Source organism: Quercus lobata, chromosome 3 (assembly GCF_001633185.2).
Source record: "Quercus lobata isolate SW786 chromosome 3, ValleyOak3.0 Primary Assembly, whole genome shotgun sequence".
NCBI lineage: Eukaryota > Viridiplantae > Streptophyta > Magnoliopsida > Fagales > Fagaceae > Quercus > Quercus lobata.
This window is the reverse complement of record NC_044906.1, coordinates 31,723,996-31,841,311: the sequence shown is the minus strand read 5'-3', so window position 1 is coordinate 31,841,311 and position 117,316 is coordinate 31,723,996. Positions and strand designations below refer to the sequence as shown.

Genomic DNA, 117,316 nt, shown 5'->3' with positions numbered 1-117,316 from the left:
CAGATCATCTATCTCTCGTTACATGGCCTGGTGACTATTTCGCTTCTGGGACACGTGACTACCTGTCTGAGTGTGACTCTGGCTTGTCCGGACAATATGCACACTTCCCTCACGATTTCCCCTGTGGCCTGGGTTGACGGGGTTATTTTGCCTCTGGGACTCGGCGGGTTGTGTCTGTTGGGAGTCAGCCTCGTGAGGATTCTCCTGATGCGGACCTAGTTCTGCCATGCTTGACCGTTGTGCTAACTGATGCTCTAGTTCTTCCCACAGACGGCGCCAATTGTAGTTGCACGATTTTCCTGACCCAAATTCGATTGATCAGGCCCTGGCCCAAAGCGCAACCCACAATAAATATTTGTAGAGGATGGGTCAAAGAACTTGGCCTCAGCCAGTCTATTCAGTCTGACGCATGGGCAATATGGTTGCAGAAAATAAAGACACGAAAATGGATCTCTCACGTATAAGTTTATTTCTTCAGTTCTCATACAGAATTTTTCGTCCCCTTCTCTAAGGGACTCTACTACATTATATAGTTCCCTTCTCTCATCTCAACCCTACACTTGTTGACTATCTAAGCACCTACTTGAGTGGCTGTCCCATCAGACGCCTTCATCTCTCCCCATGTGAGTTGCAGAGGCCAAGGCGGTACTGTTCAGGGGTCATTTCCTCATTAATGCGGCCAAAAGGGTGGTTGGGGCGCAATTAATGTGGTGGTAGCTCTCCATGGGATATTTTGGATTTTATTCATTTTATATGTTGAGAGGGTGAACTGAAGTGGCTGGGGAGAGTTCTTCGTCTGAGCTTCGTGATGTCCGAGGAGGAGTTTCTCCTCGGACAGGTTTCCTTGGCGTTTATTGGGATTGAGTAATGCTTCATACGTGGTTTCTCTTCGGACAGGACGCTCCTCGGACGGGCCTGAATTTGGAATAGCCCATTATTTCTGGGCCGGGCCCCACACCTATTTATATCTAAAATTTTATCTTCTGTGGATCAATATATATATATATATATATAAAAGTAAAGATATGGGAAAGCATGAGATTATACCAAGTGGCACATTGTATGACATTCTTCTCATTTAGGCTTCCACCTCATCTAAATTTAGCATTTATGTCAAACTATTATGTAATGGCAAATGCATTTATTTCAATGTATTAATAAAATTCAAATAATTTGTATACATTTATGACTTTACATGCTTTGAATTAATACAGATGGATTTAAACAGTCATGGAAAATGTAGGAATAAAATTCAAAGAATTTGTATACATTTATAACTTTACATGCTTTGAATTGAAATGAATGAATCTAAAAAGTCATGGGAAAATGCATAATTGAAAGAGCCGAATTCAATGAATTGGACAAATATTATTTGTCTCCACATCAATATATATAAATATATATATATATATATATATATAAGCAGAGACCTCATGTGGGAAAGTATGAGGTTCTGTAAAGTGGCATATTGTATGACATCCTTCACATTTAGGCTTCCACCTCATCTAAATTTAGCATTTATGTCAAACTATTAAGTAATGACAAATGCATTTATTTCAATGTATTAATAAAATTCAAAGAATTTGTATACATTTATAACTTTACCTTCTTTGAATTAATACAGATGGATTTAAAAAGTCATGGGAAATATAGGAATAAAATTCAAAGAATTTGTATACATTTTCAACTTTACATGCTTTGAATTGAGAATCCAAATCTTCCGTCCCACTTTTCCTGCTCCACTCTATACTCCACCAATAAAAGCTTGCCACGTGTTAACATAATTAATTAAATACTATAATTATTGACTTATTAATATTACCATTATTAATTAATGATGGTATTTTAATTAATTATGTTAACACGTGGTAAGTTTTTATTGGTGGAGTATCGAGTGGAGCAGGAAAAGTGAGAGAGAAGATTTGGACTCTTGAATTGATACGGGTGGATCTAAAAAGTCATAGGAAATGTAGGAATAAAAAAAAAAACTTTTCAATTTTCTGCATAAGACTAACTTCAATGCAAAATTGCTAGAGTCAAATTTAATGAATTGGGCAAATATTATTTGTCTCCACATTTCTCCAATAAAAATCCCCATTTCCATTGTACTTAAAAATTAAACTTCCATAATTTTCTTACAATATCTTTATTTTTCTTGCTGAGAGGTATGTTAATTTTCAAAATATTATGTTCGTCTTAAATATTTTGTTTAGATTTTATGTATACGGTTTTACTTAGTAGCATTGTAATTTCTTTAGGCTTATTTTTTCATATTATGTGCCAATTTATATTTTTGGTTTTCTGTATGATGCGTATACTTGGTAAGGATCTATTTTTGGCTACTTTTATTTCAATTAAAATTTGGAGGTTAAATTATGATATTATTGCATCACTATGACATTAATATTTTCTATTGTTGTATCATGAAATTCTAGAAGTTTTTATAGCCAATTGATATATAAAACATAAATAATACAAGAAAGACACTTAGGAACCAATAGGTTTGTAGGTGACAATTTCACTATGATCTAATGACATTTCTTGGTTGCATGAATTAGAAGAATTTTCCCCCCAATGTGTTTAGTTTGAATTTAGTTTTAGTAAAAAACCTCATATATTAAGTTTAACTAACAATAATAGCATTCATGAAATTAATGGGTCAAAAATAATTTCTTACAAAATTTATCAAATTGCACCGCGCATCGCGCGGGATATTAGCTAGTTGTTTCTAATTGATGTGATGTGTGTTCTCTTTTCTTAGAACTTTATTTGTTTTTATCTTGCTGGTGAGGACCAATTCAAATTCAGCTAGGTTTTAATCAAATATTTTCTTTCTGTAACATTGATGACTGAGTTATGAATTTGTAATTTGATGAAGTGCTCAAAGTCTACTGCAATCATCATCAATGTTTTAATAGATTATTCACTTTCAGATTAAAGTTAGCCATTTGTAAACTTGTTCATATGATTCTTTCAATGGAACTAAATCATTTTTTGAATGTTTGAGGCAAAGGTGGACTACATAATTGGCCTAATATATTAGTTGACTGAGGAATTATTGTCAGGGTATTGAATCTCTTGCATATTAGTTCAATCTTTTCAGTATTCAAATGCTTAGTGAGAATATTGATTACATGTTGATGATGCAAAATAGAATGATTTTAGAAAATAGTAATCCTTGTGAAGCTTTTGTGATGGTGATGACTAACAATGAACATGATGAAAACAAGAATTGAACTATCTCAACAATATTACAGCATGAAATAAGGAGAATTACTTAAAGTCTTATTGCAATTTTTTTTTTTTTTTTGTTATAATTTAGTTGAATATAGTGGCCTCACTAAGAATTACTAATTGCAGGCTTATTCATAAATTATTGCTGGTAAAAACATGTTAGCAAACAGTAATTTTATTTTCCATGGTCTATGATATGCCAATACAGGACTGTAAAGTGTTTATTATTGTGTTCAATTTAATTCTGAATTGTTTGCTTATGAAAATATATGCCTCAAATATTCAAACAAGATCAAGAAAAATTTGACCTCACCCTACCAAACATCACATTGTCCACACCCGGTTTAACTCCGGTAAAGGACATTTGCTGCCACAAATTAGTGTATATTAGTGGACTAAGGAATTCGCCTAATATATTAGTGGTAATTATTGTCTGCCATTACTTAATAACCTTTACCTTCACTCTTCTCCTCACCTACTGCTCAAGAAAAACTTGACCATGAAAATAAACTCCATCACTCAATTTATAATCTCCGATTGGTGACATTGTTGGCATCTGAGATCATTCTGGGTGTTGATTCTCTTGTCAATGTGTTCAATCTATTTGGATTACACTTTGATGATGCAGTATATAATGATTTGAGCACATATTAATCCTTGTGAAAGATTTTTTGATGGTGATGATTGATCATGAGCGCAATGAAAACAACAATTGAACTATCTCAGCAATTTGTTGGCTCTCACAGCATGAACAAGGAGAATTACTTCAATAAATCTTGATGATGCTGGAAAAGTCACCAGTGAGCCACACGATACTTGCACACTCGAAATAGCACATGCACAACACAAAAGAGAAGACCTTGCAGAGAGTATCGGTGTGGTGCTGGCCAAATATCCTCCGAATGTCAAGTTAGGACTTCTCACAACTCTAGAGTACTAGAGAGGGGTAAATTATGCTTACCTTGGCTAGTGAGGGTATTGGGACTTTTACAGTAGAAGAGGGTTAACATCTCTTCCTTAGCGTAGAAGTCTTTTCCTTATAAGAGTCTTCTTGAGCATATTTGGCGGGATCCTTTTCTTATAGGAATCCTTTGAGTAGCGTCAAATGTGGAGGGCAAGACATTTCCTTATATATGCAATCATGGGCAGCAAGTAAACCTGCATTAGGGTCGTCAGCTTTATCCTACATCCTTCAGCCTTACTGTTGTCAGCTTATTGATGGCGTCAGCCTTTAGGTGTGTCTTGCGTACTCTCCACATTGCCCCTATTAGAGCTTCGTTTGTTGGCACCTATCAAAGGAAGCTGACGGTTTTACCCGTAACCGTCAGCTTGTGCCTGATGGCTTTATCTAAAACTGTCAGCTTATGCCTTATATGAGTAAGCACTATTTTTATCCTTATTAAATCTTATTACAGTTTATTTATTTTTGTATGTTAGTTAAAATTAAATGTAGTGACCCCACTAAGATTACTAATAATAGACTTACAGTTTGTTTGGAATCCGCTTATTTTGTTGAAACTGAAAATTTTCTGTTGAAGGTATTATAGATAAAAGTAAAAATTACCTGAAATAGTACTGTGATACTGATGAATAGTATCAAAAAGTGCACTGAACCCCATAAATAATAGCAAAAATAAGCTAAATAGTAAAATAAATTGGTTTTTTAATCTAAAGCCAAAGCACATTCAAAAACTATTGCTGCCAATACAGGACTATAATATAATATATTATTAATTAGTTATTTTTGTATTCAATTTAATTATGACATGTTTGCTTATTAAAATATATGCCTCAGATAAAAAAGAGATATAGAGAAAAATATCTAGGAATGGTAACGGGTCGGATTCGGGCCGGGTTTTTCCATACCCGGACCCGATCCGCGGGCCAAGACCCGCGGCCCGAACCCGGCCCGTTTACTAAACGGATTTTTTTCCCGGAACCCGAACCCGGCTCCACGGGCCCCGTCCCTCATGACCAGTCCAGCCCAAAATCAAAAACAAAATTTTTTTTTAGAGAGAAAATCAGAAACAAAAATTTTGATTTATGATTTTTCAGCCCCAAATCACATACACAAACATAAATCCAAACACAATCACAAACATAAACACAAAAATCACAAACACAGATTTCAGATCTACGATTTTCCCTTTCAAAATCACAAACCAAACACAAATTTCAGAATCTCAGATCTATGATTTTCATTTTTCCCTTTCAGAAATCACAAACACAAACACAAACTCACATGATTGAGGTGAAGAACCCAGAAAAAAAAAAAGAAAAAAGAAAAAAGAAAAAAAATGGAGAATGAGGTGGAGTGAGGCCGTGTCACGCTTGTGGCCATGGGCGAGGAAGATGAGAAAGGTAGAGGACTGTGCCGTCTGTGCGACAGTGCGAGATTGGCAACAGCGAGGACAAAACGGAGTTGAGAGAGTAGAGAGCCTGTGCGGCGACGGCGTAGGTAAAGCCTGTGCGAGTCGTGCGACGGCGACGTGAGGAAGATGAGAGGGGCAGAGCACTCAGTCTGCTAGTGGCCGTGACGCCGTGTGTGTTGTGGGCTTCTTGTGGCTGTGTATGTGAGAGAGCTGAGAGATGAAGAGGGAGAGGCGGAGGTGTGACTGTGAGTTGAAAGTCTGAAATGAGGAGAGTGTAAAAAAGTTTAGGGTTTTTAACTATATATATGTGAGGGTAATTTAGTAATACTGTATATATATATAACCGGGTCTTAACCGGGTTGGGTTTCGGGTCAGGTTTCGGATTTTTTTATAAAATCCGAACCCGACCCGGACCCGCTTCGGATTTTTAAAAAAAAACCCATACTCGACCCTATTCTTTATCGGACCGGTTAAAATCCAGCCCATTAGGGTCGGTCCAGACCGGGTATCCACGGATCGGATCTAAATTGCCATCCCTAAAAATATCACCTCACCTCACCCACCCAGCAAACATGGCATTGTCCTTTTTCTCCAAAAAAAAAAAAAAAAAAAAAACACACACACACACATATGGCATTGTCCTCAGAAGTCAGACCTCACCTTATGTTGTCTGACTCACAGAGTCACAGTACCCCCACGTGTTCCACCCTAAAGTCAATTAAATGATTAAATCTCTCATGTGCCAGCGCATGAGACCGGCCTCTCACGGGCTGGTGGCCCCTACAGCAGGTTTCATGTACTAGGTGTATGAGATACACCTTGAATTAAACTTAGTGTGTGTTTGAAAAGCGTGTTTTTCGCATCTTGCGTTTGTGTCTGCGTCTACATTTGTGTTTGTTTGTTTTTTTTGTTTTTTTTTTTCAAGCTGTGATTGTTGACTTTTCTCGTGAACAATACATATCAATACATATCAGTGGGTCTCGTACACTATTCATGAAACTCACAAATTTCACTTTTCAATAATTTTTTTATTAAAAATAACCTTATAGTATTATTTACATATTTAAAAATTATTTTACTATAATATTTTTAACTCTATCCAAATGACCCTCGCTCTAGAAATAAAGTGGTCAACAAAAGCTGCTTTACGTTGGTTGTAGGTTTAGGACTTTGGAGTCCATTTAAACTTATTTTAAACTCCAAAATTGTTTCTTTTACTCCAACTCCAAAATTTTGATCCTAAAGAATACTACCAGAAAAATGGTGGACACCCATCTGAACCAAAATTCAGTCCAAGATGTTTTGGACTATGATAGACAGAAAGAGCTGAAAGCCTTTGATGATACTAAGGCAGGTGTTAAAGGAATTGTTGACTCTGGGATAGTGAAAATCCCTCCCATATTTGTGATACCAACAGATGAACTCTCATGTGAGAAATCATATTCAGGATCAACCCACCTCCAGGTTCCAGTGATTGACCTCAAAGACATCCATGAAGGCGGTGTTCAACGAAAACAAGTTGTTGAGAAAATTCAGCATGCTTCAGAGACATGGGGGCTCTTCCAGATTGTGAATCATGGGATCCCTGAAGATGTCCTGGATGATATGATCAAAGGAATTCGCAGATTTCATGAACAACCAACTGAAGTAAAAAGGGAGTATTACTCGCGTGATGTACCAAAGAACGTGAATTTTTTGAGTAATTATCACCTTTATAAGGCAAAATTTGCTAACTGGAGAGATACTTTGTCTTTTTCCATGGCTCCTGTTGCTCCAAGTCCTGAAGAATATCCAGCAGTCTGCAGGTACTACTAGTCCTTGTGGAGTAATATGCATAAACATGTTCTCTTTCTTTGAGCTTCAAGTTTGCTTTGAATACTTGCAACAGCAATATGATAAAAAATAGCTCCCAAATATGATGATGGATATTTGATTCATAGAATGGTTAAAACTTTCATTTTGAGAGATTAAAAAAATTCTCTATATGGTCCTAAAATAAAATTTTATTGAGGAACAATAAGGAGTCATTAGAAGAAAATATATCCAGAACCCAACAAAAGAGACGAAGAGATCCTTTTCCAAGATTTACTCCAACTTTTTTTTGATAAAAGTGAGTGATGAATTTTGAAGAAAACAAAAATCTCTGTGAGAATTCTGAGAAATAAATTGCCAAGACAGTTTTTTCTTCCCAAGGAATTATAACGGAATTGAACAAAAGACTTGAATTGAATAAATTTGAAATTTAGAGGACTTAATTGAATGAAATTAAAGTTAGAGGTCTGAAATAAGTTTCAATCAAACTTATAGGGTTCAATTTGCATTTTAACCAATAAAAAATTGTCATATTATAACCTCTGTTCTGATAAAAAGTGTAAAAATTGACACTTAGTCTAATCCATAAAATTTTCCCATCACTAAACAATATTTCCTTGCACAAAATTGGGCTCTCCAATTTTAGATGGATGATTTTTTGAAATAAACTGCAGGGACATTGTAATCAGTTATTCACAGCAAGTAAAGAGGCTGGGACTTAACCTCTTGGAGTTACTATCCGAGGGCCTTGGGCTCAGATCTAATCATCTGGCTGAGATGGAGTGTGCTGGAGGACACAGCCTTGTCTGTCACTACTATCCAGCATGCCCTGAGCCTAACAGAACAATGGGAACCAGTGAGCACACAGATCCTGATTTCTTCACTATTCTTTTACAAGACCAAATTGGAGGCCTACAAGCTCTTTACCAAAATCAGTGGGTTGATATCCCTCCAGTGACAGGAGCTTTAATGGTTAATCTTGGGGACCTTTTTCAGGCAAGTACAGCTACACATCATACAAGAAACAATCTATTAAGAAGTGATATTGCAAATGATTCCCAATTACTCCCATAAACTGTCTTTGCTATGACGTTTGAATTTGATTAATATGCGTTACCTATCAAATAAAGATGATTAATATGAGTTTTGTATGTGACACCTATATTTAATGAACTTCTCACATAATTTCCACATATTGTTTGATTTCCAAGATGTTCTGAGACATTGAAGGACAGGGAAACTAACAATATCCACTAGAAACCTGTTACATCATTCTACAATTTCGTCGCTTTCTATCTGTCTTTTTTGACAAAAAAAAACAAGTTCCAATGCTTAGGAAACATGCAAAAGTAAAGAATGAAAAATTTTGAAGCTTCTATGACCCTTACATTGCCTTATTTGGGATCTACTTTACCATCTCGATAATGCAGCTACGACAAAATCTGATACAAATATAAAACATGTGAATGTAATAGCATTGTTTTGGTGCAGCTTATCTCAAATGACAAGTTCATAAGTGCGACACATAGAGTCCTGGCCAACCAAGTAGGCCCTAGAATCTCAGTGGCATGTTTCTTCAGCAATCATATGCAGAAGCAGATGCAGCCAGTCAATCGGCTTTATGGTCCAATAAAAGAGTTGTTATCAGATGACAATCCTCCTTTATACAGGGAAACATCGGAGAAGGAATATGCTCTCTGCTATGTCTCAAAAGGACTCGGCAACTCTGCACTTGATCATTTCAGACTCTGAGTTTTGGAAGAAATTTATGCCCGAAGTATCTGCAATTTGACATTAAATTTTCAGAAGTCCCCCAAACCAATCAATCACATGAGTTGGTTCGTGTTGTTCCAAGTATTGTGCATGTGTGTCTGTATGATTGTGTCTCTGAACCTTGAGAATGTACCTACAGTTGGGTTGTATATTTATTTAAAGTTTGCATTCCGCAACAAATAAACACACTAATATAGGAAATTATAAACTTTTTCTTTTTGCTAGGTAAATATGCGGGTGCTCAAACCCACGAGCTCAAGGTATATAGGGACGCCGGGTGCCACTAGGCTGCAAGGCCCAGTAGCATAGGCCCAGTAGCATAAGAAATTATAAACTTAATATAACATGCACGCTGCAATAATATAGGAAGGCGAAAATGCATTTTTGGTCCTTACATTTTGGGCCTATTTACAATTTGGTCCCTAAATTGATTTAGCTCTTAGGTCAGTCCCTGATTTTCAAAAATCGTTTTTAAAATAGTCATTACCGTCAACCCAGTGACAGAAAATGTTGAAGTGGCAAACGGAGGTCCTAGCTGTCAAACCCATTTATTAAAATAATAATTAAAAAGCCAACGTGTCTCACTTACACCCACGTGACACTACCACCTCATCCATGTCAACATTTTAATTAATAAAATAAGCCACGTCAGAAAATTAATCAATTAAAAACACATTCCAACACTAAAATAAATCAAAAATCATATATATTTTTTGAAAAAGATAGCTTTACATTAAAATTAAAATAGATATAAAAACTGGAATTTGTTTTTCATAAATCGATCAATAAAATTAAAATTATAATGCATAGATAAATAAAAAAAAATAAAAAAATATGAAAACAAACGGATCAAGAGGCTTACTTTAGTTTTCATGGTATTGCTGAAGAAACTCTAGCTAGAGAGAGAGAGAGAGGACCTTGAGGACGCGAATCTTGGTGTTGAGGAGACGAGATGCACGGACGATGTTGTCGGTGATGCCATCCTCGAATCTTTGAAGCTCGGATCTTCAACTATCGCTATTGATCATCCTCGAAGCTCGAATCTTCAACCATCGTTGTTGTAATCAGCAGGATACTCTCTCTTCCTCTCTCTTGTTTGATCGACGATGGTGGTAGTGGGTTTGATTGGGTTTTTATGGGTTTTCGTTGGGGTGGGTTGTGGCCGTGGAGATCGGTGTGGCTATGGAAATCGGTGTGGCCATGGGTCTTGGATTGTGGGTTTTGGATTCGTGTTTATAGGTTTCGTTCGAGGTGACTGGGTTTTTCTGGGTTACCGTGGGGGTGGGTGGTTCGTAATGGAGGTGGAGATCGGTGTGGCTATGGGGAAGATGGGTTTCTGCCACGAAGAATAGGGAAGAACAAGAAAATGTATGTTTATTGGGTTTTTTGTGTTTGTTTCCCAAGAAAATTTATAGGTTTATGGGTTTGTTGGAGATTGGTTTGTTTACTGGGTTTATGGGTTTGATTTGCTGGAGAATTTGGTGTTGATTGTGTTAGAATTTGGGGAAGAACATGAAGAATTCAATGGTCTTGATTTGAAGTAGATCTAACGGTGTTGGGTTTGATGATCTCTGAGGTGTTGAATTTGGGTTTTTTCTTGTTGTTGTCATTTATATCCTAGTGATCTGGGTTTGAGTTGTTGGTTTCTGGGTTTGTGTTCTTGTGACAGGTTTGAGTTCTTGTTGCTGGGTTTGATTTGGGAAGAGCATGAAGAACAATTGAAGAACATAAAGAACATGAAGAAATTTTTTTTTAAATTAAATATATATGATTTTTGATTTATTTTAGTGCTGGAATGTGTTTTTAATTGATTAATTTTCTGATGTGGCTTATTTTATTGATTAAAATGCTGACATGGATGAGGTGGTAGTGTCACGTGGGTGTAAGAGGGACACGCTGGCTTTTTAATTATTATTTTAATAAATGGGTTTGACAGCTAGGACCTCCGTTTGCCACCTCAGCATTTTCTGTCACTGGGTTGATGGTAGGGACTATTTTAAAAACGATTTTTGAAAATCAGGGACTGACCTAGGAGCTAAATCAATTTAGGGACCAAATTGTAAATAGGCCCAAAATGTAGGGACCAAAAGTGCATTTTCACCATATAGGAATTATACTTATATTTGAGAAAACAAATACTACAATTCTAAACTTAATGTAGCATGCTACATGTGTTCCATGAAATAGAAATATACATTAAAAAAAATAAAAAATAAAAAATCTTGGATATGTTCAAATTAATCAATCAATTATAGAATATTACAAAAAAAACAAGTAAATTTTCTCCATTTTAATAAAACAATACTATAATTATGCAATTTAAATCTTTTATTAAATTACTTTATATATATATATATAGGAATTATACTTATATTTGAGAAAATGATGTGCATGAAATATATATGATAAAATACTCTCATATTTGCATTTTTTACCATATTTTTATGCTATCTTGTGATTGATTATATATTATCTTTGTTTAATAGGTGATAAGGGTTTTACATGCAACGTGGAGCTAAGTCAATCGCTAACCCAACTTGAAGGACGTGGAGGGCATGAAGTAAAGAAAAGAAAAGCAACACGAGCTAAGCAAGTAGAAAGAAAATTAAAGAAAGGAGGTCCAGGCCTATTGGTTCAAAGCCAACATGAAAAGAATAAGGACCTGGAGACATGTGGAGCACAAGAAAAAGAAATTAAAAAAATAACAATAGAAGTGCTTTCATGGGTCAAAGAGATATACAGTAGGCTTGGGGTTTTAATTGCTCTTTGTTAACTTGGGCTTCTCTTTTGGGCTAGTCTTTGGTTTCGGCTAGGCACAACTTGAAGTGTAGCGTGTGGCTTACAATCCTAGTTTCACTTGTATTAGGAATTTTCATAGAGTCAGGCAGCTTCTCTTTTGAAGTGCGTGTCTTTGTGTGATATAAATAGAGAACAAAACAGAAAAAATAGGGGGACTGAACATATAGAGGCTGCGGCTAGGACTGGTGCGTAGGAGCAAAACGTGTTCTTTTTGTCTATGGCTTTTCTCTAGCACTGTGACTATTTCTTTCTCTATTCTATTTGTTTAGTTTAATGATTAGTATTTTATTTTTATGTTTTCTTTCAACTACTATGAGTAGCTAAATTTATAATTAGGGTTGAGGATGAAACCTTGTTAAGGATTATTAGTAATATTTATGTGATTTGATTTTTCTCACAATAATTGTTCTTTAATGATTTAAATTGTTCTTGCTTCATATCAATTGACTAAGATGGGATTCTAGATATGAGTTCAATCATGTTTTTCTCATGATTTAGGATTTGTCTTAATTAATTGAATGCTTGGTTTATTAATTCTTGATTATAAAATCGGATATATCTTGTGATTTGTTTGACTACGGATACAATTTATGATTTGATTTTATACTTAAGAAGCAAAGAAGAACATGCTTTTGATTTTTAAAATAAGGGTTTAAATGATGATATTTTCCATGATAACAAGATTGATTTCTAGATTATCATGTAGTGAGTTGGGAAAAATTAATGATCATAAATATATGCTAATATGACTTACAAGGCGGATTCCAAAACCTTAATTCCTTTCTCTTGATTGTTTACATCTTTTTATTACTTTATATATTTTTCTTAGTTTAACTATTTGCTTAATTTTATTATTTGCTTAGTTTATTTTATTGCAACCAACCAATTTTTATTTAAACTAGATTAGGATTAATTTGGTTAAGGTTTAATTAATTTTCCTACATTCATACAAGTCCCTGTGAGTTCGACCTCGTTCTTGTCCAACTATACTTCGGTACGGTTCGTACACTTGCGAGTATTTTAAAATTTCACAACAGAAAACAAATACTACAATTCTAAACTTAATGTAGCATGTTACATGTGTTCCATGAAATAGAAATATACATTAAAAAAATAAAAAATAAAAAATCTTGGATATGTTCAAATTAATCAATCAATTATAGTATATTACAAAAAAAACAAGTAAATTTTCTCCATTTTAATAAAACAATACTATAATTATGCAATTTAAATCTTTTATTAAATTACTTTATATATATATATATATATATATGCACTATCTATTATTGTTGAATACAAAGTACATTATATGTTCCATTATCTAAAACTTAAAAAAAAATTATATTATATTTTTCTACACATTGCATGAGTCTGCTACTAATGTTCATAAATTATAAAATATAAGAGAATCAATATGATTTACGACCAAAGAATGCGACACAACGCGGGTAAACAACCCATGAAAGGGATGGTTCATAAACTATAAGAGAGAGCCATCAAAGTAATACAAATTACAAATTACAAGTCATGTAAACATTTGAAATTCATCTTAGTTGTTTTCAATATCAATGGTCAAATTATATAAATATATATATATATATATATATAGAGAGAGAGAGAGAGAGAGAGAGAGAGAGAGAGAGAGAGAGGTCTATGTTTGCAATTGACCAAATCTCAAGAGTCATTTTGTATTTTGGACAAAAATAAAAGTACATGATGAAACCCAATTTTAGCGTAAAAAGGTACAAACTAAAATCTTTTTTAGAAAAGGAAAAAAATGAAAACAGCATAACATGAAAATCTTTTTGAAAAAGAAAATTACACAAATAATTGACATTAAAGCACATAAAATAATAATAATTGTAAGGACCCGACTTGAGTTTCTAACCCAGCATGTGGATGGACTTAGGCCCAAGAAGCCCAAAACAATGAATTTGTAGAGGAATGGGTTGGAAAACTAGGTTTTAGTTGATCAAACAACGATATAGATAGGCTTGATGACTAAAAGATAAAAATGGACTATTATGAAATGAAGAAAAAACGTCATCGGCGAAGTTCGAGGACAATAGTTCTAATATAATGTACTTAGATAGCGTTACAAATTTGATTGTGGATTGCTACAGTATTTCTTCTCTCAAATTTCCAATCCCCCACTCTTGTTCTCTCCTTCTTCTTTTATACTCTCCTCCTTTTTCACCTCCACCGTCCATCTGTAAGTTAGATGGTTAGGGTTGATACTTGTCCCATCAGCCCTTCTCATAAGTCCTCAAGTAGTAGCTGTAAGGCTGAAATACACTGTTCAGGTATCAATTCTATATTAATGCGGCCAGGGGATTAGCTGCAGTGCATTTAATGCGGAGGTAGCAGCTTTCTTCCTAGATATTTTGGGGCTCATCCTTATCTTATATCTCTACAGTGCTCGTCCGCCCCAAATGATTTTCAGGGGTTGTCATCCTTGCTATCGATCCATTTTCTAGGACCTCAGCTAAGTCCGGCCGAGGAAGTTTTTATCCTTGGCACACTCTCCGAAGCCCTTAGGACCAAACCCCACCTTCTATTCATAAGTGCAATCTCCTCTGACAAAGACATCTCCTCTTAGGGCAGATCTTTGATCTTGGCTTGGACCATAGGCCTAATATATGAGCAAATAGTGAATTTCCGGACTCAAGGACCCTACAATAATAATAAAATGAAAGTGCACTTTTGGGCCTTAAAGTATGCATGTTATTATTTTTATTTTGGCCCTTTACATTTATAAATTTTCATTTTGGCATTTCATGTTTGATTGATTTTTTATTTTGTTGTTTTATACATTTTTTTGTTTGGTCCTTCAAGAAAATGAAAATTTTAAAACACAACGGTCAATAGGAAAAGTGATAAAACATGCATGAAGGAGCCAAAAAAAAAAAAAATTGTAAATAATCAAAATGAAAACAATTTTAAATTTTAAAGACCAAAAATATACTTTATCACTTTATCCTAGTATGCTAAAAAGTATAATTGACCACTGGGCCTTCTAGCTCAGGTGGTACCCGATCTCTCAATGATTTACCAACTTAGGGGTTCTATCCCCTGTATAAACACTTACCCAAAAAAGGAAAAAAAAGTATAATCAATGTGAGAAGAAGACAAAGAAACCCCCAATTTATTGTCACCTTATTATTGTTATTTTTTGGATGGGTTCTTGTGGTCTTGTCACCTTTATGGCCAAATAACGTTGACAAAGGTATTAGATGATATGACTAAGCTACGTAATTATTAATATATATATATATATATATAAATAGATTAATTCAAATAAAACACGTAGGAATTTTTATTTTGGTGGGTGGGGCTTCCAAAAGATTTACGTGATTTATCAAGTGTAACTAATAATTTATGGAGGTTTTTGCTATTTTTCCAAATTAGTGTTAGTTTACTTTAAAAATTATTGCAGAATGCTTATAGTATTGGCTTGCAAACATTGGAGACGAAGTGAGTACAACACATATCCTAAAATAATTATGTGAAGTGGTGGCTTTAAGAATTTTTATAGGGTGTTTTTTAAAAGGTATAAATTACATAATTTAATAAAAAAGATTGATCTTGGACTTTTTTCCTAGGATCTATTGGGCATTTAGGCTTGCTATGTTATAATCTTTTTTTTTTTTCAGATTTTAGTTCAAAAAAATTTTTGGGCTTCTTTTTGCTTGAAAGTCCCAATATATTGTTAAGTAAAACAAATTATGAAGCAAAATTTAATTTTATTGACATAAAAAAAATGAGGATGTTCCTAACTTTTTTTGAAAGGTAGACAAATATAAAATTTTAAATTATTATATATAAAAAATAAAATTCAGGTCAAGGTGGTGACCACCCTGCCTTCAAGTTCCGCCGCCTCTAATCATGTGTCACCTCCATATCCTATTCAATGCAAAGAGTAAGGGAAGCTTTTTTTTTTTTTTTCCTTATAAAACTTCATTTAGTATATCAAGCTATTCAAAGTACTAGAGCATATATATCTTGTTTTTATAAAATAAATAAATACTAGGGCAGATCTTTGAGTTGAGATTTTTACTCTTTTTTTTTTTTTTTTTTTTTTTTTGGTTACCACAAAAAGAACGTGCTTTTCATTAGGAAAAAAAAGATATTTAAGTCCATATACTTTTGTGTAATAATTTTGATGTGACATGTTGTAAGCACGTTCAGACAATTCCAAAATTTTCACTTCCAAAAATTAAATATTGAACGAAGCGTCACTTCGGCAGTTCTTTTGTTGAACACTACACATACCATTGTTGACATAATGAATCCATTGTTGACATAACATCCTTTACAAATATGATTTTACCTTTATGAATAATGAATCCATTACGCGTGAACTAATCATTGTAGAATTGGAAATTTCGTCCTCTCTGTATAGTATACTATGTACCATTCCAAATAAATCATCATAATTTTTTGATGAAAATAAATCATCATAATTACGTACGTACTTTACAGTTTACAAGGATACAAGTCATGTCAACTTTTGAAATTAAACAAAATATATATATATATATATATATAATTCAATAGTTATATCAATAGGGAAGGTGAGTTGAATCTGATTCATCTCACCCTCCTTAATCCTGATTAAGAGATGGGGTGTTTGGTAAAGTAGTTTGAGAATTATTGTTTGGAGTTTTTTTAAATATATATGGATGAAAAGTATGTAAAAATATGTGTAATGTTGTTTAAAATGTGAAAATTATTGTTTGAACTTGGTGACCAAAGTCACCAAACAAACATCATTGAGCTAAAAACTTTAACTATAACAATTCATTTTACCATTATTATATCAAATAAAGTATATCTAAAGAAGCTTTATATTAAAAAATGAAAAAAAAAAAAAAAAAAAAAAGTCCGGTTCATGGCATTGACACCACACCACGACAAAGATGAGTATTTTTCCCCCTCGCCATTGGTATCTTCAATAAAACAAAGTTTTCAAACTTTTGTTTTTGTTTTTTGATTTTTCACTTTCTAGTTTTTATAATTATATGTTGACTAAATTAAGTAAAAAAACAAGAAAAAGGAAGAAAAAGAAATCATAAGTTTCTACTCACCCACCCATATGTTCTCCAACCAATCAGGTTTCATGCATAGTCACTCTTCATTTTTTTTTTTTTTTATTCTCTCCTTTTTTGTCTCTTCCCAATTCCCTTAAGATCATCTCTCTTCTCTTACTTTCTTCGTTTTATCTATTTTATTTTGGCAAATTAGAATTTTGGTTCCTAATGTTTGTCTTATATGTCCAAATAATTTTTAACGTTTCAAATATGTCAATTTAATCCCTAATATTTTGATATTGTGTTAAATAGTCTATGTCATTAAATGGTGAATGAAAAAAGCTAACGTGGCTAATGGTATTATTAAAATATTTATTTTATGCCACCTAAGTAGCCACATATGCTAGCACATGTCTTTAGTTTTAAAAAATAAAATAAAAGATTAGGAATTTGTTTATTTTGAACAAATGTGAAATTTTCTTTTCTTCATTTTCTTTCCTTTGCTTTCTTGAGAACCAAACAGGATTAAAAACTAGTATTCAAAACTCAGTTTCCTTCCTTTTTTTCCCACGTTTTTCCAGCAACACAACAAGGGAAAAAAAAAATTCTTTGGAGCTTAGAGAAGTCATTATAAAATCCTCATTCTCACATAAAAATATTATTCCTTTTATCAACTGAATACAAAAATGAAACTCCAAATAAGGTACACAGTCAACCCCAAATTGCTTGCTATTCCAAACCACCACAAATTTTCTTCAATTAATTCACCAAACAAGGACTAGCACAAGCACAAGCATGAACTTCAATTCAAAGAGTTGCAGCTTCAAAGCACAATATCTCTGCATTGAGAGAGAGAGAGAGAGAGAGAGAGAGAGAGAGAGAGAGAGAGAGAGAGAGAGAGAGAGAGAGAGAGAGAGAGAGAGAGTGTGTGTGTGTGTGTGTGTGTGACGCCCCAAACCTAAAAGGGTCCAAACATTGAGAAATACAACCTAAAGATACTTGTAAATTTTTCCTTTTTGACTATTCAATCCAAATAATTCATACCAAGTACCAACATCAAGAATTTTCATAATAATTTCATTAAAGATACTCCCAAAGTAAGTCAGAATTCTATGCAATAATTATAAGAACCATTGGCCACAAAAGAATGGAGGTCTAAATAAATATAATTACATACCATCAGCTTGTCCCAAAAGTGGGAATAAAAGTCACGACCACTATTAGATACAAAAGAATGAGTTAAGTCTACTCTAGCATGTTCGGCAGTGTCAGGAAACATCACTGCCGAGCATTCCTACTTGGGTTGGAATCAAGTTCCAAGGCCACATTCGTCACATTCCACTCCCACCTAACCATCCACTTATAACTGATGATATTGGACCCCCAATTATACTAACTATGATAGTAATCATGATCTCTCCACTAATCTAGAACTATGAATATGAGAAGATGGAAAGGGAAATGGTTGTTGAAAGGTTCTCAAGAAAATAGAGAGTAGAAAAAAAAGAGTGATTCAGGAAGAGAGAGAGAAAAAGGAACAACTATTCTGAGTCTCTGTGCTGAGAACGACTCAAAGTAGGAAATCCTAAGCCCACATGATTATATTAACTAATGAAGTACAAACAATTTTATCTTTATAGAGAAGAGGACTGTTACATTTACAACTTTGCTATAAATACAACTTCAACTATAATTGTTTCACAACTTGTTGAGATTGCAAGTTACAAGAGATGAATAATCACTTTAATTATTTTTCACATGAGCTCACTACTAGCATTATTTGTATTTTTCACCACTTACAACATGTCACTTTAATAAGTGAAAAGGATAAAAGTTTTGATACAAGTTCTATCCTATGCCTTGTTTTTACTATAATCATGTGTTTAAATTTAGAGTAAACTATAAATTACATCCCTAAAGTTTGGGGGTAATTGGATTTTACATCCTGAAGTTTCAGAATTTGGATTTTACCCTCTGAAGTTTGGTGATATTTGGATTTTACGCTCTAATGTCTCATAATTTGGATTTTACCCCCTATATTTTAGAAGTGTTTAGATTTTACTTCCTAAAGTTTTAGAGTGTTTGAATTTTACATCCTAAAGTATTAGAATTTGGGGGTGTAAAATCCAAACAACCCTAAACTTTAGGGGGTAAAATCAAAGTTCTGAAACGTCATGGTGTAAAATCCAAACACCCCAAAATTGAAATTCTGAAACTTTAGGAGGTAAAATCCAATCACCCCAAACTTTAAGGATGTAATTTGCAATTTACCCTTAAATTTAATAAGAGAATTTAACGTAACTTGTATACTTTGTGAAAATGGTGAACTTAGAAAATTAATTTACTTAATGAAGAACATTATACGGTCTCGTTAAAAAACAAAATAGGAACATTATATGGTTATGGAAGAAAAATATCAAAAGAACTATACTTCAATCATGTCAATAAATATGGCATCATACTTTTAAGACAGGTGAAAAATAATTTTTGTTTACTAACCGGTACTGGAAGTAAGGAACTACTATGATTACTCTCAAATAGAGTAGTCGCTCTCTCTCACCTTTATTATCCTCATTAATTGGGAAATTCTTCTAAAGAGATTTATAATCAAATATACTTTGACCAAGAATGAGAAGGTTATTCCCCTGCAGTTTTTAGTAGCTTTTTTCTATAATATTTATTAAAAAAATATAGTTTCAATAATTTTTTTATGTTATATGTATGTGTGACAAAAAGCATCTAACTTATTTCCAAAACAAATTAAAAGTTGAATTATTTACACAAAAATTTTTTTTTTTTTTTTTTTTTTTTTTTTTTTTTTACCTTTCCCAAACACACTTATGTAACTCACCCATTGAACTCATAAGAGTAGAAGATTCTTTGTACTAAAATACTTTTTTTGGAAACATCTGTACTAAAAATACTTATACACCATTAAAACATATATATAAGGTAACAAAAGATCTTGTCCTTTTGTGTTTAGGAATGAATTCATGTAGTGAGTTCTAATTAGCTCAACTAGTAAAGTCTTTGATAATTGAATAAGAGATCTGGTGTTCAATCCCGTCTACACCAAAAACCAATTGTGGTTTTTGTTTATCATCAGGAGCTGATGTCATAAGTTGAAACTTTCTCAAAAAAAAGAAAAAAAAAAGAAAAAAAAAAGAAAAGAAAGAATAGATTCATGCAGGAAAGAGAAACAGGGTTGCAAACCCTTTGTGTGAGGTAAAGAAATTTCATTACTACCTATATTGTGAAGAAAATCCTTGGGTTCTTGGGTTCGGTCCATGAAGTGAATTAATTGGTACCATGGGGAAGATCGAACGTATACAAGGAATTGGGGCTAGGAAATATGCCCAAGAAGTTACTTGGGCTCTTTCGTTTTTGCATAAATTTGACCTAATATCCATATTTTATATCACAATATTTTAGTTTGCATAGGCTCTATCGATGTGCCACTAGAAAAAATAAAAAATCAGGGCCGGCTCAATAGGTGTTGCAATTGATGCAATCGCCTAAGAGCATCTCCAACAGCTTCTCCAAATTTTTATACTGTTTGGAGAATGAACAGTGACATTTAGCTTTTACTTATCCACTTTTTCAAATACACTTCCAACAGATTCTTTATCTCATTTAAATATTATTTTTTCATTCATTATTTATTCTTTTTTTAACAACTACACATCTTCTAACATTTTTTTATACAACAGATCATTATTACAATAGAAAAAATGTATTTGAAGAATGAACAGTAACCTATCAGACTTGATGGACTACTGTTTATTAGCCATGTTTGCCGAAGCTGTTGGAGCATTTACAGTGCACCTCATTCTCCAAATTTTAGCTACTAGAGTCGGATGCCCAAACCGTTGGAGATGCTCTAAGGCCCCCAAATAAAAGAAAGCCCCACTGGTAAAAGAAATTATATATATAATCTATTTATCTATATATTTTAATTAAAAAAAATTTAAGTACTTTTATTGGTCAATAAAATGCATTAAAAAGGCTCCATTGTATCCTAAAATGTAAAAAATTAAAAAACAAAAAAACAAAAATAGTCAAATTTTAGCTAACAAATTTAAATGTTAGGAGACAAATTTATTAACTCATTCTTGAAATATGCTAAAATCAAAATTAATACTAGACAAATTCATTAATAATACAACGTAATTGTCTTGAAATATGCTAAAATAGAGATTATAAATTTCAAAAACAAAAAAAAAAAAATCTCTCATCTCTCTATCTCTTTGCCTCTCTATCTATCTTCTTACCTTTCTTTTCTTCATCTTCATCTTGATTCTTGATTTTTTTTCATAAACTCACTCAGTCAGTCTAGCTTAAAATTTTTCTTTGTTGATTCCCTTCAATTCAGAGCTATCAGAGGTAATCTTCTTCTCCTCTATGCCTTTCCGAAAATGAAGATGATGACTCTTCTATTTATTTAACTTAAGTTATATATATTTTTAGTTTATTTCACTGCACAATTTGATGGGAGTCTCATCATGAGACACGTTTTTTGCTATGATAGGACCCTTTTCTGCCCCTCTCTCTTTTTCTGCTATGATGGGGCATGATTTTTACTTTAAAACTTAGCCATAGGATGATACGCTGGACATCTGCTGATCTGCACAGTGCGCAATTGTGCAATGCAGCCCATAGTTATACAACACGGTTTCTCACCTTTTTTTTTTTTTTTTTTTTTTTTTTTAACACAGTTTCCCACTTAATAATTTAATATATATCATATCAGCTCTTTTGTATTATAGTAACACTAATTTATTGAACCATATGTTAAGTTAATTTTTATTTGTGCAGAGTTAAACTTTAAAGTGGTCACGGCTTTAAAAAAATTCAATAACCAAGTTCTATTATTTTATACTTTAAATTTTTTTTTAGTTAAATTATCATTTTTAATTATAAATTTTGTTTTATTTATCTATCAATATTTTCTCATTAAATAAAAAAATTCAATATATATATATATATATATATTATTTGATTAATATTTAAATATAAAAAACCTGCTTAAAATTTTTGCCTAAGATCCTCAAAGTTATTGAGCCAGCCTAGTAAAAAATCAAAAAAATCTGGAAAAGCCACTTGTCGCGAGTCTCCACCCTCCAACAAAAAAGTTAGGAATCTTGCTTATTCTAAAAATTAATTGCTATATTGGCCGATATATAACAATCGTTTATGGAACAAAGCTATTGGTTAAAAATCTATAGTATTAAAAAAAAAAAAAAAAAGCATAAGTTAGACAGTTAGAGGAGGGATTTTATTAAAGGAGGAAAAGTTGTGAGATGTTGAGAAAACCAACAACATCAACAAGACAGAGCTTACTAATTCTAACTATAAAAATCATCTTCTTCGATATATCCCAAAACTTCCACAGCCGAGTCTGCGGTGAGAGTTGGATATGTTTGCAAATCTTGGTACGTACTACTAACATTCAACCTTTCTTTCATCCACCATTCCACCACTAATTAACAATCCATACCAACGCTTGTCTCTTCATCTCCTGCATTGGGAGCTTATCACCTCAGGTAACCATTTGATCATTTCATTAATTGTTCATAAAGATAGTTTGTTTGAAGTTCTCTTAACTTTTGTAATGAGATCGCCTTGTCATTGTTTTCTTTGATAGTTAAATAGAAAAAAACCTGTTTGAGATTGAGAGAAAATAGAAATGAATATTGATATGCTATGTTCCACAATGTTTATTTTGGGTTGTAATGGGGTTTATTTATACTAAGAGTCCTGGTAATTTTACATAAATGAACCCCTTTTTGGAAATTCTAGGGGCCACCCATATTTTGATCCTTAGGAAAGATTTAGAATTTCAGAATTTGCTATTTTTTCACATATCCAATCTATATTTTTCCATAAAGTTTGGTTTAGTTCAACCCTAGTTCTTTCACTTGATGTCATTATACTTGTGTTCATAAAACATGCCTTGACTATACTATCTTCTATTTTTCTTTTTTTGAGAGAGAGTTTTAACTTATGATGTCCGCTTCTAATGATAGTGGGGATTGAACCCCAGATCTCTTATTCAATTATTAGAGATTTTACCAGTTGAGCTAATTGAAACCCACTTGAGTATACTTTTTGTTTTTTTTTTTTTTGAGAGTGATTGAGTATACTACCTTAATTAGTATTATATGAATGTTTCAATTTATCATATGATACAATTTATGTTTCTAATAGTTTTTTCCCCTCTTGTTAAATTTCAGCACAATCAGGAATGAAGATTGAATTTTGCTATTGTTGTGTCCTATACAATGTTTACGACCCACTTTTCTTGAGGTTTACCATTTTTTGTTTTCTTTTTATATTAAGTAAATGCTTCCCCATTTATATTTAAAAATTTATCTATTGTAGATTGTTTTTAATTGATGATAATTTGTGTGTTCTCTTTTCTTAGAAATTTTTTTATAAATTTTTTATTATCTAGAAGGTGAGGACCAATACAAATTCAGCTAGGTTTTAATTAAATATTTTATTTCTGTAACATTGATGACTAAGTTATGATTTATGAATGTGCAATTTGATGAAGTCCTCAGAGTTTGCTGTAATCATCATCAATGTCTTAATAGATTATTGACTTTCAGATTAAAGTGGGCCATTTGTAAACTTGTTCATATTGTTAGGACATATGTGAGATTATTAAAGACATATGTTATGTAAATTGGCTAATCTCTAGCCACCCTATTGACATCAGAGATCCTTCTGGGGATAGTCAGTTTTTCTCTCTCACGTAAGGTGAGTTTTCTCTCTCACGAAAGGTGAGCTTTTCCTTACTCCGCTGCCTGAGTCAGTACGCGAGGTAGTTTTACTATTCGAGATTATTGTTCTGTGTGGGCAGAAGGGTCAATATGGATTCTGAATTCATTGAAAAACTGCAACGGATCAAACTAACAACAGAGGAAGGTGAAATCATCAAGGTCAGGCCCAGCCAAAGGGAAAAAATCATTGAGGAATGCTCACTTAGTCTCTTTGGGAGATTCCTAACTACAAAACCGATCAACTGGAGAGCGGCAAAAAATCTACTACGGAATACTTGGAAGTTTGGTTCGGACCTAAGGATTGTTGATGTTGGAAACGACCTTGTCCAATTCAAGTTTACTATGGAAAGTCAGGTGCAGTGGGTGTTAAACAATGGGCCATGGAGCTTCGATAACTCGCTTCTATTACTGAGGCGATGGGAGCGTGGAATGACGGTGAACAAGGTTACTTTCACTCACTGCCCTCTGTGGGTGCAGGTATGGGGATTGCCTTTTGATCTCTTCAGTGAGGACGTAGGGCAAGAGATTGGTAGGGGGCTGGGAAGGGTAGTGGAAGTAGATTGGAAAGGTTCAAACTCCGATCAAGCTCGGTTCCTTCGAATTCGCATCGAAATCCCACTGGATAAGCCGCTCCGACGTGGTAGTCAGATTATGAACCCCGAGGGAGACGTAGTGTGGGTGGCTTTCAAGTATGAACGAATGGTCAGTTTTTGCTTCAAGTGTGGAAGGATCGGACATGAAGCAAAACTTTATGAGATGCCATGGGAGGAAGAGGGGCAGGAGTATCAATATGGGGAGTGGTTGAAGGCCGGTTTTCGGAAGCCGGAAGAGACTCAGAGAACCAGAAACAACCAGCAACCAAGGAGGGAGGAGGCGCACAAAGAAGGCCGTGAGAGGAGGGAGACACCGCAATCAATGCCGCAACAAAGGAACTCGGGTAGCAAGTCGGGAGAGCCCGACAATCAAGGGACGGATATGGAATTAATTGAGCCACTTGAATGGGGGAGAGACGTTACAGAGGGGCACGTTACACAGCTGCAAACGCATGAGGAAGTAATTAAGGAGACAAATAAGGAAGCGACGGCAATTCAGGAGACAAATAAGGAAGAGGCGGCAATTCAAAGAGGACATAATGATAAAAAAACCGAGATTTTGGGGGAGCAATTATTCTGTGTACCGATTATTGAAGTGGGGAATAGTCAATGCCCAAAACCACGTGACATGCAGCCCTTTAGCCAGGCACGTGATGCAGTAACGGGAACAAAGGAAAAGAAAAGGGCTGAAACTAACCTAACACAGCAACGTGGAAAAGAGTGGAGAGGAAGGAGGCAGATACGGGAAAAAGGGAGGAAAGGAGTGTAGCAAAAGTGGGAGGGAAAAGGGAATATTCAGATTTGAACCAAGACATAGAAGCCACGGGGAAGAAGGAAAATAAGAAGACAAAAATTCAGGATGCATTTCAAAACACATTTACAACGGCGGAGGCTGCTTCCCAGCCCCGCCGAGGACAATGATTATCATAAGCTGGAACTGCCGGGGGCTTGGGAACCAACGTGCAGTGAATGCCCTCACTTATCTAGTAGAGGAAAAAGCTCCCAAAGTTTTGTTCCTTATGGAGACAAAACAAACCGTTGATGAAATGAGACGTTTTCAGAATGACTTACACTTTGATTCTATGTTGGCTGTTTCATGTCTGGGTAGAAGGGGTGGATTGGCAATGTTATGGAAGGCGGAGGTGGACTTGCATATACAAACATATACCCAGAATCACATTGATGCACTAATCCTTAATAATGCAACATCTCCATGGCGTATCACGGGGTTTTATGGGAAACCAGAAGAACACCTAAGGCATGAATCGTGGAATTTATTAAAACACCTAAGTACACGAAGTTCATCACCATGGGTGTGCATTGGAGATTATAATGAGATTTTGTCATCGGAGGAAAAAGAAGGCCGCCTACCTAGATCGGAGCATCTTATGTAGAATCTTAGAAGTACATTGTTGCATTGTGGTTTAATTGATATGGGTTTTACAGGAAATATGTTCACATGGGAAAATGGACGCCAAGGAGAAGCATTTGTCCAAGAAAGGCTAGACCGAGCATGTGCAACATTGGAGTGGCGTGAATTGTTTCCTCATAGCAAGGTAACACACCTCACCTCCTCATACTCAGACCATGTACCAATCTTGCTCAATACCCAAGTAGAGAGACACACAGGGAGGAAGAGGAGGATCCCGAAGCGCTTTGAAGAAAAGTGGGTGACACATCCACAGTGTGAGGAGATAGTACAACAAGCTTGGACAAATATGCAAGCCATGGGTAGCCCCATGTATATCTTGTTTGAGAAAATAAAGCATTGCCGAAGGGTATTGGTGGAGTGGAGCAAAAGTACATTTGGCTACTCCACAAGCTTAATAAGGGAGAAACATCAATTATTACAAGAGCTTACAAGGAGCAATGGGAATGAAAATTGGCATGAGATTCAAAGAGTGAAGGAGGAGATAAATTCCATGCTATACAATGAAGAATTGTATTGGCGCCAAAGATCAAGATCCATATGGTTGAAGGCGGGGGACAAAAACACTAAGTTCTTTCATCAAAGAGCTAACCAAAGAAGGCGAAAAAATAATATTGTTGGAGTTTTTGATGGAGGGGGGCAGTGGCATGAAACTGATGAGGGTATAGCAAGAGTGGCTGAGGACTATTTCCAGGAACTTTTCACAACATCAAACCCAACCACAATTGAACCCATGGTGGAGAATGTGGATAGGGTGGTCACACCATTGATGAACCAGCAATTGCTTCAACCTTATACAGCTGAAGAGGTAAAGAAAGCACTATTTCAGATGCACCCGTCAAAGTCCCCTGGACCCGATGGTATGTCCCCTTTCTTCTTCCAAAAATTTTGGCATGTGGTGGGGGGTGATGTTTCAAATGCAGTGTTGTCTGTTTTACATTCGGGTCACTTGTTGAGGAAAATGAATTATACCCACATTGTGCTTATCCCAAAAAAGAATGAACCCTTGTATATGGCTGATTTTTGTCCTATAAGTTTGGAAAATGTAATATCTAGGATTGTCTCAAAGGTCATGGCAAATAGACTAAAATTCATTTTGCCTAATGTAATATCTGACAATCAAAGTGCCTTTGTGCCTGGAAGACAAATTATTGATAATACATCTGTAGCTTTTGAGATCTTACACAGGATGCGAAATAAAAGAACTGGAAAAAAGGGACAGATGGCGGTCAAGCTAGACATCAGTAAAGCATATGATAGGGTGGAGTGGAGCTTTCTTCGTCAAATGATGGTTAGGTTGGGATTTGATGAAAGGTGGGTGGAACTGGCCATGGAAACAGTGAGGACAGCCACGTACTCAATTTTGATTAATGGGGAGCCGAAGGGTTTTGTTCAACCATCAAGGGGTATAAAGCAAGGAGATCCGCTCTCACCATACTTATTCCTATTGTGTGCAGAAGGGTTATCAGGAATGATGAGGAAGGCATCAGAAACCAGACATATACATGGAGTGTTAACTTGTACAGGTGGGGTATGTGTATCTCATCTTCTCTTTGCAGATGACTGCTTGCTATTCTGTGAAGCATCAATGGAGGAGTGTCAGCGCCTCCTAGACATATTGGGGAGATATGAGGCAGCCTCAGGGCAAGCAATTAATAGGCAGAAGACATCCTTATTTTTTAGCAAAAATACTAAACCGGAGGTGAAGGATGCTATAAAGAATATGTTGGGTGCAAGGATTATGAATGATTGTGAGAAGTATCTTGGGCTACCAATGGTGGGGGGACAATCAAAGGTAGCTACGTTCAAAGAGCTGCAGGAACGAATAACCAAGAGGGTTATGGGGTGGAAGGAAAAATTCATCTCAAAAGCCGGAAGGGAGGTTTTGATCAAGACAATTGCTCAAGCCATTCCAACCTACACAATGAGCATGTTCAAGATTCCAAAGACAGTGGGGGACTCAATAAATTCAACTTTGGCAAAATATTATTGGGGACAAACAAAGGATGAAAGGAAAATACACTGGGTAAATTGGAAGAAGCTATGTACACAAAAAGAAAAGGGAGGTATGGGGTTCTGTGATATACATGCGTTTAATTTAGCTATGCTAGCTAAGCAAGCATGGCGTTTGCTGCACCACACGCACTCCCTATTTTACCGTGTCTATAAGGCAAGGTATTTTCCGAACTGCTCATTCATGGACGCTAAATTGGGCCATAAACCATCCTTTGTTTGGAAGAGCCTAATTGCTGCTAGAGAAGTTATCGTAAGGGGTTCAAGGTGGAGAGTGGGGGATGGAAGCCAGATTCGGGTTGCATCATCAAACTGGCTGCCACACAGACCTGTCTTCGATGGGGAGGTGGACTACACGCTAAGAGTGGCTGACCTTATTAACAGAGATACCTGGCAGTGGGATGAAAGGAAGATTGAGGAAAAGTTTGCACCAATGACTAGACTGAATATCCTGGCAATCCCTCTTTGTCGTAACCGGTCCAGGGACAGCCTCATTTGGAAGGAAAATAGCAAGCATGAATTCACGGTGAAATCAGCTTACAAGGTGGCGATGCGACTTCGCCAACAAACAGAAATTGAGCACTCACGGCACAAGAAGATAGAAAGTGGTGGAAGATGATTTGGGCAATGAACGTTCCACCAAAGGTGAAATCCTTCATGTGGAGGGCGTGCTCAAACATATTACCTACACGGGAAAATCTTAGGCGAAGGAAGGTACAGGTGGATCCGAGGTGTGAGCTGTGTTGTCAACATGCAGAAACATGTGCTCACTTGTTGTGGGAGTGCCCCTTTGCTAGAAATGTATGGGCAATGGTGAGAGGAAGGGTGCAAAAGTGCAGCAATGAGGTTCAGGATTTTTTCCACTTGTTTCGGATGCTGGGGACGAAACTGCCAAAGGAAGAGATGGAGATATGGGCGACCCTGTCGTGGGCAATTTGGAATGCAAGAAACAAGGTATATTTTGAGAAAACTCAGGCACACCCTAAGGCAATCATGGACGGAGCATTAGCGACATTGGAGACTTACAAAAATCTGTCTGCTACTCAAGATGTGGCGGGACACATAGTTTCGGCATGAATGTATGTATGTCACCCCCTGTTTGTAGTAGTGGGAAACAGGGGAGCCACTAAGGAGATTTTCCTTTTTTGTAGTCTTTTTGCTGTTGATATGTTTGTGGGGGAAGTTATGTAATGGCCCAGGATCCTTATTGTATACGTGTCTTACAATATCAAATAAAATTCTATCAGTTTATCTCAAAAAAAAAGAGATCCTTCTGGGTATTGAATCTCTTGCCAATGTGTTCAATATTTTCAGTATCCAAATGCTCAATGAGAATATTGATTACATGTTGATAATGCAGAATACAATGATTTTAGCAAATTGTAATCCTTGTGAAGCTTTTGTGATGGTGATGACTGAAAATGAACATGATGAAAGCAAGAATCGAAACAATATTGCAGAATGAAATAAGGAGAATTACTTTAATATATCTTATTGCAGTATTCTTTTTTTTTTTTTTTTGATAAGTTAATTAAATGTAGTGGCCTCACCGAGAGTTACTGATTGTATACTTATTCATAAATTATTCCTGGTAAAGACATGTAAGCAAATAGTAATTTTATTTTCCATGGTCTATGACATGCCAATACAAGACTGTAATGTGTAGGGGTGTAAGAATAATTGACCAACTGAAATTTCGGGTGATTTCTCTGATTCCAGTTCGGTTTCGGTTTTAAAATACAATAATCAATCCTCTTGTGAATGTTTCATGATTAAAGAAAATATCATTATTTTCTTTGCTCTCAAAGGCGGCAGTGCTTTACTCTCTCGGCTATTCTTTGTCACATTTTCAGCCGCCTCACTTCTTTTCTCAGACTCCAAACATGACTTGACATAGGACTCTTCCTTAAAATTGGCCAACATGCTTATTAATTTAGCTTTCACATGGTCTGGACCCACAACAGAATGAAGATTCAATTTTGCGGTTGTTGTTTCCTCCATATGTCCAATGTTTATGGCCCACTTTTCTTGAGGTTTTCCATTTTTTCTTTTCTTTTATATTAAGAAAATGCTTCCCTATTTATATCTAAAATTTTATCTTTTGTGGATCAATATATATATAAAAAAGTAGAGACCTCATGTGGGAAAATATGAGATTATACCAAGTGGCACATTGTATGACATTCTTCTCATTTAGGCTTCCACCTTATCTAAATTTAGCATTTATGTCAAACTATTATGTAATGGCAAATGCATTTATTTCAGTGTATTAATAAAATTCAAAGAATTTGTATACATTTATGACTTTACATGCTTTGAATTGATACGGATAGATTTAAAAAGTCATGGAAAATGTAGGAATAAAATTCAAAGAATTTGTATACATTTATAACTTTGCATGCTTTGAATTGAAACGAATGAATCTAAAAAGTCATGGGAAAGATAAGAATCAAAAAAACTTTTTAACTTTCTACATAAGACTAACTTCAATGCATAATTGCAAGAGCTGAATTCAACGAATTGGACAAATATTATTTGTCTCCACATCAATATATATATAAGTAGAGACTTCATGTGGGAAAGTATGAGATTCTATCAAGTGGCACATTATATGACATCCTTCTCATTTAGGCTTCCACCTCATCTAAATTTAGCATTTATGTCAAACTATTAAATAATGGCAAATGCATTTATTTCAATGTATTAATAAAATTCAAAGAATTTGTATACATTTATAACTTTACTTTCTTTGAATTGATACAGATTGATTTAAAAAGTCATGGGAAATATAGGAATAAAATTCAAAGAATTTGTATACATTTTCAACTTTACATGCTTTGAATTGATACGGATGGATCTAAAAAGTCATAGGAAATGTAGAAATCAAAAAAACTTTTCAATTTTCTGCATAAGACTAACTTCAATGTAGAATTGCAAGAGTCAAATTCAATGAATTTGGCAAATATTATTTGTCTCCACATTTCTCCAATAAAAATACCCATTTCCATTGTACTTAAAAATTAAACTTTCATAATTTTCTCACAATATCTTTGTTTTTCTTGCTAAGAGGTCTGTTAATTTTCAAAATATTACGTTTGTCTTAAATATTTTGTTTAGATTTTATGTATACGGTTTTACTTATGTAGCATTGTAATATATTTAGGCTTATTTTTTCATATTATGTGCCAATTTATATTTTTGGTTTTCTGTATGATGCGTATACTTGGTAAAGATCTATTTTTGGCTACTTTTATTTCAATTAAAATTTGGAGGTTAAATTATGATATTATTGCATCATCATGACATTAATATTTTCTATTGTTGTATCATGAAATTCTAGAAGTTTTTATAGCCAATTGATATATAAAACATAAATAATACAAGAAAGACACCTAGGAACCAATAGGTTTGTAGATGACAATTTCACTATGATCTAGTGACATTTCTTGGTTGCATGAATTAGAAGAATTTTCCCCCCAATGTGTTTAGTTTGAATTTAGTTTTAGTAAAAAACCTCATATATTAAGTATGTCTAACAATAATAGTATTCATGAAATTAATGGGTCAAAAATAATTTCTTACAAAATTTATCAAATTGCACCGCGCATCGCGCGGGATATTAGCTAGTTGTTTCTAATTGATGTGTGTTCTCTTGTCTTAGAACTTTATTTGTTTTTATCTTGCTGGTGAGGACCAATACAAATTCAGCTAGGTTTTAATCAAAAATTTTCTTTCTGTAACATTGATGACTGAGTTATGAATTTGTAATTCGATGAAGTGCTCAGAGTCTACTGCAATCATCATCAATGTTTTTACAGATTATTCACTTTCAGATTAAAGTTAGCCATTTGTAAACTTGTTCATATGATTCTTTAAATGGACCTAAATCATTTTTTGAATGTTTGAGGCAAAGGTGGACTACATAATTGGCCTAATATGTTAGTTGACTGAGGAATTATTGTCAGGGTATTGAATCTCTTGCATATTAGTTCAATCTTTTCAGTATTCAAATGCTTAGTGAGAATATTGATTACATGTTGATGATGCAGAATATAATGATTTTAGAAAATAGTAATCCTTGTGAAGCTTTTGTGATGGTGATGACTAACAATGAACATGATGAAAACAAGAATTGAGCTATCTCAACAATATTACAACATGAAATAAGGAGAATTACTTTAATAAGTCTTATTGCAGAGGTTTTTTTTTTTTTTTTTTTTTTTTTTTTTTTTTTTAAATTTAGTTGAATATAGTGGCCTCACTGAGAATTACTAATTGCAGACTTATTCATAAATTATTGCTGGTAAAAACATGTTAGCAAACAGTAATTTTATTTTCCATGGTCTATGATATGCCAATACAGGACTGTAATGTGTTTATTATTGTGTTCAATTTAATTTTGAATTGTTTGCTTATTAAAATATATGCCTCAAATATTCAAACAAGATCAAGAAAAATTTCACCTCACCCTACCAAACATCACATTGTCCACACCCGGTTTAACTCCGATAAAGGACATTTGCTGCCACAAATTAGTGTATATTAGTGGACTAAGGAATTCACCTAATATATTAGTGGTAATTATTGTCTGCCATTACTTAATAACCTTTACCTTCACTCTTCTCCTGATCTACTGCTCAAGAAAAACTTGACCATGAAAATAAACTCCATCACTCAATTTATAATCTCCGATTGGTGACACTATTGGCATCTGAGATCATTCTGGGTATTGGTTCTCTTGTCAATGTGTTCAATCTGTTTGGATTACACTTTGATGATGCAGTATATAATGATTTGAGCACATATTAATCCTTGTGAAAGATTTTTTTGATGGTGATGATTGATCATGAGCGTAATGAAGACAACAATTGAACTATCTCAGCAATTTGTTGGCTCTCACAGCATGAACAAGGAGAATTACTTCAATAAATCTTATTGCAGTTTATTTATTTTTGTATGTTAGTTAAAATTAAATGTAGTGACCCCACTAAGATTACTAATTATAGACTTAAGGTCTGTTTAGAATTCGTTTATTTTGTTGAAACTGAAAATTTTCTACTAAGAGTATTGTAGATAAAAGTAAAAATTACCTGAAATAGTACAGTAAAATTGATGAATAGTACTAAAAAGTACATTGAGCTCTATGAATAATAGCAAAAATAAGCTGAATAGTAAAATAAATTGGTTTTTTAATCTAAAACCAAAGCACATTCAAAAACTATTGCTGCCAATACAGGACTATAATATAATGTGTTATTAATTAGTTATTTTTGTATTCAATTTAATTATGACATGTTTGCTTATTAAAATATATGCCTCAGATAAAAAAAAGATATAGAAAAATATCACCTCGCCTCACCCACCCAACAAACATGGCATTGTCCTTTTTCTCAAAAAAAACAAAAAAAAACACATGGCATTGTCCTCAGACCTCACCTTATGTTGTCTGACTCACAGTACCCCACGTTTTCCCCTCTAAAGTCATTTAGATGATTAAATCTCTCATGCGCCTGCCCATGAGACCTGCCTCTCACAGGCAGTGGGCCCCACAGCAGGTCTCATGTGCCAGGGCATGAGACACCACCTCCAATTAAATTTAGTGCGCAAAACGTGCTTCTCACGTCTGCGTCTGCGTATGTGTTTGTTTGTTTTTTTTTCTCTTTTCAAGCCATGATTGTTGACTTTTGTTATGAACAATGTATATTAGTGGATCCGTATACTGTTTATGTGATCCACAAACTTCAATTTTCAATAATTTTTTTATTAAATATAATTATTACAGTACTATTTATATATTTAAAAATTATTTTACTAAAATACTGTATCCAAACGACCCTTGCTCTAAAAATCAAGTGGTCAACAAAAGTTGCGTTACGTTGGTTGTAGATTTAGGACGAACTCCAAAATTGTTTATTTTACTCCCAACTCCAAACATTTTATCCTAAAGAGTACTACCAGAAAAATGGTGGACACCCATCTGAACCAAAATTCAGTCCAAGATGTTTTGGACTATGATAGACAGAAAGAGCTGAAAGCCTTTGATGATACTAAGGCAGGTGTTAAAGGACTTATTGACTCTGGGATGGTGAAAATCCCTCCCATATTTGTGATACCAACAGATGAACTCTCATGTGAGAAATCATATTCAGGATCAACCCACCTCCAGGTTCCAGTGATAGACCTCAAAGACATCCGTGAAGGCGGTGTTCAACGAAAACAAGTTGTTGAGGAAATTCAGCATGCTTCAGAGACATGGGGGCTCTTCCAGATTGTGAATCATGGGATCTCTGAAGAAGTCCTGGATGATATGATCAAAGGAACTCGCAGATTTCATGAACAACCAACTGAAGTAAAAAGGGAGTATTACTCGCGTGATGTACCAAAGAACGTGAGTTTTTTTAGTAATTATCACCTTTATAAGGTAGAATTTGCTAACTGGAGAGATACTTTGTCTTTTTCCATGGCTCCTGTTGCTCCAAGTCCTGAAGAATATCCAGCAGTCTGCAGGTACTACCAGTCCTTGTGAAGTAATATGCATAAATATGTTCTCTTTCTTTGAGCTTCAAGTTTGCTTTGAATACTTGCAACAGCAATATGATAAAAAATAGCTCCCGAATATGATGATGGATATTTGATTCATAGAATGGTTAACACTTTCATTTTGAGAGATTAAAAAAAATTCTCTATATGGTCCTAAAATAAAATTTTATTGAGGAACAATAAGGAGTCATTAGAAGAAAATATATCCAGAACCCAACAAAAGAGACGAAGAGATCCTTTTCCAAGATTTACTCCAACTTTTTTTTGATAAAAGTGAGTGATGAATTTTGAAGAAAACAAAAATCTCTGTGAGAATTCTGAGAAATAAATTGCCAAGACCGTTTTTTCTTCCCAAGGAATTATAACGGAATTGAACAAAAGACTTGAATTGAATAAATTTGAAATTTAGAGGACTAAATTGAATGAAAGTAAAGATAAAGGTTTGAAATAAGTTTCAATCAAACTTAGAGGGTTCAATTTGCATTTTAGCCAATAAAAAATTATCATATTATAACCTCTGTTCTGATAAGAAGTGTAAAAATTGACACTGAGTCTAATCCATAAAATTTTCCCATCACTAAACAATATTTCCTTGTACAAAATTGGGCTCTCCAATTTTAGATGGATGATTTTTTGAAATAAAAAGAAATAGGATGTGCAGCAGTGGCCACATAATTATAACATTGCAGTTGATGTGTGTTTCCTGAGAAGGCATCCTTCAGATACAACATATATGGTGAAAATTTGATATGGAATAATTGTCTGGATATCTATCCATTGCATAGCTTTCTAATTAAACAAACTGCAGGGACATTGTAATCAGTTATTCACAGCAAGTAAAGAGGCTGGGACTTACCCTCTTGGAGTTACTATCCGAGGGCCTGGGGCTCAGATCTAATCATCTGGCTGAGATGGAGTGTGCTGCAGGACACAGCCTTGTCTGTCACTACTATCCAGCATGCCCTGAGCCTAACAGAACAATGGGAACCAGTGAGCACACAGATCCTGATTTCTTCACTATTCTTCTACAAGACCAAATTGGAGGCCTACAAGCCCTTTACCAAAATCAGTGGGTTGATATCCCTCCAGTGACAGGAGCTTTAGTGGTTAATCTTGGGGACCTTTTTCAGGCAAGTACAGCTACACATCGTACAAGAAACAATCTATTAAGAAGTGATATTGCAAATGATTCCCAATTACTCCCATAAACTGTCTTTGTTATGACATTTGAATTTGACTAATATGAGTTACCTATCAAATAAAGATGATTAATATGAGTTTTGTATGTGACACCTATATTTAATGAACTTCTCACATAATTTCCACATATTGTTTGATTTCCAATATGTTCTGAGACATTGAAGGACAAGGAAACTAACAATATCCATTTGAAACCTGTTATATCATTCTACAATTTCATCTCTTTCTATGTCTTTTTTGACAACAAAAACAAATTCGAATGTTTAGGAAACATGCAAAAGTAAAGAATGAAAAAATTTTGAAGCTTCTATGACCCTTATATTGCCTAATTTGGGATCTACTTTACCATCTCGACAATGCAGCTAAGACAAAATCTGGCACAAATATAAAACATGTGAATGTAACAGCATTGTTTTGGCGCAGCTTATCTCAAATGACAAGTTCATAAGTGCGACACATAGAGTCCTTGCCAACCAAGTAGGCCCTAGAATATCAGTGGCATGCTTGTTCAGCAATCATATGCAGAAGCAGATGCAGCCAGTCAATCGGCTTTATGGTCCAATAAAAGAGTTGTTATCAGATGACAATCCTCCTTTATACAGGGAAACATTGGAGAAGGAGTATGCTTTCTGCTATGTCTCAAAAGGACTCGGCAACTCTGCACTTGATAATTTCAGACTCTGAGTTTTGGAAGGAAGAAATTTATGCCTGAAGCATCTGCAATTTGACATTAAATTTTCTTAGGTCTCCCAAACCAATCAATCACATGAGTTGGTTCGTGTTGTTCCAAGTATTGTGCATGTGTGTGTCTGTATGATTGTGTCTCTGAACCTTGAGAATGTACCTACAGTTGGGTTGTATATTTATTTAAAGTTTGCATTCCGCAACAAATAAACACACTAATATAGGAAATTATAAACCTTTTTTTTTTGCTAGGTAAATATGCAGGGGCTAAAAACCCCCGAGCTCAAGGTATACAGGAACACCGGGTGCCACTGGGCTACAAGACCCAATAGCATAAGAAATTATAAACTTAATATAACACGCATGCTGCAATAATATAGGAATTATACTTATATTTGAGAAAACAAATATTGCAATTCTAAACTCAATGTAGCATGTTACATGTGTTCCATAAAATATCAATATACATTTTTTTTTTTTTTAAATCTTGGATATTTTCAAATTAATCAATCAATTATAGTATATTACAAAAAAACAAGTAAATTTTCTCCATTTTAATAAAACAATACTATAATTATGCAATTTAAATCTTTTATTAAATTACTTTATATATATATACACACACACATATATATATGCACTATCTATTATTGTTGAATACAAAGTACATTATATGTTCCATTATATAAAACTTTAAAAAAAATTATTAAATTTTTCTACACATTGCATGAGTTTGCTACTAATGTTCATAAATTATAAAATATAAGAGAATCAATATGATTTATGACCAATGAATGCGACACAACGTGGGTAAACAACCCATGAAAGGGATGGTTCATAAACTATAAGAGAGAAAGCTAGTAATACAAATCACAAATTACAAGTCATGTAAACATTTGAAATTCATCTTAGTTGCTTTCAATATCAATGGTCAAATTATATAAATAAATAAATAAATAAATATATATATATATATAGAGAGAGAGAGAGAGAGAGAGAGAGAGAGAGAGAGAGAGGGCTATGTTTGCAATTGACCAAATCTCAAGAGTCTTTTTGTATTTTGGACAAAAATAAAAGTACATGATGAAACCCAATTTTAGCTGTGGGACCCGGCCCAAAAATAATGGGCTAGTCCAAATTCAGGCCCGTCCGAGGAGCGTCCTGTCCGAAGAGAAATCACAGATAAAGCATTACTCAGTCCCAATAGCGCCAAAGAAACCTGTCCGAGGAGTAACTCCTCCTCGGACATTACGAAGCCCAGACGAAGAACTTGCCCCAACCATTTCAATTCATCCTCCCAGCATATAAAATGAATAAAATCCAAAATATCTCATGGAAAACTGCCACCACCACATTAATTGCGCCCCAACCACCCTCTTGGCTGCATTAATGAGGAAAAAACCCCTGAACAGTACTACCTTGGCCTCTGCAACTCACAAAGGGAGTGATAACGGCATCTGATGGGACATATGCTCAAGTAGATGCTTAGATGATCAACAAGTGTAAGGTTGAGATGAGAAGAGGAGAACTATATAATGTAGTGGAGTCCCTCAAAGAAGAGGGACGGGAAAACTGTATTCGGAACTGAAGAAATAGAATCATACGTTAGAGATCCATTCTTGTGTTTTTATCTTCTGCAACAATATTGTCCATGTATCAGACCGAATAGACTCACTGAGGCTAAGTTCTTTGACCCATCCTCTACAAATATTTATTGTGGGTTGCGCCTTGGGCCAAGGCCTGATCAATAGAATTTGGGCCAGGAAAATCGTGCAACTACAATTGGCGCCATCTGTGGGAAGAACTAGGGCATCGGCTAGCACAACGGTCGAGCATGGCAGAACTAGGTCCGCACCAGGAGAATCCTCACCAGGCTAACTCCCAACAGACACAACCCACCGAGTCCCAGAGGCAAAATAACCCCGTCAACCCAGGCGGCAGGGGAAATCGTGAGGGAAGTGTGCATACTATCCGGACAAGCCAGAGTCACACTCAGATAGGTAGTCATGTGTCCCAGAGGCGAAATAGTCACCAGGCCATGCAGCGAGAGATAGATGATCTGAAAAGGAAGCTACGACGAGAGCAGCGAAAATGATCTCCTTCTGACTCAGACGAGTCCTCTAATACGGAAGATGCGAGTTACCGGCGGAGGTCAAGGACCCCCCCAAGTGAAACCTTTTCCTACGAAAAGGAACCACGCCCTATGCGGAAGTATGAGAGCACATCCAGCAAGGGTTCGGGAAACGATGCCAGGAAGAAGGCGCTGGACTAGGTTTCAAGGTCCCCCTTCACGTATAGAATTGAAGGGGCTAAGCTGCCTCGACGTTTCAACCAACCGGCATTCGCCATCTATAACGGCCGAACAGACCCGGTAGAGCATGTGAGTCAGTTTAACTAGAAAATGGCAATCTACTCGCAAAATGAAGCCCTTATGTGCAAAATCTTCCCGTCCAGCTTGGGATCAATGGCGATGAGGTGGTTCAACGGCCTGAAGACAAATTCCATAAGCTCATACAAGCAGCTCACTCGGGATTTCTGCTCCCGCTTTATCACCAACACCAGAGTCCCCAGACCCTCGGTTCGCTATTGTCCTTATCCATGCACGAAGGAGAGACTCTGAAAGCATACTTGGATAGATATTAGGAGGTGTATAACGACCTGGATGACAACCATGATGCTGTCGCTATCAGCACGTTCAAAAGCGGGCTCCCCATCGAGCATGGCTTAAGGAAATCCCTCACTGGTAAACCGGTTGCCAACGTTGATCAGTTGAGGGATAGGATCGACAAATACAAAAGGGTGGAGGAAGATCAGCAGCAAGGAAGGGGAAAGGAGAAGGTCATCCCCCCCAAAGCAAATGATTTTAGATTTGAACGGTATAACCCTAGCCAGCCGAGGAGAGATTTTTCGCGACAGGCTGGGCAAAGCAACCCGCAGACAGTAAATGCCGTCTTCAAGGAGCCAGTATAGCAGGTACTGGAGAAAGTAAGGAACGAGCCCTATTTCAGATGGCCGGGAAAGATGGCTGGAGACCCTTCCAAACGTAACCAGAACCTGTACTGCCACTATCATCAGGACCATGAGCATACCACTGAGGATTGCAGGAATCTGTGGAATCACCTAGACCAGTTGGTCCGAGAAGGGAAGCTACATCACCTTCTGCACCCCTCGAGCGGCCACCCCGGTCAGGTAGTACAAGAGTCTCGAAAGGATGTGTTCCTAAGACCCCCCACCAGAACGATACATGTCATCCTCGCTGCACCAGGAAGAACTGGGCCACCCCTTCCTAGGGTACTAGCTGTTGATCGGCTCCCCTTCGAGGGCAGGCAGAGGGAACTCAAGAGGTCAAAAAAGGGAAGATTGAAATACATTGTTCAGGTATCACTTCTATATTAATGCGGCCAGGAGATTAGCTGCAGTGCATTTAATGCAAAGGTAGCAGCTTTCTCCTTAGATATTTTAGGGCTCATTCTTATCGTATATCTCTGCAGTGCTCGTCCGCCCCAAATGAATTTCAGGGGTTGTCATCCTTGCTGTCGATCCATTTTCTAGGACCTCGGCTAAGTCCGGCCGAGGAAGTTTTTATCCTTGGCACACTCTCGAAACCCTTAGGACCAAACCCCACCTTCTATTCATCAGTGCAATCTCCTCTGACAAAGACATCTCCTCCTAGGGCAGATTTTTGTTCTCGGCTTGGGCCACAGGCCCAATATGTGAGCAAATAGTGAACTTCTGGGCCCAATGACCCTACAATAATAATAAAATGAAAGTGTACTTTAGGTCCTTAAAGTATGCATGTTATTATTTTTATTTTGGCCCTTTACATTTATAAATTTTTATTTAGGCATTTCATGTTTGATTGATTTTTTATTTTTTTGTTTGATACATTTTTTTTGTTTGGTCCTTCAAGAAAATGAAAATTTTAAAACACAACGGTCAATAGGAAAACAAATAAAACATGCATGAAGGAGCAAAATAAAAAATTTTAATGATAAATAATCAAAATGAAAACAATTTTAAATTTTAAAGACCAAAAATATACTTTATCACTTTATCCTAGTCTGCTAAAAAGTATAATTGATGCGAGAAGTAGACAAAGAAACCCACAATTTATTGTCACCTTATTATTATTATTTTTTGGATGGGTTCTTGTGGTCTTGTACCTTTATGGCCAAATAATGTTGACAAAGGTTATAGATGATATGACCAAGCTACGTAATTATTAATATATATAAATATAAATATATATATATATAATATAGATTAATTCAAATAAAACACGTAGGAATTTTTATTTTGGTGGGTGGGACTTCCGAAAGATTGACGTGATTTATCAAGTGCAACCAATTATTTATAGAGGTTTTTGCTATTTTTCCAAATCAGTGTTAGTTTACTTTAAAAATTATTGCAGAATGCTTATAGTATTGGCTTGCAAACATTGGAGACGAAGTGAGTACAACACATTTCCTAAAATAATTATGTGAAGTGGTGGCTTTAAGAATTTTTATAGGGCGTTTTTTAAAAAGTATAAATTACATGATCTAACAAAAAAGAGATTGATCTTGGACTTTTTTCCTAGGATCTATTGGGCATTTGGGCTTGCTATGTTATAATCCTTTTTTTTTTCTTTTTTTTTTTTTCAGATTTTAGTTCAAAAAAAATTTTTGGGCTTTTTTTTGCTTGAAAGCCCCAATATATTGTTAAGTAAAATAAATTATGGAGTAAAATTTAATTTTATTGACTTTAGGTCTTTTTGGAATTCGCTTATTTTGTTTATTTTGTTGAAATTGAAAATTTTCTGCTGAAAGTATTGTAGATAAAAGTAAAAATTACCTGAAATAATACAGTAAGACTGGTGAATAGTATTAAAAAGTGCAATGAGCCCTATGAATAATAGTAAAAATAAGCTGAATAGTAAAATAAATTGATTTTTTAATATAAAGCCAAAGCACATTCAAAAACTATTTCTCCGTATATTTTTATTCTTTGTGTGGATTACCTCAGCCAGCTCATTGAAGAGAAGTGTAATGGGAAGATGTGGAATCCGTTGAAGGCATCTAGAAGTGGGCCGGCTTTTTCGCACCTTATGTTTGCGGATGATCTAGTTCTTTTTGCTAAAGCGGATCTATTAAATTGTTGCAGTATCAGAGACGTTTTGGATGAGTTTTGTGCGGTTTCGGGGCAAACTATCAGTGATTCTAAATCTAGAGTTTATTTTTCGCCTAATGTGGATCGTGACTCTAGAGAATCGTTGAGTGATATCCTTGGCTGTATGTCTACTCCAAATCTGGGGAAGTATCTTGGAATCCCCATCAAGCATCCAAATTCTTCTTCTCAGGATTTCAATTTTATTTTGGATAGGATTAAAGGAAAATTAGCGGGGCGGAAGGCTAATCTTTTGTCGTTGGCTGGTAGGGCTGTGTTGGTCCAAGCTTCAACTTCAACCATTCCTTCTTATGCTATGCAATGCTCCTATCTTCCGGACCGAATTTTGCAAGGAGTGGATCGTGTAAACAGAAATTTTCTCTGGGGTTCAACTGACACAGTAAAGAAAATGCACTGGGTCGGCTGGCACAAAGTTACGAAACCGAAATCTGAGGGAGGTTTGGGACTGCAAACTGCCAAGGGAAGGAACATTGCTTTACTTTCCAAGTTGAACTGGCGGCTGCATACAGAGAGAGACTCCCCATGGGCTCAGGTGCTGAGCGCTAAATACTGTACTGCCCAAAGAATACACTCTAGGAATGGGAGGAATCTTCCTAGGTCGCGGGTTTGGTCAGCTGTGAAGAAAGGGGAGGATACTTTCAATAGGGGCATCAAATGGGTAGTTGGCAGCAATAGTAATCTCAGGTTTTGGTCTGATCACTGGCTATCTGAAGGTTCGGTTCGCCAAATGATCCAAGGCCCCCTGTCTGTGGTGGATCAGCAACTAAGAATCAAGGATATCTTCAAGGACGGAGTTTGGGATTGGGACTGTCTGTCTTGTGAGATCCCACAGCACATCAAATACATCATTCAAGCCACTCCATGTGCTCTTTCTTCTACGGGTGGGGATAGACTTGCTTGGGCTGCCTCAAAGCAGGGAAATTTTGATCTTGGAAGTGCATACAAAATTGCTATGGGGGATTATCATGCTGGGGTCTTTTCAGGGAAGTGGATTTGGAAAGCGGATATACTCCCTAGAATCAAAACTTTTGTCTGGCAGTGCTACCATAACAGCATCGGGGTCAAGGAATGTTTAGTGAGAAGGGGAATGCTTGATAATGGTGTCTGCACCCTTTGTGGTAGAAATCCGGAAACGATTATTCATGCATTGAGGGACTGTAAGGAGGTCAAACCTGTGTGGATCCAGCTGGGAGTGCGATGGGATGATAGAAGATTTTGGTCAAATGATTTACATCAGTGGCTTGAGATCAACGGCAAAGAGGGGAGCTGCCGAGAGCCTTGCCTTTCCCATTGGAGAACAATATTCTTATTTGCTATCTGGCTCATATGGAAGAGTAGAAATCAAGCCGTGTTCAAGGATAAAACCCAAAATCCCAGGTTAGTGACGGAGATTATTAACAGAGCTACGGAGTATACCTACTGTGCATCATCTTGTTTTAAACCCAGTAGAATGGTAATGAGACAGGTTAGATGGGAGAAGCCCCAGACTGGTTGGGTTAAATTAAATACTGATGGTGCGTCGGGGCCAGGTACGGACAGAACTGGATGTGGAGGTATCATTAGAGATGAGCAAGGGCGCTGGATCACTGGATTTTCGAGGAGAATTGGAGTAGCGAATAGTTTTATTGCTGAGTTGTGGGGGGTTCGTGATGGGTTACACCTGTGTTGCTGCAGAAATTTTGATTCTTTAGAAGTAGAGATTGATGCCAAAGCTGTCTTGGATGCTCTTCTTAATCCTGAATATGTTAATATGATCGTGTCTCCCTTATTAGATGATTGTAGAGCGTTGGCGACACGATTCCGTCGCATCTGTTTCAAACACTGTTACCGGGAGGCGAATTGGTGTGCTGACAAGCTGGCTGGGATAGGAGCTAACCAATCCTCAGATTTTATTATTTTCCAAAGTCCGCCTGTGGACATTTTAACTTCCCTTGAGGAAGATGCTTCTGGTTTGTACCGCTCCAGGTTGTGTCCTGAGAGCTCTGTTTCTTAGTTTATGTTATTCCTCTGTTTTACCAAAAAAAAAAAATATATATATATATATATATATAATGTGTTATTAATTAGTATTTTTGTATTCAATTTAATTATGACATGTTTGCTTAAAATATATGCCTCAGATAAAAAAAAGATATGGAAAAATATCACCTCGCCTCACCCACCCAACAAACATGGCATGTCCTTTTTCTCTCAAAAAAAAAAAAAAAAAAAAACACATGGCATTGTCCTCATACCTCACCTTATTTTGTCTGACTCACAGTGCCCCACGTTTTCCACTATAAAGTCATTTAGATGATTAAGGGTGTGTTTGGATAGAACTTATTTTGTTGAAACTGAAAATTGAAAACGCTGTAACAAAATAATTTTTAAATGTGTGAATAGTGATGTGGGACCTGTTTTTAATGAAAAATTGATAAAAAATGAAATTTGTGGGTCCGTGAACAGTGCATATGTGCAATGTTCACTGCAGAAAGTCAACATTTGCGGTTACTGTTCATTGAACAGTAACCGCAATACTCCAAAATGCGTGAAAACAAAAAAAAGAAAAAGAAAAAAAAAAAGAACAAAACGCAGCTTGGAAACGCAGACTTGGAATCCAAACACACACTAAATCTCTCATGCGCCAGCCCATGAGACCTGCCTCTCACAGGCAGGTGGGCCCCACAGCAGGTCTCATTCGCCGGGGCATGAGGTACCACCTTGAATTAAATTCAGTGTGCAAAACGTGATTCCCACGTCTGTGTCTGTCTCTGTCTTTGTTTGTTTGTTTGTTTGTTTTTTTTTTTTTTTTCATGATGTGATTGTTAACTTTTCTTGTAAATAGTGTATATTAGTAGATTCTGTGCACTATTTATGAGACCCACAAACTTCACTTTTCAATAATTTTTTCAATAAATATGATTATTATGGTACTATTTACATATTTGAAAATTATTTTGCTAAAATACTGTATCCAAACGACCCTTGCTCTAAAAATCAAGTGGTCAACAAAAGCTGCGTTACGTTGGTTGTAGATTTAGGACGAACTCCAAAATTGTTTATTTTACTCCAACTCCAAAAATTTTATCCTAAAGAGTACTACCAGAAAAATGGTGGACACCCATCTGAACCAAAATTCAGTCCAAGATGTTTTGGACTATGATAGACAGAAAGAGCTGAAAGCCTTTGATGATACTAAGGCAGGTGTTAAAGGACTTATTGACTCTGGGATAGTGAAAATCCCTCCCATATTTGTGATACCAACAGATGAACTCTCATGTGAGAAATCATATTCAGGATCAACCCACCTCCAGGTTCCAGTGATAGACCTCAAAGACATCCGTGAAGGCGGTGTTCAACGAAAACAAGTTGTTGAGGAAATTCAGCATGCTTCAGAGACATGGGGGCTCTTCCAGATTGTGAATCATGGGATCTCTGAAGAAGTCCTGGATGATATGATCAAAGGAACTCGCAGATTTCATGAACAACCAACTGAAGTAAAAAGGGAGTATTACTCGCGTGATGTACCAAAGAACGTGAATTTTTTGAGTAATTATCACCTTTATAAGGCAAAATTTGCTAACTGGAGAGATACTTTGTCTTTTTCCATGGCTCCTGTTGCTCCAAGTCCTGAAGAATATCCAGCAGTCTGCAGGTACTACTAGTCCTTGTGAAGTAATATGCATAAATATGTTCTCTTTCTTTGAGCTTCAAGTTTGCTTTGAATACTTGCAACAGCAATATGATAAAAAATAGCTCCCGAATATGATGATGGATATTTGATTCATAGAATGGTTAACGCTTTCATTTTGAGAGATTAAAAAAATTCTCTATATGGTCCTAAAATAAAATTTTATTGAGGAACAATAAGGAGTCATTAGAAGAAAATATATCCAGAACCCAACAAAAGAGACGAAGTCATCCTTTTCCAAGATTTACTCCAACCTTTTTTTGATAAAAGTGAGTGATGAATTTTGAAGAAAACAAAAATCTCTGTGAGAATTCTGAGAAATAAATTGCCAAGACAGTTATTTCTTCCCAAGGAATTATAACGGAATTGAACAAAAGACTTGAATTGAATAAATTTGAAATTTAGAGGACTAAATTGAATGAAAGTAAAGATAAAGGTTTGAAATAAGTTTCAATCAAACTTAGAGGGTTCAATTTGCATTTTAGCCAATAAAAAATTATCATATTATAACCTCTGTTCTGATAAAAAGTGTAAAAATTGACACTTAGTCTAATCCATAAAATTTTCCCATCACTAAACAATATTTCCTTGTACAAAATTGGGCTCTCCAATTTTAGATGGATGATTTTTTGAAATAAAAAGAAATAGGATGTGCAGCAGTAGCCACATAATTATAACATCAGTTGATGTGTGTTTCCTGAGAAGGCATCCTTCAGATACAACATATATGGTGAAAATTTGATGTGGAATAATTGTCTGGATATCTATCAATTGCATAGCTTTCTAATTAAACAAACTGCAGGGACATTGTAATCAGTTATTCACAGCAAGTAAAGAGGCTGGGACTTACCCTCTTGGAGTTACTATCCGAGGGCCTGGGGCTCAGATCTAATCATCTGGCTGAGATGGAGTGTGCTGCAGGACACAGCCTTGTCTGTCACTACTATCCAGCATGCCCTGAGCCTAACAGAACAATGGGAACCAGTGAGCACACAGATCCTGATTTCTTCACTATTCTTCTACAAGACCAAATTGGAGGCCTACAAGCCCTTTACCAAAATCAGTGGGTTGATATCCCTCCAGTGACAGGAGCTTTAGTGGTTAATCTTGGGGACCTTTTTCAGGCAAGTACAGCTACACAACATACAAGAAACAATCTATTAAGAAGTGATATTGCAAATGATTCCCAATTACTCCCATAAACTGTCTTTGCTATGACATTTGAATTTGACTAATATGAGTTACCTATCAAATAAAGATGATTAATATGAGTTTTGTATGTGACACCTATATTTAATGAACTTCTCACATAATTTCCACATATTGTTTGATTTCCAAGATGTTCTGAGACATTGAAGGACAGGGTAACTAACAATATCCACTTGAAACCTGTTATATCATTCTACAATTTCATCTCTTTCTATGTCTTTTTTGACAACAAAAACAAATTCCAATGTTTAGGAAACATGCAAAAGTAAAGAATGAAAATTTTTTGAAGCTTCTATGACCCTTATAATGCCTAATTTGGGATCTACTTTACCATCTCGACAATTCAGCTAAGACAAAATCTGGCACAAATATAAAACATGTGAATGTAACAGCATTGTTTTGGTGCAGCTTATCTCAAATGACAAGTTCATAAGTGCGACACATAGAGTCCTGGCCAACCAAGTAGGCCCTAGAATATCAGTGGCATGCTTGTTCAGCAATCCTATGCAGAAACAGATGCAGCCAGTCAATCGGCTTTATGGTCCAATAAAAGAGTTGTTATCAGATGACAATCCTCCTTTATACAGGGAAACATCGGCGAAGGAGTATGCTTTCTGCTATGGCTCAAAAGGACTCAGCAACTCTGCACTTGATAATTTCAGACTCTGAGTTTTGGAAGGAAGAAATTTATGCCTGAAGTATCTGCAATTTGACATTAAATTTTCAGAAGTCCCCCAAACCAATCAATCACATGAGTTAGTTTGTGTCGTTCCAAGTATTGTGCATGTGTGTGTCTGTATGATTGTGTCTCTGAACCTTGAGAATGAACCTACTGTTGGGTTGTATATTTATTTAAAGTTTGCATTCCACAACAAATAAACACACTAATATAGGAAATTATAAACTTAATATAACATGCATGCTGCAATAATAGGAATTCTGCTTATATTTGAGAGAAAAAAAAAATATATATTACAATTCTAAACTTAATGTAACATGTTACATGTATTCCATGAAATGGCAGTATACATTAAAAAAAAAAAAAAAAAAAACTTGGATATGTTCAAATTAGTCAATCATTTATAGTATATTACAAAAAAAACAAGTAAATTTTCTCCATTTTAATAAAAAAAATACTATAATTATGTAATTTAAATCTTTTATTAAATTACTTTATATATATATACATGCACTATCTATTGTTGTTGAATACAAAGTACATTATATGTTCCATTATATAAAACTTTAAAAAAAATATATTATATTATATTTTTCTACACATTGCATGAGTTTGCTATTAATGTTCCTATATTATAAAATATAAGAGAATCAATATGATTTACAACCAAAGAATGTGACACAACGTGAGTAAACAACCCATGAAAGGGATGGTTCATAAATTATAAGAGAGAAAGCCATCAAAGTAATACAAATTACAAATTACAAGTCATGTAAACATTTGACAATCATCTTAGTTGCTTTCAATATCAATGGTCAAATTATATAAATAAATAAATATATATAGAGAGAGAGAGAGAGAGGGAGGGCTATGTTTGCAATTGACCAAATCTCAAGAGTCTTTTTGTATTTTGGACAAAAATAAAAGTCCATGATGAAACCCAATTTTATCGTAAAAGGGTTCAAACCAAAATCTTTTTTAGAAAAGGGAAAAAAAAAAAAAACAGCATAACATGAAAATCTTTTTGAAAAAGAAAATTACCCATATAATTGACATGAAAGTGCTTAAACTAATAATATTAAAAAAAATGAAAGTGCACTTTTGGTCCTTAAATAAACATGATATTATTTTTATTTTGGCCCTTTACATTTATAAATTTTCATTTTGGCATTTCATGTTTGATTGATTTTTCGTTTTGTTATTTGATATATTTTTTTGTTTGTCCTTCAAGAGAATGAAAATTTTAAAACACAAATGGTCAATAGGAAAATAGATAAAACATGCATGAAGGAGAAAGATAAAAAATTTAAACCGTAAATAACCAAAATGAAAACAATTTTAAACTTTTAAAGATCAAAAATGTACTTTATCCTAGTAGTTTTCTTTTTAAGAGAAGATACTTTTTAAGCATAAAAAACCGGATTTTTTTGTTAATTTCGTGAACCGCTAAAACCGGGGTTGGACTATACGAACCGGTGAGAACCGTGTGGTCTAACCCCTTAGCAATTTTTTTTTTTTTTTACAATTTTATTCTGCTTAATTAAATTATCCATATCTTACAAGGAATTAAAAAAATTATAATTAAAATCCTTCAAAGATATACTCAACTTTACTTCAAAAATTAATCATAAATTTTAATGTTTTCCTGGTTATTATTTTATTTTATTAACTTTCTTATTTAATTATTAAATATATGCTTGAAAATCATTAAATTTCCCTCACATATATAGATACGTTGTCAATTTTGCTAGTTTTATAAATTTAATATCTATATTTAGGCTTTAATTAATTATTTAATTAATTATGACGTCATCACGATTTGACCTCGGTTTAACCTCGGTTCGACCTCAAAAACCTTGAACCTCTCTCTTTAATGGTTCAATGAACGGTCCGAGTCTGAAAATCTTGGTTAAAAAGTATAATTGATGCGAGAAGAAGACAAAGAACCCCACAATTGCTTGTCACCTTATTACTTTCTTTTTTTGGATGAGTTCTTGTGATCTTGTCACCTTTATGGCCAAATAACGTTGACAAAGGTAGGAGATGATATGACTAAGCTACGTAATTATATATATATATATATATATATATAAAGTAGATTAGTTCAAATAAAACACGTGGGAATTTTTATTTTGGTGGGTGGGACTACTGAAAGATTGACAATCAAGTGCAACTAATAATTTACGGAGGTTTGAACAAGAAAAATAATTTACGGAGGTTTTTGCTGTTTTTCCCAATTAGTGTTTAGTTTATTTAAAAATGAGTGCAGAATGCTTATAGGATTGGCTTGCCAACATTGGAGACGACATGAGTACAACACATATCCCAAAATAGAACAAAGTTTCTCTCCAAATTAGTTTAGTGAGAAACTCTACAAACTCTTTATATATTTTTATATTGAATGTGAATTTTGAAAATTTAACCGTTGAATTTCATGTTCTTATTATATTCTTAATGCTTATAAAATTTCAAGAAAATCAAAGATCAATTACTATATTATCAAACTGATATTAAAATTTCAAATTTTTATGATCTAAAATTATATATAAAACATAAGTTTATTAATCGAATAGAAAATAACATCCGATTTGAATGAAATTTGATATACATATTAAGAACCTAAAGAACATGAAATTTAACGGTTAGATTTTCAAAATTCATAAAAAAAAAAATATATATATATATATATATATATATATATATATGAGAAGTTTGAAGAGTTTCTCTCCAAACTAGTTTGGAGAGAAACTTTGTTCCCCAAAATAATCATGTTTCACCTCGATCCATATCCCATCCACTGCAAAGAATAAGGGAAGCCTTATTTTTCCTTATAAAACTTCATTTAGTATATCAAGCTATACAAAGTTGTTGTTTCCTCCAGATGTCCAATGTTTATGTCCAATGTGATGTGTGTTCTCTTTTCTTAGAACTTTATTTGTTTTTTTCTTGCTGGTGAGGACCAATACAAATTCAACTAGGTTTTAATCAAATATTTTCTTTCTATGACATTGATGACTGAGTTATGAATGTGTAATTTGATGAAGTGCTCAGAGTCTACTGCAATCATCATCAATGTTTTAACAGATTATTCACTTTCAGATTAAAGTTAGCCATTTGTAAACTTGTTCATATGATTCTTTCAATGGAACTAAATCATTTTTTGAATGTTTGAGGCAAAGGTGGACTATAGAATTGGCCTAATATATTAGTGGACTGAGGAATTATTGTCTGGGTATTGAATCTCTTGCATATTAGTTCAATCTTTTCAGTATTCAAATGCTTAGTGAGAATATTGATTGCATGTTGATGATGCAGAATATAGTGATTTTAGAAAATGGTAATCCTTGTGAAGCTTTTGTGATGGTGATGACTAAAAATGAACATGATGAAAACAAGAATTGAACTATCTCAACAATATTACAGCATGAAATAAGGAGAATTAATTTTATAAGTCTTATTGCAGTTTTTTTTTTTTTTTTTTGAAAAGTTAGTTGAATGTATTGGTCTCACTGAGAATTACTAATTGCAGACTTATTCATAAATTATTGCCGGTAAAAACATGTTAGCAAACAGTAATTTTATTTTCCATGGTCTATGATATGCCAATACAGGACTGTAATGTGTTGTTTATTGTGTTCAATTTAATTCTGAATTGTTTGCTTTTTAAAATATATGCCTCAAATATTCAAACAAGATCAAGAAAAATTTCACCTCACCCTACCAAACATCACATTGTCCACGCCCTGTTTAACTCCAGTATCCACCTGTTCCATTTTAAAGCCAATTAGGTTAGCTCTAAAAATCAAGTAGTCATCATGCAGTGCCACACTGGTTGAGGTGGTTTCTTTTGAACTTTGAACCTAGAGTACAGCAAGCTGAGAAACAGCAACACAGAATACAAGAAGCTGATATGGCAACAAACACAAAACAAAATACCTGCTCATTGGTCTAAACAAGAGGGCCTACAAGACCTAAGAAAGTCTAAAGATAATCTCCATCTACAGAAAATTCCTTTGTTCTCATCATTAAAACTTAGCCCCCAAACCAAGTTTACAATTTAAAGCCTTTAAAGCTCTGCCCTTTTCAATTGTTTGTAGCCCAAGTAACTACCTTCTCCCAACCAGGTTTACATTGTGGGCTGAATTCCATGATCAATTTTCAACACTCCTTGCAACAGGGAATTCAATGATTTCTCTGTTTGCTGTACTCTGTGTTGCTGTTTTGGCAGCTTGTTTTCAGTGAAAGAAAGATCTCTCTTGATTATCAACCAAAAAAAAAAAAAGGTGAAGGTGAAGGTGAAGAATACTGTCAGAAAAATGGTGGACACCCATCTGCACCAAAATTCAGTCCAAGATGTTTTGGACTATGATAGAGAGAAAGAGCTGAAAGCCTTTGATGATACTAAGGCGGGTGTTAAAGGACTTGTTGACACTGGGATAGTGAAAATCCCTCAAATGTTTGTCATACCAACAAATGAACTATCAAGTGAGACATCATATTCAGGGTCAACCCACCTCCATATTCCAGTGATAGACCTCAAAGACATCCATGAAGGTGGTGTTCAACGTAAACAAGTTGTTGAGGAAATTAAGTGTGTTTCGGAGACATTGGGGCTTTTCCAGATTGTGAATCATGGGATCTGAAGATGTCATGGATGATATGATCAAAGGAATTTGCAGATTTCATGAACAACCAACTGAAGTAAAAAGGGAGTATTACTCGCGTGATGCAACAAAGAACGTTACATACATGAGTAATTTTCATCTTAATTAGGCAAAAGCTGCAAACTGGAGAGATTCTTTGTCTTTTGCCATGGTTCCTGTTGCTCCAAATCCTGAGGAGTTTCCATCAGCCTGCAGGTACTCCTGGGCCTTGTGGTTTGATATTCATGAACACTTTCTCTTTCTTTAAGCTTCAAGATTGATTAAAAAGTAGCTCTCAAATATGATGATGGATATTAATTCATAAAATGGTTAACAATTTCATTTTGAGTGAGAAAAAGAAAAAGCTTCCTAAAATAAAATTTTATCAAGAAACAATAAGGAGTTTAAGATATTAGAAGATAATATATCCAGAATTCAACAAATGAGACAAAACAATTTTTTTTATAAGATTTACTAAACTGTTCATTAATAAAATTTGAGTGATGAATTTTGTAGAGAACAGAAACTTCTATGAAAAATCCGAGAAATAAATTTCCAAAACAGTTTTTTCTTCTCATAAAATTATCTTTTCTCATCATGGAAAGTTTAGGATGAAAAAAATTAGGATATTCTGATAGCTAGTGTAAAGTTTAACAGTTTAATCCATAAAAATTTCCCCATCAGATAAAAAATATTGTCTTGCACAAAATTGAGCTCTCCAATTTCAGATAGATGTTTTCTTAAATAAAAAGAATTGGCGAGGAAGAGGTAGCCCTCACATAAATGGTAACATTGCAGTTGATGTGTATTTCCTGGTGCTAAGTAAGGTGAATTAAACAACTCCTGACAAGACATCCTACTCAAATATTACATATTTGGTAAAAAAATTGATGTGGAATAATTTTCTGTACATCTATTCATTGCATAGATTTGGTAAGTTGAATTCTATTTAAACAGACTGCAGTTCAAGCAAGTGAAAGATGTTTTCAAATGCTTTATAATTAGTAAAGAATACTCATTTCACTGAACTCTTAAGTAAAGACCAATAAAAAGGATGATATTCATTACAAAAGAATAAAGCTTAAACTACGTAAAACCAACAAGATACTGGAAGAATGGGGTAACAATGAATCAAGTTCAATTGAGCAATCACCCTTGATGTCAGTTTGTTAAATGAGCATTTCAGCTGAAAGTTGCTTTTAAGATATAAGTTTAAAAGCAGGGTACAAAGCCTGGAGTAGTTATAAGGTGCAACTAACAATATATGGCTATATAGAATTAATCAAAGCAGGTGGTAGAACTATTTTCCAGCCAATGGTACCTTCAAAATAAGAGAAAAAGCATATGATTTTGAAAATTCTAGGAGTGTACCATGAGAATCAAAATTATAATAATTACAAGTTTTTATTTGGCATTAATTCTTGCCATAAATTGTTCCTAAAAACATTAGCTAAGCAATTCAACTTGCCTGCTAATGGAGCTTCACTGATTTCTCATGTAGTAATTTTCACACTCAACATGCAGGGACATTAAAATCAGTTATTCAGAGCATGTAAAGATGCTGGGACTTACCCTCTTGGAGTTACTATCCGAGGCGCTAGGGCTCAAACCTAATCATCTAATTGAGATGGGCTGTGCTGCAGGACACAACTTTGTCTGTAACTACTATCCAGCATGCCCTTAGCCTAACCGAACACTGGGAGCCAGCAATCACTCAGATCCCGATTTCTTCACAATTCTTTTACAAGACCAAATTGGACGCCTTCAAGTCCTTTACCAAAATCAGTGGGTTGATATCCCTCCAGTGATTGGTGCTTTAGTTGTTAATCTTGGAGACCTTTTTCGGGCAAGTACAGCTACACATCATAGAAGAAACAATTTATTAAGAAGTCATGGAAATGATTACCAATTACTCCCATAAACTGTCATTGTTATGATTGTTCAGTTGATGATTAATATGAGTTTAGCGTGTTACATGTCAACCTATATTAGATGAACATGTCACAGAATTTCCACTTGTTGTTTGATTTCCAAGATGTTCTGAGAATTTGAAGAACAGGAAGCTAACAATATCCACTCCAAATCTGTCTTTTTCGTGAACAAAAAGGAGTTCAAACTTCCCAATGTCGATATATATATGTTCCTAACATGAGAGTGGGCAGGAAAATATATTAGCATGTCTGGGATCTACTCTATTATCTATATAATGCAGCTAAGACAAAATCTTATACAGGTAGAAAACATGTGAATGTTGGCATTGTTTTTGGCGCAGCTTATCTCAAATGACAATTTCAAGAGTGCTGTACACAGAGTCCTGGCAAACCAAGTAGGCCCTAGAATTTCAGTGGCATGCTTCTTCAGCACTCATCTGCAGCCAGTCAATCGGCTTTATGGTCCAAAAAAGGAATTGTTATCAGATGACAATCCTCCTTTATACAGGGAAACTCTGGTGAGGGAATATGCTTTCTCCTATGCCTTGAAAGGACTTGGCAACGCTGCACTTGCTCTCTTCAGACTTTGAATTTTGGATGGAAGAAAACTAAAGTAGGCAGATAAGAAATGGCGCAGAACAACAAGAACAAAATTGAAACAATAATAAAATAAAAGAATATGACTTAGAAGTCAGCACCTAAACTATGCTTGGAGTCAGCACCAAGCATAGAAACCACTAGGAGTCAGTACCTAGAATAGACTTGGAGTCAGCACAAGACTAAAGAAAGACCAAATGGCCATTTTTTTCATTCCTCAAAATATCAACTATCTCCCAAGAAATACAATAGGTTGCTTATAAAGGATTGCTAAACCCTAGTCCTAATTGGCTAAGAAATCTTAATTGCCTTATTACAAAAATAACCTTGTTTCTAAATTAAAATACTAATAGCCTAATAAACTAATAGGACCTAAAATATAAAAATACAATTGGCTTGCAAACATAAATAATACTAAATAATAATTTTCTTGCGTCTCCCGCATCATTCTCCTCTGGTTGGAGAAAACTCAACCTCGAGTTCTAAGGCGTTGAAGGATTAGGATGTTGACAAGTAACACTTGCTTCAAGTCTAGAATCATCTTAGGGAGCATAGGGAAAAGAAAAACCTTGAATTCCATCATTGCAAACTCTTCTGAAATAACAAAATCAATGTGTGGAATTAACATAATCTTATCTTGCACCATTGGAAGTACTATGTTATTAATTTTCTCCACTTTAACAAACTGTTTGTCTTCATGCACCATGGAAGGATGATCAAAAGCAGATTCATTAGCTTCCAATATCACATCATGTGCACCCTCTAACATAATACTCTCCTTAGAAACCATCTCTTCACCTTGCTGCTCTTCAATAAATTCATTTCTTTGCATGCATGTTAAAGCAACACTTGTCGAGGCATGTACGTCTGTGTCAACATTAGGCTTTGGTGTTGCTTGAGGATTCTCCACGACAAAAGATATCATCATCAATGTTGTCTTCTATGGGGGCAGCAATAAGTTCATTATGATCAATTATCCTTGGTTTTCCAATTGAATTGGTTTGAGTCTTCATTTGCTTCATCTGAGTAATCCTGTCTTGAACATCTTTCATGAGCTTACAGATAATCCTTTAATTCCTTGGTAAATAATTCCTTGATAGATTGTTCAAAAGTGCGTTGAGGACATGAAATGGGATAAGGATTCATTGTATTTGCTTCAACTTGAAAAGTACCACACTAAGATTGGGGTAGATACTTAGCTCGAATGTATGGTGACTAATACCCATCACAAAGCTTTTCTTTCATATCTTCCCACACACTACTGGTAGGTTATACCTCATATAGCGGAAATATTCAAGATTCTCCCAAAACCTTTGTGCTTTACCTCTTAACTTCAACTTGGTATACCTAACCTCTTTATTATCTGCAAAATTTGCTTGCTCAAAGAATTGCTCCATCCCATTCATCCAGTTGAAAAAATCTTGTGGATAAGTATTACAATCATCAAAATAAGGTGCTTCTAATATTACCATGATTCTATAAAATAGTTCTTCAACAAATAGTTGGCAGTTGGAACAAAAACCTGGGTTGCTGTGATGTTCTCTAAACGGATATTTGTTGGGATTGGGCTGGTTGATAGGTTTGGATTTTGTGGGCTAGGTCTTGTATTTAAAAAAAAAAAAGAAAAAAGAAATCTGGTATTGTAAAATGTGGGCTTTGGGCTTGTTAACAAATGAGTCAGGCAAGGGTTTGTTTATGTTACTAGTGGCGATATGGCTTGTGTGATAATGTATAATAAGTTTGTTGTTTAGGCTGGGTCAGGTAGTTTAATGGGTTTCAATTTGAGTTCTTTATTTCAGATGGGCTAGGTCAAGTTGTTCTTAGTGGGAAAACACTGTGGGGTTGGAAATTAAAAATGATCGGGAAGAGTTTGAACAGAAAATAAGGTGCTGTTTTTTTTTTTTTTTTTTAAAAAAAATTAAATAAAAGGCTAGTCATTGTTACCTTTGAGATGGAATCACTAGTTTATGGAGGGATTGCGGAGGCATGGTGCTAGGCAAGTGAGGGTCATGGTGGCGCAATATTAAGAAAAGGATGGTGGTGGGGCTCACTAAGGTGCGATTTGACAGATGAGGGATGGCAGCGTTGGCTTTCTAATGGGTGGTGGCATGCGAAGAAACTTCTTGAAAGAACCTGACCAGGTCTGGCCGTGGGGTTTGTTGGGTAACCTTCTGGTGGCAAAAAAAAAAAAAAAAAATACGGTGAATAGAGTTTTTATTTTTTATTTTTTTGGGATCTGGATTGACTGCAACGATGCTTCAAATAGATTGGTGTTTGCTCTAATACCAAATATGACGTAGGACAATCAGAACAAAACTGAAACAACAATAAAATAAAGGGATATGACTTAGGAGTCAACACCTAGGCTTGACTTGGAGGCAGCACCAAGTAGGGAAAAGATTAGGAGTCAACACCTAGGGTAGACCTGGAGTCAGCACTAGACCAAACGGCCATTTTTTTCATTCGTCAAAATATCAACTATCTCCCAAGGAGTACAATAGGTTGCTTATAAAGGATTGCTAAACCCTTGTTTTAATTGGCTAGGAAACCCTAATTACCTTATTACAAAAATAACCTTGCTTCTACATTAAAATACTAATAGCCCAATAAACTAATAGGACCTAAAATATAAAAATACAATTGGCTTGCAAACATAAACAATACTAAATAATAATCTTCTTGTGTCTCCCACATCAAGAAATATATGCCTGAAGTATCTACAATATGACATTAAACTATTCGTTTGTGTTGTTCCAAGCAATGTTATGAATACTGTTTCGGACCCCGTTTCAGTTTGCCCTTTAGAACAGAATATTTCAGTACCAGCCTATTTTGGCGTACTGTTTCAGGGTGTTTCGAAGTTACATTATTTTATAATAAAAAAAATTATTAATAAAAAAAACTATATAAATTATTAAGGGTTTTAAAGAAGTTATAAGTACATATTTCAACTAATATGTAATCTTTAAGCCCAAATAATAATAATAATAATAATAATAATAAGTATCAATTCAATCATTTATAAAATATAATAAGAGTAATAATATAAAAAAAAAAAAAAACAAACTTGATGTTAATATTAGTAGTTGGAACAGTGGAAGAGGGTTAAGGCTGGAACATTCATTTTTATTGTTAGTCATGGGGGGCTCACAAAAACAAAACAAAGAAAAAATTCAAATTTTAAAACACAAATGACAAAATAGAAGAGTATGTGGGCCGGCAAAAACAGAACAAATAAAAATTTAAAACAAAGTACATAGCATACTTCCTCAAAAAAAAAAAAAAAAAAAAAAAAAAAGACATAGCATTTAAGGAAGAGTAAGGAGGTTGACAAATAGTCACATACATTACCTGTACAACACACAAATAAAAAAGGAAAGGCAGATGGGCAATAGGATCGAAACCCACCAGAAGAAAAAATCAAAAAGAGAAGAAGAGAAGAAGAAGGGTCCCAAACCCACCAGAAGAAGAAGAAAAAAAAAAATGATGAAGAAGGGTCTGTAACCAAAAAGAAGAAGGTAGGATTTTTTTTTTAAAGCCAAAATCTGGTACCGGCCGAAATTTGTATTTTTGCCGAAATTGGCCGGAATGGCCGGAACACCTTGAAATAGGCCGAAATTTGACCTGAGGTGGAATAGGGGGTATTATGGTACCAGTTTGCTTGCCGGTATGAAATATTCCGGCCGTTCTGTCTGGAACGAAACGGAATCAATAACAATCCAAATATTGTGTGTGCCTGTGTATGATTGCGTTTCTGAAACTTGAGAATGTACCTACAGTTGGGTTGTATATTTTATCACACTGCCAGTATTGTAAAGCATGTGAGTCCAAGATTTATTTAGAACTAGTCACTAACTCGTGCATTCTCTTGTTTGAATTGTGATCATTCTGCTTATTTTTTTTGTTTGGGTATTTATAGATTTGATTAGCATTTTTAATGATAATTTTTCTTTCCATTTTCACAGACCTAGGGAGCTTGTTTGAATAAAAAAAAATAATTGGAATGCATTCCACAACAAAGAAACACACTATATATGAAATGAAATGAAAGAGAAGAAGAAGGGTGATAGATGTGTGAAAACATATCAGAAATGTGACAGATATTTGAAACCAAACATTAGTAGTGGTGGAGGCATTTTGCTAAAAAAACTAACTTTACCATCAACATATAGCAAAAGTGGGCTGCATTAGTGAAGCAAAAGGCATAATTTTTTTCTGCTGAGCTACAGTGCACCATAGCTAAGATGGTTTAAAAAAAAAATTATTAAAAGATATATTATTTTATTGTATTGATAGTGGTGGTTGTTGTTTATTGTAGTAGATTTATAATTTTATTATGTTGTTTATATTATTTTATTGTGTTGAATGTTAAAATAAAATTACTGATGTTAGGTGTTTTGTAAAATAAAGTAATAAAATAGATAAAATAATTTTTTATGGTGTCAAATTGTTAAAGTTTTGATACTAACCAATGCTGATGCTAAGCCATACTTTTCAGCTTTCCATCCCTTGAAACTAAAAATAAGAGAGAGAGAGAGAATAAGGAGGAAGAGAGGAACCCATCAAAAGATGACAGTTGTAATCCTGATTTTGATTGATGTGAATTTGTGTGTTCTTTTCCTTAGAATCTGATCTGTATTAACTAGTAGGTGAGGACCAATACAAAAAAATCTGTAAGGTTTTAATCAAATATTTACCTTCTCTACATTGATGACAGAGTTTTGAATGTGTAGTTTGAGGAACTAGTCAAAGTCTGCTGCAATTATCATCAATGTTGTAATAGATTATTGATTTTCAGATTAAAGTTTTTTTTTTTTTGAGATTTTTTTTTTTTTTTTTTTTTTTTTTTTTTTTTTGGGTAAAACATGATTTCAACATTAACTTAGGAATTCACAAGTCTATTACAACATAAATTAGCCTTGTCAAACGCTAATATATCCTCCACCACAGGCGGTGGGTTACAAAAAGTAACAAAACTATACGAAGATTGCACTCCTATTTTAGCTAATGCATCAACGCATTGGTTTGCTTCTCGGAAAGCATGGATCACGCGCTTGTTTGGAATTTCCTTCAAGAGGCTCCTGCAATCAGATAAGAGAGGCTCCATTAAGAGGTTTTTAGATTCATTGTTCATTAGAAGAACAATGCTTAAAGCATCAAGTTCTATTATAAGTTGCTGAATGCCCATTTCCTTAGCTAGTAGTAGTCCATCTCTAAGTGCCCAAAGCTCAGCCAAGGCACTATTAGTAAACCCAAGACCTCTTGCAAAACCTTTTAGCCAATCCCCATCATGATCTCTAATTAACCCCCCTCCACCAGCTCTTTCTGGATTCCTCATAGCTGAACCATCGGTATTGAGTTTCAACCAACCCCTCGGTGGCTTCTCCCAACCCACAGGAACAATGGATTTTTGTTGCTTGATCTTAGAAGCAAACCCAATGGCGAAAAATTCAGCACCGGCTTGAATGCATTTTCTCCATATCTGAGGATCCACAACACCAGTTCTAAAAAGGAAATTATTTTTGTGAGTCCATAAATGCTGCAATCCCATAGGAAACAACACCTTCCAAGGAATTCCTTTAACAGAGACATTCATACCATCATTACAATTGACTTCCAACCAAGCATTAAAGGGAAGAGTGAATGAATTTTTGGTGCAATGGGGCACTTGCAGCTGCGACCAGAATTGGTAAGCAACCTCACAGCTCCTGAATAAGTGCCCTATAGTTTCATTATGCTTATAACACAATTTACACAGAGGATCAAGGCTTAAACCTCTTGAACCCAGCACTTGAGCTGTAGGAAGACTATCATGAAGACAAAGCTAGATAAGGAATTGGATCTTTGGCAAAGTTTCAGACTTCCAAACCCATTTAAATGACAAAGTATCCGGGTTCAGGGGGTTTAAACCCCTTGCAAGAAGATAGGCAGCTTGGATAGAGAATAAGCCATTATTGGAATAGGCCCACATGAGACTATCACTTCCTTGATTCACAAAAGAGAAGGGTGTGGCCTTAATGGTGTTGAACACACTTGCTGGAAGCTCAAAGGAGATGCTTGAAGGCTTCCAAGCATGGTTATCATCAAAGCATTGTCTAACAGTTAATTTTTCTTCCTCTCGGGTCAAGGGTCCTTCAATTAGCTCCCTTAATCTCCCACAAGGCAGCCAGATATCCCTCCACATGCTCACAGCTTCCCCATTTCTAACGGTCCATCTTAAGCCTTTGACATAAATAGGCCCTCCCTTTTTGCAAGCAGCCCATATCCGAGAGCAAGGCAAATGCCTACCTTCTTCAGTTACTCTGTTGGAACAGAGGTATTTAGCTAATAGCATATTTGCCCATGGCTTCCCTTCCTCATAGGCAAGCCTCCAACAAAGTCTGGCTAAAATGGCTTCATTTCTATGCTTCATTGAAAAAAGCCCCAATCCTTCCAACTCTTTGGGCAACGTAACAGTACTCCACCTCACCATATGCATTCTCCTCCTTTCCTCAGTTGACCCCCAAATGAAATCCCTCATCATTTTATCAATGGAATCACACACTTTAACTAGAAGGCTATGGCACTGCATGTAATACTCTGCAATGGGAGCAACAGCAGTCTTGCAAGCACCAATCTACCAGCTTTTGATAGAAATCTAGATTTCTAACCAGGTAGCTTACTTTGGATTTTGTCCAAAATAAAATTAAAAAGCATTACCAACTCTGCCTTTGTGGATGATGGGAAAGCCCAAATATTTACCAAGGTTATTGGTAGCAATGATCCCCAGTTTCCTACACATAGGCCTCCGCCTCCTAGCAGGAACATTTGGAGAAAAGAATATTCTAGATTTACCATAGTTTACCTTCTGCCCAGCCAGGTTACAAAAGTTGTTAAGAACTTCCATAATAGAATTGCAATTCTTGGTATTAGCTTTAGCAAAGAGTAGAATATCATCAGCAAAAAGAACATGAGAGAAACTAGGCCCATTCCTGGATGCTCTGACCATATCCCACTTATTATCCTCACACATCTTGGTTATTTGAGCTCCAAGAAACTCCATGCATAAAAGGAATAGATAGGGAGAGATGGGATCTCCTTGCCTGATTCCTCTTGAGGGGCAGAAGGGTTGAAGTTTGCTTCCATTGAAGAGAAGGGAAGTAGATGATGTAGCCACACAGCTTAAGATGAGCTTGATGATGTTTTCAGGAAACCCAAAGTGTATGAGTATCATCCTAATAAAACTCCATTCTAAATGATCATAGGCTTTCTCCAAGTCTATCTTCACCACCATATACCCTTCTTTACCTCTTCTTTTCCCAAGGGAATAAATAAGCTCTTGAGCAATGATTACGTTATCTGAACCTCTCCTCCCTTCCAGAAAAGCAGCTTGCATAGGAGAAATAAGTCTAGGCAGCAGGGGTTTAATTCTTTGAACAAGGATTTTAGAGACAATTTTATACACAATGTTACATAGGCTTATAGGTCTATATTGGCCAACTGTCTCAGGTCCCAATTGCTTTGGTATCAAGGCAATAAGGGTTTGGTTAAGATATTCCGAGATTTTTTGGTTGGCAAATATTTGTTTCACTTCATTTCTCATAGATTCCCAACCACAAGCCAAAACCTATGGTAGAACCTAGCATGCATCCCATCACTTCCGGGAGCCTTGTATGGCTTCATGGATTTGAGGGCATCCCAAATTTCTTTATTTGAAGGCATCAGCCCCAAAGCATTAGCTTCTTCAACCTCTAGCCTCATGCACCACTCTGAATCCCATCTCTGAAACCAAGGACAGGCAGTTTAATCTATCTGATATAGCTTAATAAAGCTTTTGGTAAAAACTTCTTGAACTTGCTCCACATTATGAACCCAAACCCCTTCATCATTCAATATGCTAGTGATTCTGTTCTTACTTCTTCTAGCCAAGGTAGTCAAATGGAAATAGGAAGTGTTTCTTTCTCCAAAAATAGTCCAATTGACTCTAGATTTCATAACCCACAGCTCCTCTTCTAGTTGTAGAATCTCATTGTATTCTTCAGATAATTGTTCTTGGAGATTGATTAGAAAGCTATTAGGATTATTGGCAAGAGCACGCTGGGCTCCCAGCAATCTAGCCATGATCTACCTCTTTCTCACAAAAATATTTCTAAAGACTTCTTTATTCCAAATTTGGACCTTGTGGGTGAATCTAGTGACAGCTCCAGTAAGATTATTTTCCATACCATTCCAAGAGTCCCTAACAATGGCTAGAAAATCATTGTGGCTTAACCACATAGGTTGGAATCTAAATGGACGATTTGAGGCATTAGACATATTAGGGCATAGATTAAGCAATAAGGGGCAGTGATTCGAGTTAACTCTAGCCAAATGAGTTACATTTGCTTCAGGGAAGGAAGATTTCCATTCAGGATTTGCCCAAACTCTATCAAGTCTACATTGGATGAGACCCCCCCATTCTCTCTTATTAGTCCAAGTAAATTTAGGCCCTGAGAATCCCAAATCCATCATTTGACACTCATTCATACAATCAAGAATAGCCCTCACTCTTCTTTGACAGATAGGATTACCCCCAGCCTTTTCCTCTTCAGCAATAACCTCATTGAAATCGCCCATAAGGGCCTAAGAAAGGTCATGCAAGGTGGCTATTAATTTAAGGTTATCCCATAGCATGCATCTTTCAACAAACCTAGGGCTAGCATAAATAGCACTAATAATCCAGGTAATGGATTGAGATCTTACCTGGATAATGGCATGGATCTCCTGCTTTATTGAGGCCAGCATGTCCACATGCACCAAGTCAGTCCTCCAGAGCATCCAAATGCCCCTAGCAAAGCCAATAGTATCAGCAACTACTGAACCATCAAAAGGCAGGGATTTAATCATTTCTATAGCCCTAGCACCACTCATTCTAGTCTCTGTGATTACCATGAGCAATGGAGCATGCCACTCCACCAAGTCCAACACTGTCTTTCTGAATTGGGGTTTCATAGCACCCCTACAGTTCCAAATTAGGATATTCATCATCTTAAATGGGATTTTGGAAGAGTCATAAGGCACCAAGGAAGAAGCATCCTCAGTGTCTCTCAATCTCCATGCTCCCATCACCTCCGCCTTGCTCACCAACCTTTCTTGGAATAGGGTAACTGAGTGTTGGATTATCCCCCTCTCCCCTACTGAGGATTTGGTGAGAATGGTGCCTGAGATCTTGGCTTCTGGCAGTTGGATCATCTTCATCCTGTGTAAGCTCCCCTTCAAAAAGCATTCCACAGGCTTGTCTTGTGGAATTTTCCTCACAGAAATCAAATTTTCCATCCATTCCTTCTCCGCCTTAGTCAAATATTTTTCTGAGAGTTGCACACTTGATCTTGTCACTGACGAGCTTGAGTTTACTAGTGGAGGGGCTTGAAACGCTGGTTGGTCCGTGACAAACCATGGATTCGGTGTTAGCTTCCATGCCCTGTTCATCACAGGAAGGTAGCCTAAAGTTCTGCCCTCCTCCGTTAGCGGAAACATATTTTTCCAAGTCAGCATCAACTCCAAGTCGAACCATCCCCAAACCTCCATTGGGTCTTGCCTTATCCATCTGATTGTCTCGTCTCCGATTGGTACAATTTTGCCCTTGTAAAACAACGCCCACCTCTTTGTTCTCTCCTTGGTTCTTGAACTTCAGGGTATTAGACTCCCAAGCATTACCCGTTATATATGGTTTTGTTACGGCCTCAGCTGCAATAGAAAAGGAGCAAGGCCTTTGATCCAACCCATCATCTTTCAATGGGCCTACATTCACTCCAAATACGAACAAATTTTTATCCTTACCCAGGCCCATTACACTTTTGTGAGTACCAACGGTAACTTTGGTCTTTTGTTTGGAGTTAGCACGGCTGCCATTTCTAACAGTACCTTTTCTATCAATTGTCTTGTTGTGATGAGACGGGGAACTCTTAAACTCTTCCCTATGTGATCTGTCACCCTGCAAAAGTGGTGCTTTTCTTTTCCCAGCTACCCTATCATTTTCCCTTGCCCTATGCAAGGTCCTTTCAACAGGCATTTGGGATGATTCATCAGCTTGGCTCCCACTTGAGGCACTCAGCTTGTCTCGGTTTTTGTTAAATGGTTTACGTCTAGTCACAATCATCCAATCCCCATATTCATCCTGTTGGCTGGCAAGAGTTTCTTCAACCACAAGCGTTGCAACTACACCCCTCTGTTCCTCTTGACTTCCACCGCCATGCTCCTCTTGAACACCCCTACTATGCCCATGGACTAAGAATGGACACACTTCCCTACCATGCCCAATTCGTCCACATTCAAAGCAAAGGGTGCCAATACCTTCATAAATAATACTCTGTTTAAGCCTCCCCAGATAGATGGATTTTGCCAGAAGTTTGTCAAGGTTGACTTGGACACATAAACGAGCAAAACGCCCTTTAGCTTCATTGGCAGTGTTAGCATCAATACGTAGAACAGGACCAATAGCTCTGCCTATCTTCAACAACGCATTATGCTCATAAAACTCTATAGGTAATTCTGGCAGCCTGATCCACACTGCAACTGAAGAAAGAGTTGTTGAAGATGCATGGAATTCAGGTTCCCATTGCCTAATGGCGAGGAAATGTTGCCCTATAAAGCAAGGGCCTCCCTTAAGAATGTTATCCACATCCTCTCTACTCTCAAATTTGATTAGATAAAAATCAAATCCCAAATCAATGCAATCCATACCTCCCCTTAGATTCCACATACTCCGAATCTTGGAAACAAGGAAAGAGTAACCCACCTTCCTTCCAAAAGGTTTGATAATGAGCGCTTGGTGCTAGGGTGCTCTCATATGGGTTTTTTCATCCCTGGAGAAGCACACTCTGAGGCTGCCATCTTCTGCGTGTTCTTCTTCATCATTAGATTATATGTCTTCTTGCATGTCACAAGCAAAGCCAAAAGCTTTCTCAAATGCCCCAGGAATTAATCCCACCAACTTATCTCTGTAGCTTCTTGTCTTATTATGTAGATTTTCTTCCTTATCATTTGCTGCCTGATGACTATCCTTGAATTTCTTTGTGCTGCGGGCCAGGGTATCTGCTTCCTCATCAGAGCGTTTCAAGTTTTCTCTCTCCATTTGCTTTACCCAACTTTCAAAAATTTGACGCTATGGAGAAAATTTTCAGATTAAAGTTAATGCTTGCAATAGAAATAAATCATTTTTTTGAATATTTGAGACACAGGTGGACATTTGCTGCCACAAATTAGTGTATATTAGTGGACAAAGGAATTCGCTTAATATATTAGTGGTAATTATTGTCTGCCATTACTTAATAACCTTTACCTTCACTCCTCTCCTCATCTACTGCTCAAGAAAAACTTGACCATGAAAATAAACTCCATCACTCAATTTATAATCTCCGATTGGTGACACTATTAGCATCTTACATCATTTTGGGTGTTGATTCTCTTGTCAATGTATTCAATCTGTTTGGATTACATCTTGATGATGCAGAGTATAATGATTTGAGCACATATTCATCCTTGTGAAAGATTTTTTGATGGTGATGATTGATCATTAGCATAATGAAGACAACAATTGAACTATCTTAGCAATTTGTTGGCTCTCATAGCATGAACAAGGAGAATTACTTCAATAAATCTAATTGCAGTTTATTTATTTATTTATTTTTGTATGTCAGTTAAAATTAAATGTAGTGGCCCCACTAAGGTTACTAATTGTAGACTTAGAGTCTTTTTGAGATCTGCTTATTTTATTGAAATTGAAAAACTTTTGCTGAAAATACTGTGGATAAAGGTAAAAGCTATTTGAAATAGTACAGTAAGACTTATGAATAGTACTAAAAAATACAATAAAACCTATAAATAATAACAAAAATAAACTAAATAGTAAAATAAGATGATTTTTTTAATCTGGAGTGTGCCAACAGGCGCATTCAAAAACTATTACTGCCAATACAGGACTATAATATAATGTGTTATTAATTACTTATTTTTGTATTCAATTTAATTATGACATGTTTGCTTATTAAAATAGGATTTCGCTAATGTGTGTCTTAAGGACACACAATAACTAACCATTTTAAAAAAAAAAAATTTCTCAAAAATTATAAAAAATATGGATAATTTCTTTAATTTCTGAAAAAATATTTTCAAAAATGAATGATTTAATCTGGACCCATTAAAATATATGCCTCAAATAAAAAAAGATATAGAAAAATATCACCTCACCCACCCAAGACCCAACAAACATGGCATTGTCCTTTTTCTTAAAAAAAAAGGCATTATCCTCAGACCTCACCTTATGTGGTTTGACTCAGTACACCACCTGTTCAACTGTAAAGCCAATTAAATTCACTCTAAAAATCAGGTAGTCAACAAAAGCTGTTTTACGTTGGTTGTAGATTTTGGACTTTGAGTCCCTTTAAACTCCAAAATTGTTTCTTTTACTCCAAAATTTTGAACCTAAAGAATACTACCAGAAAAAATGGTGGACACCCATCTGAACCAAAATTCAGTCCAAGATGTTTTGGGCTATGATAGACAGAAAGAGCTGAAAGCCTTTGATGATACTAAGGCAGGTGTTAAAGGACTTGTTGACTCTGGGATAGTGAAAATCCCTCCCATATTTGTGATACCAACAGATGAACTCTCATGTGAGAAATCATATTCAGGATCAACCAACCTCCAGGTTCCAGTGATAGACCTCAAAGACATCCATGAAGGCGGTGTTCAACGAAAACAAGCTGTTGAGGAAATTCGGCATGCTTCAGAGACATGGGGGCTCTTCCAGATTGTGAATCATGGGATCTCTGAAGATGTAATGGATGATATGATCAAAGAAATTCGCAGATTTCATGAACAACCAACTGAAGTAAAAAGGGAGTATTACTCGCGTGATGTACCAAAGAACGTGAATTTTTTGAGTAATTATCACCTTTATAAGGCAAAATTTGCTAACTGGAGAGATACTGTGTCTTTTTCCATGGATCCTGTTGCTCCAATTCCTGAAGAATATCCAGCAGTCTGCAGGTACTCCTAGTCCTTGTGGTGTAATATGCAAAAACATGTTCTCTTTCTTTGAGCTTCAAGTTTGCTTTTGAATACTTGCAACAGCAAGATGATAAAAAGTAGCTCCCAAATATGATGATGGATATTTGAGTCATAGAATGGTTAACACTTTCATTTTGAGAGATTAAAAAAATTCTCTATATGGTCCTAAAATAAAATTTTATCAAGGAAAAATAAGGAGTCGTCGGAAGAAAATATATCCAGAACCCAACAAAAGAGACGAAGAGATCCTTTTCCAAGATTTACTCCAACTTTTTTTTGATAAAAGTGAGTGATGAATTTTGAAGAAAACAAAAATCTCTGTGAGAATTCTGAGAAATAAATTGCCAAGACAGTTTTTTCTTCCCAAAGAATTATAACGGAATTGAACAAAAGACTTGAATTGCATAAATTTGAAATTTAGAGGACTTAATTGAATGAAAGTAAAGTTAAAGGTCTGAAATATGTTTCAATCAAACTTAGAGGGTTCAATTTGCATTTTAGCCAATAAAAAATTATCATATTATAACCTCTGTTCTGATAAAAAGTGTAAAAATTGACACTCAGTTTAATCCATAAAATTTTCCCATCAACTAAACAATATTTCCTTGCACAAAATTGGGCTCTCCAATTTTAGATGGATGATTTTTTGAAATAAAAAGAAATAGGATGTGCAGCAGTAGCCACATAATTATAACATTGCAGTTGATGTGTGTTTCCTGATGCTAAGTAAGGTGAATTAAGCAACTCCTGAGAAGGCATCCTTCAGATTCAACATATATGGTGAAAATCTGATGTGGAATAATTGTCTGTATATCTAACCATTGCATGGCTTTCTAATTAAACAAAGTGCTGGGACATTGTAATCAGTTATTCACAGCACGTAAAGAGGCTAGGACTTACCCTCTTGGATTTACTATCCGAGGGCCTGGGGCTCAGATCTAATCGTCTGGCTGAGATGGAGTGTGCTGGAGGACAGAGCCTTGTCTGTCACTACTATCCAGCATGCCCTGAGCCTAACAGAACAATGGGAACCAGTGAGCACACAGATCCTGATTTCTTCACTATTCTTCTACAAGACCAAATTGGAGGCCTACAAGCCCTTTACCAAAATCAGTGGGTTGATATCCCTCCAGTGACAGGAGCTTTAGCGGTTAATCTTGGGGACCTTTTTCAGGCAAGTACAGCTACTCATCATACAAGAAACAATCTATTAAGAAGTGATATTGCAAATGATTCCCAATTACTCCCATAAACTGTCTTTGCTATGACTTTTGAATTTGATTAATATGTGTTACCTATCAAATAAAGATGATTAATATGAGTTTTGTATGTGACACCTATATTTAATGAACTTCTCACATAATTTCCACATATTGTTTGATTTCCAAGATGTTCTGAGACATTGAAGGACATGGAAACTAACAATATCCACTAGAAACCTGTTACATCATTCTACAATTTCGTCGCTTTCTGTCTGTCTTTTTTGACAAAAAAAAAAACAAGTTCCAATGCTTAGGAAACATGCAAAGTAAAGAATGAAAAATCTGATAATGCAGCTAAGACAAAATCTGATACAAATATAAAACATGTGAATGTAACAGCATTGTTTTGGTGCAGCTTATCTCAAATGACAAGTTCATAAGTGCGACGCATAGAGTCCTGGCCAACCAAGTAGGCCCTAGAATATCAGTGGCATGTTTCTTCAGTAATCATATGCAGAAGCAGATGCAGCCAGTCAATCGGCTTTATGGTCCAATAAAAGAGTTGTTATCAGATGACAATCCTCCTTTATACAGGGAAACATCGGAGAAGGAATATGCTCTCTGCTATGTCTCAAAAGGACTTGGCAACTCTGCACTTGATCATTTCAGACTGTGAGTTTTGGAAGGAAGAAATTTATGCCTGAAGTATCTGCAATTTGACATTAAATTTTCGTAAGTCCCCCAAACCAATCAATCACATGAGTTGGCTCGTGTTGTTCCAAGTATTGTGCATGTGTGTGTCTGTATGATTGAGTCTCTGAACCTTGAGAATGAACCTACAGTTGGGTTGTATATTTATTTAAAGTTTGCATTCCGCAACAAATAAACACACTAATATAGGAAATTATAAGCTTAATATAACATGCACGCTGCAATAATATAAGAATTATACTTATATTTGAGAAAACAAATACTACAATTCTAAACTTAATGTAACATGTTACATGTGTTCCATGAAATGGCAGTATACATTTAAAAAAAAAAAAAAAAATTCTTGAATATGTTCAAATTAGTCAATCAATTATAGTATATAACAAAAAAACATATCCGAGAGAGAGAGAGAGAGAGAGAGAGAGAGAGAGAGAGAGAGAGAGAGAGAGAGAGAGTGTGTGTGTGTGACGCCCCAAACCAAAAAGGGTCCAAAGCATGAGAAATACAATCCAAAGGTACCTATAAATTTTTCCTTTTTGACAATTCAATCCAAATAATTCATATCAAGTACCAATATCAAGAATTTTCATAATAATTTCATTAAAGATACTCCCAAAGTAAGTCAAAGTTCGCAATAATTATAAGAACCATTAGCCACAAAAGAATGAAAGTCTAAATAAATATAATTACATACCATTAGCTTGTCCCAAAAGTGGGAATAAAAGTCATGACCACTATTAGATACAAAAGAATGAGTCAAGCCTACTCTAAGATGTACATCATCTAAAGATCATTATCACAAAAGTCTAGCCTCCACGAGTAGTTAGTCTAACTACTACTAGCCACAAAAACTTGTCTCAAAATTATTTTTGCATACTCTGAAAAAGTTTGTAAAAGAATGGGATGAGATAAAGCCTAGTAAGTAACATAATTAATGGGTGAAGGAGAAATGCAAGTTTCATGATGATGAATAATTTACAAAGCATGTTATAATTTGGGAATTTCCAAATAAATTCTACAAAACCATTTCCAATAATAATATGACAAGAATGATTAAAATGATACGACACAAAGCTTCTCAAAATGTTGGCATGAAACTACATACTACATTCTGTGAGCAATAACAATACAATTCCAAACTCAAGGCCACATGACAATGCACACAAAGATGGAACTAATCGCCGATACACAGCCAGAACTAAATATGCCGTCACAAAGACAGAACTAATATGTTGTCACAAAGACGGAACTCAATAACCATCACAAAGACGGGTGCTAAGATACCAATGTCACACAAACTTTAGTATTTAGCTAGGTAATCACATGTCACAGTACATGGGTAGAACATAAAGAGCTCACAAATTACATTTAATTCAAAATATGTAGTTTATTTCCAAGTAGTTTCATAAAATATTTGAATACGTAAAATATTCACAAAGTTCTCAAAGCCTTCAAAACCATTTATTGTCAAAAAGATTTTCTATTAACTTCCCAAATAACATAGTTCAAGATAAAGCATCTTTAGAAATTGCAAACAATGCAATAATTTCCTGAAATCCATCATCAAAGGATTAAATTAACAATGCTTATATTCTTCATACTAACAACTCATGCATTTCCCTATATGCAATATTAAATATGGTGCACTTTTCATAAATAATCATATACATTAAGGTAACAACATAATAGTTTTTAGGAAAATATAGTTTTCACAAACAATTTTCCAAAATGTGTTTAACCCAAAAATAACGTTTCATGCAATATGGTTATTTTCAAAAAATCCCATTAAAAAGCTACTTACCTTGCAACCTGCAAAGACTAAATTCCCAAGCTTCAAAGGAGATTAGCTAGAATATAAACAATACCAAGCAAACCTATCATGATAAGCACAAGGCTTGACATTGCATCTAGCTATGAATTAGAGATTGCTAAATAAGCAATTAATTAGGCAAGCCTAAGTATTTAACCTCACAAGTAATGTATCCCACTTCAAAAGTTACCCAATAATTTAATTCACAAGGCATAGACTCCAATTTATAAAATTAACCCATTCAAGATCATCTCCCTCATGCTAAAATCTTAACAATTTATTAGTAACTCCCATAAGATTTACACATCATCATCAAGAGAGACCCATGAAACAAAATCACAATATCTACCAAGACAAGAATTTTAAATTTTCAACTAGCTCCAAATAAACTCAATAGTAATGGAAAATTAGATTTACCAACTCTCATATGATATAACTCAAAACCCCTAAATTTCCACCAAAACAAACCTTAGATAGCCACCATTGTAAAAACCATAAACCCATTCATCAAATAAATCTACCAAGACAAAACCCATACATTTAAACATATGAATATCACTTCTAAAACTCATAAATCACATGAATTTCATTATCAAAACTTAGATTAAAAGAACATTTAGCAAAAGCATATAAATCTACCAAAAGATTATGAATTATTTAATTCAGATAATAAAGATGAGTGAGTCTTAGCTTTTTCCTATGAAGTTTTCCCATAAACTTTGCCGGAAAAAGATGACAGAGGTGGTGGGGAATGATGGGGTAGGTGGGGTACATGTGAGCCATAATAATAAAAAAAAAATCTGACTTTTTCTTCTCTTTTTTTTTTTTTTAATAATTTTTTTTAAGGGCTGGGGCATTACAGAGAGAGCGAGAGAGAGAGAGAGAGAGAGAGAGAGAGAGAGGGGAGTGGGGTTTGATATTTTAATTGAGTAAGAAATAAAGAGATTGACGTGATGAGTGGCTTATTAGGGAATATAATTTCTTTTTGTTCATTAATTATAATTTATAATAGGACTATTTTAATGTTTGAAATTTTGGGGAAAGGAGCAAATAGAGTTGCAACTCAATCTAATGAGTGGTACTGAATCATTTTTCAGTTTGAATTTTTTTTGAGCTTTGAATTCTGGGATTTTAACTCTTGTTTGGTTCCTTCTCAAAAAAAAAAAAAACTCTTGTTTGGTTTTGCAGAAAGCAAAGAAAATGAAATGAAAGAGAGAAAACAAAATCGAATTTTAGTCTATAATAAACTAATTTCAAATATATTATTTTATTTTTTTAAAACTTTAAAACATGTGGCAGCATAAGTGTGGCTACTTTGGTGGCATAAAAATAAAGATTTTAATAACACCGTTAGTCATAATAGTTTTTCTATCAATCACTAATGACATGGACTATTTTTGACATAATACCAAAAAATTAGGGGCTAAACTGACAATTTTAAAATGTTAGGGACCATTTTGACATATAGGACAAATGTTAGGAACCAAAAGTGTAGTTTACCCCTTTCTTTTCCCTATTCTCTTTATTGCTTCATAATTTTTTTTTTTTTTTTTTTTTCAAGATTATCAAGATTGTAGGATTTGAATGGTCACAATTTGAGCTAATGGTGGGTCGAGATTGGGTCTTTCGTAGGTGCCTAAAAATGGCACAAGCGTCAACCAGTTTGGTCAATTTTTAATCTTACGGATCTAAAGAACAAAATTGATAGTATATGGCCTATGTTTTCAGTTGACTCAAATCTCAAGGGTATTTTGCATTTTGGTCCCCCCCAAAAAAAGGGACAGGCTCAAACACAATTTTAGCTAAAAAGGTACAAACCAAAACCTCTATTTTTTTTTCTTTTTAAAAATTTTTAGAAAAGGAAAAAAATTGAAAACAATCAAATGAAAATCTTCAAAAAAAAAAAAAAAAAATGACAACACATAATTGACATGAAAGCACATAAAAAGAAATTTAAAAAGAGAGAGATGAAAGTACACTTTTCACTTTTGCTATTTAAAATAATGTATTATTTTTATTTTGGCCATTTACATTTTAAAATTTTCATTTTAGCATTCATGTTTAATTCAGTTTCTATTTTGTCCTTCATATTTAATGCATTTTTTTTTTTTTTTTTTAATTTGGCCCTTCATGAAAATGAAAATTTTAAAATGCAAATGGTCAATATGAAAACAAAATAAAAAATTGAAATGTACCAAATTGAAAAACATTTCAAATTTTAAGGGAAAAAAATGTATTTTATTCTAGAATATAATTGATGCGAAAAAAAAGACAAAAAAAAAAAAAAAAAACACTATTTCTTGTCACCTTAAATTTTTTTTGTTTGGGCTCTTGTGAACTTAGGGCACTATCATTGAAAATTGTAAAAAACAATGTCATTTTGACACATCAAAAAGCTAAATTTTCTAATTTAACACACCATTTTATAATATACCATACATTACATTTCTATTCTATAATTCTATACATTGAAATAATATACACGCCACCTAAAACTACCATAATAAAACCCCAAAATCAACTGACCACCACCACACAGCCTACAGCCACCATTACCGCCCAAAGCCTACCAGCCACCACAACCACAAACCCACCACCAAACCCATCCATTTTCCATAGTATTCACTCTCTCACACTGTAGTGGTTTCCTCTATTCCATTCTTCTGTATTCCTTGGCTTAAACCTTGTAAACAGCTGCAAATTGGCGAATGTAGTGAATTACATATTCCAAATGCCCCATACTTACCACAACCAACATAGACACTCTGTAAAGCTTTCAATGCACCCACCCAAACTTCCATTCGGATTGAGGGAAAAATGTACCAATATATTGGTCAGATAAGAAAAAATGACAGAAATTCAAAATATAAGAAAATTAAAACTTAATAAGAGTCTCTTTCCTTTTTCCAAATCAAAACCCCTAAATCAACCCAAAACCAAAAAAAAAAAAAAAAAAAGTAAAAATTGAGATAGACCCGCGGCTGGGCGAGAGAGGAACCTTAGGGCCATGGGTGGCTGAGATTGGCTTTGGGGTGAGATTAATCGTAACTTGCAAGATCAAAGGCTGGCCAAGGTCGACGGCTTGGCAAGAGTCAACTAGCAAGGTTGAAGGTGAGAGTAAGAGAGGAGAGGCTGAGGGTGAATGTCTGAAGAAAGGAAGAGAAGAGTGAAGTACACGGGTGACAGAGGAGAGAGAAAAGTAGAATAAAAAATTATTAAAATGATTTAGCATTTTTGTTCGTACAGTTGTATTATTAGAATTTTAATATTCACAAATGCTAAAACCTTTAGCATTTACAACATGTGAGAGCATTCTCATCAAAGATGTGAAAAATGCTAAAATGTTATTATGCATGCCTAAAATGAGGCTTTTGGACCTAACCTCACTTGGGCTCGCAACTTATTTGTAATGTGGGTTTAGAATTTCCTACTTTGGATTGTTCTAGGCATAGAGACTCAGTGAAGCTGCCTCTCTTTCTCTATCTTTCTCTCTGAATCACTCTTTTTCTCTGCTCTCTGTTTCCCTGAGAACCTTTCAACAACCATTTCCTTTCCTCAACTTCTCATATTTATAGCTCTAGATTAGTGGAGAGATCATGATTACTGCCATAGTTAGTGCAATTGGAGGTCCAATATCATTAGTTGTAAGTGGATGGTTAGGTGGGAGTGGCCTTGGAACTTGGTTCCAACTCGAGTAGGCATGCCCGGTAATGGTGTTTCCCTGGGCGTTGCCGGGCATGCTATGAATGGTGTGTTTAGACATTATTCTTTCTTTATTGTTCGGGAATGGTTTGCCGAGCAAGGACCAGGTGACAAAACTTGGGCCTGCAGTTTATGTGGGTTTAGACGGGGGTTTTGGGTAGAAAGAGATTGGGGCCATGGGCCATGCTGTTGGGTTAGAGTTCAAGGCCCAAATGGATCTCGGTACCTTGATGCTGTACTGTTATTTTATAGCTTAAAACCCTAAAACATACTCTACATCAAAGGTGCTAAAACTTAAAAGTTTTGGCATCTTTCTACAGTAAGTTGCTACTATTAGCACCTTCTTGTAGCAAGGTGCTAGTATTTTTTATTATTATTTTTCTTTCTTTATCGCTTTCTCTCTCTTATGCTGTGCCTCTCCTTTTCTATTTCTTTTCTCTTTCTCTTTCTCTCTGCCTCTCCATCTTTGTCTCTGTCTATGTCTCCTCTTTCTCTTTCTTTCTGACTCTCCTTCTCTTTCTTTGATTGTTGATATTTCTTTGTGGGTCGAGTTGATTTCATGGGTGGTGGTGGATAGTCCTTGTTCGTGATTTCATGGGTCTGGGTTGATTTCATGGTTCGGTTATTCAACAAGTGTGAGTTTGGGTTGATTTCGTAGGTTTGGGTGACGGTGGTTCGGCAAGTGTGGCTAATTTTGGGATTTGATTTTGGTAGGTGTGATATGATTTTGGTGGGTTTTGTGTTTTGATTTCGGCAGGGTGATTTGATTTTGTGATTTGGTGGGTTCATGGGTCTCTGACCGGCATGGGTCATCGACTAGGAGATCTGTTGGTCATTGGCGTGGGCATCATGGTGGTTGTTAGCTAGATTTCATGTGTTTGGGTTGTGTGAAATGTGATTTGTGGCTTGGTGGGTTTAGGTATGGTGCGTGGGTTTTTGTTGGTTGTGGCATGGGTGGTAGGTTTGTGGAGGTTGTGGTAGGGTGGTGGGTTTTTGGTTGGTGGTTGGGTTTGTGGGTGGTGGATTCATGGTGTTTATTGGTAATGTTTGAGTTTTGGGCATGGTGGCTATTGGTATTGTGGTGGTTGTTGGAATTGTGGTAGCTGGTAACTGGTGGTAGGTAGGATTGCTGGGTTGAGAAAGAGAGAGAGAAAGAGAGACAGAGAGGGAGAGAGAGACAGTGAGACAAAGAGGGAGAGGATGAAAAAAATAAAAATAAAAAAGGAATAAAAAATAATAAAGAAAGAATATTTAAATGAAGTTGTAAAAAAACATAAAGCTTTGATGTTGGGTGTATTATAAAGTGAGATGTTAAATGTTATAAAGTGGCTTTTTGAGTTGTTAAATGCTAAAATTTGTAAAACCCTTCATGTGAATGCTCTGATTCGGGAGAGTTTTTAGTGTTTGGTGTGCCAAATGCCAAATATTTAGCATTTGGCACATGTGATACTAGTGCTCTTATATATATATATATATAAAACTAAGCCAATTACAACATGTGGGAAATTTTAATTTGGTGGGTGGACTACTAAACAAGATCGACGTGATCTATCAAGTGCAACTAATAATTTATGGAGGTTTTTGCTATTTTTCCATGGATTGACTTGCGAACATTGGAGACGACACATGACAACACACATCCTAAAATAATTATTTATCACTTCCAATGTTCGCAATAAGGGATATGGAAGTGACATATGATTATTTTAGAATGTGTGTTGTCATGTGTCGTCTCCAATGTTCGCAAGTCAATCTAGGGAAAAATAGCAAAAACCTCCATAAATTATTAGTTGCACTTGATAGATCACGTCAATCTTGTTTAATAGTCCACCCACCAAATTAAAATTTCCCACGTGTTGTAATTGGCTTAGTTATATATATATATGCATTCCCATCAGGCATTGTAAAAAAAAAGTCATTTTAACACATTAAAAAGGCTACTTTATTATCTTAACATATCATTTACAATTTACTGTACATATAGAGTCTTTTGGCTAAATATTGCTGAATCTAGAGTTTATTTGCGTTATAGGCATTGTTCTAAGTTATTTAGGGGATTGAGGAAAGAGAGTGAATTTCGACAATGGTGTTGTCGAAATTCAACAAAAGTATGAGAGAGAAAGAGAAAAAGTTGGAGAGAGAAAATTTTGAATTTCGGTAATCACATTACTGAAATCCTGCTGCCCAAACCTGCTGATCGAGTGGCTCAAAGTGTGCTAGTGCTAGGCGGGTGCCCAAAGGGAAACTAATTGTGGCAATGCCATTGTCGAAATAGGGGGGAATTTTTTTTTTTTTTTTTGGCAATTGTGGCAATGCCATTGCCGAAAATGGGAGGGGAAAAAAAAAAAAGGTGGTTGCTGAAATCTGGGGAGGAATTAAAAAAAAAAAAAAGTACTACATCATCAATATTTTCACAACAAATCACAAGTGATTAATTATTATTAGTTCAAATTTGAATTTAACACTGAGATTACTTTTTTAATATAACAATAACAACCAGTAACAACCTGCCACTTAGGATTTGTTGTAAAAATGTTGTAAAAATAGTGTGCACATATCATTTCTCAAAAAAAAAAAAAAATTGTGGAATGGATTTGTGGTAATGGCATTGCTGAAATAGGAGGAAAAAAAAAATTTTACAATTGGTTTGTATCAATGCCATTGCCGAAATAGGGAAAAAAATTGTGGCAATTATGGAAAAAATTGTGGCAATTGTGGCAATGCCATTGCTGAAAATGGGAAGAAAAAAAAAATAGTGGTTGGAGCACTCAGTGACACAACCAAGGTTGAAGTTGAAAGCTTGTGTAAGTGAATGTACTTTCTCTTCAGTGCAAATGGACTTCAATTTTTTTTTTTTTTTTCTAACTTGATTATAATCCCTAAGATGGTTGGAGCACACAGCTATAGTTTCAAAGACATAGGATTTCCAATAGCTAAGGAACTAATGAGAAATGATATGTCATTAACATTTTCACAACATTTTTACAACAAATCCTAAGTGGCAGGTTGTTACTGGTTATTATTGTTAGATTAAAAAAGTAATCTTAGTGTTAAATTCAAATTTAAACTAATAATAATTAATCGCCTGTGATTTGTTGTGAAAATATTATGGACGTAGCACTTTTTTTTTTTTTAATTCCTCCCCAGATTTCAGCAACCGTTTTTTTTTTTTTTTCCTCCCATTTTTGGCAATGGTATTGCCACAATTGCCAAATTTTTTTGCCCCCTATTTTGGCAATGGGATTGCCACAATTAGTTTCCCTTTGGGCACCTGCCTAGCACTAGCACACTTCGAGCCACTCAATCAGTAGGTTTGGGCAATAGAATTTCAGTAGTGTGATTACCGAAATTCAAAATTTTCTCTCTCTAACTTTTTCTCTTTATCTCTCATACTTTTGTTGAATTTCAGCAACACCGTTGCCGAAATTCACTCTCTTTTCTCAATTCCCTAATTAACTTGGAACAGTGCCTATAACGCAAATAAATTCCAAATTCAACAATATTCAGCCAAAAGACTCTTGTATACACTTTATATTTTGGCATTTAAAACACCTGATGAGAGTGGTTTTTTAGTATTTGGTGTGTCAAATGCCAAATATTTGGCATTTGACATACCTGATGGGAATGCTCTAAGGGAAGCCTTATCTTTCCATCTAGGGCATATCTTCTTTATCACCCAAAAAATATTTAAAATACTAGGGAAAATCTTTAAGTTTTGATTTTTATTATTATTTCTTTTGGTTATGGCTTACGGGAAAAATAATATGCTTTTCACTAGAAAAAAAGGTATAGGATCTCACATTTTTATGCAATAATTTTGATGTGGTAAGTTGTAACTGATGGAGAAAAAGTATTGGGTTCATGTGAAAGTGATAGGTAACTAATCATAATCTACCACATAAATTAATTGTACAAAATTGTGCGGTAAAGAATATGATCCTAGAATTACTCTTTCACAAGATTTTAACCATTGATTTGTAAGAATTAAAAAGCATATACATACTAGATATTAGAATATAGATATTTAATTAATCTATAAAGTTTAGAGATGTACCTCTGTATACCTTGAGCAAACCTGTTGTAATACCAATAGCAATAGACACGCATGTGCACACCCAGTACATGGCTTAGGAAGATCTTCCTCTCCATGCGCCTCCTTACAAGACGGCTTTCGATGGGGCAAGCCACCCTAATTTCTAAAAGGATGAGATCTAGGGTTTTGTCTAACATTTGGAGTGGAGAGGAGACCTAGCCTTATATTATATACAGTAAATATCCACCATCATATATAAAGTTTAAAACACTACACTCTACCTCATATTAGACGGCAAAAATGGCCCATTACCATCAATTTTGGAAATAATTTGCTCAGAAACACTGTTTCCGAACTATATAGCAATGTACCACTTTTTCGGGCCTATAGCGGCGTTTTCCTGAAAAAATTTTTTATAAGTCCCATAACAGGTTCAAGGGGCCCTATAGTGGCGTTTTTAAGCCCTATAGTGACGTTTTTGGGCCCTATGGCGGCGTTTTCCTGCAAAATTTTTTTGTAAGTCCCATAACAGTTTCAAGGGGCCCTATAGTGGCGTTTTTAAGCCCTATAGTGACGTTTTTGGGCCCTATAGCGGCGTTTTCCTGCAAAAATTTTTTTTAAGTCCCCATAACAGGTTCAAGGGGCCTTATAGTGGCGTTTTTTAAGCCCTATAGTGACGTTTTCGAGCCCTATAGCGGCGTTTTCGGAAAAAGTGGTATTTCCCTAATTATTTCCGAAACAGTGCTCTGTTGCTAAATATTTCAAAAATTAATGCTAATGGGCCATTTTTGCCCATATTAGACTATGACATAAGCCCAATAAAACAATGTTTATCAAGGCCCAATACTAAATATGACCACATCATATTAATGGGCCTTCCAAGTATATTAGTTGACTCACATCTAACTCATTTTATGAATCCAAAAGTCTAATTAATGGAAGCCCAATTCTAACATGATCATGTTGGTAGAGGGAAAATCATAGAATGACACTTTTTTTGGGCAAGTACAACAAATTTTGGGATTCTCATTCCTCTATTTATACTATTCTCTCTTATTTAGCCAAAATGGACCGCCGATAATGCCCTTGATTATGATCTAACTAAATATAAACCCTCACTATGGCCTTTAATAGATGAATGCTTCAACATAGGTGATCCACTATTAGTTTAAAATCAAGTATTTATGTAACATTTTTGTGTTTGTGAAATAGAATTTTGAGTCCAATTCTCTACTCTATTTACCCTTAGAAACACTCAAATGATGAAAGAATAACGAGTAAGGATTAGGATCATTTGGAGTTATATCTACCACAATCGTTAAAGCCCTTGACTATGATCTAACTAAATATTAACCCTCGCTAGAGCCATTATTAGATATATGCTTCAATGTAGGTAATCCCTTATCGGCTAAAAATTAATTTATATCCAGAATAATTTTCATGTTTGAAAGATAGAATTTTGAGTCCAAATTTTTTATTCTAACTACCTTTAGAAACACTCAAAGAATGAGAGAATAAAGAGTACGGATTTTTTTTTTCTTTTCTTGATCTCCAACGAGTAAGGATTCGGATAATTAATTTGTTGTTATTAATGTATATTTATACCATATATTCTTAACAAATTTTATTAATCCATTTTGAAATAAAAGAATTACCGTGTTGGTGTGACAGAATAAAATCCTCTTTAATTCAAATGAATGGATAAAATCTAAATAATTACACTTGGAATTACCCTAAAAACTTTGGAGGACTCTACTGAAAGTGCTGACTCTACTCTAGTGAGGATATTTATTTGTTTTCATTGTAGTTACAATATAAACTTACATTATATAAATACAAAAGAAGCGACAAATATCCTACCATTTTCAAGCAAATAAATCACCTTATATTGGCACGTCACATGTCCACTCAAACTCAAAGTGCTCAGCTCATTGTTGTCTTGTCTAATCTCGTCCTCCCACTTCCTTAAAGTTTATAATAAAACATTTTAATCTCATTGTGATTCCTGAATTTGATGCGAGTTCTTGAAAGTTGAAACTAAAAATACTACCAGAAAAATGGAGGACACCCAACTGCACCAAAATTCAGTCCAAGATGCATTGGACAACGATAGAGAGAGAGCTGAGAGTCTTTGATGATACAAAGGTGGGTGTTAAATTACTTGTTGACAATGGGATAGTGAAAATCCCTCAGGAGTTTGTCATACCTACTAAACTCTCTTCTCAGACTTTATGTTCAGGTTCAGCTCACCTCCAGAGTTCAGATTCCAGAGATTGACCTCAAAGGCATCCACGAAGGTGGTCTCCGACGCAAACAAATCATTGAGGAAATTCAGCATGCTTCAGAGACATGGGAATTCTTCGAGATTGTGAACCATGGGATCTCTGAAGATGTCATGAACAACCAATTGAAGTTAAAAGGGAGTACTACACGCGAGACGTGAATAAGAAGGTGAGATCTGTGAGTACATTTGATAATCAGGCAAAAGCTGTGAGTTGGAAAGAAACTTTGTTTTGTACAATGGCTCCTGAGGCTCCAAATTCCGAGGAACTTCCTGCAGCCTTCGGCCTAGGTTCCTATAAACAGAATATTACCAAAATATCAACATTGGTGTAATAGTTTTATAAACTTTGCCTACTCTTTATCCAGGATTTTAAAACTTGTTCTTAAAATTAAAATCAAAACTAATATATATATATATATATATATATATATATGTATTTAGTATTAACAAAATATCAACAAAACAAAATGGTAGAGCTACTAAGTTTACAAACTAATGTAACAATTAAGGTTATTAATGTCACTTTGATGTAGGACAAAATGTAGGTGTATATTTTTATCAATTGTATTTGATATTTTCATGTGATTTTAGAAATTTTAGATTTTAAATTGTTATTTCCTTGAATTTAGGTCTTTTAAATAATTTTTAAGTTAAATATGGGTCCTTCTATGGTAAGGTATCAATTAAGATCTCTTACAAAGTAGTTTTTTTTTGTCCATCAAGTCTTTTATAGGATTTTAAATAAGTCAAAATTTAGAATTTCATAAATAAAAATTTTAAAGATGTATTTCTTATTTTCATTTTGGTGGATTCTATATTTTTCCTTATGGACCCAAGGAACCACATTTGAAATTAAGAATTTGTGTTTAGCTAGAACGAGATTTGGCCTTTTCATGCTTCCATTCTGAGTCAATTGATGTTAGGACTTGTTAGTATTTTATTATCGTCTTGTATTGATTAGGATATGTTTAAGAATATTTACTTGAAAAATAACTTTTCTAGAGTTTTTGAATAGGCCTGTATCTTTAAAGTGAAAAGGAACAACTCACTTTCAATAAAATTGTAATTATCATTATTTCTATTGAATTCCAGAGTTCTTCCTTGTGTATTCAACGCATTCTTTCTAAATTTAAGGATTTGCATCAAGCTAGAATAAGATTTAGCCCTTGCAACAATTTCCTTTCTGCGTCAATTGGTATCAGAGTTTGTTTGTATTTTATATGGCAAAAGGCGACTAGGAAAGGTATCAAAATGATAAGAGTGAGAGAAGGTTACTTTACAAACATACTTGGATCTTGGTGGCATTAGTGCCAGATATCTACCATTTTGGTTCCCTTCTTTTTTTTTTTTTTTTTTTTTTTGGTGTGTGTTTGGGGGGGGGGGGGGGGGGGGCGGGGGGCGTTTAGAAAGTGAGAAATTGTAAAAAAATGTGATTTTTTTGGGGAAGAAGATGAAGAAGCAAGAATATGAAAAATAGTAATGATAAATTATTTGGTGCCATGTGAAAAATAAAAATAAATTGGTCCATATCATGTTATTAATTTATAGCTAATTAAAAATATACCCCCTCAGCATTCCATTAGGACATGAAGGATTAAAAGTTAATGGAGGTTGAAAAACGGACATAAACAAGAGTATTTTCAAAAGTTTATGGATGAAAAACGAGTATCATGGAAATTTTATGGATGAAAATAATATTTTAGTCTTAAAATCTTTTGATAAATCAATAAAAGAAAAGTCCAAAAATAACTGTTTTTAAATTATTTGCATGTTTTCCTTTGTAAAATTCAAATATTGTAGCAAGTTTTCCCATAATTTACAAATAAAATAAATGTCACATATTTATTATCTAATTATAGGTGAGATATTTTTTGAACTAAAGAGTAGTTAGTTTTACCAAGAAAGAACCTAACTTTGAGCTTTGTGGGAGAGTATAATTAAGCGTGTGTATCTTTAACAGTTAGTTTATTTCTTAAAAAAAAAAAAAAAAAAAAGCCAAACTTTCTTACTTAATTAGGGTTCCAAATAACAAACAACCAAATCCAAACTACTTAAAACTCTACCGCTATAATAATGATAATAAAAAAGCCAAATCCCACAAACACTAACCAATGAATTTAACTTGCATGTTGATCTTTAACAATTTTTTGTCTAGTGATGTACAAAAACAAATTGCAGGGATATTATGATAAGTTATTCAGAGCATCAAACAAGGCTGAAATTTACCCTCTTGGAGTTACTATCAGAGACCTTAGGGCTCAAACCTAATCACCTGATTGAGATGGAGTGTGGTGTCGGGCACAGCCTTATAGGTTACTACCATCCGGCATGCCCTGAGCCTGACCAAACAAAAGGAGCCAATGAGCATACAGATCCTGATTTCTTCACTATTCTTCTACAAGACCAAATTGGAGGCCTCCAAGTCCATTATCAAAATCAGTGGGTTGATATCCCTCCTAAGACTGGAGCTTTGGTAGTTAACCTTGGTGACTTCTTTCAGGTTTGGAATCTATATCAACCGTATGTTTGCTACAAGTTTCTGCATTTTCTGTTTTCTGCAGCAAACCATACACTCTTCTTTTCTTTTCAAAAACCAAAAAGAAGGTTCACAAATTTAAGATTAAGTGTTAAATTTTGCAATTTATTTATCAACCCAGTGAACCCACCCAATTATATTAGATCTTACGTGAGAGAGAATCATACTACTAATAATGTTATAGACACAAATTTTATAATTGCTAAGGTGGTCGAGAGAAGTAGTAACTCTTTAAATGTCATCTATTCACTACTTACAACCAACTATTTCATTAATTGTAAAATTTACTGTGAAAAAATAAATTTTGCACATAACATTAATTATCGCATTACAATATCTGGAAGGATTATCACCATATCTAGGATTACCATCAATAATGATACTGGTTACCTTATTCAATTATATTACATGTGATTGATAGCATTGTTTTGGTGCAGCTTATCTCTAATGACAAGTTCAAAATCTCCAAGCATAGAGTCCTGACAAACCTTGTAGGCCCAAGAATATCAGTGTCATGTTTCGTCAGCACTCATTTGCAGCCATTTAACAGGGTTTATGGTCCAATAAAGGAATTGTTATCAGATGACAATCCTGCTCTATACAGGGAAACACTGGTCAGAGACTATGTTGCAGATTATGTCTTAAAAGAACTTGGCAGCCCAGCACTTTCATATGTGAGACTCTGAATCTTGAAAGAAAAAAAACTAAATAATTAGGCAAATAGTGAGTATATGCCTGAAGTATTTTCAGAACCATTTTAGTCCCATTGAATAATCTGTTTCTATTTCACAGTCTTGCAAACCATAATAACTTTGTGTTGTTCTAAGTATTATGTGCGTGCCTAAGCGTGCATGTGTATTATCAATTGTGTGTCTGAAGCTTGAATATACCTACAGTTGGTTTTCCATTTTTCATCAATTAGTCAAACTATTTTAAAGCAAGTTTAGTACTGAATTTTTTTGGTCTAGTTGCTTTACGTTTAGTAGTGAAGTGTGCATCATAATATAATATTTATTTTATAATACCAAAAGAAGAATATTGAATTAGATTTGTTAAAAGATAATATAATGGTTTATTATGTATTGGTCCAACTGGCCCAATTTAATTAGCATAAACTCATCTACATATAACCTAAGACCTTGTAGCATTTATATATATATATATATATATATATATATATACCTTATCAGGATTTTTTATATTACGCATTTCGTCGTATAGTAACAATGTAGCCGTTAAAAGCTTCCTCTATATAGGTTGAATCATGTAATCCTAGTGTATTATCTTTTTTCTCTCTCTGCTTTGACATTTATCTATACTACTATTTAGGTAGCTTATCTTGTTTAGATCGGATTTTTTTTAATTCCTAAATAGCCCTACACCCTATGTTAAGTAGGAGCAAAACTTGGTAAAAATGCTTATTTAACTTCTACATAAAACACTATCTACAAAATAGGACCATACTCTTCGTAGTTGGTTTTCAAACTCAAATTGCTTCTTCTTCAGTTCTCCAATTCTCTCAACTCAATGTTAATCTTCTTTTTACCATTACCATCATTTTTTCTATTTGCTATTGCTTCAATTCTCAGTACATTGGTCTTTTCTATACTGTTTCAAAACGTTCAAACACCACACCGTTTAATAGTTTCTTGATATAAAAAAAACCAACCAGTTAAAAACTTAATATATGGAAAGGCTTGAGATTCAGAGGTAGAGAGGGAGAGAGACAAAGTTTGTAAGCCACACCAAGGCCAACCAGCATCAACTATTCCCTCGGCATACTCATACCACCAGAACCGCAAGGACATAGAGATACAATCCGTAAGGTGCATCGTTACCATAAGATCTTCGAAACTACCATGGTTAAAGTTTTTTTTTTGTTTTTTTGTTTTGTTTTGTTTGTTTGTTTGTTTTTTTTGTTTTTTTGTTTTTTTTTTTCCTGAGATCTGGGAATGAATTATGACATAGTTTTAGGTAATTTGGTTGGATTGATTTATATTTAGGAATTTGGGTTACATTAGGTTTTGATTTTCTATGTTGTCACCCCTAATATCTCTATTTTATTTTTTTAAGAGAGAGAGAGGGAGGCAGAGATGGAGGAGTACGAGGAGCTTGACATGGTTAACACAAAAACACCAACAACGCCAATGAAGCAGTAATGCTTTTTTTTCTTTTCTTTTCTTTTATTCGATTCATTCATACCCCTTAACATCAAACTTTTTGTTTTATAAACTAATACAATCTGAACATATTACCCAATCAAACAAAAAGACAGCATTTTGGCACACCCATTCCAAACCAAATTGGTGTATTTGTTCATAAAAACGATTTTAGAGAATAAGAATGGTTTATCTGTCTTATTATGTTTTCACTAATGTTGGTATTGCCGTATTGGTACTGAGACGATATTTTAGATTGGTCTATTATTGTTGTTAACCGTCAAAATTTTGTTCATGTGGTTGTTTAGGTTTTTGTTGGTAGTAATGGTTGTAATACATGCATTTTTTTCGTTCATGCGACACCAACCTCCATGAAACCAATTAAGTATTGTTGTTTCTCTTACACATAAACTAGATGTTTGATAAAATTCCTAAGTGATTTTTTGTTGTTATTCTAGAAGTCATAATACATGGAGATTGGTAAGGAAAAGAAAAGTAAAGAATGTGATGTTGTGTTGTTGATTTAATCAGGGTGAGCTATGTTTGTTGGCCTTCTTTTCTCAATGTTTGTGGCATGTAAAAACATGATTAGCTAGGTTGCTTATGCCTCTAGACAATTAAAGAATTTAAAAAAAAAAATTACCCAACTCATTATTTGGAATTGGTTGTTGTAGTTTTTGCTTCAAATCTGATGATAAAGTATTGAGTGTTAACAATAGGCATTTGGTTACAAAAAAAGGAATTGCAACCAGTTTTGAAGCCTTTTTTTTTTTAAGATTACATTTGTCAGCTTACTTTGCTAATCTATGAATTGTGGATTACTTCTGATATTTAAATACCATAATATTTCAGCAAGTTAAGGTGACAAGTAGAGAATCTGTTATGCAATCACATGAGAAAATTAAGTTATTCAAGGCTTGATGCGGTACTTAACTCAATTGAGATGATTTCTTTTCAATTTGTGAATGATTAAAGTTTATGATTTACCTAAATTATAGTGTAATATACCAAGTTATTTCAAACATTTTTCTTAATCTTCTCATACTTTTAAGGTCTATTTTGGAAGAGAATGATGGATGGAAAAGCTTATAAATTGAGAGGTTCACACACCGAAGAAGTCACAATATTAGGTTATGTGTCTTTAGAAAACTTTGATACTTGGTCTTACTACAGTTTGATAGCACTGCAATTTGATGGTGGGCATGATATTCTATGTTTATTTCAGACTTTTAGTTGTGCTATAAAGTAACGTGTTCCCCTTTAGTGCTCCTTTTAGGTACTATTTATCTATTTTATTATCTTATTTACCTCATTCAATGCCTTTTATGTTGTAACATATAATAAAAAATATTTCAAAGTTATTGCTTGAATACTAAAAGAAAATGATAGTTTTATGGTTTTTAGTAATTTTGTTTAGCAAGTCAATGGCATTAAGTTTTGTGATAGGTGATTTGGAAGATTAGCAAACTCACAATCCTATTATGTAATTCACAACTTAAATCACAAAAGGTATCCATTCATGATTAGAGAATAACTACTAGAGGCACAATTGCAATTTGATTTTGCATACCAACTTGGAGTCTTATTAAGTATCTCATTTAGACCCTATAGTTTATCATTATATAAGCATTATAAAAAATGTATACACACGCACACACTCCCAAAGAGATATCATCATTGTCAAAAACATCAGAACATTTCTTCTTGCATCCTCTCAATTTTGCTTTTGTTTTTGTTTTTGTTTTTCCAGGATTGAGAAAATCTTATTAGCTCTAGGAAATTTTTGCAGCTTAAACCCATTGGTCAAGAAAAGTAATACTTATTTAAGTTTTGAAAAATAAATATATTGAAATGGGGTTGATATTCATCCTAGATAGATTTTTTGGAAAATTTCATTGATAATTGAGAAGTTGTTTCTAATGCATATTTGTATAATACAATTGGTTAGGTAGATTAGGTAATAATCATTATGAGTTATCTAAAAATTACCATAATGATCATTATTGCTTAGAAGTTAAATCAATATCTAATATACATTTTAGTTGATTTAAGAATCATCAAGATCTATTATTGCTTAAATTCTGTGAATTTTTTTATGCTTTTTGATAGTGCCATTTGTATGGATAATTCAATTTTATACCAATCTTCAATGCCTACATTATCATAATTCTTAGTTGTTTAAGGATAGCAACATATTGGTGATTTATTCAAAAATTGGCATGCATGAATTACGTTAGACAAGTGTTAGATTTAACTGATGACTAGGTCAATTAGGAATAACACCAAAGCTCTAGATGGAGTAAGAGTTGATACTCACACTTGGTGAATATCAACCATTAGTCAAATTCTTCTTATATGTGTGTGTTACATTGGTATCTCAATTTTTTTATAGCATTAACATGCTTATGGCAGAGTTATTTTTGGGTTTGATTTACTTAAAAGATATGTAACTATAAATTGCCCTCTTAGAAGAAGAAGGATTTCAAATGGGTGTTATGCATGTGGCTGAATAAGTAATGATACAAGGAGGAAAGCTTTTTAAGACAAATAGCTCAAACTCAACAACAAAAATAAGATGGAATCTAGAATCTCGCCTTTTGTTTAGGGTACTTTCGGTATATATATATATATATTTTTCTTTAACATTCATTCTTTGATTCTTATTTCATGAAGTCCTTATATCTCTCATTCTCTTTAGTGAATGTGATGTGCTTTTTGTAAAGATTGAATGCTGGTGTTTTCTTTTGGAATGTTTGCCTCTTTGTAGCCCCACTTTATATATGCTTTTTTATTCTTTTTTTTTTTTTCTCAATAATATTAGTACTACACATTTTTATATACATTTTTTTTATAGTTGTTTTATGTGGTAGACTGTAAATGGTGGAAAAAAAATAGTGATCTATGTGATAATAATAAATATTCAATCACAATTTGTCACGTAGGACAATTGTGAGAATAGACTACCAATCATAATATGCCATATAGGACAATTGTGGAAAAATGTGTGGTACATCATTATTGTTATTATTTTTTGTTGAAAACATTCTTTTTCCTTTTCTCAATTCTCATTACAATTTCTTCTCTTTCCTTAGATTACTTCTCATAGGTTCATGGAAAATGCTATTGGAAAGCAATTAGAGTAGGCAACACAAAACAATGCTCCACCAACTTCTCTACCATAACCCGCATAATTTTTAAATTATAGCATTATAAGATTTGCTTAGAGGATTTTTTTTCTTTCTCTCCTTAAAGGTTAATACTGAACTATAGCATTATCTTCCAATTATCAAAACATTGATCATTGCATTAACAAAATTGCCAAAAAATGATGATAATTACGGAATATTAGCCTCTGAGCACAAGTTCACGCGTGTGCTTAGAGGTTTTTTTTTTTTTTTTGGGTTAAAGCTTAATAATTTGAATTCATTATAATTTGCGATTGCTATATTTTCCAATCACAAAATACATAGGGAAGTGATGAGTGTTATGCATTTGTAGTTTGTACCAAAGGTTAATAATTATAATATTTGGTACAAACCCACAAATGCATAACACTCATCACACCCCTAGATATATTTTGAGATTGGAAAATGTAGTAATCTCAAATTATTAAGTTTTGCAAAAAAATAGAAGAGTCTCTAAACATGCACGTGAGTACGTGCTCAGAGGCTAGTTTAATTTGTTTACTCCTCTAATTTCAACAAGATTAAAAACCTCGGTTAGTTACATTGCTAAACCACTAAGAACTTGTAATCTAAAATAATCTCAAATTAAATAATTACTCTCAATTACTGGCCAAGAGGTGTTAATTCCGCAGTTTAAAATAAACTAACACTAGATTTTTTTATTTATTTTTATTTTTTAAATTAAGAACCAACACTAGGTTTGAAGTTCTAAGGTCATACTTAAAAAAAAAAAAAAAGGGTTTGGCGTACATTTAATACTTTCTTAATTGGAATCTCTTTTTGTTTTAAAAAGAAACTATCACATCATTCACTAAATAAATAAAAAGTGAAGATTAAAACTCATTGCTACTTGCCATCGTTTTTTAAAATAAAAAGAGATATCTAGTTAAAAAAGATACTAAAGATAAGCCAAACCCAAAAAGAATACACAACTCCACTTCTCTTAACATTTTCATTAACGGTTACTACTATTTTCATTGTTCCCTATGTTTATGCTAGGAAATTACTACCTTAAAGAAAACTTACTAAAAGTGTTTTACGAATTTTCATCAGTTTATTACAACTTGCAGATTCTCCAAATGAGTATGACTGTATGAGACAAATGATTTTAATTGTGTGTTTAGTGGATCTAACAAATTATTCTCAAATAAGGATGTGATTTCAAAATTTTCAAAAATTGGGTGTTCACTATGCATATATCATTATTATTTTTTTCCTGAGAAACACAAATATCATTATAATTAAGGCTAATTGCAACTTATCCACCTGCGGTTTGGTCAAAATTTAAGTTGCCTTCTAGTGGTTTGAAATTTGACGCTTTACCCACTTGAGGTTAACTCAGTTAGGGTTCCATAATCCACTTCTGTTAAAAATAGGGCTAAATATGTAATTTTGCTCCTATTTTATATCTCTCTCCTCCCAAAACATAGAAACCATAGTATCTTTTTGTATATAGGAATTTTAAAATATTTTCATTACTCATTAGTATTTAGGGCATCCTGAAATGAATTACCTGACTGTGCATCCTTGTTCTTATGTAATTTTATCTTTTTGAATCTTGGGTTGCTTCGTGATCTGTCAAAACTAATATTATCTACTCACTCAAAAAAAAAAAAAAAAAAAAAAAAAAGGGAAGTTAATCTTATCTTATCCACAAGCCAAGGTGGTTAGAATTTTTTTTTTTTTTTTTTTTTTAAATTCAGTTCTAAAAAGTTGATGCTCTCGGTTGGCATCACCTACTTTTTGGGGTCAACCATGAATATTGTGGTGAGAAAGGAGGAAGACCCATTCAGAAGTTAGGCTAGGCCCAATGGAAGGTGACCTAGCTAGGAAATGTGGTCCAAAAGCTAAACTCCACTATCTCTACCAAGGACACAAAGTAACTCAAGGATGGACATGTTGCTGAGCACCAAACTAGTGTTTGGCACTAGTTACCAAGTGATCTTCTCAATGTAAAAAATTTGGGCCCCACCTCTAATAAATGATGTGACAAACAAAAATAGTGCTATAGACACGGGGATGGACATAGGGAGCCACTTAAGCCCTAAAGATAGTAGGGTCTACACATGTGTGAAATATTCTGCTATCATGAGGGCTCCACTAAGAGGAGAGTATAAAAGAGGGAAAGGAATACAATTTTAGGGGTTTTGGTGAAATTTGAGTTAGTGAGACACGAGAGTAATGCGAGAATACAATTTTGGGGACAAAGGTCTTGCTTGGATCTCAGAAGGGAAATTGCCAATTGGGTGCATCCTCAGCCAAACTTAAATCTAAAAAATCCAACGACAAATTAGTACTAAGGCATGATCTATCATAGCATAAACCACTTTTTGGATCTCCTATTGTGGGCCAATAACCTTACCCAGGATACAAATACATTGGGGCCTTGAGCCCAACTAGCCCAAGGTTGTTGGGTAAGAGGGTACCACAAATATTATTAGATGTCCCAACTTCAACAAAAACTTATATTAATGATAGAGTCAATTTCTAAAAATAAATAATAAACTTAATCTTTTTTTTTCTCCAATGCTTTTCTTTTTTTGATTGTAAAATGATCCAATGCTTCTCTTTTTGTTTATATGATGCTAACCTTGTTAATGCGCAATCCTTCCATAGGTCCCTCCTAGAGTCCCATTTTTTTTTTTCTTTTTCTTTTTCCTTTTGGATTATTTAATGGAAACATTGCTCCAACCCACGTTTCTCTATTGAGAAGTTCTGCATTTTCACAACAAGTCATAAGTGATTATTGGTTAGTAGTTATTAATTTTAATTTAAACTTACAATTAAAGTTATGTTTTTGTCTCACTAATAATAACCTGTAACAATCTGTTACTTAAAATTTGCTATGGAAATATTATAGACATAACATTTTTTTCTCTTTCAAATACACCAAATTCAGATCTAACCGGAGTTCCATGTTCTAGTCCTTCCATCTTTTCACTCCTTTCCAATAGCCAAGTTCCTGTCGTGTATTCATTGGGTATTAAATTAAGGTGTTGTTACAAGTAAAATCGAAGATCATATTAGTTTAAGGGATTAATATTCTCTAGATTTTTTAGGGTAACTACTTACTGGTTTGCAAAATTCCTAAAATTCTAATAATTTATTTTGAATCAAGTTTATCGAATTCTCGACAATTTAAATAGAGACCAAAATAATGATATCCAACGTTTTTAAATATTAATAAAAGGTTAAAATCTAATCCACTCTTTTAAAATAAATGCATAAAATTTTAATTGAAACTATCTTAAGAATTTTGAGGAATTCTTTTTTTTTTTCAGAAACATGTTATATTGCAGCAGCCCAATACAGGATTTTAATATAATCATAACCATGGATAAAACAAATATTATAAATACTCCATAAAATATGAAAATACGTAGTGTCATATATATATTTACAACCAACCGTCAAATAAACACAGTTTCCTTATGGAGAATTAGTCATCACACAAAATCTTTCTCCAAAAAAAAATAGTTATCATCACACAAATTTGTGAATTGATGACCTTTATTTTGCAGGTTTAGCATCATCATCATCAATTTGCTTAAGTGGCCATGGTCTGAAACCTTTGCGTAGAACCTTCTCAATCTCTTCAAGGGACACACCTTTGGTTTCAGGAACCAGAAAGTAGATAATAACAAATCCAATGGCCGAAAAACCAGAATACAAAATAAACGTGCCCCATGAACCAAGATTCTCTGTGAGTGTCAAGAAGGTCATGCTGACAACCAAGTTGGCCGACCAGTTTGACATAGCCGCGACTCCTCCTCCAAATCCTCTGAACCTGAGCGGGTATATCTCCGCATTGACTATCCACGGGGCGGTTCCCATTCCCGGAGAGTAAACAATGATGTAGAATGCTAGTAGTATCACGGCGAGTAACCCTAATTTGCTAGGGCAACCCTTATCGTACCAGACACGATGTTCATTTTTACAAATTTTTCCTACATCCTTTTCATTATCCAAGCAAGCTCCTGGATCAAACTAGTTGCAGACAATAGAGAGAGAGAGAGAGAGAGAGAGAGAGAGAGAGAGAGAGAGAGAGAAAAGTCAATACATGAAGGTCATGAAGCACATTGTATAAGGGTACGAGTAGCTATGAATTTGTAGATTAATCTTACAAATTAATGTGTTAAATTTTAAAAAAACAAAAAGACTAGTTCAAAATTTGATTTATTATTTTGGAGAAGCATTGACAACTAAGATAACCAAATATGGAAAATTGTTTGCACAGTCTTATATTAGTGTTCTTAGAAGTAAGATGATCTACCCACCACGTACCTTTGGTGCAATGGTCACTCTACAAGTATAAATGCTTGTAGAATGTGAAGAACAAGGGCCGAGATTCAAGTCTAAGAGGGAATTTTACACATATATAAACTTAGATTAAGATAGAGTAGAAATTCTATTTTATATAAAAATAAAAAATAAATAAAAGAAGTAATATGATCTATATATATATATATATATTTTTTTTTTCCTGATAATTTATATTAATCTTTATATTAATGTTCTTAGAAGTTAGATGATTTATTATGTGAGTGTTTGATAATTTAACTTCGAAAAAAATTTGATCTATTTATTTGACAAATAATAACTTTTTTTTTCTAAAATTATTTTGGATATATTGCCTGTTTGATTTTTCTTTTTTAATTCTGAAAATAGAATAATGGTAAGAAATTGTACATAAAAAATGCAATTTAAAAAAATTACAATTTGATAATATAGGCTATGATTTAAAGTTTTAAACCACCCTCCAATCAAAACTTAAAACACTTTCTTGGTAAACAACATTGCACGACAAATGACAAGAAGTTTTTAGTTTTATCATATCTTGTATTGGCAAAAATTCATGCATGGCACTAGATTTCCTCGTTTCATTAGGTCATAGGAAAATAATGATACTCATGAAAACCACATATCTAAATAATAAAACGAGTAATAGCCTTCTATAGTTAAAATAAATTGTCGTGACACCAATCACATTCATTATCATGTTAATTTGTAAGTGTACATTAACAAAATTGGTGATAATTTAAGCATTTTCTAAAGAGTGTTATAATAGTGAGAGCAAGAAATCTGACCTCGTCACTTGCTGCACAGAAGCCACATTTTTGTTTCAAACAGCCCATGCAATTCCAGCTGGAAGAATCAGGGTTTGAAGTGTATTTTTCGCATATGGTGTTGTTGCCAAAATTGGTTGACTCAAAGCTGTTGATGTGTGGTGCATTTTGAGAAGAGACATAAAACACTACACCTAACGAAAGAAGGCCAACGACAATGAGGACTAGAGAAACAAGCATCAATCTTCTCCTCCCAAATCGATCAACAACTAGCAAGCTGATGAACGAACCCAATGTATTCAACCCGGTAGTAACAAGAGACAGTCCCATAGCCACAGTCTTTGAAGCATAACCAGCTAGTTGCATGATAGTTGGAGCGTAATACATCACTGAATTGATACCAACAAATTGCTGGACAACTTGGACAGCGACGCCAGCGGCTAAGGCTCTTCTTACTTCGGGGTGTTGCATGGCGCTACGGAATTTCGTGATCAAATTATTCCCTATAGCAGCTTCATTAGCTTCCTCTTCCTCAATTGACTGCTTCAAGAGCTGTAACTGTTCTCCAACCTCATCAGCTGGATAAATCGTTTTCAGACCTTCTGTGGCTTTTTCTATTTGGTTCTGGTAAAAAGAAAGTAAAACAAAAGAAATTTAAAACTAATGAATAATGATTCATGAGTTTGTAATCAAAACTAAATAAAAGAAGTCAAATTGTTACTATATTCGGTCAGCATATTATGTAATCTCACAGGAATGGTCAGAATTTACTTCTTCTAATTCTAACTTCGGCTAGTTTTATTTTATGCAACTAATGAATTTTATATACCTTCAATTAAGCTATGGTATACAATCATGTACATTCATCTAATTACATTTTATGAGTAAATAATATACGTTCAGTTTTGTGATTCATGTAGAGTACAAGTTGTGCAATGTATTGACTCAAAGTTTTTCTGTGACAAAGGAACTCCTAGGAGACTAAATATGAACCCAAAATATTTGTGTATGGAATCATTTAGAGCAAGGATCAGTAAGATAAAACAAAAAATATCTAGATCAAACCTAGAAATATTCACTATAAGTGATATAAATTAGGGAGATTAGAGAGAAGATGGTCTGAGAAAGAAGGATTTTCTAAACGGAAAAAATTTCATTAGGATTTGGCTGTCACAACATACACCTATAAAAACAATACAATGACTAATTTAGATAGAATTGGACTTGTTTATACTGTATGTGAATAAATAATAATCAAGATGCTAAAATTGTAAACTATTTATGTGAATAAATAATGAACAAAATCATAAAAATTAACAATGAACTAGATTGCTGGTTAACATTTTGCAATGAACCCAAAATTTGGGCCCCTTCGACCAAGTAGAAAGCCACACAATCATACCTACATTCAATCAGCATAATCCTACTACATTTTATTAAAAAAAAAAAAAAAGCCAATGTTACATTCAATCAGAAATCAACTAAAATTCAAGGCAATCTATCTTTAACCTATTATATAGACATTCTAAAGAGCTATGAATTTTAAAATTATCCCATATATGTAAAATCAGAATTGGAACCATGGAATTATACAAGCATATATACTTTTAATCTATTAAACTATGGATATAAAAGTTACATATAAATTATCTCACATTCTTGTATAGCCAACGAGGAGTTTCAGGTAGTGAAAGCATTAAGATGAATTGTACAACCGGGGGAATTCCGGCCACTCCAAGCATCCAGCGCCAAGTTCCCGGAACCTGAAAAAGAATCAAAATATGAGAAAACAAAATAAAATAATTAAAAAAAAAAAAATTAAGTCAAAGTGAAGAGATTTTGAAATACCGAAGTAAAGGCTAAGTTGATACAATATGATACGAATTGTCCAAAGGTAATCAAGATGCCATTCATGCTTATCAAAGCTCCCCGAATTCGAGTCGGGGAGGATTCAGATATGTATAATGGCGCCGTCATAGATGCCATACCGACACCCAATCCAACAAAAATCCTACCGATCACAATCACCCATGGAGCTGGTGCAACTGCCATGATCACCGCCCCTACGAAAAATAGCACATCAGCGGCTAAGATTGCCTTTTTTCGTCCCAGACTATCGTTCATCCAGGCTCCAATAGCGGCACCAAAGATGGCAGCTCCGACTGCCATACTCACAATCAACTCTTGCAGCCATGTATTTTTGTCAACTGATCTGAAATCATCACGTATATACAACATCGCTCCAGAGATCACACCTAAAAACCCAACATAAGAAAGAACAATATGACAATATGAATCACAATGAAACTACCGGTTTATAATCCACAAGTCACGTGACTTGCTTAAATAATACACAAAGATTGTTTTATTAATCACCACACGATGAGTTTATGGAAATTCCTTTAACTCGTTTGGAGGAAAACTGTGTGTGTCTAACTTACCAATCAATACGTACCGTAGTGTATATATATATTCACCATGAAACCAAGGATGAAAAAATACTAGAGAAAAAGGGATAGGGTGTACCAGTATCGTAGCCAAAGAGGAGACCACCAATACCAGCGGTCAGAGCAAGTCGCAATATATGTGGAGTTTTCCATGTAGTCCGAAAAAACTCAGAGAACTCAGTCCTGCTCACAGCCACAACTCCTCCTTCCACCATTTTTTGAGCAAAGATGATCCTTCTTTTTTTCTTTTTTTAATCAGAAGATCCTTCTGAATGTCCTAAAACAACATATTATTATAACAAATTAACTAGCATTCACGCAAAGCATGGGATTGTAACAAAATGAAACAAAAAATTTTAAATTAAAAAAAAAAAAAAAAAATTATATGTTCGGTGAGAGAGAGGGAACTGTTGCAGAAAAATAAAAGATAGAAAGGCAACCCCCTTTTCTTTTTGTTATTAGGACTCAGGATTCGAAGCCAACTTCTTTCTATTAGACACAAATTTGGTTTAAATATCACTAATAAACTACTAAACGAAGAAGATAAAAAAGATTTACAGAAGATCGAAGTGCCAATTATTTCAACGAGGAACAAAAACTAAGAAAAGAAAAACCACAAAGATCACTTATCCTTGTGCAGTTTTGAAGAAACAAATTTTGTCTTTAAAATTGAGTTTTCAGAAAGCATGAAAAAGTGGATGTTTGAGACGTAGGATCTTAATGCAAATGAAAAAAAAAAAAAATGCAATATATATAACATATTATTATCTTGGCTATTCGAGCATTCCCCAATGACTTTGAATTATCGCTATTTTACGTTTGCCCTTCTAATAATAATAATTAAAAAAGAAAATCCAAATCAAAAAGGGAATATAATTTGAATCTATATACAATTCTTAGAGCATCTCCAGCAGCTTCTACAAAATTTTGTACTGTTTGGAGGATGAACAGTGACATTTAACTTTTATCTTCCCACTTTTTCAATAAATACACTTTTCAACAGATTCTCTATCCCATTTTCTATCTCATTTAAATATTATTTCTTCATTCATTGTTTATTATTTTTTTAATTATCATTTATTCTTTTTTTAGCAATTATATTTTTCAATGAAAAGTGTTATGTTCACAACATTTTACGCAATATTTTTACAACAAAGTTTATGTGGAAAGTTGTTACTAGTTCTAATTTGAACCGACCACTGAAATTATTTTTTTACTTGTCAATATTAACTAATAACAATCTGTTATTTAAAATTTATTATAAAAATATTGTGTTAGTATTTTTCAATTAGAATTTTTTATTTTTTATTTTTTATTTTATTTTTCTTCCTTTCATTTCAATTTCATCCAGACACGTTTCTTTTCTTTTTTTTTCTTTTTCTTGTTTTTCTCCTCCACACAAGTGTCCAGCCCCCTTCTTTTATTTTCTTTTTCACCTCAAGAACATTCTAACATCTCACATTTGCTTCAGATCTGAGAGAGAGAGAGAGAGAGAGAGAGAGAGAGAGAGAGAGAGAGAGAGAGCTCGTCGTCCTCCCCACCACCAGGCTGGGTCAGATCAGGAGAAAGAAAGAAAGCCCTTCTGCCGCCCCATCGCCGGTGGAGATTGAGGCCGCCGAAAGGACAAAGCCGGTGGAGATCGGCATTCACATGTAGCACTACCACGTCTGCTGCCCCACCGCCTCTCGTCGTCCTCCCCACCACCAAGCTAGTCAGATCGGCTTTTTTTTTTTTTTTTTCATATTTGCTTGTTTTGATTCAACTTTATTTTAAGAATTGGATTTTGTTTTGTGTTTTGTGTTTGGATTATGTGAGAAACGGAGAGAATGAGAAAAAAAAAGAAATTCAGAGGAGAGAGAAAGAATTAATATAATAGTAGCTGGGATACTTTTTTAAGCTGAAAAATTGATTTGGAGTTGCTACAGTGTTCTCTAAATTAAGAGAAGTACTGTAGCAACTTCAAAATTTTTTTTGGAGAATCTGTGTGCATTAAAGAAGCTGTTGGAGTGTGAACAGTAGCATTTTTTCTGTTACAAATAGAGATAGAGTGACTGTTGGAGATGCTCTTAGTCAACTCTAACATGTAAAAAGCCAAATAATATACGGTGTTCTATTATCTAGGAAGTAGGAATAACTTTTGAAAAAGAAGTAAATTTTTATTGAATCTTGTATAAACCTATTACTAAACAATCGGCCACATAACTACATAAGTAGTTATTAAATTTTTTGTCAATTTGTTTTATGTCCCTAGACTATCTATTTGGATAAGCTTATAACTAATGTGTGAAGGAAGAAATGAACAGAACAAATTCTAAGGGACAGGTTATTACTGGTTGTTATTGTTGGGACAAAAAAGTAATCTTAGTAATAGGTTCAAATTTGAACCAATAACAACTAAGTACCTATGATTTGTTGTGAAAATGTTGTGGACATAGCACTTCTCTAAAAATTAAACATGTTTGAACAGTTCTATTAAGAATGTTTAATACAACTAACCACCTATGAATTTCTCATGGTTCCTTTCTACAGAAAACAATGCATGATCAAATTCTGGGAACATGGAAAAATATACAAATGCAGATAATAATGAGCATGATCAATAAAATTACCCAGTGAATCGGAGGTGCCGGCAGGAGTTTTTTTATTTTTATTTGAAGGCGGGGCCGGGAGGAGTTCGATTGGTGTGATTCCAACAAGACTGAATGCCTTTCAATATTAAATTTATACTTGTGTTTGAGAGAAAATACTACTCTGTGGCTTAACACCTTTCTCTCCTCAAACTTTCTATTTTCTTCAAACTGCGTTAGCATTACGTATATATAGGCTTTTTGTTGACTAAAACACGACACAGAATTTCAACTACTAACTGTAATTTAGGCAAAGATTTTGCAAGTACTAGATTTTTTAGTTGTGATAGGCTTATCTAGAACTAAACCAAATACTCCCTTGTTGCAATTAAAATTTCCCAAATAAAAAATAACTAACAGTAAATAAGATAAAATATTTCATTTTTTCGTATTTAATCAAGTTTACGTATTCTCAGTATTATTATGAGCTATGTCTTTTATCATAAAATCGTATATATCCACGAAACTAGGAAACATATATAGGGGATTTTGTCAAGTTATTAGCATTTCACGGCTTTTATCCAGTGTGTCAATGCACTGGACACATTAAGATGTGGACTTGTGTCCAATTTTCCTAACACGTTTTATAAAAGCTTAACCCTTAAACAAAGAGACATGTTATGTCTACAATATTTTCACGATAAATTCTAAGTGACAAGTTCTTAGTCGTGGGGCAAAAAAGTAATTTCATTAATATGTTCAAGTTAGAACTAATAACAACTAACTACCTATAATTTGTTATAAAAATGTTGTGGACGTAACACTTCTCTTAAACAAATGTTAACTATCATTATTTTAGTAGAGAGGTGCTATATCCATAACAGTTTCACAACATTTTCAAAACAAATCATAGGTATAAAGTTGTTATTGGTTCTAATCTGAATTCAAAACTTAAATTAATTTTTTGTCCATCTGTAACAACTAATAACAACCTACCATTTAGGATTTATTGTGAAAATTTTAAATGTAAAAATGATGTTAAAATTGTTACTAGTGTGGAAACTTTCAATCAACTTATTTTAAAATGGATAAATAAGATAATATTTTGAAATTGAAATTATCCTCTCAAAATAGACTCAAAAATAATAAAAAAATATATAAGAATTTCTAATTTTGTTTTTAGATTAATCAATAGTCAAAACACAGAGGAGAAATTTGAGCTATTGATGATTGTTTCTCTTGGAAACACAAGTGTCAACAAGTTAAGATACAAATCATTCATTTGTACAAGTAATCAGTATTCAACTTTTTTAATGGGATAAAATAGGATAATATGTGTGTGTGGATTTGAAGTGTGCCATTAATCCCAACATTTTCTTTTGTGTAACATGAGGAGGTGATTGGTGGGTAAGGTCAGTGTGCCCATGAATAGATCCTACAAGAGTTGGACCTGTCCCTCTTTTGGAGGACAGAAGTTGGGTCAGTCTTAGCTTTTATAGGTGGCTGTGTTGTTAGTTACCTTAAAATCTGTCAATGATCATTAGTTACCTCAAACTAATTCATGACAGATTTACTTAATCTTTTTTTTTTTTTAATTTTTTTTGAGAAAAACAGATTTAGTTAATGTGTTTCATTGAATCCAACGTTCCATGATGGAAATCATGTAAAAAAAAAAAGACATTTAATTAAATTTATATGACAAAATCCTTGTAAGATTGGCATATTATGGCTATCTAACGTGGTGGTATTCTGTTATTGGCCTTTCTATTTTCAACTATGAAGCAAGGCCCAAGGGTGTGTTTTCGGATGTGAGTGCGGGTGTGAGACTCGGCAATTTTTGAAAAAGTTTGGTGCAGGTGTGGCGGGGTGCAGCGATTAAAAAATTTCTAAAAATATTTTTATTTACACTTTTAATATATTGTTAAGCATACTTTTTCACATTATATAAACATATACCAAATTTAAAAGCAATAGTAGATAATAACTAAAACATGATATTCATAAATTAAATATAACCCATAAGTTTGAAACTAAAACATTCCATGATATTCGGAAATTAGAATACAACTCACAAGTTTGAAACTAAAACAAAATAAAAGATAATCAACAAGACAATCAAAGACAACAATCATCATCTTCAAGATCAATAGCTTCACTTCGAACTTCACTTTCACTAGTAGTAACACTAATGCTAGTATTCCCAATAACCATGTCCTCCAACTCTGGCTCATCAAGTGTAAGGGCAACATTCTCAAGAATTCCATCTCCTCCATATATGTCACTCTCATTTCAAGAGTCTCCTGCAATATCTCATATCTTTGTTGCTATACTTTCGTACTCCTCATTGCGCCTTGACAAGAGTTGAAGATTAGAATGCACATATACCAAATTCTCAGCGCATGCAGGAGCCATTTTGTTTCTTTTTAAGGAATGAATGAATTTGTTTGTGCTCCAATTCCTCTTAGCACATGAGGATGAACAAGGTTGTCCAAGAAGTTTAAGAACAAGTGTTTAAAGAGTTGGAAATGAGGAGTCATGGTATTGACACCAAACCAAAGGTTCTAAGGCCCACCTATCTATCAAGGTAGCTGGTGAAGGAAACCTCCCTCTTGAAAATGCAGCAAACTCAACTTTCACCACCTTTAAGTCATTCTTATCTTTAAAGTATCGATCCAAACACTTGCTCTTTTCCATAGAAATTTCATGATCTCGATGTGGAGAGATGCGTTTTGGATTTTCCGAAAGTCATTCAATAGAGTAATACCTAGTTAAAGATTAAAAAACAAATATAGATGAAACGTGTGTTTTACTAGAAGGGGGGGAACTAAAGAAAATAAAAAATAAATGTACTTACTTAGAATTTAAGGAATGAGCTAAGCAATGTAGTGGTGTACAATTTTTAGTTCATCGATCAATAAGTCTATCATACACCACACCCCAAAATGAGTTATAGTTATCATCTTCCAAGTTTTTGTGCTGATATATTGCTGCCTTCACCTTCTCTATCATTAAATCCCACATCTCATATACAAGATGAAGACAAGGCTTCTTTGTGTCAGCTACTCATAGCATATCATAAATAGGTGCTGTGAATTCAAGGATATAATCAATGGTATCCCACCAAAGATCACTTAGAATCATATATTTCACATTTTGAGCTTTTCCAACATCATCCTCCCTATGAGAAGCTCATTGGTCACTAATATCCATGGCTTGAATGCATCTTTTTATCAACTTCAACATTTTTAGCATTACAACAACTGAAGCAAATCTAGTATCAGTAACTTGGAGCAGTTTTAATGGACAAAATTCATTAAACATTGCCAACCTCATTGAATGGTTCATGATAAAAACACGTATGAATGATGCATCATCAGCAATACGTGTAATCCAACTACATTCCTCATATGTAACTTCATTCTTTTTAGTATTTTTTGCTACACAAATATTCTTCAAAGCTAGATTGAGAGTGTGGACAACACAGGGTGTCCAAAATATTTTAGGATACTCATCTTCAATAAGAGCTCCAGCAGACTTCATCACACTAGCATTATCAGTGATGACTTGGACAACTTTTTTATGTCCAATCTCTTTTATAGTATCTTTCAACAATCCAGCTAATGTTTGTCTTTGAACTCACCTCACCCATCAATTGCCTTTATAAACACTAGACCCCCATCTGATACAGCCATAATATTAATAAGAGGCCTCCTTTGTAGATCTGACCATCCATTAGAAACTATACTTATACCATTTTCAAGCTAAAAGTCCTTAATTGATTTCAAAAGTCTTTCAACATGAGCTCTTTCTTTTTGTAAAAGTGTTATTCTCAAGGCATTGTATCCAGGAGGAACGTAGCCCTGAATGCTATGGGTAACAGCATATGCATAGGAACTACGATAATATGGGTTCCTTGCAAAGTTAAACGGAAGCCCACCGATGTAAAACATCCTAGCAATTCTACTATCCAATTCATGTCTAACATTATTCTGGAATGCTCTCTCCAAAGGAGAATTCACAGTCACCTTCCTCTTTTTACCATCAATCGGATTTATATTATCACTTCCTTCTTGTCTCTGAAATGAGGGAATAGGTATAGGCCCACGGCCTGGGGGAGGTGGGGGTAAAAGAATTTGACTTCTCCGTTCTCTCTTTAACTTATCATTCTCAACTTGAACATGCATTCGTTGCATTTCCAGCCTATGGCTCGGTGTCACCTTAGGGCATGCTTTAACACCTTGATTAGGAATTTTTAATAAATGAGCCTTAACCTTAGAATAGGATCCCAAAATAACTACACCACAATAGTTGCACTTAAAGTGTGTATTTCCACCCGATTTAATAGTAGAACCAAGTGGTTTTTCTACTTTATGCACATATTGCCAAAGAGGAGCTTCATCATTTGGCACTTCTTGATTAGATGAAGGTGAAGTTTTTGTGCTAGTAACTTCATTTATTGCAAATTCAATAGATTCAATTTAACCTATAAATAATGACATTTTTTAGACCCCTTAAACAATTGATTAAACCTAGGTAATTAGCCAAGTTGTTACTTAGTCCAATTAAACAAGTCTAAGTTATCACAATAATAAAAATCAAATCATGCAAAGCAGCGGAAAATAAATAACACACGATATGATCACCTAGGAAACCAAACCGGTAAAAACCTGAGGAGGATTTGACCTAACTATCCTCAAGGTAAACTTGAATCCACTATCAGAAAGAATCGAAGTTCAGACAAAAGGACTTACAAGCACCCCCGCTCAACTTCCTAATGCTACCAACCAGTAGAACTTACTGACACGACCACGTGCAAGCTCCGAATCCACGGACTCCTTCTTTCTTTGGATTCCCACCAGCTACAAGCACCCCCGCTTGTGTATTATTTAAACTTTAATGGCAGCAACTGTTTTGATCATCAAGGTGTCGAGAATATCTCTTCCTTGAAAACCCTAAGTTTGTGTAAAGGAAAGCTCCTCTAGATCTCACAAGAGATTTACACAAACCGCAATATGAGCAACACTAAAACGTGGCTGGGGTTTGCCTTTTATACTTAGGACAAATAAGAAACCCTAAAAATATTTTAAAACAACTAGGGCTGAGTTGGAAAATTCTGCAGAAAAGCAATCTGCCCAACGTTCGATCGGTCGAGCCTAAGCTTCGATCGATCGAACCAGGCCGAAAGCCATACTGCTTTCTGCTTTACACTCGATTCCAACTTTACATTGACATACAACTTTGAGCTAGCTTTAAACACTTCTAAACACATTTTTTTGATCATGGTTTGCCAACAATACAAATTAGAGTTCTAAATACATAAAGTCCTAAACTTTAGAACCTAACAAACTCCCCCTTTGGCAATTCGTGACAAAACACAATATAGAAGCTCAAAGTTTACAAAATGAAAAGCCCTTTACAAAATAATGCTCATGAACAAAAATTCAATCCTAACTACTATCCATCAGTTGCAAGTGTAGACAGCAGCTCAATTGAATCAACCTATATATTTCCTGAAACACTAAACAAAATGCATAACCGCATGTGTGGAAATAAATACAAGTAAATAAAATAACTTCTTGATTTCAAACAACACACAAATAAAGACATATATCAATGAATAACTCATAAATATAAATCAATAAGCAGTTTGAAACAAGAACCAAATAAAGTACCAACAAAAACATAAAACTCCCCCTAACATGAATATCCCATCAAAAACAAGGTAAAAGCTAAAAATGTTAAGTACACAGTGAAGCACCTAGATATAATCTAAAACTCCACAAGCTCCAACCAAAAACAGAAAGTCTCCCCCTAAAAACAAAAACTCTACAAGTACTCCCCCTTTTTGTGACGGAATGCCAAAGGGCACACAAGATATCCATCATCAAAAGGGAGGTGGTCTAAACTGCGCCAACTTTGCACGCAAGGCACGGATCTCATCAAGCACGTCCACCAAAATCTGTCCTTGAGCCGCCTGAACAGTCAAGACATGATCCAACGTGCGACGAATGTCTGAATCATCCGTAGCAGTCGGTGAAGGAACAGCAGCATCAGCATCAGCAGCAGTACCTGAAGGCTCAGCAGCAGCTGTACCTGTAGAAGAGGGAGGAGGGGGAACACTACTAGATGACGCACATCTAGGACGAGAAGGAGGGACCCTCAACTGAGCAGCCCTCTGACGAAGAAAGGTGGCACCTATGGGAGCTATCACATGAACAGGCTCACCTGACGGAAAACCATCTAGACCCAAATAAAGCAAAATCCTATGAATGAAAATAGGATAAACCAGCGCATGCCCTACGGCAGAACTCCTATGAACCTCGTTCAAAGAATGAAGGAACAAGTGAGGAAAACTGATAGACGCTCCAGAAGCAAAGGCGTACAAAAACACACATCGTTCTAAAGGGATGGTATGGAAGTGAGAGATAGGCCACAAGGAATGACACGCAATCCTAAAGAAGAGATAGGCAGTCTCGGTAAGTTCAGCGGACGTGATCCGAGGATCAGAACCCCACTGGATAGATGACTCAGTGATGTAAGACATGACTACATCTAAAGAGGGTGACTCATCATAGGGATAGACAGCATCCCGAACAACCGGCACCCCAAGAGCCTCAGCCACCACCCGAGGGGTAATGGTGAACTCTACACCTCGTATCCAACTCCTAACAAAGGTGTTGGAATCATAGATGTGGCAAGAGAGATTCGAATAGAACTCTCTAATCAGGGCGGTCGGAGGTGGATGATCTATCTGTACGAGAGGTAACCAACCCCTAGACTCAAAATTAGCCCTAATGGCCGGATCAAGCGCATCTAACACAACAGCTCGCTCAGACCAAATCTTACGCCTACAGTTCAAGGTGTCATAGGCTTCTCTACACTTATCATTCTTAAACAGTTCTACTCTAGGTGAAGACTCAGAGGAAGTGGAAGTGGTCCTATTAGCTCTAGTTTTCCTAGGCATGGTGCTAAGATAAGGATCAAAACACAGAGCGAAAGAACAAAACCACAAAACAAAACCAAAGGCAGACTGCAAGTTAGCATAAAAACAAAAAATAGAAACACAATCTATATGATGCATAAACAAATTTAAATGTCATGATGCATGTGTTAGTGCAGTGAATTGAGTCAAAAAAAATTCAAATTACAAAATTGGCTTGCACATAAAGGTTTTTAACACATAAACCCCAAATTAAAGAAACCACTTGATCAATTTTAAAAAAAAATTGACGAATTGATCATTGCACATGATAGAATAACAATAATAATGATCAATTACATCAATTGGAGAAGCCAATTTCATCAATTTAAGCCAATTTGACAAAATCCCTAATTCGGATCAAATTCAAAACCCTAGAATTTTCAATTTTTCAAAAACCACCAAATTGATCAAATTAAACTATAGGGAACATCAATATAACATCATGGCACAAAAACCCATTGATCAATTACACAAGAATTGGCTTGAATAATCAAAAACCCCAATAATTTTGAAGATGGAGAAAATACCCATGAGAATGCATGAAAAATGCATGAAATCAAGAAATAAACTTGAAAAAGAAGGGCAAAAGGGTCTTATCGGCTTCTAGGGACAAAAACCTAGCAAAAATCTTGAAGGAAAACGACAAAAATTGATGGTGGAGCCAAGAGCCAACGCGGAGAGAGAGAGGAACTTGAAAAAGTTTGAATAGTGACTTTGAAAAAGTCCTATTCTGCCTTTTTAAAAAACCAGATACACGAGTTTCGATCGGTCGAAAATCAGCCTCGACTGGTCGAAACAGACAGAGGCTCCCTCTCTCAAAAAATTTTAAAATTTTAAAAATTTCGATCGGTCGAAAAACAGAATGGACCGATCGAATCAGGCAGAGGCTCACCAAATTTTTCTGGAAAAAACAAAATTTTTGAAAAACTAATTGATTTGACTCAAAGCATTAAAATTTAAGACCAAAAATGCATGAGTATGAGATGATATGATTTTCCAAACAAGAATTTTAAGCCCAATATTCCAAAAAACAAAATTTTGCATTCTCCACAAATTTTCAAGCAACAAATTTAATTTGCACATAATTCAAAGTGATTGCAAAAACTTGGTTGGTCAGACCATAAACACACACAATAACATGTACAATGTTTAGCAATGAGTAACTCGTGTAGTGTGTGCGACTAGCAAAGACATGAGATACATGTGAGATGATATGTGAATAGCAATCAATCACAAAATCTACAAAATTCATCACAAATAATTTAAAAGAGACTATCACCTAAAGAGTTACATCATATAACTCCCACATCTCCTAGATCATAAGCTTACAATCATGTAAGTTTCTTGTATTTATGCCTCATAATATACATTCCAATTTTAAGTTTATGTGAGTTTGGCATCAAGCCTAATAGTACACACCAATTAGATTTTAAGAATTAAGCACTTTTACCGAGGCTTCACCTTATGTTCTTTTTGTGCATGTGCTACACTTTCTTGAGCACAAAATCTTATGATATGCACTAAGGTGTTCATGATTGGCTAGTGAACAGTGGTGAGATGGTTATTTATGCCTTTCTCTAAAAGTTCAAGTCCAACATTTAAAAACATGTGACTTCAAGATTAAGACATAGTAATCAAAAACCATACACATCTTTCCCACACAACATGCACTACAAATCTTCAACTAGTAGAGTGCAATAAATAAGCTCATCAAAGCTAAACAAGGTACAAAAACATGTTATGTGAAAATAAATTGACCAACCTTGTTCTCAAAAACCAAGAAGAATAGTGCAAAAACAAAATGTGCTTCCTTTTCCCTTTTTTTTTTATTATTATTTTAAAAAAATAAAAACACCTAGAATGAAATGCATGAATGTTATGCTATGCAAATCCTAGAGACAAAAAAAAACAAAATAACAATGGTCACAAAGGGTAGAGCAATGAAGCACAAGGACCATGTCAGAAAGACTCAGTTAGGTCGAGTCTTTTGCATCCAAAACTTTTTAGATGCACCACGAGCATTGGAGTTCTTATTCACTTGAGAATGATTTCCAACTCCAGGATTAGAATAAAGGTTTAAAGCCTTTACCAAATCACCAATAAGTACCATAGGATCAAGTGCTTGAGACACAGGTACTTTTGGTTTGTTTGCTCTCTTTGCAGCTTGCAGCTTGTAGCAATTTGGACGTATGTGTCCAGTCTTTCCACAAAAATGACAAACCCATGCAAGTTTATCATGTGTCTTGTCCTTAGATAGGGTAGGCTTCTTAGGCTTAGATTCTTTCAGATCAACCCTAATCTTCCTAGATGATGAACCTTCTAAGGGTTTAGCAACCTCACTCACAGGGGGTTTGACAGTTTCACTCACTATCTCACTCGCAGAAGGTTCAGAAAAAGAAGATGAAGGAACAAACTTAGTGGAATGGGGAGCGGACACACAGATGCTATCAACATAACCTAAACCAGTTTTGTCAGAAGATGACTTTTGAACACTCAGCATTTGATCAAGTTTAGAACTAGCAGATCTAGCAACAGATAAATCAAGTTCCAAAGATTTAACTTTATCAAGTAAAAGCATGTTTTCAGTTTTCACATTGTTCAAAAGATCATTAGCATCAAACAATTTAACAAGCAAATTTTTCTTTTCAAGCTCAAGAGATTCAATTTTCTTTAGGCCAAGTTCAACATTCATAGCATCCTTTGCAGCAACTTTGCAAAGTTTGTTATAGGCCTCTTGAAGATCTGCATCTTCAGAGAGTTCCCCATCAGAAGGGTTCTCTTCAACAGATATGCTCTCATCAACTACAGCAGTAGCAGTGAAAGCAATGAAGTTTCCATCCTCATCACAATCAGAATCATGATCAGAAACTTCACCATCACTAAGGGTTACAGCCATAGCCTTACCCATAGACTTCAAATAGGTTGGACATTCAGATTTCAAGTGTCCATACCCTTGACATCCAAAACATTGAGAGCCCAAAGAATTATTGGAAGATTGACCTACTCTTTCTCTAGGTTTATCATTGTTATTAACCTTAGTGGGATCATACTTCCTAAAATTTCTAGGTTCAGCAGTGTTTGTGCCTCTTGCCTTTCTATTGTTATTCCTGAGAAAATTTCTAAAGTTCTTGGCAAGATAGGCAATCTCTGTAGCAGAGAGCTCATCATCAAATCCACCACTTCAACATCATCAACTGACTTAAGAGCCATTGATTTGGATTTGGAAGTTTTGGGTAGATCCAACTCATAGGATTGAAGAGATCCTACAAGCTCATCAACAGGGATGGAGTCCACATCCTTACTTTCAGTAATGGCAGTCACCTTGGGTCTAAAGTTTTCAGTCAAAGATCTAAGAATCTTCCTAACAATTTTAGGTTGATCATAGATTTCACCCAAGTTAAAAGCAGAATTAACAATATCATTCAGTTTAGCATAGAATTCATCAAAAGATTCATCATCAGACATCCTAATGCTTTCAAATTTAGAAGTCAATTGCTGCAATTTATTTATTTTGACAGCCTTTGTGCCTTCATGCACAGTCTGGAGGATATTCCAAGCAGTATGAGCGATCTCAACATTCGAGATTCTCTTAAATTCCTCCATAGAAACAGCATTAAAAATCGCATTCATAGCCTTGCTATTAAACGAAGCTGCTTCTTTCTGAGAAGTTTGCCACTCACTAACAGGAGTAGTGGGCTTCTCCCATCCGTATTCAACGGAGTTCCACACCCTCTCATCAATGGATTTCAGGAAGGCTTTCATCCTTACTTTCCAGTAAGTATAATTATTCCCATCAAAGTGAGGAGGAATAACTAGAGAGTGTCCGTGTTCCATGACAACAGGGGTCAAGGATCAGCTCAGAGATCAAAGGATCAAAAACAAAAGAGCTACCCGCTCTGATACCACTTGACAGTTTTTAGACCCCTTAAACAATTTATTAAACCTAGGTAATTAGCCAAGTTGTTACTTAATCCAATTAAACAATTCTAGGTTATCACAATAATAAAGATCAAATCATGCAAAGCAGCGGAAAATAAAAAACACATGATATGATCACCCAGGAAACCAAACCGGTAAAAACCTGGGGAGGATTTGACCTAGCTATCCTCAAGGTAAACTTGAATCCACTATCAGAAAGAATTGAAGTTCATACAAAAGGACTTACAAGCACCCCCGCTCGACTTCCTAATGCTACCAACCAGTAGAATTTACTGACACGACCACGTGCAAGCTCCGAATCCACGGACTCCTTCTTTCTTTGGATTCCCACCAGCTACAAGCACCCCCGCTTGTGTATTCTTTAAACTTTAATGGCAGCAACTGTTTTGATCATCAAAACTCTAAGTTTGTGTAAAGGAAAGCTCCTCTAGATCTCACAAGAGATTTACACAAACCGCAATATGAGCAACACTAAAACGTGGCTAGGGTTTGCCTTTTATACTTAGGACAAATAAGAAACCCTAAAAACATTTTAAAACAACTAGGGCTGAGTTGGAAAATTCTGCAGAAAAGCAATCTGCCCGACGTTCGATCAGTCGAGCCTAAGCTTCGATCGATCGAGCCAAGCCGAAAGCCATACTGCTTTCTGCTTTACACTCGATTCCAACTTTACATTGACATACAACTTTGAGCTAGCTTTAAACACTTCTAAACACATTGTTTTGATCATGGTTTGCCAACAATACAAATTAGAGTTCTAAATACATAAAGTCCTAAACTTTAGAACCTAACAAATAATAACTATTAACTAAATAAACTAATAATAAATCAAACCCAAGTCACAACATTACAGCTTATATAAAAAGTTAAAGAAATCATATCACAGTTCACAGATTCACAAATCACAATGAGTAATAACTATTAACTAAATAAAAAATCAAACCTAAGTCACAAGACTCATAACATTATTACATTACAACTTATATTATATATATATAAAAAAAAAAAAAAAAAAAAAATCAAATTAGGTGAGGTAAGCTTCAGACTAAAAAAATCATATCAGCTTGAGCTTAAAAAAATTGAAAAACTAAGATTGAAAGCTTTAGTTTGATACTTGAGTTGAGACTCTTAAGAGTGGGTCGAGCTTGAGAGTTGAGACTTAAGTTGAGTTGAGAACTTGAGTTTGAGAGTGGGTCGGTGAGGTTGTGAGTGAGTTGAGAGTGAGATTGTGTGAGTGTGAGAGTGAGTTGAGATTGAGATTATGTGAGTGTGAGAGTGAGATTGTGTGTGTGATTGAGTGGCTAAGTGTCTCACAGGGGAGATGGAAAGCAGAGACAGAGAGAGAAAGAGCACAGAGACGAGTGAGAGAGAGCTGAAGTTTGAAGTGAAGAATGCGTGAGAGAGTTTAGGGTTTGTTATTAAGTTCAAACGGTGCGTTTTGCACCTTTTTTTTTTTTTTTTGAATTTCGGCCTGAATTGGCGGTTTTGCCCGATACGGCCTGAGTCGGTGTGAATCAGCTCGATTCAGTGCGAATCGGCTTGAGTTTGCGCCGCATCAGTGCGAGTCGTGAAACGAAGAAAAAAAAAATTGGACATGGCACTGATGTGTAGGCAACGGCGTTGCCATGTCGGACGTGGGTGCGACGGGCATTTTGCTGCATCCGTGCATCCCAAATTTTCAAATCTAGGGTCAAATTTCCACAATTTTCACTTCGGTTTTTTTTTTTTTTTTTTGGTTGAGAAAACTAAGTATTTTAAACACACACACACACAAACAGAGAGAGGAAGATGCCTTAAAGAAATTGACAGTGTATATATCCAAAAGAGTCTAAGGATAATCATACAAGTTGGCATTACTTACAAAAGCTAATTAAGAAGATTTTTAGTTGAAGTTTAAAGGTATCTATCTATATACTATTAATAAGAAGATTTCTTATTTGAGTTTCAACTTTTTGTATACTAAAATACCTTAATACAAATTCTTAAATTCTCTAAAATACCATTTTTTTTTAGTTAAATAATTTCAAATTAAAAAACACAAATTAGTTAAAAGAGTAATTTATTGTTCCTAAGTTTTAGGCTTTTTCTTTTATCTTCTCTATTTGGCCTAAAACTTAGGATATTATCTTTATTTCATTTTTAAATATTATTCTATGTTATCTTATCTCTTTCTTTAAAAAACAAAATACACATAGTTATTTGTATATCACTTTTAAATATTATAACATTAAACCAAAAAAGCAAATAATTAAAAAAGACAATTATTGTTGTTCTGCTCTACAATTCTTTCTCTTACATATAATGACTTTTTTGGAAGGGGTGTGAATAGGCATGATTCATAAATAAGTTTTATCATGAACTTAATTAGTAAAATATATATATATAATTTAGGATATTTATCGTATGTAATGTCAAGTTATTTAAGCTGAGATTCTCAACTGCAAAGTTTTCTTCGAGCAGAAATTTGAAATTTCTTGGATCTTTGAAATCATAAGGATTTAAACAAACAGTAGCAAAGAGAGAATTTTTATTCTAGGAGGGGTGTGGGTTAAGTAAAATTTTATTTCTATTTATTATTTTTTTTATTAAAATTACAAGAGGGATAAGGGGATTTTTTAAGACCCAGGTCCCCCATAGCCTGCCTTCCTTCTCCATTGTGGACAGGTGGACTTGGAACCAAGAAAAGACCAAGAAGGGCCATGGTCGCCCTTGGAATTTTAAATTTTTTTAATAATATGTTAATAGTTTTTTTTTTTTGATATGACAATCACAAGCAAATATATTAATAGTTAATAGCTTAATATTTGAATGTTTTGGTCTAAACATTTCATATTTGGCCTCTCCAAAATTGAAAGTCAACCCCCAATATTGAAATTTGGCCCCTAAAAACCCAAAAGTTAAAGTAATCACCTAACTCATATCCATAATCCGTGGTCTGCATCCGAAAAAAAAAAAAAAAAAAAAATCCCTTTTAATAATAATAAAATTGATTATAAAAAATGTTGTACAGAGAGAGATAACCTCTCCCTCTCTATATATATATTCTTCTTTTTCTTTTTTAAAATAGTTACAATATATGACTAACCCGCAACTTAAACCATTTTCTTACTAGACTCTTCACACATTTTGTACATAAACCATTTTCTTACTAGACTCTTCAAACACTTTGTACATAAGCAGGTGTTAATTAAGTTACAAGATTCTTGATTATTATAACACTTTAGTTTTTTAGTTTTTTTTTTTTAAAAAAAAAAATTATGTAAGCATAACACTTTAGCTGTTTGCTTATTTGAGACCCAAAATTAAAAACTCTGAGGCTTCAAGATATGGGTGCTACTATAAGATGATTTTACAATAAAACAATATGATTAATTAGATATTTATTATATTGTAATAAATTCTCAGTTACAAAAAATAAATTATCGACTTAGTGAACATAGTAGATTTTCTTATTCTTAATTCAACTTTATATCTTCAGAATGCACATAAACCTCAAAATGTACATAAATCATTTTAGAATTGATTATTTTTGTTGTTGTTGGTAGGTGTGGGGTCAGAGAGTTTGTGACCCTAGCCCATTTCATGATAAGACCCAAGGCCTGCGCCGAGGAGATACAGGGCCGAGGACGCATCATGAGAGTCATGGACGGCCTAAGGAAATGGCCGAGGACGAGCTCCTGCTCGGCATGCCATAAATGCCCCTAAAAGGAAAAGTGATCACAGTGCGGGAATAGCACAAGTAAAAGGCTGCCAAAACTGCAATAAAGTATTCTGCACATGACAGAGCCATGCCCTTAAACTTTCACAACCACCCCCAACCACTCTGGGTATGGGCTGATGGGACAAGTATCAGTCTTGGAAAAGTCGATCCTACACGTGAACGAAGGATAAGGAAAACAGGCTAATATAAAAAAAGGGACAAGCAATCCGAGAGAGGGGGCTGGGAAAAATGGCCAAAAACCAGAGCCTCCCAACCCGCCTCCAGGAGAAAGACTCCTAGAGCGAACACGATTTAATTATGTATGAACACCACGAAAAATCACCGTCCGGTGACCAAGGCCTAGCCTTTCAAACCCACGCTCTATAAATGATATTGTTTGGGCCTCCTTACGTATGAGCCCAATATTATCTTAGGGTCGTTACAAATTGTGTCCTTACAATTGGCGCCGTCTGTGGGGAAGGCTTGTGTCTTGGCACAGGTAGTGGGTTGAGACAATCCCTCACATCATTTCCAACAGCCGGATGTAGTATTTTAGCGTAAAGTTCCACTAGGGGCTACGTTTCTTCACTAGGGGCTGCACTTCGTAGCGTCAGCAGCACGGATGGTTCTAGGAGCTTGGCCGAGGAGCTAATCCCCCTAAACCAAGGTCCCATGCCATAGTCGTACTTAAAAATCAAGTTTTTGATAGAACCAAGGTATTGCATGGTCCTCGGACTCAAACCTATGGGGAAACCAACTACTTAAAAATCAAGTTTTGGACAGAACCAAGGTATTGCATGGTCCTCGGACTCAAACCTATGGGGAAACCAACTACTTAAAAATCAAGTTTTGGACAGAACTAAGGTATTGCATGGTCCTCAAACTCAAACCTATGGGGAAACCAACTACTTAAAAATCAAGTTTTTGACAGAACCAAGGTATTGCATGGTCCTCGGACTCAAACCTATGGGGAAACCAACTACTTAAAAATCAAGTTTTGGACAGAACCAAGGTATTGCATGGTCCTCGGACTCTAACCTATGGGGAAACCAACTACTTAAAAATCAAGTTTTGAACAGAACCAAGGTATTGCATGGTCCTCGAACTCTAACCTATGGGGAGACCAACTACTTAAATATCAAGTTTTGGACAGAACCAAGGTATTGCATGGTCCTCGGACTCAAATCTATGAGGAAACCAACTACTAAAATATCAAATTTTGGCCAGAACCAAGGTATTGCATGGTCCTCGAACTCAAACCTATGGAGAAGTCAGCTACTTAAGAAGAATTCTAAGTCGCTCAGTCCTCGGACTAAATACCAGAAAAGGTTAAGGCTATGAAAGTTATTAAGAAGATGGTGAAACGCCTTATTACTCAGTGACCTATAGGGATTGTACATTTTTGGGTTATATATCTTCGGATGATTACTTCCTACATGGCATCGAGCATTCAGTCATTACCTCGTTCAAGTTTGGGGTATACAACCCATTTTCAGGTCGGCATCGAGCATTCAACCATCACCTTGTTCAAGTTTGGGGTATGCAACCCATTTTTAGGTCGGTCTTATTGTACGCGATACCTCTAATAAGTTCATAATGACATCTTTTTTCTTAGTAAGGGATTTCGGCCCTAAGTATTGTTTTATCAGGTCGGCGTTATTATGCCAGATAGCTCTAATAAGCTCATCATAATATCTTTTCCTTTTCTTCTTAGCAAGGATTTCAGCCCTAAGTATCATTTGTTCAAATCGGCATTATTATGTCAGATAGTTTCAATAAGCACAGAGCAAGGTCTTTTTATTAACTGGGATTTCGACCCTAAGCATCGTTCATAGTATAAAAATAAAAAAGAAAGTCATAGGGTAGTACATCTATTCACGGCATAACCATTTTAAAAAGAAGAGATAGAATATACGAATTAAAGTAATGACGACTTTTATTAATATAAAGAGGTATTACAGCGTACAATGAAGGGCTTAAACAAGCCTATATAGAAAACGAATTACAAAAACAATAGAAAACAAAACAAACGAACAACCAGAAATCTTTTTAAGTTCTGCTCCCAAGTCTTTCCAAATTCTGCCCTAGTAGCACCCATATTAAGATGAGGACCTTCCTTGGTGGAAGAGGAGAAGAAGAGGAAGAAGGAAAAGCACCAGGATGGATCTAGTGATGGGAAAGAAGAAGAAGGGGAGGCAAAAGGAGGCACCAGTGAAGGAATAGAGGAAGAAGCAGGGATACTTTGTCCCTGCGTTAGTCCTGACTCCTAACACACTGGTGCCATGTTCGCTATGCTCATAAAAGAGCGGCTGGTACTGATAATGGGTGACCTCAGCTCATTCGCACCAAAAGTTTGACACGACGAGCCCCTGCTTCGAATTTTGGCTGAAGGAAGGATGAGAAGTATCTTGAGTCTCTGTCATCCCTGCCCTGACCGAGCCATTTTAAGTTTCAGAAGAACATGGCATTTCTGGGAAGGGTATGGTCCCTTCATTCCCGCTCCTATCTCGAACATATCACAATTCAAGGTGTAAACTAGCGGATAAAGGAAACTCTGAGAGAGGCTAAGGGTTTCAGACCTTAAAAGGATTAAAAGGTCTCTGTATAAGAGAGGTAATCTCTTGCCTTTCTTCTTATATGAAGAGCAAAACAGGAGGCATTCAATCTATCCAAATTTCCAAGAAAATTTGTAAACGAGAATATACCCACTCCACTTCCCCATACCATCAACAACCGTCGAAATTAAATGGTCTCGTAAAGGGAAGTCATTAAAGGCGCGTTTTGGATAATGAAACGGCAGGAATGCAGCGTGAATGAATTCAGAGGAATGTCTCGTAGTCCGGTGTGTTTCTTGGATAGATGAAGAGACACCCACATTGATGAAGGGCAGATCCAAGCAGACCACAATAAAGGCGTGGCATCACCCAAAACCCTCCTCTCCGACCAAGAGATCGGACACCAGGATTTTGAGGGACTATTGTGGGGCTAGAGAGTTTGTGACCCCAGCCCATTTCATGATAAGACCTAAGGCCTGCGCCGAGGAGATACAGGGCTGAGGACGCATCATGAGAGTCATGGACGGCCTAAGGAAATGGCCGAGGACGAGCTCCTGCTCGGCATGCCATAAATGCCCCTAAAAGGAAAAGTGATCACAGTGCGGGAACAGCACAAGTAAAAGGCTGCCAAAACTGCAATAAAGCATTCTGCACATGACAGAGCCATGCCCTTAAACTTCACAACCACCCCCAACTACTTTGGGTATGGGCTGATGGGACAAGTATCAGTCTTGGAAAAGTCGATCCTACACGTGGACGAAGGATAAGGAACACAGGCTAATATAAAAAGAGGGACAAGCAATCCGGGAGAGGGGGCTGGGAAAAATGGCCAAAAACCAGAGCCTCCCAGCCCGCCTCCAGGAGAAAGACACCTAGAACGAACACGATTTAATTATGTATGAACACCACGAAAAACCACCGTCCGATGACCAAGGCCTAGCCTTTCAAACTCACGATCTATAAATGATATTGTTTGGGACTCCTTACGTACGAGCCCAATATTATCTTGGGGTCGTTACAAATTGTGTCCTTACAGTAGGTATGTTTTATTTGCAAAAAAAACATAAATCATGAAAAACTACCATCTAAAAATGAAACTTTTTAATTATAAGCATAATGTAATTTGACATATGGACTTCAAAAGTTGTTAAATATTATGGATGTGCTAATGAGTAAGAATTAGAAAATCAATACCCTACAAATTTGATTATAGGGTGGTTGTAGAATATACTATTTAAAAAAACAAAGTT

The 117,316-nt window shown here is 34.9% G+C and overlaps 7 protein-coding genes and 1 pseudogene across 7 annotated transcripts; 6 read left to right on the top strand and 2 right to left on the bottom strand.

Annotated features, from left to right (window-relative positions):
* The first annotated feature begins 6,807 nt into the window (after positions 1-6,807).
* Positions 6,808-9,399, top strand: LOC115981941 (1-aminocyclopropane-1-carboxylate oxidase homolog 1-like). The gene is made up of 3 exons (XM_031104379.1): positions 6,808-7,411; positions 8,093-8,414; positions 8,910-9,399. Exons 1-3 carry the CDS (start codon positions 6,867-6,869, stop codon positions 9,168-9,170), a joined length of 1,128 nt encoding a protein of 375 aa, XP_030960239.1. The 5' UTR covers positions 6,808-6,866; the 3' UTR covers positions 9,171-9,399.
* Positions 9,400-33,674: 24,275 nt separating this feature from the next.
* Positions 33,675-36,499, top strand: LOC115982598 (1-aminocyclopropane-1-carboxylate oxidase homolog 1-like). Its single transcript, XM_031105239.1, has 3 exons — positions 33,675-34,347; positions 35,189-35,510; positions 36,004-36,499. The coding sequence occupies exons 1-3, from the start codon at positions 33,803-33,805 to the stop codon at positions 36,262-36,264; spliced, it is 1,128 nt and encodes a 375-aa protein (XP_030961099.1). The 5' UTR covers positions 33,675-33,802; the 3' UTR covers positions 36,265-36,499.
* Positions 36,500-44,450: 7,951 nt separating this feature from the next.
* LOC115978899 (1-aminocyclopropane-1-carboxylate oxidase homolog 1-like) lies at positions 44,451-47,223 on the top strand. The gene is made up of 3 exons (XM_031100793.1): positions 44,451-45,064; positions 45,903-46,224; positions 46,718-47,223. Exons 1-3 carry the CDS (start codon positions 44,520-44,522, stop codon positions 46,976-46,978), a joined length of 1,128 nt encoding a protein of 375 aa, XP_030956653.1. The 5' UTR covers positions 44,451-44,519; the 3' UTR covers positions 46,979-47,223.
* Positions 47,224-51,304: 4,081 nt separating this feature from the next.
* Positions 51,305-54,152, top strand: LOC115980746 (annotated as a pseudogene).
* A 4,889-nt stretch (positions 54,153-59,041) lies between these two features.
* Positions 59,042-61,741, bottom strand: LOC115980745. Its single transcript, XM_031102966.1, has 4 exons — positions 60,859-61,741; positions 60,029-60,738; positions 59,758-59,880; positions 59,042-59,641 (listed from the first exon to the last, which is right to left on the bottom strand). Exons 1-4 carry the CDS (start codon positions 61,739-61,741, stop codon positions 59,042-59,044), a joined length of 2,316 nt encoding a protein of 771 aa, XP_030958826.1.
* A 4,728-nt stretch (positions 61,742-66,469) lies between these two features.
* On the top strand, positions 66,470-69,311 carry LOC115979061 (1-aminocyclopropane-1-carboxylate oxidase homolog 1-like). Its single transcript, XM_031101017.1, has 3 exons — positions 66,470-67,167; positions 68,056-68,362; positions 68,806-69,311. The coding sequence occupies exons 1-3, from the start codon at positions 66,623-66,625 to the stop codon at positions 69,064-69,066; spliced, it is 1,113 nt and encodes a 370-aa protein (XP_030956877.1). The 5' UTR covers positions 66,470-66,622; the 3' UTR covers positions 69,067-69,311.
* Positions 69,312-80,740: 11,429 nt separating this feature from the next.
* LOC115980744 (deacetoxyvindoline 4-hydroxylase-like) lies at positions 80,741-84,152 on the top strand. The gene is made up of 4 exons (XM_031102965.1): positions 80,741-80,791; positions 80,886-81,085; positions 83,109-83,430; positions 83,904-84,152. Exons 1-4 carry the CDS (start codon positions 80,741-80,743, stop codon positions 84,150-84,152), a joined length of 822 nt encoding a protein of 273 aa, XP_030958825.1.
* A 1,177-nt stretch (positions 84,153-85,329) lies between these two features.
* Positions 85,330-96,538, bottom strand: LOC115979355 (inositol transporter 4-like). The gene is made up of 6 exons (XM_031101370.1): positions 96,403-96,538; positions 95,725-96,131; positions 95,532-95,639; positions 93,898-94,500; positions 92,358-92,797; positions 85,330-85,405 (listed from the first exon to the last, which is right to left on the bottom strand). Exons 1-6 carry the CDS (start codon positions 96,536-96,538, stop codon positions 85,330-85,332), a joined length of 1,770 nt encoding a protein of 589 aa, XP_030957230.1.
* Between the last annotated feature and the right edge of the window lie 20,778 nt (positions 96,539-117,316).

What these genes read in the sequence shown, in the direction of transcription:
- LOC115979355 (XM_031101370.1), bottom strand. Translation starts at nt 96,538, where the DNA reads ATGGTGGAAGGAGGAGTTGTGGCTGTGAGCAGGACTGAGTTCTCTGAG. An exon ending in TCAACTTAGCCTTTACTTCG is followed by an intron (nt 95,640 to 95,724) that starts GTATTTCAAAAT and finishes ATTCTTTTTCAG; the next exon opens with GTTCCGGGAACTTGGCGCTG. An exon ending in CTCGTTGGCTATACAAGAAT is followed by an intron (nt 94,501 to 95,531) that starts GTGAGATAATTT and finishes TCTTTTTACCAG; the next exon opens with AACCAAATAGAAAAAGCCAC.
- LOC115982598 (XM_031105239.1), top strand. Translation starts at nt 33,803, where the DNA reads ATGGTGGACACCCATCTGAACCAAAATTCAGTCCAAGATGTTTTGGAC. An exon ending in GAATATCCAGCAGTCTGCAG is followed by an intron (nt 34,348 to 35,188) that starts GTACTACCAGTC and finishes AACAAACTGCAG; the next exon opens with GGACATTGTAATCAGTTATT. An exon ending in ATCTTGGGGACCTTTTTCAG is followed by an intron (nt 35,511 to 36,003) that starts GCAAGTACAGCT and finishes GTTTTGGCGCAG; the next exon opens with CTTATCTCAAATGACAAGTT.
- LOC115979061 (XM_031101017.1), top strand. Translation starts at nt 66,623, where the DNA reads ATGGTGGACACCCATCTGAACCAAAATTCAGTCCAAGATGTTTTGGGC. An exon ending in GAATATCCAGCAGTCTGCAG is followed by an intron (nt 67,168 to 68,055) that starts GTACTCCTAGTC and finishes CATTGTAATCAG; the next exon opens with TTATTCACAGCACGTAAAGA. An exon ending in ATCTTGGGGACCTTTTTCAG is followed by an intron (nt 68,363 to 68,805) that starts GCAAGTACAGCT and finishes GTTTTGGTGCAG; the next exon opens with CTTATCTCAAATGACAAGTT.
- LOC115980744 (XM_031102965.1), top strand. Translation starts at nt 80,741, where the DNA reads ATGCATTGGACAACGATAGAGAGAGAGCTGAGAGTCTTTGATGATACA. An exon ending in GGGAGTACTACACGCGAGAC is followed by an intron (nt 81,086 to 83,108) that starts GTGAATAAGAAG and finishes AACAAATTGCAG; the next exon opens with GGATATTATGATAAGTTATT. An exon ending in ACCTTGGTGACTTCTTTCAG is followed by an intron (nt 83,431 to 83,903) that starts GTTTGGAATCTA and finishes GTTTTGGTGCAG; the next exon opens with CTTATCTCTAATGACAAGTT.
- LOC115978899 (XM_031100793.1), top strand. Translation starts at nt 44,520, where the DNA reads ATGGTGGACACCCATCTGAACCAAAATTCAGTCCAAGATGTTTTGGAC. An exon ending in GAATATCCAGCAGTCTGCAG is followed by an intron (nt 45,065 to 45,902) that starts GTACTACTAGTC and finishes AACAAACTGCAG; the next exon opens with GGACATTGTAATCAGTTATT. An exon ending in ATCTTGGGGACCTTTTTCAG is followed by an intron (nt 46,225 to 46,717) that starts GCAAGTACAGCT and finishes GTTTTGGTGCAG; the next exon opens with CTTATCTCAAATGACAAGTT.
- LOC115981941 (XM_031104379.1), top strand. Translation starts at nt 6,867, where the DNA reads ATGGTGGACACCCATCTGAACCAAAATTCAGTCCAAGATGTTTTGGAC. An exon ending in GAATATCCAGCAGTCTGCAG is followed by an intron (nt 7,412 to 8,092) that starts GTACTACTAGTC and finishes AATAAACTGCAG; the next exon opens with GGACATTGTAATCAGTTATT. An exon ending in ATCTTGGGGACCTTTTTCAG is followed by an intron (nt 8,415 to 8,909) that starts GCAAGTACAGCT and finishes GTTTTGGTGCAG; the next exon opens with CTTATCTCAAATGACAAGTT.
- LOC115980745 (XM_031102966.1), bottom strand. Translation starts at nt 61,741, where the DNA reads ATGAGAAATGAAGTGAAACAAATATTTGCCAACCAAAAAATCTCGGAA. An exon ending in ATACTTTGTCATTTAAATGG is followed by an intron (nt 59,881 to 60,028) that starts GTTTGGAAGTCT and finishes ATGAAACTATAG; the next exon opens with GGCACTTATTCAGGAGCTGT. An exon ending in GGAAGTCAATTGTAATGATG is followed by an intron (nt 59,642 to 59,757) that starts GTATGAATGTCT and finishes GTGGATCCTCAG; the next exon opens with ATATGGAGAAAATGCATTCA.